This window comes from Thrips palmi, unplaced genomic scaffold (assembly GCF_012932325.1).
Source record: "Thrips palmi isolate BJ-2018 unplaced genomic scaffold, TpBJ-2018v1 HiC_scaffold_10, whole genome shotgun sequence".
NCBI classification, from domain to species: Eukaryota; Metazoa; Arthropoda; class Insecta; order Thysanoptera; family Thripidae; genus Thrips; species Thrips palmi.
Window position 1 is genome coordinate 5,802,590 of NW_023144621.1, and position 130,843 is coordinate 5,933,432.

The 130,843-nt window shown below is 57.7% G+C and overlaps 5 protein-coding genes and 2 non-coding genes across 8 annotated transcripts; 4 read left to right on the forward strand and 3 right to left on the reverse strand.

The window, feature by feature from the left end:
* Window positions 1–28,935: 28,935 nt before the first annotated feature.
* On the forward strand, window positions 28,936–33,307 carry LOC117648023 (centromere/kinetochore protein zw10 homolog). Its single transcript, XM_034390163.1, has 14 exons — window positions 28,936–29,068; window positions 29,635–29,836; window positions 29,987–30,189; window positions 30,279–30,464; window positions 30,546–30,722; window positions 30,799–31,041; window positions 31,131–31,344; window positions 31,448–31,596; window positions 31,689–31,840; window positions 31,986–32,173; window positions 32,255–32,464; window positions 32,537–32,674; window positions 32,762–32,895; window positions 32,993–33,307. Exons 2-14 carry the CDS (start codon window positions 29,767–29,769, stop codon window positions 33,206–33,208), a joined length of 2,280 nt encoding a protein of 759 aa, XP_034246054.1. The 5' UTR covers window positions 28,936–29,068; window positions 29,635–29,766; the 3' UTR covers window positions 33,209–33,307.
* On the reverse strand, window positions 33,141–34,052 carry LOC117648042 (BLOC-1-related complex subunit 7). Its single transcript, XM_034390202.1, has 3 exons — window positions 33,799–34,052; window positions 33,580–33,642; window positions 33,141–33,502 (listed from the first exon to the last, which is right to left on the reverse strand). Exons 1-3 carry the CDS (start codon window positions 33,934–33,936, stop codon window positions 33,386–33,388), a joined length of 318 nt encoding a protein of 105 aa, XP_034246093.1. The 5' UTR covers window positions 33,937–34,052; the 3' UTR covers window positions 33,141–33,385.
* A 215-nt stretch (window positions 34,053–34,267) lies between these two features.
* Window positions 34,268–36,972, reverse strand: LOC117653017 (malate dehydrogenase, cytoplasmic). Its single transcript, XM_034398357.1, has 7 exons — window positions 36,828–36,972; window positions 35,982–36,177; window positions 35,765–35,901; window positions 35,522–35,694; window positions 35,279–35,444; window positions 34,976–35,200; window positions 34,268–34,903 (listed from the first exon to the last, which is right to left on the reverse strand). The coding sequence occupies exons 1-7, from the start codon at window positions 36,828–36,830 to the stop codon at window positions 34,805–34,807; spliced, it is 999 nt and encodes a 332-aa protein (XP_034254248.1). The 5' UTR covers window positions 36,831–36,972; the 3' UTR covers window positions 34,268–34,804.
* Window positions 36,973–37,101: 129 nt separating this feature from the next.
* Window positions 37,102–39,333, forward strand: LOC117653003 (intraflagellar transport protein 52 homolog). 2 transcript variants are annotated; one of them, XM_034398336.1, is made up of 7 exons: window positions 37,102–37,410; window positions 37,506–37,851; window positions 37,940–38,114; window positions 38,194–38,339; window positions 38,415–38,578; window positions 38,656–38,901; window positions 38,970–39,257. In XM_034398336.1, the coding sequence occupies exons 2-7, from the start codon at window positions 37,518–37,520 to the stop codon at window positions 39,255–39,257; spliced, it is 1,353 nt and encodes a 450-aa protein (XP_034254227.1). In that variant the 5' UTR covers window positions 37,102–37,410; window positions 37,506–37,517. The 2 variants fall into 2 exon arrangements, with proteins under 2 accessions (XP_034254227.1, XP_034254234.1); XM_034398343.1 differs by lacking the exon at window positions 37,102–37,410 and having other exon boundaries at window positions 37,518–37,851; window positions 38,970–39,333.
* Window positions 39,334–41,436: 2,103 nt separating this feature from the next.
* On the reverse strand, window positions 41,437–119,117 carry LOC117654507 (putative uncharacterized protein DDB_G0271606). Its single transcript, XM_034401176.1, has 8 exons — window positions 118,924–119,117; window positions 105,764–106,068; window positions 46,614–46,774; window positions 46,208–46,583; window positions 45,691–46,134; window positions 45,273–45,547; window positions 45,146–45,230; window positions 41,437–43,334 (listed from the first exon to the last, which is right to left on the reverse strand). The coding sequence occupies exons 2-8, from the start codon at window positions 106,065–106,067 to the stop codon at window positions 42,640–42,642; spliced, it is 2,340 nt and encodes a 779-aa protein (XP_034257067.1). The 5' UTR covers window position 106,068; window positions 118,924–119,117; the 3' UTR covers window positions 41,437–42,639.
* Window positions 97,241–97,312, forward strand: Trnac-gca. Its single transcript has one exon. It is a non-coding gene; the product is annotated as a tRNA-Cys (tRNA).
* Trnac-gca lies at window positions 97,396–97,467 on the forward strand. Its single transcript has one exon. It is a non-coding gene; the product is annotated as a tRNA-Cys (tRNA).
* Window positions 119,118–130,843: the final 11,726 nt, after the last annotated feature.

Below are 130,843 nucleotides of genomic sequence, written 5' to 3' on the forward strand. Positions count from 1 at the left end.
GTCACGCCCATTCTGGTTTTTATTTTCATAAAGTGACGACAGATTTTTAACAGTGGCGGGGCAATCGTCGTTATCGACATCCGCCGCACACACGGGGCAGTCTTTTTATTTCAGGCGAGCTAAACGTGTCAAAATCAAAACGTCAATACTAACGTCGCCACGCACACCCAAACAAAAACAAAACAAAAAAAGGCTTAACAAAAAAATGCCAGTGGCGCCGCCGGCGCGGTGGGAATCGAACCCGGGACCATGGCTGCGGACGGCGCCCGGATTATAAACGGCAGCGTTATTGGATCGTGTGGCTAATTGTCGGGGCCGGCCAATGCGATTATATTTGGGGGAGGGGAGGGGAGGGGAATCGGGATGAGCGCGGGCAGCAGGAGGGGAGGGAGGGGGATGAGGTCGTCACCCAACGGGATCATCCGAATACGCTAATTGGCCAAGCCGTAGCGGGGCGGGGCGGGGCGGGGCGGTGCAGGCACATACAAAATTAGAGGTGTTTGTTGGCGGAGGGCTTCGACTCGGGGATCGTCTGCAATGAACCGCTGTGCATCTAGGGCCAGCCGGGCGTCGCGATCTCTCGATCTGGATCGAGATCCGGATAGAGGCGCGAATGAATGGCGCATCGTTACTCCGAGAGCAGAGGCACGGCATGCACAAAACGAACAGAGGAAAAAGAATATCCATTCGGTCAAAACCTATCCACCATTTTAAAAAAGCAACTGAAATTTCGAAGGGTTATTTCGAGGTGGTTTACATCGAGTCAAAGAGGGGAGTGCAACAAAAACAGAATAAAGGAGCAAAAATAGCGCCTTTTGCGGTTCCGCAGAAAGAGGGGCAACAACAATATTCCGCGCCCCCAGCCACCCCTCCCTCCCTCCTCTCTCTCTCTCTCTCTCTCTTGATCCAATTCCGTCGCACTTTGCCATTGAGGGCTGCGCGTAGAAAGAGAGAGAGGGATACCCCGGCGACCGCATGAATAGCGCGGCGGCGTGGAAGACCAGAAAGACGAACGGCGTCGCTCTGTCTCTCTCGCACTCGTGCGGCGGCCCAGGAGTGCGAGAGAGACAGAGCGACGCGAGCGCGCCCGAAGGCCGGCAGGTGGGCGATCCCGCTGTCACTGGACAAAGGGGATCCCGAGGGAGCGGTCGCCGCGGGTCATCATCCGTCACAGACACGTCCGAATTTCAATCCTCCAGGAGCCCTGAAGAAGAACGCGCACTGGAAATTCCAGGAGCGTCTCCATCGTGCAGGCCGGCTTACGTCACGGCGGAGTGCACCGTGACATATGGATTGCACGCCGGGATGACAGCCGGACAGACAGACGGACAGACAGACAGACGGTAAGACAGACAGACAGACGGACGGACAGATAGACACATGGACACGCGCGTGACGTAACAGATGGACGTGCGGCTAGCCCTGCCAGCGCCGCTAGCCCGGCTAGCCTGGTCAGAGACTGAGAGCATCGCTCGGTGCAGCGGGGCTAGCCAGGCAGCCAGCCTCTTACGCAAGGCGACCGCGTTACATATCGCGATGAAGGATGCGGCGTCCTGCAGGACTTCCCTGGAGCCCTTAGTGCCTTCGTCCTTCTCCAGGGCCCCATGACACGCGGCCTATGTCGCCGGCAGGCGTTCCTAGATCCGCTGCCGGCATCCAGGTCCTTAGCCAGGACTCCCTGCGGCTCCACGCGGCTTCCTCGTTCCCGTCCAGGCTTGCCTTTACGTACTTCCAGCGACAGCCCCTACAGTCCGCACAGTGGGCCAAAAGACCGATGGAGGCGGTCAAAATCCCGGACTCATTTTGAGCTCCAGAGTCGCTAAATGGGACTCGAACCGAAACGTGTGACCCCACCAGTGGATTTCTCTCCGAACGAGGAATCCAGGAATTCTACATTCCCTTCATTTCCTTTGAGTGAGGACCGCCTTTTAACAGGCGCCAGGGATTTGAAACGCAGCTGCTTTCTGCGTCAAACGTCGGCCGCGTGCAGTTAGCCGAAAAACAAAGGACAAAAGATAAACAGTCCGACGCGCGAATGAGAAGCCCTCTCCATCTCAATTAGACGCCCTCGAGGGCCTGCCGCCGTCGCCACCCTCAAAGCCCCAGGCAAGGTCTTCGCCGCCCCCCGCACAGTGGGCCAGAAGGCCGGTGGAGGCGGCCAAAATTCTAGACGCGTTTTGAGATCCAGAGTCGCTTAATGGGACTCGTACCGAACGTGTGACCCCACCAATGGATTGCTCTCCGAACGAGGAATCCATTGGTGGGGTCACACGTTCGGTTCGAGTCCTGTTGAGCGACTCTGGAGCTCAAAACGCGTCTAGAATTTTGGCCGCCTCCACCGGTCTTCTGGCCCACTGTGCCCCGGCAGGGCCCCAGGAAAAGGGAAGCGAGTTCTCAAGTTATGATTTCCTGGCAAAAAACGAGGCAAATACGAGAAAAAAGGAGTGAAATAAAAAACAACCGGAGAAGCTTCTCCGCTAGCGGCGGGGAAATGAAAAAAAATAAGACGGCAGAGTTCGGAAGTGAAAAGAGGCGAACCGAGTGATAAGCGAGGGGTTGAAAGGAACCGTCTGGAGGGGAGGGGGGAGGGCAGAGGTCAGCGAGCAGGCCTGAGGGGTGATTACAGAGCGGCGGACAAAGGAGATGAAACACTCCGGGCGAGGGACGAGGATGACAGAGAGCGAAAGACAGAGAAAAAGAGAGAAAAAAAGAAAGAAAAAAAAAACACACCTTGGGGGCAAGCGAAGGGACGAAAGAGCCGCGCACAAAGTTTGCCGGCGGAAATCTATAGGACTCCGATAAAACTGAAATAGAATTGAAGATGCATTGAAGACGCATCACTTCTTCCAGGCGTGCTAGGCCTTCCAGGAGCGCTGCTGGACTCCAGCGGGACTCCAGCGGGACTCGACCGGGACGAGGAGGATGGAAGGACGTTCCTCCGGGACGATGGATGAGGGAGATAGGCAGAGCAAGCGAGAGCGAGTCAAGCGACACCCCCACCCTCTGTAAATCACGGAGCAAGGGGCACAGTGGGCCAGAAGACCGGTGCATGCGGTCAAAATCCCGGACGCGTTTCGAGCTCCAGGACTCGAATCGAACGTGTGACCCGACCAATGGATTGCCCTCCAAACGAGAAATCCGTTGGCGGGGTCACACGTTTGGTTCGAATCCCAGTTAGGGACTCAGGAGCTCGAAATGCATCCGGGATTATGACCGCATACACTGGTCTTCCGGCCCACTGTGAGCCCTGGCACTCATCCTTCATTCGTCGGGTTGTCATGGCGACCGGGGGATATCGCCTGATTGGCCTCGTTCGGCCGGCCGAGACGTAAGACCTGCTGGACGACCGGGGAGGGGGGAATTAAAACGGGAGAAGCGACTTGGAGTCGGGTATTGGAGCGAAGGCCACGCGCCGCGCCACCGGAAGGAAGGACGCTGCCACGTAAGTACGCAACGCATCCAAGACGGGCAGCTGGACTTTCGGATGGAAGTCAACCCTTCCCAACACTGGAGCATCAATCTCCATTGGCGGGGTCATACGTTCGGTACGAGTCCCATTACCGACTCTGGAGATCAAAACCCGACCGGAATTTCGACCGCTTCCACTGGTCTTCTGGCCCACTGTGCACTGCCCTTGGCACTGCCGGCCAGCGGGGCGGCTATGGAGCCCCTGTGATGCCCGGGGTAGGCAGGCCCGGCGCACAGGGTGACTCGCGGGGTGGCCTACCCCGACCATCGCAGGGGCTCCGGCGGGGGGAGCGCCGGAACAAAAAATTTGAAAGACCCACACGCGAGAGCGTTTTACTGTCATTTTTTACCACAACTGCTCGCTCGCTAGCGTGATTCGCTCGCGCACTCCGCCTCTCTCTCTCTCTCTCTCTCTCTCTCTCTCACACACAGACACACACACACACACACACACACACACACACACACACACACACACACACACACCGACGAACAAAAAACAATCCGGCGGATCGGGTTTATCTATGCTGCAATAAGACTGCGAGAGCGGCTCTCGTTAAGCCGTTCTCGGCCACTTTCTTTCGAGTCGGCCAACTTGGCTCCGCGATCGTCTCTGTCTGTCTGTCCGTCTGAGTGTCGGTGCACGCTCGGGCGCTAAACGAGGGAGTTCCAAACGCGGCCGGCCGGCACACTTAGCGCCCCATGACGCGCACGTGAGCGGCGCCTCAGTCTGTCTGCCTGTCTGTCTCTCTCTCTCTCTCTGGCACATTTACCGGCCGCGGTCCGCCTGCCTGTCTGTCTGCCTGTCTGTGTGTCGGTCCAGAGTCATTTCGCATGCACCAGTCAGGCCGTTGCGGCCAGACAAGTTCATCAAGCAGACAGACAGTCAGACAGTCTAGTCAGCGGGGTTACAGGATCCGCCCGAACGAGCGCACTTTTTGGCCGCTCTTTGCATTGCTAAGCCTTTCCTCCAGAACCGCGGCGACCCGACGACACTTTTCCTTTCCTCGGCGACCCGGCCGCTGCAAAAAGGTGTCGGTGGGCAAACAGCGCACAGTGGGCCAGAGGACCGGTGGAGGCGGCAAAAACTCTAGACGCGTTTTGAGCTCCAGAGTCGCTAAATAGGACTCGAACCGACCGTGTGACCCCACCAACGGATTCCTCGTTCGGAGAGCCATCCATTGGTGGGGTCACACGTTCGGTTCGAGTCCTGTTTAGCAACTCTGGAGTCCAAAACGCGTCTAGAGTTTTGACCGCCTTTCTGGCCCACTGTTACCCCCCAGGGGGTGTTTTTCGCCGGCGGGGGAGAAAAGCTGCCGTATATTGCCTCCTAAAGCAGAGCGGGGCGGACAGGCCGCGCGATAAACCAGACAAGAACAGGGCGCCGCGACACGGCCTACGCCATGACGACGCAGCCCGCACCGCGTGTGTGGCACGCGGGGCAACCCCTTCGCCTCTCGGAGAGAGAGAGACAGACAGACGGACAGGCAGACAGGGGGGAGGGAGAGGGGGAGGGAGAGCTCGCGGGGGATCTCGATTTACATTCCATTACGACGCGGTGCTGCTCTCCTTTCGCGCACGGTTGGCTAGGTTAGGAGCAACAACAACAACAACAACAACAACAACAACAACAGCGACGACAACGGCGGCGGCTGCACATATCCGGGTCGGCGGTACACTGGTACACGCAGTAAGCCCCCTCCTTCCCACTCCACTGCACTCGACGGGCGGGAATCCGAGCAGCGGCCTGGTCGTGAGGCTCGCCCGCGGAAAAATCGGTCGGGGAAACGAAAACAGAAAACCGCGACCGATAAAGAAGAAAGAGCCGCGGGACGACGACAAGCAGCGGCGGAGAGAGAGGGAAAGAGAGAGACCCCACCCACCCACACATACACACACACACACACACACACGCGAGAGACAGCGCCGCGCCATCGCACCCAAACAATTCCCCAGCCCATAACTTATCAAAATTATCCAAAGTTCAGCGCACACCTCTGCTCCTTCACTCCTTCGCGCGCTCAGCACCCTGTCAATGCCTCGGCAGCATCCCCTCCCCCAAGGCCCCCATTCCGAGAGGGTCAGCCCGGCTGGCCAGCCGCCCCACACGTCCCCGTCGACCGCCATCCCCTCCACCCCGAAAACTCTCGCCGGCCCAGCGTCACTTTGCAGCATCCCTTGACCCCCTCCAATTCTGCCCGTCTCTCGCTCTCTCTCTCCCATCCCCTGGAAGCAGAGCGCGGGGCGACCTAGCGGCCCCTATCCAGTATCTCTCGATCGACGAGGGCTAACGAGTTCCATTTAGTCCAGAGCGGCACCCACCCGTGCCCCCGCCCCCCTCTCGCCAAAAAGGGGGTGCCCATCGAAGCAGCACTGGAAGAGGCGGGCGTGGCCGCGCACAGTGGGCCAGAAGACCGGTGGAGGCGGTCCAAATCCCGGACGTGTTTTGAGCTCCACGGTCGTTAAACAGGACGCAAACCGAACGTGTGACCCCACCAATGGATTCCTCGTTCAGAGAGCAATCCACTGGTGGGGTCACAAGGTCGGCTCGAGTCCTGTTTAGCGACTTTGGAGCACAAAACGCGTCAAGAATTTCGACCGCCTCCACCGGTCTTCTGGCCCACTGTGCCGCGGCGGCGTGGCGGCGAGTTACACAAATACCAGCCGCCCAGCCCAGGCAGGCGCCCTACACCCTAAAAGCCGGCGCCCCGGACGGAAGGCCGGCCCGGCGGAGTCACTGAGCCGTGGAGGGCAGGGCGAGGAGCAGGACGAGGTGCAGGCACGCGAAAAAGTCCTGCAAAGTCTGCGGCGCCGGTGCAGAGTCCCGGACTTTGACCTGAATCGCCAAGCCAAATCGTGGATACGCCCAGTGTAGGAGCAAAATTTGAAACGTCGCAAGAAAAAGTGTTTCCATCGCGCGAACGGCGAGCGATACGGGGATCGTGCAAATAATGAAAAGCGTCGGAAATGGAATTCCGGACCGAAGTTATTCGAAGCACGACACTGTGAGGCCACCGTTCAGGAGATGCACACCCAAAACCGAAACTTTTGCTCGTAAAGTCGAGAAGCATTCCTCGCATCCCCGCCACCCGGGCCAGGACGGCCAGGACGGCCTGGCCTCGGCCTGGCCGCCGCGATGACGCTTATGGTGGCGTTCATTACCGGGCCACCTGTCCGCCGGCAGCCTCGCTCTGTCTCTCTCCCACTCACGGGGCGGGCCGCCGGGCCGCGGGGGTGCGAGAGAGACAGAGACAGCGGGGTCGCTCTGCCGGCACGCGCGCGCACTCTGACCCGCGAGGACGCCAGGGCCCAGGGCTGGCCCAGGCCGGCCCGCCAGCCCAGCCTGCCACTGCCAGAGAAAGCGGATGCCGGACGATCCGTAATTGTAGTTCACGAAATCGCCATGAAATGAGGGAGGGCGAGAGAGGGTCACGGGTTCGAGTCCCGGCGCCAGAAATCCAGCCGCGGCTCGAAAATCGAAAATCAGAGATCGCGCGCCGGGACCGCCAATCACGACGCCGCTTTCGTCGCTCTGTCTCTCTCGCGCTCGGCGGGGCGTCGCGTGTGGGTGCGAGTGAGACTGAGAGCGACGCTGCTGGGCGGAATCAGTCGGCGTGGCTTGGCCAGGGCCGCTCTGGCCGAAGCAGTTTCCGACGCTCTGTCCACTAATTTCCGCCCCAAGACACCCTCCCCCTTCCCCCCTCCACGGCCAACTTCCAACTATGAGACGTGCCACAATGTGTGCGGCATGTGCCGTTTGCCAAAGGGACCCTGGAGGGGGAGGGGGCAGCAGGCCGGCCAAGGTATAAGACCGGGGGAAAGGGGGGGGGGGGGCGACTAGCCATCTATCATGGCAGCTGCACCCGCCCCCGCCCAGGCCCCAGCCTACCCCAGTCTGCGGACTAGACCCGCTGTTTTTGAAGCGAGCGGACCGCAGTCGGCCAGCCAGCCCTGCAGCCTGCTGCTGCTGACTGGAGCACTGGAACACTGGAACGCGCGCTCCAGCAGCAGACCGATTGCGAGAGTCGTCGCTCTGTCTCGCTCGCACTCGTGGGGGGTCCCGTGTGGGTGCGAGAGAGACGGAGCGAAGTCTGCAGCGAGTTGGCTGCGATGGCTGGCCATGGACGGCGCGCAGGGCGCGCTGGGCCCTGGACGGGAAAAGGCTGCCCGCTCGCCGAGTGCGGGGAGAGAGCAGCGCGGGGCGTAGCAGGGATAGGGGGTTGTAATCCGATCCAAACACGACGGCGCTCGCTCACTCACTCACACACACACATACACACAGGACAAACAGACTCACGCCGCAGTGCACTCACTCACAAGCACACAGCCACACACACACACACACACACACACACACACACACACTCACACGGCCACACACACACACACACACACACACACACACACAAAAACACACGCGTAAATAAATTTGGAAAAATTACATTCTTAACGCTAGGGGAGAGGACCGTCCGCAAAACCACGTGTACCACGGCGCGCATTTTAGAGGCCCCCTTCCTTTCCCACACCCCCCAGGCCAGACCAACCATACATTCTCATGCATTCAAGATGGGGTCGAGGCCAAACGTGTACCCCCCATGCCCTTAAAGTTGGAGTCGCATTTGTGAGTGTGTGTTGGTGTGTGTGTGTGTTGGTGTTTGTGTGTGTGTGTGTGTGTGTGTAAGTGTGAGTGTGCGGCGGAACACGGGTGCGCCATTGCGTGCGATCCATCGGCACGCCGCCGCCGTCCCCCTTCGTGTCTATCGGGGCCCTCCACCGCGCTCCGCCCCGCCCCGCCCCGCCCCGCCCCGCCCCGCGGCGCGAACGGGACCGCGTACACCTCGTCGTCACGGCGTCAGGGCCGGCGGTGGCGTGCGACACGGGGTACGGCACCTCGAAGAACGTGAGGGAATCGGCATCGGCACAGTGGGCTTGCCAGAAGACCGGTGGAGGCGGCCAAAATTCTAGACGCGTTTTGAGCTCCAGAGTCGCTCAACAGGACTCGAACCGAACGTGTGACCCCACCAATGGATTGCTCTCCGAACGAGGAATCCATTGGTGGGGCCACACGCTCGTTTCGAGGCCTGCTTAGCGACTCTGGAGCTCTGCACGCGTTTCGGCCTCCGCACCGGACACACGAGCCGCACAAGCGTACCAAATGCACTGCTTGGCCGCGGGGCGCGCCCCGCCGCTGCAGTTCATTCCGCGAGCCGCGAAGGCAGGAAAGCAGAGCACACGGCCGGCCGGCTGGCCGCGCACAGCGCACAGCAGCAGAGCAACGCGCCCCAAATACGGAAGCTGTAAACTAGCCGGCAAACGGAAATCACGGACGCGGCACGCGGCGGCACGCGGTGCTGGGCGAAGCGCGGCGCGAGCGCGGACGCGGCCAGCGAATCGGACGGACCGGCGGCCGCCACAACGCTCTGTCTCTCTCGCACCCACAGGGCGCGCCCCACGAGCGCGAGAGAGACAAAGCGATAGGACACGCGCCGCACGTCCGCGCTCCAGTGTGTAGTCCGCGGGCCTGCGCTGCGCGGCGCTGCGTCTCCCTCACGGTGCCGCGCGGGTGCGAGAGAGACGGCGCGTGCAGCGCGTGCCGTTACGCCCGGCTCGGCGGCTCGGCGCTCGGCCACGCCAATTAGTGACCCAGCCCGTCGCTCTGTCTCTCTCGCACTCGTGGGGCGCCCCGTAGAGGTGCGAGAGAGACAGAGCGACGAACACAACTCGCTCGGAATCAGTCAACAGCGAGCAGCCCGTTAGAGCGTTAGAGGGTTTAGTGACGGCCCCGCCGTCGTTCCCACGCACCCGCATCGACCCCGAGGGCGGGGGGCGTCACTAAACCATCACTAAAACTGCCGCACAAGTTCTCCGGCCTAGAGAATGTCGGGAGCCTTATCTTCAGGGGAGCCCTTAAGTTTGGCTGTGGGTTCGCGACCAGGCCACTTTTCGCCGCGATGGGTCGCTGGTCGGAGAGGACGAGAACCACTGAGGAAACAAAGCTCGCCAAATTTGGCTGCTCCCCGGCGAGGCTCAGAGACGAAACAGCACTTTAATTCAATCCCCCGTGCTTAACCCTTTATCTCGTTTTCGTTCCCAGTGCAGGGGCGGAGCCAGGGCGAGGGGCGCTATGAGGAGAGGAGGGGCCACGAGATTCCCAGATGGAAGCGGCGTGCCAGGCGAAAAAGAGTTGGCGAGCGGAGCAGGCCCCTCTGGAGGGGGAAGGGGACGCGAGAGGGATCGCATGGTGTCGCCACCACCCTCCCGCTGACACGGCGATGCCTCTCTCTCTCTCTCTCCCTCCCCAGGCAGGTCCACGCCCTTCTCGATTGTGCGTGCGATGCGCTGCGTCAGACGATGGGTATCACCGCCTCTACCTGCAGCAGCCAGCACCGCACTCACTCCTACGCACTGTACTGCCCTCCCCCCTCCCCCTCTCTGCTCCACATCACACGGAGGCCGCGGCAGCAGCGGCTATCGCCGACCGGTGCGCTCTGAGAAAAGGCGAAGCATTATGCTTGTTTGTTCGTTCTGACCATCGTTCGCGCTGCTTGCCGCGGCTCGCGGTTTTTACACCCCCGCGTCTCACTCTGCGTCTCTGGGTTTGAATCAGAGCGCCACGTACGTAAAGGCTGACTGCCGCGCATAAATGGGTAAAAATGAAAAAAAAAAATCCAGGAAAAAGCAGGAGGCTTGAGATAAAAAAAATAAAAAGGGTCAAACATATTTAAACTTAAAATTTTTAAAACAAAAAAAAACGAACGTTAATGAAAGCAGATGATACTCGTTTGGTTTTCTTCTGGGCTCATTAGTATGGGCTCATTCCAAAGATAGTTCTTAAAATCTCATTCAACGAACGAGGCCGAGCTGGCGCCGAAGCCGGCACGAGCTGAGCAGAGCCGAGGTCTGCCCGAGTCACCCACCCTTTGAGACGTCCGCGCAGGCTGCGCCTCACCGCCAGCCAGCCAGCCAGCCAGACACACCAGCCCGCCCCGGCGGCCAGCCCCTATTATATTGTTAGGATACGCGCTTGGTTTCTGGACTCGAGAGTAAAAGCACGCTGACACCTTCATGTGTACAGTATTTTTAAGTATGTTTCAAGTGTGGTGAAGGTATCATCTGCTAAAAACCGTATGCGGCAAATCAAAAACCGTATGAGACAGACCAAAAGCCGTATACGGCAAACAAAAAACCGTATGCGGCAAATCAAAAACCGTATGAGGCAGACCAAAAGCCGTATACGGCAAACAAAAAACCGTATGCGGCAAATCAAAAACCGTATGAGGCAGACCAAAAGCCGTATACGGCAAACAAAAAACCGTATGCGGCAAATCAAAAACCGTATGAGGCAGACCAAAAGCCGTATACGGCAAACAAAAAACCGTATGCGGCAAATCAAAAACCGTATGAGACAGACCAAAAGCCGTATACGGCAAACAAAAAACCGTATGCGGCAAATCAAAAACCGTATGAGGCAGACCAAAAGCCGTATACGGCAAACAAAAAACCGTATGCGGCAAATCAAAAACCGTATGAGGCAGACCAAAAGCCGTATACGCAAACAAAAAACCGTATGCGGGAAATCAAAAACCGTATGAGGCAGACCAAAAGCCGTATACGGCTAACAAAAAACCGTATGCGGCAAATCAAAAACCGTATGAGGCAGACCAAAAGCCGTATACGGCAAACAAAAAACCGTATGCGGCAAATCAAAAACCGTATGAGGCAGACCAAAAGCCGTATACGGCAAACAAAAAACCGTATGCGGCAAATCAAAAACCGTATGAGGCAGACCAAAAGCCGTATACGGCAAACAAAAAACCGTATGCGGCAAATCAAAAACCGTATGAGACAGACCAAAAGCCGTATACGGCAAACAAAAAACCGTATGCGGCAAATCAAAAACCGTATGAGGCAGACCAAAAGCCGTATACGGCAAACAAAAAACCGTATGCGGCAAATCAAAAACCGTATGAGGCAGACCAAAAGCCGTATACGCAAACAAAAAACCGTATGCGGGAAATCAAAAACCGTATGAGGCAGACCAAAAGCCGTATACGGCAAACAAAAAACCGTATGCGGCAAATCAAAAACCGTATGAGGCAGACCAAAAGCCGTATACGGCAAACAAAAAACCGTATGCGGCAAATCAAAAACCGTATGAGGCAGACCAAAAGCCGTATACGGCAAACAAAAACCGTATGCGGCAAATCAAAAACCGTATGAGGCAGACCAAAAGCCGTATACGGCAAACAAAAAACCGTATGCGGCAAATCAAAAACCGTATGAGGCAGACCAAAAGCCGTATACGGCAAACAAAAAATCTCATTCAACGAACGTTAATGAAAGCAGATGATACTCGTTTGGTTTTCTTCTGGGCTCATGGGCTCATTCCATAGATAGTTCTTAAAATCTCATTCAACGAACGAGGCCGAGCTGGCGTCGAAGCCGGCACGAGCTGAGCAGAGCCGAGGTCTGCCCGAGTCACCCACCCTTTGAGACGTGGCAGGCGGAGAGGGATTGTCAATGTTGCGCGCGGGCCGTCGCGCGCGAGGAGGGGGTAGGGGGTGCCATTGTCCGCGCAGGCTGCGCCTCACCGCCAGCCAGCCAGCCAGACACACCAGCCCGCCCCGGCGGCCAGCCCCGGCCAGCCCCTATTATATTGTTAGGATACGCGCTTGGTTTCTGGACTCGAGAGTAAAAGCACGCTGACACCTTCACAGTATTTTTAAGTATGTTTCAAGTGTGGTGAAGGTATCATCTGCTAAAAAAAATTGTAACAAACAAAGTTTTAAAAAAGGCTTTAAAAACAAAAATAAAAACTTTTCAAAAAAAAAAACTTTTTAAAATTGTTTTTGTGTGTTTTTATGGCTTCCGGGAAACGAAAACGGCAAGTTGCTCGGGGGCGTAGCGAGCGTGTCGGCCGGCCGGCTGCTGCAATAGGCAAAAGTCAGCAGGCACACTGCCAGGCACAGGCAAGGAAGGCAAAGCAGTGCCACTGCGAGTAAACAAAACAATGCCGCCCTGCCGTCTGATGAGGTTGTCCCGCGGACACAATGGCAATGGCGAGGCAGCGCGGCGACATCGTGGCGCAGCCCGGCAGGGCCAGGCGGGGCCGTGCAGCTCCGGGCCGACGTCGGCGCGGTCGGGGCGGCCACCACCACCGCCGCCACCCGCCACGCCCGTCCGGCCGAAGATGAGAGGAGACCGCACCGCACAGTGGGCCAGAAGACCGGGGGAGGCGGCCAAAACTCTAGACGCGTTTTGGACTCCAGAGTCGCCAAAACGGACTCGAATCAAACGTGTGATCCCACCAACGCATTCCTCGTTCGCAGACCAATCCATCGGTGGGGTCATGTTCGGTTCGAGTCCTATTTAGCGACTCTGCACTTCAAAACGCGTCCGGGGTTTTGGCCGCCTCCTCCGGTCCTCTGGCCCACTGTGCGCGGGACCGCCCGGACACGCCACGCCAATGCCGGCGGGCTGCTGCCGAGCAGCGCTCTGCCTGCCTCTCTCTGAAGCACGCCCCTGCCAGGCCCCTGCCAGGGCGCGAGAGAGACGGCGCAACCAAGTCAAGCCTGCGGCAGCTCCCGCTGCACACAATGGCCCTCGTCTCGGCGGCCAGTTTTGATACCGCCGGCCACTTTCGGCGAGCGCCGCGCCGCCGCGCCGCCCGGGGCACTTCCCTTTGCTTCCACTGCGGCGCTCGGCGGCGCTTCGGTCGGGCAGCCAAAGCCCCGGCGAGACGCGGCAAGCGGCGGACGGCCGAATTGGACCAGCAGGGGGACCAGCAGGGGGTCGGCAGCGAGGCTTCACTCCAACCGGCCAATCAGCGCCATTTCATAATTTCGGAAAAACTTTTCTGCTTGTTTTAATCCCCTTTTCCCCAGTTCTGGTGGTGGTAAAAGTGCAACGAGTTTATTGAAGCCAATATAACAAAACAGCATTTGAAAAAAAATATCATCAACGCATCAACAAAAGAAAAACAGCAAAATCATCTGCTAACAACAACGGCGGGGAATTTCTCATGGCGCCCGCCACGCCCTACATTACCGCTGCGTAACGCGAATACTGACGCAGGGGGATTATAAATGGCGTCGCATCTTGCTCCGAGTTAGCGTTAGGATATCTCGCGCGCCCCGCCCCGCCCCGCCCCGCCCAGTCCAGCCGTTGGCCGCGCTGTCCGCCACAAGAGCGATGGTGCAGTGAAAGCCACCTCCACTTCTTGTCCACCCCGCCCGGGGCCCGGGGCCGGCCGCGCGGAAACCGTGTCCGCATGCAAAGCCCGCAAAGCTACACGGGCGTCGCGAACTGGGCCGACAGCGACACGGCGGGCCCGAAGGCCGGCGGAGGCGGACAAAACTCCGGACGCGTTTTGAGCTCCAGAGTCGCTTACTGGGTCTCAAACCAAACCTATGACCCCACCAATGGATTGCTCTCCGAACGAGGAATCCATTGGTGGGGTCACACGTTCGGTTCGAGTCCTATTTAGCGACTCTGGAGCTCAAAACGCGTGTAGAATTTCGTCCTCCTCCACCGGTCTTCTGGCCCACTGTGCACCAGGACGCCACCAGGATCCCTCCCTCCAGGACGCCGCCAACAGGCCGCACGCCTTTTAGACGGTCCTCTTGGCCTTCGATCGGTTCCGCGGCGGTGCGCGACGGCGGCGCTGCTCCGCGCTGCTCGCCCGGTCCGCGAGTGGCCATCCTGACGCAACGCGTGCACTCGGCCGGAGCGCAGCGAGACATTCCGAGAGACGTTCTCGTCGCACTGTCTCTCTCGCGCCTGCATGGGATGCCTGCTGAGTGCGAGAGCGACGGAGCGACGAGCCCGACTCTCGGAACCAGTCTGCAGCAAGCAAGCCGGAACCTGACGCGCGGGGCGCGACGACGGCCCGGCGAATCGGAGCGAAAGATGGCCGAAACAACAAACTGACCGACTCACTTCGAATAATTTGTTGTTATTGGAACCCCCTGTGGGGCCCTCGAGGTCCGTTTGCGGCGTGCCCTTGGGTCCGCCCAGGTGCACAGACAGACCCGCGCCTCACCAGAACCATAAGTCAAGGTGACGGGCATAGGCGGACGGGGTGGGTCAGTTGGTTAGCAGGCCGGCTCCCGAAGTGTCATCGCCATCGCCACTCCCGCTGGCGTGGGTTCAACTCCCGACGCCGGCGCGGCGCACCGAGCCGCCGCTCACATCCGGCTGGCGTACGACTGCCACACTGCCACCGCAGGGTCCGGTTTCCGGCCGGGCTTCGCTATTATTCTCCCGGCACAATACACGCCGCCAAATGGAGGTGGATGTTTTACTAGTGGCGAGGCGGGGCCAGCCCGACCGGCTCGCTGTCGGCCAACGCTCCAAAACCGTCGTACGGAACGGCACACTCATTTCACTTATCAAAAATTATTACAATTTTCCTTTTTTCCCCCGCTGTTTAACTCATGAGTTTTGGTTATATTTTATTTTTCAGTGCTGACGCCGCGCCGCCGCGAAGGGTCTCACCCAGCACGCCGCGGGGCACTGGCCGCCCCGCTGGCTGCCGCTGGCTGCGCGTCGCGGAGGAAGACACCGCCTACTCCGTGGATGCCGTGGCGGCCGCGACCTTGGCCGTAGAGCCCTTCCCCCCCCCCCCCCCCCCCCCCCCTCATCGCGGCTCGGGATTTGGTGGCGTCGTTCTCGTAGAACAAGGAAAAGCACGACAGATCCGCCAGGCGGGCTGCCAGCATCGGCTGGGGCGAGGCGGCTCGGCCCGGCAACGCACGCACACAGCGCAGCATCCTTGCTTCGGATCCGACTGCGCGTTCTTCATCTGTTTGCAGCCGTCAGCAGCGCTCCAGTGAGAGTGTGTGTGAGTGTGTGTATGTGTGTGTTTTTCCCGGGGGCAGGCAGGAGAGCACAGTGGGCCAGAAGACCGGTGGAGGCGGCCAAAATTCTAGACGCGTTCTGAGCTCCAGAGTCGCTAAGAAGGACCCGAATCGAACGTGTGACCCCACCAATGGATTCCTCGTTCGGAGAGCAATCCATTGGTGGGGTCTCACGTTCGGTTCGAGTCCCATTAAGCGACACTGGAGCTCAAAACGCGTCTAGAATTTTGGCCGCCTTCACCGGTCTTCTGGCCCACTGTGGAGCGCAGAGACACAAAAGTGTGGGCCAGGAAGTAGTAGTGCGATGCCTCCGCGTCGTCTGGGCGCCCGCGTCGCTCGTCAGTCCGCCTGTTCGCCTGTGTGTCCGTCCGCCACTCCGCGTCTGTCTGCCTGTCTGTCTGTCTGCCTGCCTGTCTGTCCGCCTGTCTGTCTGTCTGTCTGCCTGTCTGTCCGCCTGTCTGTCTGTCTGTCTGTCTGTCTGTCTGTCTGCCTGTCTGTCCACCCCTCCAGGCACGTCTCCTGACGGCCCTGGCCCTCGGCCAGGCCAATAGCGTCCGATTATGCATCTGCCCCCCCCCCCCCAGCCACGGCCCTTCCTGCGATTCCTCCCCGCCAGCGCGTCACTTGGAATACCAAACCAGGATGCGCTATCGCAGCCACACTGATAAAAAAGGCACGAGTAACGTATTTACCAAACAGTTCATGATTCGAGAAGGGGAGCGGGCACTTCCTTTTTACCCGGCAAAAAAAAAAACTTTTGGGCGAGCAGTGTGTACTCTGCACTCTTACTCGACGGAGTATCTCTCGCCTGCACCTCGGTGCCCCGAGGGCCTAACTTACTGTAATAAGAGAGCGACGGCGGAGTGGAGGGAGGGGTGGGGGAGATAATAGAGGGTGGTCGTGGGGGGGGGGGGATGGTGTGAGGGGTGCTGGGCGGTCTCTCTCTCTCCCTAGCAGCACGGGTGTCCGAAGGACGGCAGTGGGACAAAGTACTTACGCCCGAGTGGCCGGGCCCGTGGGTCCTTTGGGCGCGAGCCAGCCAGAGGTAGCCAGCGAGGTAGCCTGGTAGCCAGCCGGCGGTAGGGGTAGCCAGGGGAAGCCAAACCCCAACAAGGCCTCACCTGCAACAGAGAGGGGGAAGACTGTTAGAACAAGAGAGCGCGTCGCAAAGCAAAGCACTTTCCCCCAAAAAGCGTGCTGGACATTTCTCCCGGTCCTCTGCTGCGGCTGCGCCACACGACAGGTGTTGTAGTGGAGGTGTGACTGCGGCGGCCCCGGCGCCGTGCTGTGCCATGCCGTGCCGAGCCACAGCCCCATTGGTCCAGCTGATGCAGCCACAACCTAATTAAAATCCAGCCAGCTGTGGTCCCTGCGCCACACCCTTCCCTTCCCCACTCCGCCACTCTGTACCGCCGGTGTCTCATGGGAAAGCCCGTACCATCAGGTCGCGGCAAAGTGGACTACACTGCCAACGGAAAAAACGACGACGACAACAACAACAAACCTGTCGCCGAATTACAAACTAGTAAAACTTCCGGTGCACACACACGACGACAAATGCCGGCTGCATTCCGCTGCACTTCACAGCGAAACTACTCGAATAAAACCCTGTTTGCCCAGACCGCCACACCGCAAACGCGACCGCAGGCGGACGGACAGACGGACAGACAGACAGAAAGGCAGACAGACAGACAGACAGACAGACAGACAGAACTGCAATGTGCATCGCAATGCGCAGCGCAATGAATGAGTGGCGAGTTATCGAGCCTTCCGGTCTGACCGAATCGATTGTCTGTCTCTCTCCAGCTTCCCGCCGGTCTGACCCAATCGATCGTCTGTCTCTCTCCAACTTCCCGCCAGACAGGCCGTCGTCGGCAGACCATTAGCAGGAAGCAGCAAAAGCCAACAGGCCAAACCGGAAAAAAACTACAAAAGTTATGAAAACTTTTTTTAATTGGAAATAAAATCGGCGCGAAGAGCCACCTCCCATTGGCGCCTCCCTCGTCCATTTTTTTCTCCCTTTCGGACGGTTCGCGCATAACTTAACGCCTTGAATGACGAAGGCGTTATACCGGTGTGCAATGCAGTCACCGAGGTGAAAGTTGTTTTTCTCGGCAGTGTAGGGCCAAGTAAGGGCAACGCGAGGCGAGGGCTGGGCCGGCGGCCGCTGGCGGGAGCTCTGGCGAGGGCTTGGGCCTGACCTACGACCCGCACAAAGACTCCAGCGCCCCGCTCCGGCCGCTCCGGCCAGATCGACTGGACTGGCTAGCCGGACTCCTGTGGGCAGGGCGCCTCGGCCACGCGCAGCCGTTAGAAAGCTAAATGCTCGCTGCTTTCGACACCTCGCGCTCACTGCCGAATATCGACGACTGAGACTGTGAGACTCGACTCCGTTAGAAAAAGACCCTGATTTTTCGCCTTTCTTTGAAGGTGCTGATTGCTACGGAGCAGCTAGTGGGCCAGAAGACCGGCGGAGGCGGTCAAAACTCTAGACGCGTTTTGAGCTCCAGAGTCGAACGTGTGACCTTACCAATGGATTCCTCGTTCGGAGAGCAATCCATTGGTGGGGTCACACGGTCAGTTCGAGTCCTTTCAAGCGACTCTGGAACTGAAAACGCTTCTAGAGTTTTGGCCGCCCCCACCGTGCCCCATTGTGCACCTCCGCGCGGCCTTCCAGCTCCAGTCCTTCTCCAGCACTGCACGTTGAGGCGTCCCTTCCAGCGGGAGATCCCACAGGAACCCCTTCTCCAGCTGGGACCTCCGGGAGCCTCGCGCGGGAAAAGCCTCGCCCACTCCGAGTGCGCCGCGTTCACCGAGGCTGCCGGGACTGCTTGTCCGGAACGCCGCCGAGCCGCTGGACTGGCCTGGTCAGTGTGTCCCGACGGCTCCAGGCAGACTCCAGGCAGACTCCAGGCAGACTCCAGGCAGACTCCAGGCAGACTCCAGCCGCCGGACAGCCGCACTTTCACTCTCGGATAGGTCGCCCTTCACTCGCACACCCCCGGGCCCCAGGGCCTCGGCCTTCAGGACGACGGCGAGGAGGACCGCGCGCCGTGCAGGGCGGCCGAGGGATAGGATGCAGATGCCGGGTCGCCGAAGCCTAAAGCAAGCCCGAAGGCCGAAACACGATGACTGCACAATTGTCTCGGTAAAGACCAACTTATGCGGTAAGATTGCCACCGAACCAAGGCGGGAAATCAATCACACTCCGTAGCGAGGTCGCACTAAAGCAGCGGTTCCCAACCTTGGGGTCGCGAAAAAAATTCGAGGGGTCGCGGCGAAGTGGCTGGGGTCGCCTGGGGTCGCGGTGGTTTCTCGGCTGGCCCACACGCCGAGCACAGGCGGTAACAACTTTGCGGCAATACTGCTCCCAAACTAAGGCAGATAATCGCACTCCGTAACAAAGGCATGCTAAAGGAAGGTCCAAGGACCAATTGCCCGTTGAGGGAGGACGAAATACCGCCTCGGATCAGACGCAGTGCACCCAAAAAAGGCGTTTCTTGAACCAAGATAATGTACTTGCCATAAGTGAATTTTCTTGACACATTCAAGAAAATTCACTTATGACAAGTGTATTTTCACTTATGACAAGTACAGTATCTTGGTTCAAGAAACGCCTTTTTTGGGTGTGGATGCTTAAAGTTGGCCCCGAAACACGATTTTTCAAAGACATTTGTGACCGTTTTGATCAACTTTGCGGCAATACTGCTCCCAAACTAAGGCAGATAATCGCACTCCGTAACAAAGACATGCAAAAGGAAGGGCCAAAGACTAATTGCCCGTTGAGGGAGGACGAAATACCACCTCGGATCAGACGCAGTGGATGCTTAAAGTCGGCCCAAAACACGATTGTTCACAGACATTTGTGACCGTTTTGATCAACTTTGAGACAATACTGCTCCCGAACTAAGGCAGATTATCGCACTTTGTATCAAAGGCATGCTAAAGGAGGGGTCGCGTGGGGTCGCGAAATTTTTCCTGGGGGTCGGGGAAATTTTTGGCTACAAATTTGGGGTCGCGAACCGAAAAAGGGTGGGAACCGCTGCACTAAAGGAAGGTACGCGTTACTGAACGGCCTACCTGACACTTGGCAGGCGCGCTGAGTAGGCAACGCGGTCCGCACGCGTGCGTTACGGGACGGCCTACCTGGCACTTGGCAGGCGCGCTGAGTAGGCAACGCGGTCCGCACGCGTGCGTTACGGGACGGCCTACCTGGCACTTGGCAGGCGCGCTGGGTAGGCAACCCGGTTGGCACGCGTGCGTTACGGGACGGCCCACGCTCCGCTCCGCAGGCGTTCCACAAAATCAACTGCAGGCGCTGTGCTGCGGATGGCAGCCTCAGACTGGCGACCAATACACTTGCAGTCACACAAACCCATTCAAGCAATCGCGCACACGCACACACACATCGCAATGCAAACAGCCAAGCGGAAAGACCAATACTGACGATCAGGCCATCAAAGGCAAACACTCGCTCGCAGGGTCTATCTCTGACGCACGCACGCGCGCTCACACACACACACACACACACACACACACACACAGAAACGAACGAGTCAAACCCGGTAAATAATAGAAATCGCAGTGGAAACAAGCAATCGTGTGTCGGATCAAAACTGCCAACATCCCCCCCCCCCGCAACCCACACTTCTGTTCGTGGTAACTTTTTTTGAAAGTGTGTGTTGTGTGTGTGTTTTGTTTTCGCGCCTCCGCTGGGAGTTGAACCCTCGACCCGACGGTCGCTGCCGGCATCTCTGCATGGCCGGACCAGAGCATAAAGGGAGAGAGAAAAGGGGGGGGGGGCAGCCCGGTCTCGCCGCGGCCGAAAGTATGCGCGACTGGGCGATCTACATCGCAAACGCTGGGGCGAACGGCCCACACGGCGGGCAAAACAGGTTCTCTCTCTCTCTCTCTCTCTCTCTCTCTCTCTCTCTCTCTCTCTCTCTCTCCCTCTTTCGGCCCGCAGCTGCCGTTGAACTTGACTCGCCCTGCTCCGCCTGCTCCGCCCCGACGACGTCAAGTCCAAGGAGTGCGCGGAGACCGAAGGAGAGGCCCCGCCACATGCCACTGGGTCATCCTTAATGAAGGGAGCGCCACATCACAGTGGCATGGCAATGGCGGCCCTGCTTCCCACGACCCGATAAACGGGCAGCAACGGCAGCAACAACGCCTAGAGAATGGAGGTCTTGATTAGGGGATCGGCCGGAAGCGCCAGACACCCTGCCCGTTCCTGTCTCTTCCCCTCCCACCACTCTCTCCTTCCCTCCCCTCTCTCTCTCTCTCTGCCCCCCCCCCCCTCGCCTCAATCCTCTGGCGATCCGCTCCCCAACCAGACACGCCTGATATACGCCAAGACACAAACAACAACAGTCTAATCCGTTAACCTTTTACAGCCTCACAACCGCTACCCCTTGATGCCGCAGCTCGCCCCCCCCCCCCGGCGCAAAAAAAAGGCGCCGTCCTTGTCGCACTCATTGCCAGGTGGAATATAGGGGTGGGTGTTCCCTTTTAGGCTCGACACAGTGATTTATTGCAGCCCGTGATACGTGGACCCCTTCCAACCCCTCCTCTCCCAACAAACCCACCCCCACCCCCACCCTCCCCCGGCGCGACGCGGGGGGACGCCGCCAAGAAGGATGTGCCTCATAACGGGCGCTACGTTTTTGGAAACTCAACAAGAGTCTCTCATCACCCAGGCCGCGTGCTGTGCTCCCCCACCCCCTCTTCTTTCTGCATGGTTGGGGTGGACAAACCCCAGCGACACAACACACGCGCCAGCCCTTCGCCGGGTGGGAGGGGGAGGCCAAATGGAGGAAGAACGATCTCGGGGCTCGTCAGTCGGACCCCCCACCCCAAATGAAGGGCGCGGCGTGCACTGTCCATTCGCAGCAGTTTGCTGTGTCTCACTGTTTCAAAATGATAATATTGTCCTTTTCGGCGTGCTGCCGGCCACAGCGACCGAGGAAATTAAGAGGTCTCCGCTTTCTGGTCGGAGTCTTCTGCGTTTCCTTGGCGACGCGCCGGCTGGACCTCACTCCGTCACCGTTCTGTCGGTCTGTCCGTCTGTCTGCCCGACTTTGTTACGCGTATGGGAACGGGCCGAGCTGGTAAACGGCTTGAATAATGGCAAGTTAGCCAGGCAGAGAGAAAGGGACGCCGAGGAGGGGCCGCGGTGGTTCCAGGCGGGAGTGCAGGGAGCGTCCGTGGTGGTGTTCCTAGTCCCAGCACGGTGGCTCCGGGCTGTCTCTAGACGGACACCTGGTGGTTCCAGACGTTGGGTCAACCCACAGCGCCGCCACCACTGCCTCCAAAATCACGAGGCCGCCCTGGAGGCCACTCACTGGACAGACTCCATGGTGGTGCCACGGCGTGGTGACTTAGCAGTGGCTCCCATGAGTCCCATGGTGGCGCTGGTGGCGCCGCGAGAGGCGGCCGCGCGTTGTCTTTCGCGCCTCCCATACTTTCATTCAAAACCTCGAAAGGCAGCCATCCGTGCCGCAAGTGGCCGAGAGCCTGCCTGCCTGCCTGCCTGCCTGGCTGCCTGCCTGCCTGCCTGCCTGCCTGCCTGGGAGCCGCCGCCGCCTCTGCACACCGGCACGGCCCGGCCAGCATGTGATTAACCTCCAGCAGCAACAGCCGCCATAAAAAAACAAGCAGCTGATTGTGAGAGCCGCATCGACTCGTGTAAAATTAATCGCAACGACTTTCATCGCGGCTCCCGTCGGCAGAGGCAATGCAAGTGACGAGGTGTTCGTCTGACCCAGGGCAACAGCCGTTTTTGCTGAATTTGGGCGGCCACTTTGTCCAATCTAGTTGCGGCCAACGGCGTCCCTCGACGCCCTAGTATTCTTAAGACCCTACTCTTTCATGCCCTGTTTCGGGAAAACGTTGACCACAACGATTTTGGGACCAAAGTTGGTCAAAAAGTGATCGAATCTCGGAAATTTGCTGATTTTGCTGACTTTGGGTGGCCACTGTGTCCAATCTAGTCACCGTAAAAGGCCTCCCTCGACGTCCTAGTATTCTTAAGACCCTACTCTTACATGCCCTGTGTCGGGAAGACGTTGACCACAACGATTTTGACTTTGACCGCAACGATTTCCGACCAAGTTGGTCAAAAAGTAGTCGAATCTAGGAAATTTGCTGATTTTGCGGACTTTGGGTGGCCACTGTGTCCAACCTAGTCGCCGTAAAAGGCCTCCCTCGACGTCCTAGAATTCTAAAGACCCTACTCTTTCATGCCCTGTATCGGGAAGACGTTGACCACAACGATTTTGGCTTTGACCGCAACGATTTTCCGACCAAGTTGGCCAAAAAGTGGTCGAATTTCGGAAATTTGCTGATTTTGCTGACTTTGGGCGGCCACTGTGTCCAATCTAGTTGCCGTAAAAGGCTTCCCTCGACGCCCTAGTATTCTTAAGACCCTACTCTTTCATGCCCTGTATCGGGAAGGCTACTGACCGCAAATAGTTTGGGAGCGGTAGCCTCACAAAGTTGGTCATGAAGGGTAAAAACATAATGATGATCGGGGGCCTTTTGCGGTCTTATCCGCTGGGGCCTTTTGGAGGCCAGTCCGAGCCTGGACTCGAACCGAACGTGTGACCCCGCCACTGGATTATTGCTCTCCGAACGAGGAAGCCATTGGTGGGGTCACACGTTCGGTTCGAGTCCCATTTCGCGACTCCGTAGCTCAAAACAATTGCAGAGTTTTGATCGCATCCACTGGCCTACTGTGCCACGGCCCCCCGTCACAAGCGCACAGTCACAAAGGCAGCACCGAGAAAAAAAAGCGTGCAAAAAAGGGAAAATTTTAAGAAAAGATAAATTTTTGACCTTTTTATTTTTTACACCAATTTTCATCTCACCGTCCCAAGGTGTGTATACACTTTAAAAACACCCCCCCCCCTCGGCCGGTTTCCAGTTCCGTCCTCTCTGTTTCCGGAAGAGCGGTGCGCCCTGCTCCATATACCTCGCTAGGCGTGGGCGGGGCGGGGCGGCGGGGCTCCGAAGCCTATAATTCGAGGCCAGGGCGCCACGCAGCGCCAGGCCAGCCAGGGCTCCGAGATGACGGGCTCATGGGGCTCATGGGGGCGCCACGGTCCGACGCCGCATGTCCCTCACCGCCTACGTGACGTGCATATAGCTGCACGACGACCACACACACACACACACACACACCACACACACACACACACACACACACACACACAGTGTGGACGCGCAGAGCCATTCAGAAACACCAGTCACGGTCGAATCCACTCGCCGGCCACATTCACTTCTTCAGAGCCTTTCTCTCAGAAAAATTTCAAAAGTAATCGCATTGCTTCTTAGCCCGTCCGCTGAGCCGTGTGTGCGCCAATGTGAGTGGTGTGTGTGTGTGTGTGGTGTGTGTGTGTGTGTGTGTGTGTGTGTGTGTGTAAGGATGTCTGTCTGTCTGCCTGTCTCTCGTCCGACTCGGAAAAGGCAGGCCGAGAGAGGGTGCGAGAGAGAGGGAAGGTTATCGACAAGCCACCGACAACGCCCGCCGGCATCGGAATTCGCGCACAGCAGTCTCATTGGGGGACGGCAACAACAACACGCGCGGCTCGGACGCCAACAACAACAACAACAGCGCCGTTTCGGTGGAGGGTCTGTTGGCGGCGGCCAGGGCGCCGGGGGCGGCGCCGGGACTGGGCGGCGTGGGTCCAGCACACTGGCATTGTAACGTCCACAACAAAGAGAAATTGTTTTACGCAACGCCACGGTGTGGCGTGGCGGGGCGTGGCGGGGCGTGGCGGGGCTGCGGTTAGCCCCGCGTACAGTGTATGTGCGGTGCGGACGCTGTGGTCCTGCAGCGTCCGGCCGGCCGTCCGGGACGCGCCGAGACGGTCCGGGACCCCCTTGCAGCACGACGAGACCCTCCTCGAGAGCGCACAGTGGACCTGACAACCGGTGGAGGCGGCCAAAATTTTAGAAGCTTCTTGAGCTGCAGAGTCACTAAATAGGACTCGAACAAAACGTGTGACCCTACCAATGGATTGCTCTCCGAACGAGGAATCCATTGGTGGGGTCACACGCTCGGTTCAAGTACCATTTAGAGACGCTGAGCTCAAAACACGTCCAGAGTTTTGACCACCTCCAGCGGTCTTCTAGCCCACTGTGCTATGGGACGCCCCACGAGTAAGGGAGAGAAGGGGGGTTGGCGAGCGGACCCCGCGGGGGTCAGCGCCCCCTCCAGCCCTCCAGCCCTCGGTGTAGCGGCCGACACGTCCTTTGCTTTAAAAGGGACGCCGCGCCCATTCCAGACAAAAGCAGCCATAATTCAAATTAATCCGGGCAATTCAAGGAATCACGGCGCGGGGCGGGGCGGGGCGGGGCGGGGCGGGGCGGGGCGGGGCGGGGGCGGGCGGGGCGGGGTGCGGCGGGGCGGCGAGACGCGACCAAGTAAGTTTGCCCCGCGGCGCGCTGCGCTCCGCGCTCGGCGGCGCCTCCCTCAGGGAGCTTACAGCCTCAGCGTCAGATTTATCGCTGGGGGGGCGCGGCCGCTCACGACAATTAACCGCACGAGACGGCGTAAATCTGCGGGCGCGGGTTCGACTACCCGCACCTGCGGATCCCAAATTCACTTTGTTTTTTTCCGACTTTTTGGCGGTGTTTTGCCCGCACTATCGCCGTTCCGGAATGCGGCCACTCCCGGCCCGGACTGCACGCCTCGCCCCCTCGCCCCGCCGCCCAGCGATCAATAGCGCGCCAGCCCTCGGCGTCTTGGGTTCAAATACCGGCACGGGATTAAATTTTTATGGCGCTGGTTTTGTTTTCCTGGGCGAAACAGGAGCCACTCTGCTGCACCACGGTCTGACACCCCCGCATCGGAGAGGGGAGGGGGTGGGGGTGCAATTGCACAATGATGAGATAGGCCTGCCAAAACGGCCTAATCCTCCCTCGCATTAATCACCAACTCTATCAAGGGCTCGTTATTAAATCGACGCAAGGCTGCTCGCCGTACAGTGTACACACACCAGGGGGCTTTGGTCACGGTTCTCTCAACCTCGCCATGGTGATCTCACAGCCAGATCGGCATTATGCCCCGACCCACAGTGCAGGCCTTTCACCACTAACACGGGTGCTAGAGTTGTCACCACTTCACCACACACCCTGATGTCACCACCGCGCCAAGGCACTGCTAACACTTCTCGAAGGCCAATAACAAAGCGACCCAAAAGCCGCATCGCGTGAGCAGCCCCCAAAGATACACGGCCAGGCGGGGCCATGGCCACCCTACAGTGCGCCCGCAAAGGCAAGATGAAACGATGAAAAAGTGAAAAAGGCCAGACGGACCTACACTCTAAGTGTCTCACAGTGAAAGTGAGTTTGGAGCAAGGGTTTAGGCACGGGGAAATTTCTCAACAGTCTATATCTTTTTTTGATTCGGTTTCCAAAGAAAATCCTTAGCAGGAAGAACAACTGCGCTTGTGCTATTTCCTTGGTCGAAAGACTCCGTGAGACATTTGGAGCGCGCCAGATGGATGGTCGAAACCGACCCGCGTCCGTCTGCGTCTGTCTGCCGGACGGCGCGTCCACGGATTTCACGTCGAATCGCACGGAATCGAATCCACTACCCGATTCCGGGCAGTGACGGGGGAAAACACGAAGAAGTAAAGAAAAAGGGAGAGGGAGAGAGAGAGAGTGCTGAACCAGGACCCGGGTTCTCATTCGGGCATGGGCAGCGTGAAGAATGCCATAAACAGAGGCTTGGAGGCTTGCTTGGAGGAGGCGGCGGGGCAGGGCAATACACTGCCAATACACTGGCAGTACCCTGCTTCACCTGAGAAGCTGCAGGGCCCGAAAAACCCTACCGGCTAGGCTATCTAACACACAAAAGAAATTTTTGAAAAAGAGTACAGTACTAAAGTTGCTTCACCAGCCTGAAGTCCTACAAGAGCCTTTCTCTAAAATTTAGAAGAAAAAAATGAACATAAGCGAAAAATTCGAGTGCATTGAACCCGAAACCCATTCCTCCCCAAATCAGCGCATTTTGGCACACGGCTACGGGGCTACGACAGCAAACAAGCCGCAGCAACACAACCACCTCGTTGTTGACGAGCTCTCTGCGGCGCCGAGGGGAAAAAAATGAAAAGAGCTGCCGAGGACGATCGCCGCGCGACGAGACGACATTCCTCTCTTTTTTCCAGAGCCTCTAAACGAATTAAGCCGCGCATTGCGGCTCCATTTGGAACGCCCAATGGGCTTAATACAGTTATGACACTTCGACCCGCCCGCTCCACTTAGCTGTCTGTCTGTCTGCCGTCGTGCTTACGGCACACCAATACCTTATTGTCACAGTGCGGGGCAGAGCTAATCGTTGTTACGCCGTTGACGCCTCCGGTTGTCTGTCTGTCTGCCCGTCTGTCTATCTGTCTGCCCGCCCAAACCTCGGCGGCCAATCAGCGCGCACGGTGGAGCAGAAGACAGCGGCACGACGCACGCGCGACACGCCACTACACTGCAGGACTCTACGCCCCTGACGGACTGGTGAGCTCGTCAGCGCGTCGCTGGAGGCTGGAGCGAGGCTAGAGCGAGGCTAGAGCGAGGCTGGAGCGAGGCTAGAGCGAGGCTAGAGCGAGGCTAGAGCGAGGCTAGAGCGAGGCTAGAGCGAGGCTAGAACGAGGCTAGGCTGGAGGCTAGACGGGCCAGAGGCGCCAGCCGAAGACACTTTGGAGTAAGTGCAGGGCGGATCGGCCGGGCAAGTGACAGAGACCCCCCCCCCTCCCCGCGTCGCTCCACTGGAGAGGAAAATGGAGAGTATGCGAGTAGAGGTTTGCGGAGGACTGGCAGACCTAACCACGCCGCAAACGCCCCGGCGCCGCCACCTGCTGCTAGAAAAAAATAGGGGGATAAAAAAAACGCGTCCGCGAAAAAAAAAATATAGAAAAGCATAGTCTGATATGAAAATAATGTGACGCGACGATCGGTGTGGGTGCTAAGATTGTTACAACGGAAGGATCGTAAGAGCGCGTCGTGCCGAAAGAGGGAGGTCAAGGGGGCAGCAGAGCAGGATACACGCGAAAAACGGCGCTGCGTGAGTCTATGCGTCTGTGTGAGTGCGCGCGTGCGTGTGTGCGCGAGCAAGGCCGCGGCGTGGGCCGCGGAGCGCCGCGCAGCCAGACAGTGTCAGACTGAATGACTGGATGACTCGCCGGAGCGCGGGACTGTCTGCACGGTGCGTGCCCCGCTCTGGCTCCGCTGCCCGCTCCGCGAAACTCCACGCCTCGGCGCCCACGCCGCGGTGTCATGTAACGAATGTAACACCGGGCTAATGGCGTGGGGACACTCACACGGACAGACGGACCGCTGCACTGCCAAGAAGAAAGTGTGTTCCGAAGCTCCATCGGGAGGCCTTTTTTTTGTACTGTCGGAAACTCATTCAAAAATGAATTAATGACTGACTGGCTGAATGACTGACTGCCTGACTTAATGAATGAATGAATGACTGACTGAATGACTGACTGGCTGAATGACTGACTGCCTGACTTAATGAATGAATGAATGACTGACTGGCTGGCGAATGACTGACTGAATGACTGACTGGCTGAATGACTGAACAGACAGACGGACACGCACTCCACCACACGACGGCCCCCGCCCCGCCGCCGATATAATCTTATCGCGGCCTTATCAATCACAGGGTCCTGGCGGCGCGAAGCGTTCGACGTTCCGCGGCGCCCGCAGTTTTTTATCATTTTTTTCGGCCCGCGTGCGGTAAAGGGGGCGGGCTGCAATATTGATCAGGTATCAGGTCCCCGTAATCGTCGCGCGGCAGCCAAAAAAATGGTTGTTGGCGTTACGAGTGTCGTTTAGGGGCTGCCAACTGCCGTGCTGTGCCTCCCCCCGCCCCCTATTCCTCCCACATGGGACTTTCGTTCACCGAAACGGCTTTGCCAGACTTTTGACAGATGCTATTAAAGAGGACAGGCGACACGTCTAAGAGTAACACTTTTCTGGGACAATGTTCTTTTTTACAGACAGTCCAAGTTCCTGTAACCCTTAAATTAAACTATTCCAACAGAGGTTGTTGAAACGGTTGAGACTTGAGTTCAATCGCACGGAGCCACAAATCGGTACCCGACGCAGAGGTTTTCCAGGCAGCACTTCATCATTCAAACAACAACACCGGGGGATTGGGGGGGGGGACACAGTTCAAACGAACTCGCGCTACAAACACTTGCAGTGACATGGCTCCCTGAATTAATCTTATCGCTGTTGAACGCCGTTCGAAGTGGCAAGGCCACGGTTACAGTGTGGTAAACCCACGACGCCTCAGGACGACGCAGGACGAGTGTAGGCGGGGCCAGGCGGGGCCAGGCGGGGCTGCCCAGGGTGCGACCAAAACACGATCAGCTGATCCGACACCTGGCCGCGGTGCGGGCCGCATCGGCCGACCGCGGGACGCCGCGGGGACGTGACAGTGCGGCAGACGGCGCAGCCGGGCCGCCAGCCCCCGGCGACGCGCGGAGCAGCCGCCCTTTGAACCGCGAGCCACAACAATCCGCTTGGAGGTTATGGCATCCCCTTCCCCGCGCCGCCGCTGGCCGCCGCCCCACGGCCCCACGCCCCCGCCAGCAGACGGCTCTCCGGCCAGTGAGCCACGGCCAGCCTCACCACGGACGCACAACCTCCGCGATGCGACGCGCGTCGACAGCGCACTCGCCCGAGAGCAGGCAGCACAAACAACAACCAACCTTCGTGAATTTTGACGTCTGCAGGTAGTAGAAAATGGCAAACATCCAGGCCATGCATCCGAGCAGCAGCAGTTTGACGTTCCTTCTCATTGTGACGGTGGTCTTGGTGCGGCTCTTGTTAAGCACACTCGTTCACCACTACACCGGAAACCGATGCACAACTCACTCGCGCGCGCTCGCGACGGCGGCACGGTTGGCGCGGAGCGCGACGGAGGCGCCCGGCTCTACAGCTCGACCCGCACTGAAGTCTGTCTCTGTCTCTGCAGTCGCGAGTTAGGCCCCAGACCACCCCAGACCCCCCGCGCGCCCCCGCCCGCGGGCGCAACTGCGGAACCGAGCTTCGGCCGTCGACCACCAGGGGGCGCTCCCACCGCCACCTTTCCAAAAGGCGGTGGTCGTTTGCAGGCTAGCCAACCACTCATAGTTTTTTCAAATTTAAAATGTCGCGTTTGAGATGGCTTCTATCGTGTTGACTCATGCATGAGATACATTTCTCCACTTTTAAACCTATCATTCAGAGCTTTTCCTCTTTGTTTCCTAGAAATGTTTCGCGAACACTGCATTAACCAGTAGGGTTTTTTTCTTTGCAGCGTTGCCGTACTGGTTGTTGCCACTGAAGCGCCACAAAACCGCCAGCCGGCCATCAAACCCAACTTTTCTCAAAACATTGTGAATTGTTTTAAGCACTTGACGACGTGCCAAACGAAATTAGTTTGTTCACCATGGCCGAACGCCTCGGTGAATCCAACGTGGGGAAGCCCTCATTTCTCGAGGCTGTCCTTTCCAACGCAGGTCAGCAGACGATTTTGACAAGTGGCTGTTTGTTTTTGTCTATCCCAACTGAGTCATATACACTGAATAGCTTCCATGTTTCTGTCACCCTTCAAAAACAGATTACTCGAGTGCTTAAGCATTTTTTTTATTTGTAAATTCTTTTGGCAGGCCAAGTTGAAATGAGTGACATCAAGGAACGGATCATGAATGTCACGCAGAATGTTTCCCAGCTGAAGCTGCGTGTCCACGATTACATGAAGAGCAAGTTCATTGACTTTGATCCACTCATGAAAAGGACTGTTGGCTTCCTTGATAATGCTGTCAGGACCTCAGACGAGATAAACACTCTGTTTAACCGCATCGAGTTCCAGGTGTGTTAAATTTGTACATTTGTATGATTTGTGTATTCCATTGGCTTTCTGCAATTCTTATCTCAATTTTAACGTACCTTATTTTACAGACTAAACATGATCTTGCTAATTCAACTGGTGAGCTAAGAAGTCTACATGACTCTCTCAAAGAAGCATCAGTTGTTCATGCTGTTACAACTGAACTTTTGCAGATGGAAAGTTTCATGAGAGGTGTAGAGGATGCTCGGAAAGAAAGGAAGTTTGTTGAGGCGGCTAAGTCTCTTCAATCATTGCGGGTATGGTACATGAGCAAAGTTCTCACTTTCAAACTTTTTTTTTTTGCAACTGCTGGCTTAATTTCATTAAAAATTTTTTAGGAATTATTGAAGGAGTCTTCCCAGGAAGTTCGCCTGCTTGATATTTACAAATCACTTCAAAGACGCTACCAATCCCTTCATTCAGAGTTTTACCGTGAACTGCTCAATAAACTGACTGTTTTCATATCATGGGAGAGCTCTGATGCTGCTAACAATGTAGTCAAGTCCATAATTAAGGTATGTAGAAGGCATTTTGGTTAACATAGTATAGTTTTATTTTTTGTGTGAAAAACTTTGGAATATTACCCTTTAGCTTGGATCTGATGATCAAGAAGAAAAGCAAGAAGTCTTGCAGGCCTTTCACCTTATGGAAGAGCTAGATCCATGGTTGAACAAGCTCCGGAAATTCTTGATGCGATCGGTCTTGATACCCCTCATACTTAATGAGGCTACAGTGAACATTCACAGTGGAAAAGCATACAGCAGTGTTCAGGTGGCAGTGAAGACATCGTCTCACAAGCCTCCTTATCTCTTGGTTTTGGATAATCTCACAAAGGTAAGCTTCATTTCCAGTCAAATGCAATATGTTCTATACTGGTTTGATTTCTATTGGTTCATGGCATCATTGTTCTAAACTTTTTTTAGTGCCTTAAGTTTCTTCATGAAAAATTGGACATGCAATTTGAGAATGGTGACTTCTTATTAGGATTACTGGGTTGTGGAATTTCAGCAGAGTTCACTGATAATCTCATTAAAAAATGCTTGAAGGAGACAGTACCCAGCACTCATGCTGAGCCGGTCAACTTGACCAGTATCCAAGACAGAGTTATTGCTTTCAACAAATTTTTGGTTGACATTGGTAACTATGGCTTTCATGGACTGCTATTCAATTTGTTGTTATTGTTTTATTGCATCTTAATTTTGCATGCACTTATCCCAAATTTGGCAATGACCTTTTACAGGATTTCTTTCTGAGAATGACTCCAGTATTGTAGAGTATGCCCACAATATTTATGCAGTTTCTGTTGAAAAAGCATTTGAAAATTACCTCAAAAAAGCGCGTGAAATCATGAAAAAAGATCTGCAAGACATGGTAGAAGTGGGTCCACAGGTATTGTAATTATAGGTCATTTTTCTCTTCCAGTTTGCCTCATTCATTTTGTTATAAATTAAATTATCATTTCATTTCTTATGAATTTTCAGACTCCTTTATTGTCCTTAAGTTCAACACTTGATAATTCAGAGACAGTAGTTGATCCCTCAGTGTTTATGCAAGAGTCATTTTCCAATATTGCCATCAAAGCAGAGTCGGATCTGAATTCCAATTTTTTCCAATTTCCTAAATGTTGTGTAAGGTAAGTGTTTTGTTGCTTTTCTTGAAAAAAAATTTCTGCTAGCAGAAACTATGCTTTACATATGTACTTCTTTTTCAGTAACATATTGTTTGTTATTGTTTCTTTGCTTTGTCTTGTGTCATTTTTTAAAATTCGTGTTTTACAGTAAATCAACCATAGAGATTCTGGATCTTGTTAGTACCATCCTAGAGGATTCAAAGAACACTGGAGATTCTAAAGAAAATGGTTTAGTTCAATATTTTATTAGTACAGCAAAAATTGTGTTCGAATTGTACATGGCTGTTGTTCCAACTTTCCATGAAAATCAACTGAGCCTTATTCCTCAGCAAGTTGGTAAGGCACTTTGGTTCATGGAAGACAAGATCGAATGCAAGATTAATCAGACTGTTTTTAATGAAACAAATTCTTTTACAGCTCTTTTTCATAATAACTGTATGTTCCTTGCCCACCGATTGAATGTTTTGGGCTTTGAAGTTGACTCATCGTTGCATACTAATTCCAATGCTGACGTCCGAGCAACATTTGTGGAATACGTGGTAGGCCTCAGACATCTAGGAACTGTCACTTTCTTAAAACATATGCGACAGCAAAGGAAACAAATGTTGGATCTTGTTAAGGAGTCTGGTAATTATTTCAGTTTGTCAAATGTAAAAGGGGTTAGTGGGTTGTCTTTTAACAAATCTTCTCTTCTTTCAGGCTTAGCAACATTAGGAGAGAACTCGGAACTCTCCTCTGACACAGAGAGAACTTTAGACCAGTGTTTAAAGCGGCTTGAGTTGCTACAAATAGTGTGGCAAACTGTATTACCTGGAGATGTTTACTCAAAATCCATTGGTGTGTTTGTTGTTGTAAAAGACTTTCCTTCTGAAGGGATTTCTTGTAACAAATGCTATAAGACTTTAATTTATTTTTTACTCTCAGGTGTATTGGCAAATACCTTTGTAGAGGAGCTCATTCTCCGAGTTGTAAGTGTGGAAGACATTCCTGCCAACACAGCAGTTCACCTGACTTCACTTTTCAAAAAAGTGTCAGACCGGATTCCAAAACTGTTTGAGGTATAAATATCACTTATACATTTGCCTTTATTTACTGCTTCCAAATTTCATACGATGACTGTCTAAAATATTGTTGTTGCTTTTTTTTTAAATTCAGAATGGCAGCAAGGTTGTTCTCTATGTGAAACAATGGCGTCAGTTCCAAGAACTTATCTCATTACTTAATGCCAGTTTGCGAGAGATTGAAGAGGGATGGGCTGATGGTAAAGGGCCCCTTGCCCACGAATTTTCAGTAGAACAAGTGAAGCAGTTGATTCGAGCTCTGTTCCAGAATACCTCGAGGCGTGCAGAGGTTCTCGCTAAGATTAAGTGAAGCCAATAGAAGTTATGTAAAACTTGCATTGTACAATCATTTCCAAATTGATTCTTTCATTATTTTTATCAGATTATTATTAAATATATTTTTAACCTAGTCTTTTGACATTGTTCACCTTAACAATCATCACACTCGCACAATTTTATGTATATTATCTTAATTATGATCAATTTGTCATCGTTGCATGGCTCGAACTTGTTCTTTAACTTCTTCTAACAACATCACATTTCGTTGAATCGACTCCTGCTGTTGGTTTAATTGGAGGTTAAGTTGCTGCAGCTTCTTCAAATTCTAAGGAACAGATATGACAACGTTTCTGTATGGAAACATAATAATTATAATAGTAAATGACAGGTACATTCACTCACTTCTTCTGTGTTGTCAATCGCATGTTCCTGAAGTGCCATGTTTTTCGCCGTGTGGAATAATGTCTGGAAAGCCGAACAGAATGTTGAAAAGCGCGATTGAGGAATAAATCCCTGATACACTATTTCATTACCGTCATAAGTCTAACAACAAACGATGGTTCTACTTGACAGCTTAACCTCACTCGCGCGAAGGACTCGTGACCAAAACTTCTTACTCACCTCACTAGATTTAGAGCCTCTATTTATTTGTCTGGCGACAGAGGCAATGTTATTCACATTTACTTGCACTCTATCGGCAAGTCGGAGCTTTGAATCGACAAATAAACTGCGTGCACTCGTACTTGAAGCAGACGCCATTGTTTACAAATATGCAGGATACCGGAAACGGGGGAAAACCACCACCCCTCTCTAAGAGCGCCTAGTTCAAACTCATCCAACCCTGTTCTTTACCTAAAGTGACAGGTACTGACTCCATTCACCACATGCCTCAAGCCCCTCGCACTCGTAGTCTCACGAACTTAATCCCCCTCTAAATAAGGTGGAGTGCAAGTCCCATATGGGTTCTGACCAAAAGTTCATTCATATTCAAGTTCACAGTACTACAGGTGAGGTGTGAAGTGGTATCAGGGTCATGACCACAAGGTCTTCCTCTGGCAATGCTGAAAGAAGGATAAATGAAGATAGAAGATGAACAGGGACCAGATATCTTTTATTACACAACATGTATTTAAATACATTAAAATTTTGAACTCTGAAATTATTGTTCTCACACATAAGGGGAGGCAAGGGTTGGAACTCTGCATGTACAGTTTGACATTCCTCCCTGCTAACATAAATCTAGGAAACAGAAACACCCACCCTCAACAGCAGAGATATAAGGGGCACCAGACACCATTAAACAGAATGCCTACAATATAATTACAAAAATAGATGCTTTAAAATGCCACAAAAACAAACAAAAATGCAAATAAAAAGTACGGTAAACTCAGGTAGCTAAAATGGAATGTAGTATTTTGCAGAATAAATGACTAGGTACAGATGTGGCAAGTCCTTCAACCTTCACACAAACATGACACTACAAACTATATGTACAAAAAAAAATTGAAGTAACATAAAAATATAAAAAGCAGGTGGTGATGTGTCCGAGTCCCCAACTGCTGTCGTAGAGGGCAATTTGTTGGATGGGGCCCTACAGCTTGCTGCGGTCAGTTGGGGTTGCTACAAGTCAATCTTGGCACACGGCAAGAGCTTCCGCACGCTCTTCAAGCAGCTCCTTTCCGGTCAGGTCCATTTTGCTACGCGCAAAGTCGTCAATGGGCAGGCCCTGAAATTCAAGATGCGAATAAGAGAAATACCACATCGGCAAAATTGACAACACAAACTTGACAACACAAACCTGCACAATGGTCCACTTCTTGTCCTTAATGGTTACAGGGAAGGAGTAGACAACATCAGCAGGCACTCCATAAGAGCCGTCTGAGACAACACCCATGGACACCCATTCACCAGGGGCAGTTCCCTGCCAGATGCTCTTCATGTGATCGCCAGCAGCCTTGGCGGCAGACATGGCGGAGGACATCTTGCGGGCAGCAATCACTGCAGCACCCCTGGTTTGGATCGTCTAAAATTGGAAGCCTACAATTAATGTCTGTTGGATATTTGCAAAATTGCTGTAATGGCACAGCAATGGGCTACTTACAGAAACGAACTCTCCCTTAAGGTAAGCCTCATCAGCAACAGCCTCATAGGCATTCTTGGAGGCGCCACCCTTGGTGACGGTGGCGTGCTTCACATCAGGGTACTGAGTGGAGGAGTGGTTACCCCAAATGATGACATTCTTGACATCAGCAACGTTGACACCAAGCCTAAGAAATTTAAGAAGTTTAAGAATCAGGATCAGGTATCAGCCTAATGCTAAAATGAAGACTGAATAGATTCATACCTGGCAGCAATGTTGGCCTGAGCACGGTTCTGGTCCAATCGGGTCATGGCCGTGAAGTTTTCACGGGGAATGGAAGGAGCATAACGGGAGCATACTAATGCGTTGGTGTTGGCTGGGTTTCCAACCACAAGAACCTTGACAGTTTTCTTGGCATGCTGGTCCAGAGCTTGACCCTAAATATAAAAAATATATTTAACAAAGTTCATATTTAAGAAGAACAAATGAATAAGCAGAGATACCCACCTGAACCTTGAAGATGGTGACATTGGCAGAGAGCAGGTCCTTGCGCTCCATGCCCTGCTTCCTGGGCATAGCGCCAACCAGGAAGGCAGCCTCCACATCCTTGAAAGCCACGGCAGGGTCAGCAGTGGGAACAACACCTGAACCAAACAAACAATTCAATTCTGTGGCCCCACACCTCACAGCTGCAGACAATTCTTCAACTGTCATTGGGTGTTACCATGGATGAGGGGCAGAGCGCAGTCTGCCAGTTCCATGACAACTCCCTCAAGGACGCCCATCATGGGGGGAATATCCAACAGGTGGAGGATGACGGGCTGGCTTGGGCCGAAGACATCACCCTTAGCAATCTGGTACAGCAGGGAGTAGGCAATCTGGCCAGCCGCTCCAGTAATAACAACCCTGATTGGTTGAGCCTGCAACAGCCAAGACAAGAATGTTAGGACATAAAGAGGCCAGCTTATCTTCAGCTGTTTGTTGTCCAGTATGACACTAGATAAGCAGATAAAACTGACAGGTCTTTGGGCTGATAAGCCTCTAACATACTGCTCATTCAATGTGCTTGGGGACAGGAAGGGAATAAACCCAGAGTACCAAACGGCCAACCACGAAAATGAAAATAAAAATAAGAGTAACTTTAAGTTACAATTACAAGAGGACAAGCGCGGAACGAGAGGAAAATGCACCGTCAGTGAGTGAGGCGGGTGCCGGTTCCAACTGACAGCCATTTCGGGGAAATCGAGTTAACCCTTCCTTCGGGGAGGGCGTTGCGCTGCGCAGACGAGTGACATGCGCTACCACGAGGTTGGACGAAGAGTTGCACGTCGCAGAGTTTCCACAAACCCTAGAAGCATTCGCATGGCGGCGACAAGGGCAAGGTCGCTGTGTCGGAGTCCACAACCAAACTTGAGTCGACCTTTCGGAAGTCCAAGGTCACACCACAAATACTACTTCCTATCGGTAGTTGCGGGCGGCGAGCAACAACGACACGACACCATCGAGTGTCTAACTGATGACCGATGGAAGCTAGAGTCGGACAGCGTCCTCTGCCGTTGCAAGGACTCACCATGTTTCCTTGGGAGTTGATGGAAGAATGTGCCGCGGCAAGCTGGAGTGGAGAACTGAGAATGAGTGCCAGTCAGCCGGACGGATCTTCCACCTTCTTCGTGTCGCTCTTCTGCTAGGCGAAAGTGGCAGCCGTACCAACCACCTGAATAAATTTCAAAGCGCCATTTCGAAAATCTTTGCGTGACCTACGGAAGAATTCGTTTAGTTTCCTTCGTAAAACAACATTCATTTGTACTTTTCGAATGTTAGTTTTGAAGAAACCTCGCGAGAACAATGTCAGAAGCTACTGGGACATTTCGTTTTAGACCGTTGGTAGATGTGAATACGCCTTCTGGAACTTCATGGTTCGTTTCCTCCGTGTTTGCAACATGGCGGGCGCATACCAAACAAATAAATAAACAGACAAGACAGATCTGTCCTGGAAGAGGTCCTCCTTTTGACATTGTTTCTAGTTTTACTTAGAGTGAGTTCGAACAACTTATTTGAAATATGTCAAAGTGACCTCAGTTATCTGCTGACCAGCGACTGCTATGTTTTTCTCGAATCTAACAGAAATTCCATTGTTTTCCTCTGAATGACAGGTATGTCTATCTTATCATGTAAAACTTCAGTCATGTTTGTTCCTTGTGTGTTTGTGATGTGTTCCAGAACTCATGAATTCTATTTTATTTTCCAGTCACAGTTCACCATGAAGGACAGAAGTGATACTATAATTTTTAATATAAGTAAAAATGAACAATTTCGCCTGGATGATACCTACAAAACACTCCACCGAAAACTTAAGGGAAGTTGGCGTGTTGTTGTGAACAAGGATGACATAAATCTTGAAGCGATCACTGGCGCTAGCCTCTTTGTCCTTCCCGGGCCCCGCCAGAAGTTTACTGAGGCAGAAGTAGACACTCTAAAAAAATATTTAGAATCTGGGGGTAGCATATTAGTTTTGCTAGGTGAGGGAGGTGAAAAGTCATTCAATACCAATATTAATTTTATGTTAGAGGAATTTGGCATCATGGTTAATAGTGGTAAGTGTAAGAAGCTATTGGATTGCATTTTTTAAATCATGTAATACCCTTCTCTTAATATGATATTGTTTTCCCTACATTTCTATAGACTGCGTAGTTCGCACTCATTACTACAAATATTTTCATCCAAAAGAGTGTCTGGTATCAGGTGGAGTGCTAAACAGAGGTGTCACTGAGGCAGCAACTCGTATTGGATCTGCTGGGTCAACTGGGCCCTCAGTAAATGGCTACTCTAGGTCAACCAATGGAACCAACCACCAGTCGTAAGTTCTATTATTCCAGTTTTGTATAATGTAAAACAACAGTCTTTTGTTAATTTTATGAATGTCTCCCTGATTACAGAAATCTGAAATTTGTTTATCCATTTGGAGCAACTTTGAGTGTTGCCAAGCCAGCAGTCGCTGTTCTTTCTACGGGGACTGTTGCCTTCCCTCTCAATAGACCTGTTTGCGCTTTCTATTCCCATCAGCCAGCTGGGGGCTCCTCACGTATGCTGTGTTTCTCTCTTGGATGTTGGATCCTTTGATTTCATGTTTTTTTAAATCTTGCTCACCTCTCCACAGGCTCCACTGAGAGAAGCGGGAGATTGGTGGTCCTGGGTTCTGGTCACTTCTTTGCGGATCCATATTTGGAAAAAGAAGACAATGATAGGCTACGTGATGCAATATTTCGCTATTTAACAACCGATCAAGTTCAGTTGAATGCAGTAGATGCTGAAGATCCTGAGGTAACTATTGTTTTGCTCATTGTTTATTGTGTTTCAGCATTTTTATTCTTGGTTGCTGACAATGGAATTGTGTGCAGATTGCTGACTACACGCCTGTACCTGATATAAGTTACTTAGCTGACCGGCCCCGACTTTGTCTTCAAGAGAGTGCCGTTGACATTCCTCTGGACTACACTTCACTGATAGACACTCGGCTATTTTCTCTCCATACTGGAGTAGTGGCCGATGCAGTCCGGGCCTACGAAACTCTTGGAGTAAAGCATGAGCCACTAAGGCTGATAACTCCCCAGTTTGAAACACCCTTGCCTCCCTTGCAAGCTGCTGTAAGTTATATCAATTGAGTCTCATTTATTGCATGTATCTGCATTTTACTTAATAAGAATTTCTGCAGGTGTTTCCACCATCTTTTCGAGAGCTGCCACCACCTCCTTTGGAGTTGTTTGACCTAGAAGAGGCTTTCAGTTCTGATAGATCCCGTCTCGCTCAAGTTACCAACAAGTGTGTGGTCCCTGGAGGGGCAGAAGATATAGCAGATTTAGAGTATTTTGTTCGTGAATGTGGGCGCATTCTAGGGGTTTCTGGAAATGAAAATGAGAGTGCCCATTCTATTTTACATAGTGTTGCTCTGACTATAGCTGATTTTAAAAAGAGTGGGCAGATTTTAAGAGAGGGTACTTAGTCTAAGTTTACCTTTTTAGAGGGTTTCACTCAATTGAATCCAGCACTATCTTTTGAAATAAATTGTATTTTTCACATCTGCATTCCGTGTGGCAGGGGTCTCATTTTACAGGAATATTTCCAACCTGACAGCCCTGATAAGCATAATTCTATTTTATATTCGATGTTCTAGTCACCTCCAAAGTGAACAATGCTGCATTTACAGTTCAACTGTTCTATGTATTTTGTGTCATCTCGTTTCGTGCAATAAAAGTGTAGTCACCAACCAATTGTTGTCAATCACTCCGATGGCCAAATTGCCTGACGGCTGGGCGTCGCCGTGGAGTCACGCAACGCGCCTTGGCGGCGTGCCTGTTGGGCTGCCTACCCTTCGGGCGCTAGGGTCTGGCTGGGCCCCGGGCCAGGGCGCACAGTGGGCCAAAAGGCCGGTGGAGGCAGCCAAAATTCTTGACGCGTTTTGAGTTCCAGAGTCCCTAAACAGGACTCGAACCGAACGTGTGACCCCACCAATGGATTTCTCGTTCGGAGAGCAATCCATTGGTGGGGCTACATGTTCGGTTCTAGTTCCGTTTAGTGACTCTGGAGCTCAAAACGCGTCTAGAGCTTTGGCCGCCTCCACCGACCTGGCCCACTGTGGGGCGGCCAGGGCCATGCATGCCCTCGTGGGAAGGGGCGGGGCGGGCCGTTGTGCTGCGAACATGGCAGGCACGGCGCGTGGAACGAGTGAGTGCGTGTATGACTATATTGCTCGCCTCGACGATGGCGACTCGGCGCCGCGCGGCCACCTGGACCGCCAGCACACTGCAAGCCCCCCGTGGAGCGGCAGGGGATCCCCACACATGTCCGGGACCACCGGCCGGCTCGTTCCGAACAGCGTGCTCCGTCTCTTTCGCACCCTTACGGCGCGCCCCACGAGTGCGAGAGAGATGGAGCCCCCGGCTGGGCCCAGCGGGGCGCGGGCACACGCGCGACGACGGGGCCGACAGGGCGGTGGCTGTCGGTTGCAAATACTTTACGAAGTCAGCTTGCCGCTTTGATACCGAACACCGAACAGTGCTTTCGTCGCTCCGTCTCTCTCGCACCCGGCGGCAAGGCCCGGGACACTGCGGGGCACTCGGTGTTGCCTACCTTCCAGGCGGCCTGCGCGCTCCGTGCCGACTCGACGCCGACTCCACGGCCGGCACTAGACCGCGTTAGAAATTACCACACTGGCAATTACTGGCGCATTTATGGCGAAGGCCGCGGTGCGTTTCCAGCCCGCTACGTGCGTCCCGCGGGGGCGGCCCACGGCGCGGCACGACGCGGCACGGCGCGGCGGGGGTAGCGGCGCCGAGTGGGAGTGGGACGGCACTATGTCACCGCGTGACGTGGACGCCGCCGTGGACGTCGCCGTGGACGCGCCGCGGCGTTGGGCAACTTCCTCGGTTCAGCGGATCACATCGCCCCGCCCCGCCCCGCCCCGCGAGCACGAGCTACCGGAGTGACGCCCCGCGCGCTGCACCGTGTCGCCGAGCCGCCGTCAAGCAGCGGTAATGACGGTGTGGGAGGACGCCGCGTCACTACCCCACGGCGCGCAGTGGGCCAGAAGACCGGTGGAGGCGATCAAAATCCCGGACGCGTTTTGGGCTCCAGAGTCGCTCAATGGGACTCGAACCGCGCGTGTGACCCCACCAATGGATTGCTCTCCGAACGATGAATCGATTGATGGGATCACACGTTCGATTCGAGTCGTTTAGCGAGTCGGGAGCTCGAAACGCGTCTAGAGTTTTGGCCGCTGGCGCCGGCCTTCCGGCCCACTGTGCAGCGCCGCGCCACGCCCGGTTCAAACACCACGTGATCGAGTGCTTGATTAAGGTCACTGGCCAGCCGCCTCTGTCTCTGCCGCACTCCTGGGGCGCTCCGTAGGGGTGCGAGAGAGACAGCGACGGGCCACGCTTGCCAATGCTCACGCCGTGTCCGTTGCACTTTACTGTTTCATTACTGGCAGACGCTGCTCTCCCTCCGCGGAGGTGTCGGTCGTGGTGCAATCCGCTGAGCCGCATTGCCGCAGAGGACACTGCATTGCGTAGTAGTGGTCATAAGCGGAGTGCAGGACTCTGCTGAAAAGTTTTTGCTGTGGTGTTGGTTTCAGCGAAAGCGCGGGAAGCGGGAGGTTGGAAACCGAGTGAGAAGGCGGTACGTCTCTTATGCTCTCTTCCTTTATTTAGATTGTCTAACCGGCAGGGACAACTGCAGGCGTAGTAAGTTATTGTAACATATCAAACACAAATATACAAAAGACATATACAATTGTGCTGCAGTACGGCCATAAGAACAATAACATTTGTAGCATAAGAAAAATATACATTTTTGTAATATCAATAAAAACCGGTATTGTGCTGGTCTGGTGCGACTTTCAACGCGTGGTATATACTAAACTCATTTATATATCTATGTCCAATCATAAAATATATGTACATTGGTTTTAGAATTTCAACATATTTTAAATATAAACTCTGGGGAAATATTTAAATTACTTTTTCAACGCAATTTACAACAACAGTAAAGAATTCCTAACAAAATATACAACATTTGATTAACACTTTTTCATCCTGTGGCTTGGAATAAAAAATTTGGTACACCGCGAAGCACGGGGGTCAATTTATTTACAATAAAACGTTGGGTGTCTTTTATGTACACGGGCATGGAAAAAAAAACATTGGGTTGAGTATGGAAGACATCAGGGTCAATACTTGATCATTATCACTTGGACATTTATCCTTCAAAATGTTCGAAAACAAATCACACACATGATCACAATTGCCAAAACGCGGTCAAAACCTCACATTCCCAACAGGACGTTTCGGTTTGTTTCGTAGCATTTTTTAATTCTTTTCTTTTTTTTTACATTGAGCAGTCCAGCACCTGGAACCAGGCGACTAGTGTGAGGCGATCGGACCCCCAGAGTCTCAGCAGAGAACAGAAAATCAGTCTTCGGTATGGGAAAGATGATAGGGAGGGCTCCCGGACTCGCGTAGCCTCGCGTAGCCGCAGAAGCCAATGAGGCCTGCCAACGCATTTGACAACTCGATACCTCGAGTCGATCTCGACTCGATAGCTCGAAGCCGAGTCTGGGGGCCGCGACACTGTCGGTCGCCCGAAAACAGCAAACACTCCCCCGCGCTGCCAAAGTGAAAAAAATCATCGGGGGGCAATATCACAATTATGTACACTGGGAGAGGCGGCAGCGCGGCGGGAGCGTTTTCAACAAATAAATATCGCAGTACAAGAGGTTTTTAAATAAAAGCACGTAAGTTACGACGAACGAGAAAAGAAGAGTAACAACAAATAATTATGATAATCGTCTTAACAATGTACAAGAGATCACTTTGGGGCGCGCTGCATCAGCTGCTGTAGCACGTCTTCCGGACGTCCGCCAGGATGACGCTGAACTCCTCGTCGGCCTTCTGGGCCTGCAGTGGCGCCTGCGTGGTGCCCTGCAGCGCCTGCTCGTACAGCGCGGGGCAGTGCTGCTGCTGCTGCTGCTGTTGTTGTTGCTGCTGTTGCTGCTGCTGCTGCTGCTGCTGTTGTTGCTGCTGCTGTTGCTGCTGCTGTTGTTGTTGCTGCTGCTGCTGCATCTCGTAGTGGTTGTGGTGCAGGGGCGGCCCGCCGGGCTCCGCCTTGATGTAGACGCCGTAGCTCTCGGTGTGCGTCATGAGCATGTGCTGCTGCTGCTGCAGGTGGTGCTGGTAGTAGAGGTGCTGCTGCTGGTCGAGCTGGGAGTTGTGGTGGTGGTAGTTGTGGTTCGAGTCCATGGGCGGCAGTGGCTGGTGGTGGTGCTGCTGGTTGTGCTGCTGTGCGGAATACTTGAGGTACTTCTCGAAGTCCGAGTCTGTCACTTCGCCGTCGTGCTGCTGGTTCGTCGGCGTCTGCTGGGCCGGCTGCTGCGGCGTCGACTGTTGTTGCTGGCCGGACTGTTGTTGTTGCTGCTGCTGCTGCTGCTGCTGCTGCTGCTGGGCGTCCTCCTCCATGGCCGCGTCATGGTTGAAGGCGTGCTGCTGCTGACTGTACCGCGGCGAGCCGTGCACCATCACGTTGCCTGCAACACAAGGGCGCGCGTTAAAGACGGCCGTTTTTGGCGGCGACTGTCCGTCACAGGTCCGGCCAGCCTGACGGACTCGGGACGGACTCGGGACGGACTCGGACTCGGGACCGGGACGGGGCGTGCTGCCGCCGGCAAGTGCCTTATGGCCTTCTTATCTCGATCGGGATGCATGTATGTTCAGGCTGCACAAGCCGCACAAGCCGCGCGAGCGAGGACGAGTCCTGAGACAGGAAAGCGCCAGCGGAGCAGGAAAAAAAAGAGTTTGCAATTCCCCCACCGGGTCTCGAACCCGAAACGGTTTCGGAAACTCGGAGCTTGCACCGGTCTGAGCGCGGCCAGGGCGGCCAGAGCACGCCGACCTGCCGCGCGGCCAGTACACCACTATCTTGTCCAGCCATCGCACCGATAGGTCCCGGTCACGATTTCTTTATTACGGAACCACTAGAAATTCATTTTTATTTATCGTTCCCCTCCTTTTATATTTATTCATTCGGATGCATTTTCCGATCGGTGGCGCCTCGGGTATCTGGTGACCGCATCATTACGAGCGGAGGGACTGGACCGAGTCATCGAACAGCCGGCGAACGAGTGCGCCACATCTCTCGAGTCATTTTTTTTCTTTTTTGCAGTCGATTTCCGAACTTCGCGGCTTTGCGCGGCGACAGGGGAAAGTCACGTTATAAATGTGATTCGAAGGGATTGCTTTTCGCTTTGGACTTTACCCAAAGCGTTGAATGAAAGAATTTACAAGGAAGGACTTAAGGAAATTGAAAACTGGCATTAACGCTCCCCCAAAAGTGCGATTTTTTTCCTTTTTATTGAGAACCAAGCGAGTTTGTAGGTTTTGGCCGTGCGGCCGTGCGGGGGCGGGCCGGGGCGGGAGCTGCACAGCGCGCCCGCTGGACATGTTCCAGTCATCCCGAGCCCCCCCGTGGCCACGGGGCTCGCTCCAGCGCGGCTCCAGCGCGGCCCCAGCGCGGCCCCAGCCCAGCCCGGTCCAGCGGGACCAGAGGTGATCCTGCCAGATTTGAGAATGAGATTCACTGGAAATGATGAGGCGTGAACCCCGACGGGGCTCACTAGGGGATCGACCGAAGGCACACTGCCAGAAAAAAAGGGCGAGAGAAAGGGAAACAAAAAGAAATGCGGCCTTAATTTGGAGTCGTGCCGCGCGGTGCCGCGGTGCAGCGCGGAACGCGTGGGCCGGCCGCCATTTTCGGGGCAGTTTGGCTCGGCCTCGGTAAAGCAGCGCGGCAAAAACGAGCGCACCGCGTCTCGGGAAATGGGGAAATCCGGAAATCTTTGGCAGTGTACCGCCGAGAGAAGACGTGAGCTGAGACGAGCAAAGCCCGTCCGATCCGTCCGACTTCTTCCGATCGCTCACGAAGTGTTCATGAAAACCAACAGCCGGCGGCGCTCCGCCACCCCGCCCCGCCCCGCCCCGCCCCGCCCCGCCCCGCCCCGCCCCGGACCGTGAAACTCCACGGAACGGACGCGGATTAGGAAGGTGCTACCTGCTGCCTGATTCCGACCCGTTTCCGTCGCTCCGTCTCTCTTCCCCTCAAAGAGCGTCCCGCGTAAGTGCGAGAGAGACAGACACTCACGGTCGGCAGGCCGGCCCGGCAGTTCATCGCCAAAAATTGACCCAGAGACGCTGGGCGCGCCGGGCGCCACGGTCACCGACGTCGGAGCCCCTGCGAACTCCAGGGTAGGCCAGCCCGCCGAACGGCGAGGCGTTGCGGGTGTGCCTACCCGGAGGTTCACAGGGGCTCCAGCGGCAGGGACTTTGCAGTGTAGCTACTCACCAGGGTAGTCCTGCGAGGCGGGCGATGAACACGCGTAGCTGCCGGTGGCGGCGGCGGGCGACGCGCTGCCGTAGGACGCCGTGGGCGCGGCCGGCGAGGGCGCCCCGTACGGCGCAGCGGCGGGGGCCGCGGGGGAGGAGGCACCGTAGGGCACGCTGCCGGCGGCGGGCGAGGGCGCCCCGTACGCCACGGTCTGCGCCACGGTCTGCGCCACGCCCGGCGACGCCGCCCCGTACGACACCGTCTGGGTGACGCCCGGTGACGCGGCGCTGTAGGACACCGTGTTGGAGGCCACCGACGTCGTCGTGAACCTCGAGTAGTGCAGCGACTGCTGGTCCTGCGACGACGCCACCGGCGGGTAGAAGGTCCCCGTTACCAAGCCCGAGTGTTCGTACGTGGTTCCTGCAGCAGGACGGACTCGGTCTTAGAATTAACAATTGAAACAGAAACAGGGATTATAGCGGCGGTGAAGGTCGGTAAGCGGAGTGAAAAATATAATAGATGTGACATTAGCCAAGAAGCTGGTATTTGAACCCCGGGCCTACCTAATAATCTTTGGTTAGTGCACATCATCATCATGCCGTTGGAGACACCCATGGCGGCGATGGCGGACTGATGCTGCTGAAACAGGGCTCCTGCTTCATGTTGTTGTTGCTGTTGTTGCTGCTGCTGTTGTTGTTGCTGCTGCTGTTGTTGCTGCTGCTGCTGCTGCTGTTGCTGCTGCTGCTGGTAGGACATGGAGTACTGCCGGAAGATGGCGGCCGCCGATCCGGGCGGCGTCCGATAGGGAGGCGCGGGGCAGCTGTTCCTGCCCGGCGTCGTGGATTCCGAGTCCTTGGCCTTGGGGTTGGCGCCGTTGCTGAACTGGAAGTTGTCCTTGTCCTGGTCCATGGGCGACATCTCTGGCGTGGGCAGCGCGGACGCCGTCACGTCCTCCACGCCGGTCTTGGAGGCGCCGGCGCCCCCTGCCTCCGACGAGGACCCACCGCCTGCATCAAGCGTCAAAAATGTAAACAAGACCGGAGGCTACTTTTTAACGAAAAGTTTGGCGGTTGAACCTACCTTGTGACTGAGCGGCCTGCGCCTGCTGCGCTTGGTGGGCCTGCTGTTGTTGTTGCTGCTGCTGTTGCTGCTGCTGTTGTTGTTGCTGCTGGTGGTGCTGCGCGGCGGGCGAGGACGGGTGGTTGTCGGGGAGCACCCTGTTCATGGCCATCCGCAGCGAGTCGGGCTCGGGGCTGCCCGTGGGCGAGGCCTCGGGGGTGTGCATGAGCGGCGTGTACAGCGACCCCTTGCCGTAGCCGTGGCTGTGGCCGTGGCTGTGGCCGTGGTAGGGCGACAGGCTGCTGGGCGACACGTGAGACACGTGGTACGCGGCGTACTGCTGCTGGAAGTTCTTGAGCGGCGTGGAGGCGGAGGGCGGCGTGCGCCGGTTGGCGGGGGTGGCGGCGGGGGCGGGCGGCGAGGCGGCGCCGTGCGGCGGCGACGGCCCCCCGGTGCGCTTGGCGTGCTTGCGCCGCCGCGGCCGGTACTTGTAGTTGGGGTACTCCTGCATGTGGATGACCCGCAGTCGCTCGGCCTCCTCCACGAACGGCCGGCGGTCCTGCGGCGTCAGGCTGCGCCACTTCTTGCCTGCAAACAACAAGGAAAATACCAATCAGGAATCAATTAGCAATCAAAAAACGCAATCTTGAAAAAAAAAAGTGATGAAAACACATGGATCATCTTCAAAATCGTGGTCTCAAAATTCAAACTGAAGTTGAACAAAAATTAGAGACAAATAACTGCGACTCTACGAACACCTTTTTTCTTCCAACTTGTCGGTTGGCCGCTCCTCTCGCAGCCCTCTACGAGTCAATCAAGCCAGTCTTTCAATCGCTCATCGCCGCAGCGGTAAAACTAATTAATCACCAGTGCTTTTATTACCCGCATTTACCCGACCTTCCTCGCCCCCCTCTTCTCGCCCTCCGCGTCGCCTCCAGCCTCCTCCCAAGGCCACCCCCCCCCTTTTCCCCCGCACTCTCACTCAAATATCGGAAGGATTAAAATTAATTTCGCTGCACTGATTGTTGTCCGTTTTGAACTTCGAAGTGAATCCGTTCATCCGCTTGGTACGGAAGGAAGAGGACAGAGAAGGCTGCTGTCTTTCTCATTAACAGCGGCTTTATCTTTCTAGTGTCCGCGTCGAGTGCGACACACACACACACACACACAAGAGCGCGCGACCGAGCTTCTGTGTCGGTGACATCACGGGCACTACTTCCTATGCGACATCCTCCGTGACGTCCGCGGCCCTGAAGGCGTCGGTGGCGGAGGAGGAGGCCGATGGAGGCGGGCACCGCACGGGCACCGCACGGGCACCGCACGGTGGGCAGAGAGCAGAGATGGGGAGGCGCAGATAAATAAATCGACAACTTGCACTCTCTTCGAAAACAATTAGAGAGGCGAGCGGCTGGACACGTTCATAGTGGCGAGGCCCTCGCCCACGCACGCCGCGCCGAAAGTGGGTCAAAGTCTCCCGCGTGCGAGTGAGACAAGGCGTGCCTCGCAAATACCGCGACGGTTGCTGAATATTTAATTAGTAGATTAGTAGGGCAACGCTTCAAAACAACAATATTTCCCATCTCTCTCTCTCTCTCTCTCTCTCTCTCTCTCTCTCTCTCTCTCTCTCTCTCTCTCTCTCTCTCTCTCTCTGCGGCCTTGACTCTGGCACCCTGCTGTTGGTCACCGGCTGGAAAATCGATAATGACAACGGCAAAGGTCAGATCGAAGCTCGTTGAGCTGATTTAAATATAAACGCCGCGAAATCGGGCATGCGTCGTTTTCTCGTTTAGTATCGTCACAAACGGGGCAGCACGACGAGGCAAACGAAAGCAAACGTTCTGTAGGGTGTTCTAGATTCACCCTGTTTCATTTCTTGAGCCATGTTCGAAGCAAGAAATTAAGAGCACAAAAAGACTAACCTAAATGAGAAAAAAAAAATTGAAATAAAAAGAGATTAAAAAATCTAGAACACCATTTTTATGCCTAAAGCCCCGGTCGGTACTCGAACCCACGTCCAACACGACGCTGGCACTCCGCTAAGCCGCAGTGAACGTATTGCGACAACCACCACAGTGTCCTGGCCTGTCCCGGCTTTGCATATCTTGCGTGACGACGCCGCATCCCCTGCAGACCGAGAGTCGTTTTCGTCGCTCTGTCTCTCTCGCACCTGTGACCACGCTACATGAGCAGGAGAGAGACAGAGCGAGCTAAACGACTCTCAGTCCGCCGTGCGCTCTGTGCAATGCTGTGCATCCGTTATGGGAGCGAACATGCTTGCCGATGTGTTTACCTGTTTACAAGCGCGAGACCGGCTCACACCTAGCGCCCCTCGCCTGTCTGTCTGCCTGTCTGTCTGTCCGCCTGCCGTCGTGGAAGAGAGACCCGCACTGCTTGAGTGCCCGCGGTGTTGCCTACGCTGGAGTTCGCAGGCGTTTCCGCACCCTCGAGCTCCCATCTCCAAACTTCGTTTCCTAAAAATTGTCTTTCCCCACTGAAGGCGAAAAAGTGGCGCTCTGGACTTCTCTCACACCGTCACGAAGCCACAACGCTTTCGTTGTCATTGATAATCGACGCCATCATCATTGAAACGATCGGGTTGCCTTCGGGGCCTTCGGTGTTCCCTCGGGGGCCGTTCGCTGAGTCCTGGTGCACTAGCACTGCTGCCCTCGGGGACGCTGGGCCGCCGGGCCGCCAGTCCCCAGACAGCCGTCAGTCAATGGGGCGTCTGCCGTGAGACAGCACACTGAGAGTCGTTCTCGTCGCGCTGTCTCTCTCGCACCTGTTACGGGACGCCCCATGTGTGCGAGAGAGACAGCGCGAATCAGTCTGCAGGCCGCCGTGGCGTGCCATGGCATGGAGGGTCGGCGTCATCGTACTCCCTGGGCGGGGCCGCCGCCGCCGCTGGGGGGCGCACAGTGGGTCAGAGGGCCGGTGGCAGGCGGCCAAAACTCTAGACGCGTTTTGAGCTGCAGAGTCGCTAAATGGGACTCGAACCGAACGTGTGACCCCACCAATGGATTGCTCTCCGAACGAGGAATCTATTGGTGGGGTCACACGTTCGGTTCGAGTCCTGTTTAGCGACTCTGGAGCTCTAAACGCGTCTAGAGTTTTGGCCGCCTCCACCGGCCTTCTGGCCCACTCTGGGGCCCGCCCCGCCCGGTCTGCATCTGTCCCAAACCGGCGCGGTGTACGGTGTACCTACATCTCAAGCCCAGGTCGCCCCTCGTATTTCATACTCTCGACCACGGGGAGGGCTGGCGACATGCGCCTAACTCACTCTCACCGCCACACACACGCAGAGTCTCTCTTTTCTCTCTCTCTCTCTCTCTCTCTCTCTCTCTCTCTCTCTCTCTCTCTCTCTCTGTCTAACACACGCGTACGCACGTATAATGCATCCAGCGGAGGGATCCTGAGTCAGCCAAAGCACCCACACGTTTGTGACAGCTCTGTGCGCTGGTCGCGTGCGTGCACGTTCACGTGTGTGTGCGTGTGTGCGTGCGTTATGATGCTCCGTTACGTCTCTCGCGATCCGTCACCCGGTCGCCCACTACGAGGGACGCACAGGCTGTGTTTATGCCGCTTGAGGCGGGGAAAAAGAGGGGGGGGGGAGCTCGGGTCACCTGGCCGGGCAAAGCGACGACGGGGGCGACGGACTGCCTCGCGCGCTGTCCTGCTGTCCGTCATCTCCAGACTAATAGCCCACGAAAAGCAAGAGCGGGCCTCATCCCCCCGCCCCCTCTCTCTCATCTCACTCGACGGGCGCGAGCCGCGTTGATGTCTGTCACACTCACTGCATTATGAACCGTGGCGTCTGTAGACTACGCCCGGCCCAAAAACTAATTTAAAAAAATATTGGCTGAAAATCGAGTGGCAAAAAAACGAGCGAAAGATGGGCAAAGCAAGCAGTGGCGTCGTGATGTGAGGCCACGCCGCCGTGCGGCAGTAATGAGACTTGCACAACGATCGACCGCTATCGGCCGCCAATCTGTGAGTGTGTGTGTGAGTGTGTGTGTCTGTTTCTGTGTGTGTGTGTGCATGCATTCCTAGTCGATGATCAACCTGGTCGCCGATTCAAAGCGCGCCGCCCGCCGCGTCACACTGGGGCACACTCACACACTCTCGGGCTGTGAGTACACGGACGCACAGTGGGCCAGAAGACCAGTGTGAAGGCGGCTGAAACTCCAACCTCGTTTAGAGCTCCAGAGTCGCTAAACAGGACTCGAATACCCAGCGTGTCACCCCAGCTGGATCCCTCATTCGGAGAGCAATCCATTGGTGGGGTCCGGTGGGGTCACACGTTCGGTTCGAGTCCCATTTAGCGACTCTGAAACGCAAAGCGCGTCCGAAATTTTGGCCGCCTCCACTGGTCTTCTGGCCCACTGTGCGGACGCGCCGTTTGCTGAGCCACTGGACTAACAGTGACGTACCACCCAAAACCTTTAATTTCATTTGAAAAAAAAAATCAATGTTCAACGAAAATTTCTCTGGTGCAAGGTTTTGATCGTCTGTCACCGGGGTCGGGACGCGACGCCTCAACGCCCGCGGCCACGAGGACGGACCCACACGGTTGATCCCGGTTATGATGGACCGATCGTCCGACGAAGATCCCCGCGGATAAGCCGGACGGGTATTCGCGTCACGACTCTCGATCGCGGACCCGACGTGTGGCGGTGCACTGCCAACCCGCCTCAAAACTCGAGACTCCGCGATGTCTGGATCCGCGGCACTGTCGTCGTCATGACAACCGCGCGACCAGGACCGCGCCGACGGCCGGATACGCCCTTCTAGAGCGACCCGCGGCCGAGATGCTGCCGTGTGCCAGTTCGGCAGCCGCGACCCCCCCCCCCCCCTCCCACGAGGCCCCCACGGGGTATTGTTCTCAGACCACGCCACGCCGCATCATGAAAGAGGAGTTGCTGGTGCCCATTCATGTTCCAAAGGCATCGTGGCTCAGTGCCCCAGTCATGGGCAAGGTGTCTCCGCTCCCGTTTAAACAGGCGCCACTCACACACTCACACAGACGGACAGACAGACAGACAGGCGTTCACACACACACACACGAAGTTGTCACAGCCACCGTATCAGCACTATCAACTTTGGTGTCACCCCGCGTTAAAGTCTCCCGCGGGACGGACTTCATTCAGTGTGTGTGTGTCTGGGAGTGTTTGTGTGTGTGCGGTTGCGCGTGTGTGGCAGGCAGCACACCGATCAGTACCTCATTATGCAAATGAGGCCTGAAATATTAGGACGAAAAGTGGTCGGAAAACGCAGCGGTACGGCACGCCGTGCCGGGACGTGCCCGCCCGTGGGCGGCCGGCGGCGGATATGGGAAGAGACGTGGACAAGTATTTTTATTTTTTCTTCTTTAAAAGCGGGGAGGGGCAAATAATTGTCATGCATAAAATGCGCGGTACAGCGAGCAATTATTTTGACGAGTAGCACACCGAGGCTGGTTCCGTTCCGACGACGGGGGCTGCAGTAAAATTGCGATTGGCGCGTGCGATCGTGCCATGAGCTCCGGATCAAACTCCCTATAATCTGTCTGAAAATACAATTTGAATGAAAACGTAAAAGTTTTGCTGTTTAACTCATCAGGTTTACAAGGTGATGCGCGTCAAGCCGATGGCAGCGACAGTTCCTTGACGGTTTGCAGTGAACGGCCACATTTTTGCCTTGTCGTGTTGCCGTGCCGTGCCATGCCATGCCGTGCCGTGCTGACCGGTGACTAGGTCGTAAACAGGCCTATGACACTTCCCATTTGCGCCAGGCCTCCTCCTCCGCTGACTTTTCCACTCTCTTCCCATCCTCCCTCCACTATGCCATCCAGGCAAAATGCAGCGAGATTGCTTGGGTTTGCCTTTCTTGTTCCGCTTTGTTGTTTTGCTGCCACACTGTAAGACCTAAAGCGTGCTTAGTGCGCTCTGCCCAGAAGATCGGTGGAGGCAGCCAAAATCCCGGACGCGTTTTGAGCTCCAGAGTCGTTAAATGGGACGCGAAACAAACGTGTGACCGCACCAATGGATTGCTCTTCGAACGAGGAATCGATTGATAGGGTCACACGTTCGGTTCGAGTCCTGTTTAGCGACTAGCTCAAAACGCTTCTAGAGTTTTGACCGCCGAACCCCCGAACGCAAAAACAAAAATGTGCGTGACTGCGCTCGCACCGACACTGCTCCACCGCGCCCGGACTAGATCCTTCCCCTGATTTGTGGTGACACTGCCGGACCCACCTAACTGCACCGGACTAACGCGGCCCAGCCGACTTAGCCAAAGTCCTGCCGGGAACGAAGCGGGGATCGGGATTTCCATATTTAAATAGGGGCGTGGCGGCGAGGCCCGGCGCGGGACACTTTAAGGGCGGAGAAAAAGAGGTGACAGGGGGCACTTTGGGGAGACACACACACCAACACACACACGGCAAGGGTGAGAGATTTACTGAAGTGGCCATGTCACGCGCTGGGTCACGATTTCATGCGGTGTTGCCGGAAATTTAGGAACCACACACACATACACACACGCCGAGTGGGTTTCCGGGCTGAATCAAAGGGCCTGATGAAGTGATTTACAGTTGGCCCCAAGTGTAACGCTCCACCGGACACCGGGGGCGGCCTTAAGTTATGTAAATGACACCCCTCTGGGAGAGGCCCGCCGCATCACACAGGGTGTGAAAAACGGTGAAAAAGAGACAGAAAACACGAAAAAAAACTGGTGGGCGGTCGGTGTTTGAACCCCGGACTGTCACGGCGCTCGGATCGTTTCCGCACTCCTAATGGGGTGCAGGATGTGGCGCGGCCACGAAGGCGAAAGCGAACTCAGAGGTGGGAAACAATCGGACGTCAGGACGACACTGGAAGTGTCACTGGAGCAGTGCCATGCCACTGGAAGACCAGGCGAGCTGGGCGCTCCTTGTTGTCACCCTCTCGCACTCACGGTGGGCTGGAGGCGGCCAATCCCGGACGCGTTTCGAGCTCCAGAGTCGCTAAATGGGACTCGAACCGAACGTGTGACCCTACCAATGGATTGCTCGCCGAGCGAGGAATCCATTGGTGCGGGGTCACACGTGCGGTTCGACTCCTGTTTAGCGACTCTGGAGCTCAAAACGCGTCCAGAGTTTTGGCCGCCTCTACCGGTCCTCTGGCCCACTGTGCGCTCGCAGAATGAATGAAGAGCGAGAAAGCAGCCTGCGCGTGGCGGCGGCGCGGCGGCGGCGCGAGAGCGAGCGAGACGGACTGCGAGATGAGTCATCCGGTGCAGCCTGGCAGCGCCTGGCAGCATCCCGCCCTGGTTGTTATGCAACGCGCGAAGCGACGGACAAACGAGGAGCAGTGACACAGCAATGACACTGACGGCCGTCGCTCCGCCACGCCCCGCCACGCTCCGCCTCTCTCGCACGCCGCGTCGTCGGGTGCGTGCTGGTGCGTGCGAGAGAGACGGAGACGGGATAGAGGCGCGTCCCACTCACGGCCGTGTACCTCGTCACAATGATTGGACGGCCACGGCGGCGGCGCGGCGGTCGGATCGCGGCCGGCGATACGACGACGCTGTTGCACAGTAAAACGGTCCGTAACTCAAAATCGGCGCGAGTTACAGAGTCAAAGCATATGAGAAAAAAGGTTTCAAATTTCATTTCGGTTCGTTTTTGTCCCAGGCGTGGGTCACGTAACTCAAGCCGTTTGCGAGATAGGCGTGGCTTCGTACGCGCGTGCGTGGCGGTGGCCTCGGCGCGGCGTAGCGCAGCGAGTCAGCTGGAGCCATTTGAACTTGGCGCGGGAGGGACAGCCAGGCAGGCAGCCAGGCAGGCAGGCAGCCGGCCCACACTAATGACTCGCCGTGACCTGACCCACAGGCGTACCAACAACTGTTGTTGCGACAGTCGCGGGCGTGGCGCGGCGCGTCCGCGAGGCGTCGCCAGGCGGCCGGCCATCACTGGCGATCCGCAATTGAAAGCGAACTAACGCGTCGCCACGTCACTGCTAATGGCTGTGGCACCGCGCCTCGTTTGGAGGGGCGCTACACAGTGGGCCAGAAGACCGGCGGAGGCGGCCGAAACTCTAGACGCGTTATGAGCTCCAGAGTCGCTAGACAGAACGCGAACCGAACGTGTGACCCCACCAATGGATTCCTCGCTCGGAGAGCAATCCATTGGTGGGGTCATACGTTCGGTTCGAGTCCTGTTTAGCGACTCTGGAGCTCAAAACGCGTCCGGGGTTTTGACCGCCTCCAGCGGCGTCCTGGCCCACTGTGCGCTGGCGCTGGACGCGCTGGACTCGTTTGAGACGCGGCCAAGTGTGCCTGGACGACGCGGACGACGCGAACGTGCCACGACGCCGGGATGACACGATGACACACTGCAGGCTGACCGATTCGCCGCTCCGTCTCTCTCGCTCCGCCGCGGGAGGCCCCGAGAGTGCGAGAGAGACAGCGCGACGCTGCTTGGAATGAGCAGCCTGCCGGCCGGACTTGGCGAGTGCGTTGCAGTTTTGTAACAAGTTGCGATAATTATTGTTTCTGCTGCCCACTCCACTGCAGACTTGCCGGCTCCGAGGATGAAATAGTGGCTGTCCACGCGGGGCGGCGCGCGGCCCTGGGGGTCGTTTGATCCCACGACACTGCCCGACGTACGCAGCGAGCGCAGCGAGGCGGGGGAGGCTGGGCGGATGAGCAAACTAGCGGAGTTGCAAAAGGGAAAGGAGGGGAGAGGATGCCGCTCTTGTCTCTCTCGCACCCGTCTGGAGAGCCCCATGAGTGCGACAGAGGCAGCAGCGACCGAGCGCACCGACGGCACCACCCCGCTGCGACCGTAAAGTGACGGCCCGTCATCGATGTTACGCAGCGGCCAGTGGGACGCGCGCCAGGGTCGCGGGTTCGACGCCCGCCAGCGCCACTTCACTTCGCGCTTTTTACTGGTTCTTCATTTCACATTGTTTGCCCCTTGGATTGGACATGTTTTACATGAACCAATGAGGTGCAAGAACGTCTAGGACAGATGCCCTTCCGCCGCCTTCCTCTCTCTCTGGCCGCCGCGACGGCCTTTTCGGAAACCGTGGCTCGCGCCGAGGCCGCCACCGTCAGCGAGACGCGGCCGGTGTCCGGTGGCGCCCTCCACGCCCGTCTAGGCCTCTGTCGCCACGCGTCGGACGCGGCGCCGCGGAGGACGCCGCGCAGTGGCTTGACAAGCTGATGACTGCAGCGCGGGGGACGGACGCACAGTGGGCCAGAAGACCGGGTGGAGGCGGCCAAAACTATAGACGCATTTTGAGCTCCAGAGTCGCTAAACAGGACTCGAACCGAACGTGTGGCCCCGCCAATGGATTGCTCTCCGATCGAGCAATCCATTGGTGAGGTCACACGTTCGGTTCGAGTCCCATTTAGTGACTTTAGAGCTCGAAACGCGTCCGGGATTTTGAGCGCCTCCACCGGTCCTCCAGCCCACTGTGGGACGCCAGGCAGGCAGCCAGAATCTCTGAATACAAGCAGGCCTAGTTCGCGTCCACGAAATAAACAAAGCCGCGAAACCGGGCGCGGCGCCGCGTCGCCGCCATGCCAGTGGCATACCATTACCGGAATCGCAGATCATCTGGACGATGCGGCCATCGCGTTCGCCCGGCCCAGCCCGCCCAGCCGCACGTGCGGCGCGCCGACTCATTCCCAGAGTCGCTGCGCTAGCTCTGTCTCTCTCGCACGCGCGGGGCGTCCCGTGTAGGTGCGAGAGAGACGGACTGTCGGAATCGGCCGGCGCACGTGCCGGACTTTCACTCCGTGCCACACGCGTAGCGTGGTGAGCGGCCGAAGGGGTGGCTGCCGGGAGGGGGGGGGGACGGAGTGTCGCGTTTGTATGCATCCGCGAGACCCCGCGCCGCACTTAGGCCCCTCCGTGCCGACTTGGAACACGGCTCCGTCTCTCTCGCACCCCCGCGGGACGCCCCATGAGTGCGAGAGAGACGGAGCGGCCCGCGGTCGGCGGGTTTATGTCTTCTTGCGGTGGCGTACCGATCGGAGGGGAGGGGGGCACCTGCGGCTCCACGTTCCTCGGCGGGCCGCTCCCATGCACACTGCACACATGCACTCATGCACTTTGAACACACACCGCGGCGGGGTGGGGTTCTGGCAAGGAGGGGGCGGAGGTGTGGTCGGCGCAGGGGTTTCTGTTCCGACTGGAAAACGCCTACACACACACACACACACACACACACACACACACACACACACACACACACACACACACACAACCACCGACGGAGCGTGCGCGGAAAAAATAGATTCTGCTTGCACAATCTGGTGGCTCGCGCCGTGCTCGCTCGCGCCTCGCTGAGACGACGGAAATTGTCGATTTGCAGCGAATCGGAGACGCGCCGCGCGCCTGCGGACTGCTTCCGAACAGTCGCTCCCTGTCTCTGTCGCACTCGCGGCGCGGCCCGCAGAGGTGCGAGAGAGACAGAGCGAGGGCCGGCCCGGCCGGCGGGGCGCTAGTGCCGCCTGTGAGAACGCTGACGCCGCTCCAGGCCGCGACCGGTATCCGCGCTTCCGAGTATGCTGCCCGGGCAGCGCCGCTTCCTACAGCCGCCCTTTCGGCCCACAGTGGGCCAGAAGACCGGCGCAGGCGGCCAAAATCCCGGACGCGTTTGAGCTCCAGAGTCGCTAAATGGGACTCGAACCGAACGTGTGACCCCACCAATGGATTGCTCTCCGAACGAGGTTTCCATTGATGGGGTCACAAATTCAGTTAGCGATTCTGGAGCTCAAAACGCGTCTAGAGTTTTGGCCGCCTCAACCGGTCTCCTGGCCCACTTTGCGCAGGTTTGTTTTGCAGTGCACCAAAATCCACCCGCGGCTGTCTAGCGCCCCTACAAGGCCCCGGGCCGCAGCGCGACGCCACGGCGACGCCACGGCGACGCCACGGCGACGCCTTTGATGACCAGCCCCGTGATCGATCATCGATGATTAATCTAGTGTGGGCGGGGCGTGACGCGAGTGTCGCGCACTTAAGGGAAGGCACGCGGGGGCACTGCAAAAAAATAGAGTTCGAAAAATTTTCACGAACAGCCTGCGCGGTAGGCAGCCAGACGGCATGCGTGTCGCCGGGTTGCCTGCCTCGCAGGCGCTCCGTGCAGCAAGGCACGCACAGTGGGCCAGAAGGACAGTGGAGGCGGCCAAACCTCTGGACGCGTTTTGAGCTCCAGAGTCGCTAATTACGACTCGAACCGAACGTGTGACCTCACTTATGGATTCCTCGTTCGGAGAGCAGTCCATTGGTGGGGTCCTCTGGCCCACCGTGGCTTGCCAGCGGCCGGCCGACCGCCAAAAACGACAACAAAAGCAAGGGAAGCGGGAGACTCTCTTTTCGGCAGAGTGATGGGGTGACGTGCCGCCGCCGCGGGACGCGCGCAGGATTCCTCCTCCGTTTCCAAAAATCATGACCAGCTGTCGCACGTGATCGCATCTGTATTCGGAACGCCCCGCTCGGGTGCCCCCGCCGACCCCCGCCCCGCCCCGCCTCGCCCACCCATCAGCAGGCGCTCACCGGCCCTCACAGAGACGTACGCCGCGAGCTACCGTTTCCGGCCATGGGCCTTCCGGGCACGAGTCCCAAGACCAGTCCCCGTAGGACGTTCCACAGGGCTGGCCCCTAAGGAGGCCCTTCGAGGCTGTCCCTGGAGGGGTCACTGAAGGGTGTTTCTCAAGGGTGTTGCTTAAGGGTGTTCCTGAAGGGTGTTCCTGAAGGGTGTTCTTGAAGGGTGTTCCTGAAGGGTGTTCCTGATGGGTGTTCCTGAAGAGTGTTCCTGAAGAGTACCGAGTCCGTGCACGGCCGCGGGGGCGCTGCTAGTAGGTGCTACTGCGGAGTGCTGCTACGTTCCTCGAGTATGTTTTCTGTGAGATATCATTATATTTCCTTATGGATGGACGGCGGGTACCTTTTTTGCCTCCGAATCACTGCTACCCCCCTCCCTCTCGTCGCGTCCTCCTCCTCAACTTTCTGGTCGGGCTCCGTCTTTTGCCATGAATGCGTTTTTCAAGACGAGGAAACGATGGAAAGTCCGCGGCCTCAAAAGCAGCCCAGCTGCACTCCCAAAAATCATGAGTATGAAAAAATGTTTCAAAGGGGCTTTTCCACTGTTTGTTTTCGTATGCCTTAAACAGGCTTAATCTCAGAAATACCGCAGGTAGCCGTTCCGTGAATATTTCCATTTTTTTTTTCACTCGCGTCAAAGGCAGTTGGTGCTATTTTTTGGTAGTGCCGCGGCGCACAGTCGGCAGCCCCGGCCGGCGCTTGCGCCGCGCTTGCCGGTTTGGAGCTTGATAAGGGCGAGACGCGAGAAGAGGAAGAAGAATAAAAAGAATAAAAAATGGGAGGAATCATTTCGGTAGTGCTGCTGCGTCTGCCCGCCCCCCTCCTTGACCGCTACCGGTCTCGCACGTGCATCAGTCTGGCCCTGCGCCGGTACACTGACAAAAACAGTCTCTCTTTTTATTTTCCGCGTTAAAAACACAAATATTTTCACAGCTTTTTCGCAGTGAGATCTTTTTTTGCTCCGGAAAGCACGACCAAAACTGTGTACGGAAATTGGAGGTGTGCTCTGGCCGGCTTGGTGCACTTGAAATGCCCTTCGATTAATTAAGCCGTGTCAGTCTGATCCCGGCCAGCCGCCCCCAGGGGGGCTGACAGTCCGCAGCGGAGATTAATGAAAATTCTAATTGGTAGAGTGTGAAAGTTCGCGCCTTGTAAAAAAAAGACGGCTTTATGTGGTACAGCTGTGTTGGCCCACTGTCGGAGGATTTCGATTGGAACGGAGTCGGCTACCATCCTCGCCGTGGTGCCGCCTCTCTGATCCGGAATCACAGAACTCTGATCCTGTCTCTCAGATCCCGGCTCTTTAACATTGTCTCTCTAGTTCTGTATCTCTAATCTTGACATGCCTGTTCAATTCTGTCCCCCTTTGATTTGCTCATAAAGGGAAAAAATTGTGAAAGCATTGGGACGTGTGCTCTCCGAACTTGCTAGCTTATCTCGCCTCCGCAGGGAAGACTCTATTAAAAGGCCTTAAAGTCTTCAAAGCCACGTGACAGGCGCAGTCCTTAAAATAAAAGTCAGACCTCATTCGCGTGTCCTACACTGCCACGCCGGCCGCAAGCTGGCGGAACATACCTGGAACAAAACAAACAGAAGTCGAAATTAGAAAAACATGGACTTGGAGGTGAGGGAAAAAACAAGGACTTTGGCGCGGCAGACAGTTTGGAGCGTTGTCGCGAGTTCGTCCTTTGCCCCTGCCAGCGTGTCCCAGCGGGCCTCCGTCTCTCTCGCACCCCTGCGGCCAACGGGACGCGCGGCGAGTGCGAGAGAGACGGCGCGAGCGCACCGCACGGCACGGCACCGCCTGATGGCTAGGTGTCGCGGCCATCATTTATCACGGGAACTTATTAGACAGCCCCGGCAGATTGACGGGCGACCCTTCGGACGGACGGACAGACGGACAGGCAGACAGACAGACAGGCAGGCAGGCAGGCAGGCAGGCAGGCAGGCAGGCAGGCAGGCAGGGTAGCGCGGTGAGACGAGCCCAAGGTGTGTGGGATCCGGACTGATATTTTAATCCAGGATGACGTCGGCAAAGTCAAGGTCAAAGTCAACCATGTTCGGGGAGTTTCAAATTTTCTCCCGTTCTACAGTGCACTCTCCGCGAGGGGCGGGCAGACGGCCAACAGTGCGGCAGGCCTGGCAACCTCGCGCGCAGTCCAGCAGTCCGTTAGGTTCCCACAGTCGGCCATAACCTGCGCGAACACCTCCAGCAGAGTCGCGTTCTCGTCGCTCCGTCTCTCTCGCGCCTACACGGCACGCACCGTGAGTGCGAGAGAGACAGAGTGTGTCTGCAGCGTGCCGCAGCACCGCGCACAGTGGGCCAGAAGACCGGTGCAGGCGGACAAAACTCTAGACGCGTTTTGAGCTCCTGAGTCGCTAAATGGGACTCGAGCCGATCGTGTGACCCCCACCAATGGATTGCTCTCCGAGCGAGGAATCCATTGGTGGGGCCACACGTTCGGTTCGAGGCCTGTTTAGCGACTCTGGTGCTCAAAACGCGTCGAGAGTTTTGTCCGCCTCCACCGGTCTTCTGGCCCACTGTGCCGCGGCAACGAGGACCGCGTCACGCTGACCTGTAGTCCGCCGCCGAACAGCGCTCTCTCCGTCTCCGTCGCACTCGTGGGGCGCGCCGCAGCGCCGTAGCGGTGCGAGAGAGACGGAGCGACGAAAAGCGGCGTTTCGCGCCAGACGGGCTGCGTAATAAACTCGACAAGTGAAAATCGGCGTAACACAGCCTGGCATTGCCTGCCTGGCATGCTGACCAGCGTCACGGATCCTTGTGACGAGCCGTGTGACAGGGTGTGACGACCGGCGCGGCCTCCACTCACACTTTGTGACGTCGTCGGACGGACGGACAGACAGACAGGCACAGGCGACACCGTCGGATGATCAGGGCATATAGCACCACCGACCACAAGGCCCGCAGCTCTCGCAGAACATTCTTCGGTCTGCGAAAGTATGCCTAGCAGTGCGCACTCCAACCGCACAATAATTTAAGTTTCTCGAAACCCAGTCGGAGAGTTTCGAATCGAGTGTGTCTATGTGAAAAATCATCGAGCCCAAGGATTCGAACCCGGGACAACTGCAAAATCCGGTGTCGTTGTGCGGTCGGCCACGCACAATGGGCCAGAAGACCGGAGGAGGCGGCCAAAATCCTAGACTCGTTTGAGCTTCAGAGTCGATAAATTGGACTCGAACCGAACGTGTGACCCCACCAATAGATTCCTCGTTCGAAGAGCAATCCATTGGTGGGGTCACACGTGTGGTTCAAGTTCCATTTAGCGACTCTGAAGCTCAAAACGCGTCTAGAGTTTTGGCCGCCTCCACCGGTCTTCCGGCCCACTGTGCTCTATTTCCTTCTCCGTCCAACACCCTTCCTGCACGCTTCCTGCCGGCCGCTAGACAAGGACAAACCGTGTCGCCCGCCGGCCGGCCCGGACGCCACCCCTGGCCGCCGGCAGCCAGCCAGCCAGCCACGCAGCCAGCCAGCATTCCCAATCGTAAAATTTATGATCCTCTTGCGTCGTAACCTTCCAGTAATAACACCTGTAACAACGATAACTGGACGAAAAAGAAGGCGAAAAAATTGCGGGTGTGTGCGCTTGTTTTTTTATTGTTTGCAGAGTACCGCGCGGCCCGTGAGTCTGCTACGTCTCGGCTAGCGCTGCCGACGCCCTGCAGCAGGGCATCGGGCACCCTGGCCAGCGACGCGGGTTCGAATCCCCTCCAGTTCCTATTTTTCGACACTTCAGTTCCACCCATACGCTCAGACGAGAGTCCTGCACAGCCACCCCGACCGCCGAAGACCCGCCCTCTCTCAGTATTCGCAGTAAGCCGCTCTCGGCAGCACTATTCGCAGACAGTGTTGCATCCCTGTGCGTCGTCTGCGGCGGGGCGTGGCGGGGCGTGGCGGGGCGTGGTGGGGCGTGGTGGGGCGTGGCGGGCGGCCGGTTTAAAGTGCTGGTTGTTGCCGGTCTGAGAACGCCCCAAGGCAGTGCTAGCTACCTCCGCGGCTCAAGGCTCCACCCGGGCCGCCCGTCCAAGTCCACGGCCTGTCGCTCTGTCTCTCTCGCACCCCTACGGAGCGCCCGTGCGTGCGAGAGAGACAGAGCGAAGCGGCTTGTCGCCGCAATCCGATAGGACACTTCACACGCGCGGCCCTTACGAGAGCAGCCAATCCACGTAGACTTTCCCGGAGTTTCCGGGAAAACGGTCTAGTTGGCCGAAGTCCGGTCCGCGCCCGTAAAACCCTGCACCCTAAACACTTGACTTGCGTATGTCGTAATTACCGAACACTAAAGCGAGAGGCAGGCTGAAGCTGTGCAGCAGATGCACTCCTCCCGGCGCCCTCGCTCTGTCTCTCTCGCACCCGTGGGGCGTCCCGCAGGTGCGAGAGAGACGGAGTGCTGGAGCTGCCGGCCAGTGTGGGCAGCAGACAATGTCGGCTCATGTATATTCCCTAGACTGCAGCGCTCCTGCCCCCTCTCCCTCCCCTCTCTCTCTCTAATAGCGACCTTCCTGCCTTTATGCCCGGGTAATGAGCGATTGCTTTTAAAGGTTGACATTTCGAACGGGCGATGCTGCGCGCGCCTCGACGCTCCGTCTCTCTCGCACTCATGGGGCCGTCCACGGAGGCGCGAGAGAGACAGAGCGTTGCAACGGCGGGCCCTGCAGGCGAGAGGAGTCCCTGCGGCCCGCCGCCTTCGCGAGGGGCAAATCCCCCTTCTGTCCATCTCTCTCTTGCCAAAGTTCAGCCAGACCGGATGTGAGGAGCCCTGTCACTTATGGAAACAGAAAACAACTTGATCCCAATTAATTTGAAAGTCGTTGCCAGCATCTAAACAAAAAACCTAAAACACACGTGACATTGCACGTAAAACAAATTTGGGACTGCACAATATTTTTTGAAATTCATGCTAGAAAGAAGTCGTGGTTACAGAAACAAAAAAAAAATAAACGGGACGGGCCAAAAATAATTCTTTTGAATAATTCGCGACTTGTCTTTGGGCGAAAGTGAGTCCGACGGATAGCCACCCCCACCCGCGGTGTACCCGCTGCCTTGCCAATATTTTATTTCCCCTTCCGTTTTTTGCTCCGTGTTCTTGTTCCGGCCGGCCAGTCCGGCTGGTACACTCATTGCATTTCATTATTGCATTGCTCCGCCGCGACGCGTGCGCCGCCACTGCTGTCCTTGGCGTTATTTCGTCACCACGCTGCGGCGCTATAAACCGCTACAACAACAACAACATCAGCAACAACAGCAGCAGCAGCAACAACAACAGCAGCGACACGGCGGGCGTACGCGAACGCACGCGAGATGCTGTGGGGGCGACACATAAGTCACGACATTTGCCCCCGCTTACAGTGCTCACAGATTCGCTAGCAGTGGTGCTCCCAGCTTCGCTTACAGTGCTCAAGCCTTGCTTTGAGCTCTCCCGTCTCCCAAGCGTTGCCATGGCGATGAGTACCGAAACGTCGGCCGGTGGGGTCACTAACTGAAGGTCGATTAATTTTCAGTGAAGTGGCCTTACCATTCGCAGATGAGTTAGCCGGCTCTCTATCCGTTTCCAGAAGTACGCTGGTCTCTTTTCACAGTTTGAAAGACTGCCACTGGCCTTCAGGCTGTGCCCGATTTGAGCTCACCGGAAAACAATTTGTAAACTGTTTTTGAAAGGCCTCTTGATCAAGTCGGGCTGCACAGTGAAAATCTGAGTCGCCACTTGATGACAATTTCAAGGCCAATTTTCCTGACAACAATGTCATCGAAACAATTGACGACAGTGTTGTCACTGTCACACCCATGCAATAAGTATAGGAGCTTTAATGAAAATGCCATCAATTTGTGACGAGATTGTCATCATTTGAAAGTGATGAAAATATCATCCACGTTTTTGTCATAAAGTGACGACAAATTTTCACAGTGTGGCGTGCTTCTCTTTTACGACGGTCAGCACACTAGGAAGTGCACGGGTGTGCGTGCGGTGGCCAATGGGAGGGTGGCCATGCCCTTGTCGCGACGCAGGGCGGCGCAGGGCGACGCAGAGCAACGGGACTTGTTACTACTTCATTCATTCTTCAATCGCGAGCCATTGACATTTTTTTGCATCCCAGCACGGAAGACTGCTGCCGCCTGTAGCCTTCAGCTAAGCCTCAACAGGGGCTAATCTTTATGGCAGTACTCTGCAAAAGGTGGGGCCAAAGAATTCAGGCAAAGGCAAGCTAGAGGAAGAATTCTTCCGTGTAGGGGCAGTAGCTGCAGAGTCGCGAAATTGGACTAGATTCTAACGTGTGACCCCACCAATAGATTGCTCTCCGAACGACGAATCCATTGGTGGGTCACACGTTCGGTTCGAGTCCCAATTAGCGACTCTGGAGCTCAAAACGCGTCTAGAGTTTTGGCCGCTCCACCGGTGTACGGGCCCACTGTGCGGAGGTACGCGGCGATACTCGGTGGTGCGCTCCCCGGGCGTGATGAACACCAATCGGGGCTGACGGCGTCCTGACGGCGGGCTGACGGCGTCACGGTGCCCTTGCTGACGAGGCGGCCGCGGTGAGGAGGTCTCGCCAAGACCGACGCAACTCTCGGCGCCGCGGCGGCAGATGCGTGGCTAAGTCCGGCGGAGCGGAGCGAGGTTCGGCCGGAACGCGCCAAAAGCGTGCGCGCGCACTGTCTGCCTGCCTGCCTGTCTGCCTGCCTGCCTGCCTGCCTGCCTGCCTGCCTGCCTGCCTGTCTGCCTGCCTGCCTGCCTGCCTGCCTGCCTGCCTGCCTGCCTGTCTGCCTGCCTGCCTGCCTGCCTGCCCGCCTGCCTGCCTGCCTGCCTGTCGGCGCGCGCCGAGGAACAGAAGAAATCCTCGTGGAACGGCGCCGCGGCCGAAATCGAGGGGGTTATTTCGTTACAGTGACTGCCGGTCATCGCCTCGCCTGCCGGCCGGCCCGGCGGAGCGCGGAGCGTGATGAGGAAGAGGGCCTCCTTGATGAGGCGTGAAGACATCGCCTGTCGAGCCAATCAGCGCTCAATTACCGCCGTTCTGCCACACTCCATTTAAATAAAAAACGCCCCCGCGCTCTAGCGCGACCAAAAATCTAAAAACAAACAGCAATCGTCGTTCGAAATGTATTTAGAAAAACAAACCGACAAGTTTCTGGCAGTGTGGGAGTGAGGCCATTGCCGTCGTTAATCGACCGCCTCCCTCTTCCGCCGCGGATTGAGTGATTAAGATCACCCGCTGCCTTTTTTTTCGCTCTGATTTACCTTCTTTTTTTAGGAGGCTCTCGGGGCGCCTGGCGCAGACGGCTCCCACCCACAACCCTTCCCCGTTCAACCACGACAGCAGCGCCCTTGCGCCATGGAGGGAAGGACGAACGGTGGCAAACAGAGCGAACCTTGAAGTAAACGTCACAGTGACCAAAACCCGATATTTTGACAGAAACTCAGAAATCCATGCTGACGGCCCACACTCGGTAAAAATGCAGAGAGAGAGAGAGAGAGAGAGAGAGAGAGAGAGAGAGAGAGAGAGAGAGAGAGAGAGAGAGAGAGAGAGAGAGAGAGAGAACGAAACTGCGGATAGCGTGGCCAGCAAGGCCGGCGGGCGCGGCAGGGTGCTGGTGGCTGCAGGTTGCCTGCTCGGCTGCTCCCGTTCCCACACCGCCCCCCTCCCCCTCTGTCTCTCTCCTCCTGGACAGGACGAGGAGCAGAAGAGAGGGCAGAGATATGAGAGATTGATACGTACAGCAAGGAGAGGAGAAATTCATTCATTCATTCATTCATGCATTCATTCATTCATTCATTCATTCATTCATTCATTCATTCATTCATTCATTCATTCATTCATTCATTCATTCATTCATTCATTCATTCATTCATTCATTCCGGCGACGACTCTGACCCCGGCCTCTACTGCTCCCACCCCCGCACGGCCGCCCCACCTCTCGACCCACCCCTAACTGGACCCACCCCCCGCCACCCCTTGGCGCCGCCCCCGGCTCAACCAATGGCGGAGCCCAGCCGGCCTTCCCGCGCTCCCATTGGCTGATGGCCCGGCGCCGGAAGCGCCATTAGGTGGAAATCCGCGCAGCGGGACTGTCTGGCTCGACTGGCAGCGCCAAACTTCGTCTCGCATCGAAACGTCATGGCTACCTACTTGTCTCGGAATTTTTAAATCGTAGAAAATAATCGAAAAATTTGGAAAAATGGAAAAAAAATGAAATTGAAGTAGAATTGCATCGCAGAGTTCTAAAATTTAAACGAAATCGTTGTAAAATTTGTAAAATAAAATTGACCTGACGGGGAATTTAAAAAAAAAAAAAAAAAAAGTCGGAATGTCGGAGGATTTGAAAAATGAAGGCGGATCGCTCCGTTTTTACCTTTTTCCTGCGCGGCGCTGCGGGTTCCGCTGCTCCGTACTTTATGAAGCTCTGGCCGGCGCCACCGCCCTTCGCCGCCCCGCCGCCCGCCCCGCCCCGCCCCGCCCCCCCCCGCCCGCCCCGCCCCGCCCCCCCCCGCCCCACCCGTTACCGCTGGGAATTAGAACTCTCCTCGCGAACAATGGCTGCACTGCCACTGCCGCTGGCCGCACCGTCGGCACCGTCGGCACGCAGATTAAGGGGAGGGAGGAGGCAGCGGCGTAGTCAGCACGTGGCTGCACCGCCACTGGACGCGTAGCGCAATGGTTACAGTGCTTGCTGACGGAGTCAGAGGTTGCAGGTTCAACACCACATCAAGCACTGGACATATCCTTCATTCGCAGAAAATTTAAAAAAAGTCAAAATAGAAACAAAATTACTTTTTTTGCTGAGTACTTTCTTTTTATAATGTCGTTTTCCCGGCAACGGGGAAGATGATGACGCCCCGTCAATTTGGGGACGCGAAAGTCGGGCCAATGTGCCCCTACACCGTTACACCACTAGCCTGGACGGGCATAAGCTGCGCTTGGGAACGTTGCATATTCATTCAGAGAGCAACGAGAAGGCAAACGCTGGCAAGGAAAGGGTCAGCCAGACACACACACACACGCGCGCACACACACACACGCACACTGACTCACAGACACACGCACGCACACACACACATAGACACAGACACAACCACACACACGGACAAACATACACACACGCAGGCGATCCGCGAACCCGCCCTCGCGGCTTCATAAATAAACATATCGACCGATATACGACGGTGACGGTTCACAAAGTCCTCCGCAGTCCCTCATCATCTCGTTGTCCGTCTCTGTCTGACTGCCCCGGCCTGTCCCCGGGGACTGTCCGGACTCGGTCTTGAGCTTGACATTCGCCTCTAGCGGTGACCCCCACGGGGCGCCGCACGGCGGCCGCGTGCGAGGCAACGCGGCAACCCTTCGAGCTCTCGAACGCAGCGCCACTGCCACCGCGTGCGGCAGCAGGCCTTATCGATTCCGTTTCGATTAGTATTGTTTTCAATCATCGACTCGATCAGCCGTAAAGCGCGAGCTGTAAAATGCGCGCAGCCGTGGCCTTCCAGCCGCCCCCTCCTTCTCTCTCTCTCTCTCTCTCTCTCTCTCTCTCTCTCTCTCTCTCTGGCTCGCGAGTCACATTTGTCCCGGGCTTAGAGTGTGTGTACTTGCCGCTCGCTGCAAGGCCTGCAAGGTCCCCCGAGGTTCCTCAAGTCCGTGCCGGACTCAGCAGGACCCCAGGAAGACATTCAACATGTGCTGTCTTAGAGTTAGGCCCCTCATTCAGGGCGACACACCGCGGTCCGGCTCGGCTCGGCTCGGCTCGGCTCGGCTCCAGACTGAAATATTTTGACAGATGTAGCCAGTGCTTTATGGGGCTTATCATCAGGCCGCGCGGGCCGGCCAACCAGAGAGTAAGAGGGAGGGAGGGAGAGAGAGAGGGGAGAGAGAGAGAGAGAGAGAGGAGAGAGAGAGAGAGAGAGAGAGAGGGGGGGGGGGGAGGGGTAGCGCGGCACGCGCGGGGTGGCTTCAGCTACGCTGCAGCCCCGCCATTAGCGCAAGCACCTCCCCAGACTTAAGTCTGGAGATTTTGCTTAAGATTAAACGAAACTGTTTAGATTTTTTTTAGTTACGTCACTTTGGTGCTGACGGCTTGGAATTACAAAAATGATGCTCTAAGAGAATCCTGGAATTGGCTTTCCAGTCTCATTCTCCCTCCCCCCTCTTCCCGCCACCTGTTGAGTGTTGACACGGCAGCCGAGCGACTCAGAAGAGCGGTCTGTCTCTCTCGCACCGCCATGGAGGGCCCCACGAGTGCGACGGAGACAGAGCGACGGGCAGGCCGCTCCATTCACCCTCACGGGCGGTCACCGCGTCGCCCCGCCGCCCCGGCCGTCGGCTCCCTTTCAAAACGGGCTTGTAAGGGAATTTAGTGGGAGGCAGTATATATTATGACACGCGGCACCGGCCGGCACCGGCCGCGGCACCGACCCGTCCTGTCCCCGCGGCGGGCTGCCTGCGAACACTGCTCGCGCCGTCTCTCTCGCGCTCGCGGCGCGCCCCCCGAAGGTGCGAGAGAGTGACGGAGGAGAGAGACAACCGGCGCGACGACGGCGCGACCGACCGGGGACCTCGCCGAGGACCGAGGCGGGACCCTGCCCCGCAGTATTTCTTCGCCTTGATTATTGATTCAGTGATTCGATCCAAGTGATTTTGATTACGTATGAATAAATTCGATTCCCTGGCGGCGGCGCACGCGCTGTTGTTGTTGTTGATTGTCACTCCGGTACTCGGTACCGAGCCGCGGCCTGTCGAGAGGAACCATCATTCACAGTGCAGGGCCGCGGAGATCGCCCAGCCAGTCGTGCCGAAGAAAGCGCGCCAAAAACGGCCTCATTTGAATTTTGGAGTCCACCGCCCGCAGCGCGCCCACCGTTAAAAAATCCAGTAAAATCGACTCGAACGTACTCACTTTCTTCAGCTACGTGCGCTCAAAACGTTTTGAAAAAAAAAAATGAAATTTTCTTTACAATCCTTAAACTAGTATTTCAAGATTTTTTTTAGAATGAAAAGAAAATTAACCGATAATATAACTCAATTCAACTTAACTATTTACTTTTTTCGACAGTGTACCGCTTAGCCCAGATTCTATACCTGCACCTGTAGGCCGTAGTCCACGCCACCCGGAGTCCGGCAGGGAGTCCAGCTCCTGCCCGGAGTCCCGGAGTCTCGGAGTCTCGGAGTGTGTCTCCCCGGGGCAGTCCGCCGCAGAGGCAGGGCGCCAGGGCTCCGTTAGGCTTTGTCCGAGGCAGGCACCCCGTTCCCAGGCACGCCACGGCACGCCACGGCACGGCACGGCACCGCTCGCTACTCCAGAATCACTCCCCGCCACGCCACCGCCCGCCAGCAAAAGTGTTGGCTGCTGGGGTCAGGGCCGCCAAGGGGTGGGAGGAAGCGGGGGGGGGGGGGGGGGGTTGAGATCGGGGTGGGAAGACGAGGGTCGGGTCTCGGGATCGGGGTGGTATGGCGGTTTAGGTCGGGGATATGGGACGGGTCGGACAGTGGGCCAGAAGACCGGTGGAAGCGCCCAAAACTCTAGACGCGTTTTGAGCTCCAGAGTCCCAACTCGAACCGAACGTGTGACCCCACCAATGCATTGCTCTCCGAACGAGGAATCGATTGGTGGGGTGACACGTTCGGTTTGAGTCCCATTTAGCGACTCTGGAGGTCAAAACGCGTCTAGGGTTTTGGCCGCCTCCACCGGTCTTCTGGCCCACCGTGGGGCGGTGCGGGCCGGCTAAACCGACAGCGCGGCGTGGCAGCGCGCCAAGGGGGGGAATTGGTTGTCACGAGAAAAGAAAAAACTCGGATTATTGGCAATCGGATAGCTTTGCGCCGCGTGCCTCCCGCTGGCGTCGTTCGTCGTCGGCGACGTGACGTATACCGCCCGTCCGCGGCGAGGACCGCATCGTCGTTGTCGGAAACATCCTGGCCAAGGTCGCGGGGCGCTTTGAGAAATTCGCGAGGCGCGCGTCGTGCGCGGCTTTGACAGTGACGGGGAGCTTGGCGTCCACGGGGCCGTGACTTTGAACCCTCCCGCCAAAGAAACCTCCGAAAAAGAAGTTCGATCGGTCGATTACGAAACTCGATTGCGCGCGTTGACGAACGTGTCTGGGAGTCTCGGAGCACGGCCTTGCCCTTCTGGACGAGAAGGCGTGCACGTCACCCCGGCCTAAAAACGCACCAAAACCTTTTTTGTGGTGTAGCATTCTGGCACACTTTGATTCCATATCGCGCTGCAGAGGCAGGCGGTGCACCCGGAGCCCGCCGGAGCCCGGTCACTGGGCTCTGTATGTATATGGCGCTTGCGGTGCGAACACAACACATTCTTATTTGAGAGCGGCGGTGGCCTAATTAGCAAGCACAACAATGGAAGAAGTCAAGGACGCTGGCCGCCCGCCCCGCCCCCCCGGCCTCGCCCCCCCCCCTTTTCCACGCCACGCCCCGCCACGCCCTCCACGCACTTGCACTGCTTAGCGCGGTAACGAGGACTCGTGATGAGCTCGATCCAGATCCAACCCCATCCCACGACACGGACAGACAGACGGGCAGAGGGACAGACAACATGGCCAGGATAGACCACGCTGCACAGTGGGCCAGAAGGCGGCCACAACTCGTTTTGAGCCCCAGAGTCGCTAAACAGTACTCAAACCGAACGTGTGACCCCACCAATGGATTCCTCGTTCGGAAAGCAATGCATTGGTGGGGTCACACGTCCGGTTCGAGTCCCATTTAGCGACGCTGGAGCTCAAAACGCGTTTAGAGTTTTGGCCACCTCCACCGGTCTTCTGGCAAGTCCACTGTGCGCTGCCGCCAATGGCGCTGAAAGCAGAGAGAGAAGTGACGGTGAATAGCTGCCGCCGCCACCACCGTCGCCCTCCTCCAGAAGGCCGCCGCCGGCCGCCGCCTTGCTGAGGGCCTACAGTGGGCTTGTCAGTGGCTGTCGGCCTGTCGGCCCTTTCGGCCGCCCGGTTCGTCTCGCTGCTAATGCTCGAGCGTTCCGGTCCGGGCCGCGCCTTGGTGGGGCCCTGGCTGCGCCTTGGCTGCGCCTTCCACGACGCCGACTCGTGCCAGCAGACCGACTGTCTCTCTCGCACTCACGGCGCGGCCGCGCGGCCCGTGCAGGTGCGAGAGAGAGAGAGAGAGAGAGAGACGGCGCGGCAGGCGTCGCCCCGCGGTTTGAATAAGCGCGCGCGCCTCCCCGGGCCTGGCGGGGAAAATTAATCTGTCACCAGGACAGCCAACACGACGGAACACAAACACGGCAGCCGGGCCTCGGAAGTTGCGTCGTTTCTTTTTCGGCTGCGTCGCCTAAACGGCGCCTACTACACTAGTAGACGGATTCTTACCGAAATTCGATGTCGGTCGTTTCCCCCTCCAGCGTGCCCAGCAGGCCCGTTCCGCCGTTTTTCCAAGACGCTGGAAAACCGCGCAAAACGATGCGATCGCGTTTTTGTTGTTGTTGTTGTTGTTGTTGTTGTTGTTGTTGCCGTTTCGCTGGAAAATGAGCGCGCGGCCTACCTGTGCGTGGAAGGGCGGCGCGTCGCTTCGCCCCGCTTCGGACTGGCGAGGCTGGGCGAGGCTGGGCGAGGCGAGGCGAGCACTTGGCTACTTCGTTAGGGCGGCCGAGACAAGCGCCGCGTTTTACTGGGTGTTTCTCTGAAGCGCGGCGCGAGGCGGCGGGGCACTGGAAGGGGAGCGAGCGGGGGAGGGGGAGGGAGGGAGAGGGAGGTGGCGTGCCCCAACGCGGGGCCGCCGCGGCGGCACGGCACCTGACAGCAGGCGGCTCGCGAGCTGCCGCCGGCAGACTCGTCGCTCCGTCTCTCTCGCACCATTGCGGGGCGTGCCGTGGGTGCGAGAGAGACGGAGCGACGAAGGCGAGGCTGGAGGCCCCGCGGCGCTACGCGGCGCCTGCGGACCGACTCCGAGAGCCGTCGCCCCGTCTCTCTCGCCCCGAGGGGGGACTGCCCGTGAGTGCGAGGGAGGCAGCGACGAAGGCGACTCTCGGAATCTGCTGCCGGGCGGGCAGTCCGGGCAGCTCGCCGCGGTGAAGCGGGCGAAGCGGGCGAAGCGGGCCCCGCAGTGGAGGGGGCAGAGGTTCCCACGCCGCGCCATTGTCCCAGCCGGGGAAAGGGGCAGCGCGGGCAGCGCCCAGACCGCTTTCGTCGCCCCGTCTCTCTCGCACCCCTGCGGCGCGCCCCGTGGGTGCGAGAGAGTCAGCGCGCCTGATATTTCAGAATCAGTCCTCCGGGGCAGGGCGGCAGGGCAGCGAGAGGAGAGAAGAAAATAGCGAAATGGAGAAGAGGAGCCCCAGCGGCAGAGCGGCAACGGGGATGGATGCTCGGAATGACGGAAAACCTCTTTCGCTGATTACTAATTACTGCTACCATCGCCCCTGGGGGACCGTTCCCCCCCCCCCCTCTCCCCGTGGCGTCCCCAAGCCACGTCCGCCCCCGCGGACTGTCCCCGAGGCCCCCCGCGGAGGACTACGGAGCGCAACGCAGCGTGGCGGGGCGGCCGGGGCCGCGCCCTCGAGCCGACCTCTGCACTCACACACACGCACGCACACACACACACACACACACACACACACGACGCGCGCTGCATTTACGTCGCCCAGCTTGACGTGGCAGCATCGAATCTGCATTTTCAACCGCCGCCGCCGTGCAAGATACCACCTACCGCCCCGTCGCGCTAAATGGAGCACCCTGCGAGAAAAAGTGTCTTATGTGTGTGTGAGACAGTGTAGTACGTGTCTGTGTGTGTGTGTCCTGAGTTTGTGTGAGAGGGAAAGGCGTCCTTGCGGCCGGCTGTATGTAGTGACACTCGAAATATTTAAATCGAAGCCGTAATGTGCGGTGGGGCCATCAGTTGTAATTAAAAGTCACTGTCAACCGTGTCCGGTGGAGGAGGGGGGAGAGGGGGAAAGGAAAGGAGGGGAAAGGGGGGGGGGAGGGCATCGAAGCCACGTGGGCTCACGTGTGCATTACCATTTCAAATCCCCGCCCTCTCCCTTTCCCGGCGACCGACCCTTTTGCAGGCCCTGCACTGCGAGCCAGCCCTGCAGGCCCTGCAGGCCCTGCAACTGGACTTGCCACCGGTGAGGCACAACTCGCATCGGACAAATAGATGCGACCACCGCGATAGCCACCGCCGCTGTCCTATGCGTCGTTGGGAAGGCCGTCCTGGGCCTAGAAAGTGCGCCCGCCGTCCGACGAGGCGGCCAACACTCTAGACGCGTTTTGAGCTCCAGAGTCGCGAAACAGGACTCGAACCGAACGAACGTGTGACCCCACCAATGGATTCCTCGTTCGGAGAGCAATCCACTGGTGGGGTCGCACGTTCGGTTCGAGTCCCATTTAGCGACTCTGGAGCACAAAACGCGTCCCGGATTTTGACCGCCTCTGCCGGTCTTCTGGCCCACTGTGCGGGCCTACCGACGAACAGACGGACAGACAGACAGTCAGACAAACGAGGGAGGGACAGGCGGACGCCTAGCGGAGCGTCAATTACTGAGGATGCCCCCGACACACGCGCAGGCCGTCGCACTGGCCGTGCTGCAGACTCTGTCTCCGTCTCCCTCGCACTCACGGGGCTTCTCGCATGGGTGCGAGAGAGGCAGAGCGACGAGAACGACTCTCGGAATGAGTCTACTGGCCGCGCAGGGCTACACGTTCCCACGTTAGCGGCTACAGGCTGCAGCGGGTGCTAGGACTGGAGTGGACTGGAGTGGACTGGAGTTTCCGGACAGGAAGGAGGAAGAAGAGGACGAAAGACGGGGAGAAAGAGGGAGACGAAGAAGACATTGGCGAAGCTGAATGTTGCTTGAGGCACTTCCGGTGTGCCTCCCCCTCGCGATGACCTGCACTGCGGCATATGAGACCAGTCCAGAAACAGGTGCTTCGCGCTTCAGGGGAGAGGGGGAACCCAATGCCACCTGTTGGTCAGTCGCCTCCCCCATTTCGAACCCAGGATGAGACCGCACTGCATCGGGGCGAAGGTGACTCACCCCAGGGCGTGACAGGTGCGCCAAAAACAACAACAACAACAACAACAACAACAACAACAACAAGAAGAAGAAACGTAAGTGGGCCTATCGAGCCCGGATTGGGGCACACTGCTCATGACAAGGCTCATGACATGCTCCATATCATTCTCGGCGCGACAGAGCGACGCAACTCGCCTTCTGGTGTAGCGTCGGAGCGCCACTTGACGGCTTGTCCGGCCGGACTTCTCCGCACAGTGGGCTAGAAGACCGGTGGAGGCGGTCAGAATTCTAAACGCATTTTGAGCTCCAGAGTCGCTAAAAGGGACTCGGACCGAACGTGTGACCCCACCAATGGCTTGCTCTCCGAACGAGGAATCCATTGGTGGGGTCGACGTTCGGTTCGAGTTCCAATTAGCGACTCTCGAGCTCAAAACGCGTCTAAAGTTTTGGCCGCCTCCACCGGTCATCTGGCCCACTGTGCGGCCTGCGCGAAATGGGTAGACGCCGTTCCGGTCCGCGGGCACAGCGGGCACAGCGGGTACAGCTTGTGGGCAGGCCGGCCGGCCGGGCCGGGGCTGTGAACCCGGCTGACCCTCGCGTGGACGCCGCGACGCCGGACACGAAGTAGTGGCACCCGGAGGCGGACCCAGCTCGAACAAGGATGACAACTCTTGCGGTCGATTGCTGTCCAGCGGAGATTGCTGCTGTCCCGCTACACAGTGGGCCAGAAGACTGGTGGAGACGGCCCAAACTCTGGACGCGTTTTGAGCTCCAGCGTCGCTGAATGGGACTCGAACCGAACGTAAGGCCCCACGAATGGATTGCTCGTTCGGAGAGCAATCCATTGGTGGGGTCACACGTTCGGTTCGAGTTCCGTTTAGCGACGCTGGAGCTCAAAACGCGTCCAGGATTTTGACCACGTGGCAGTTGGGGGCGGCCGCCGCCTGCGGGGTAGGCCACGCGCCACATGCCTGTGCGACGGGGTGGCCTACCCGCAAGTTGACAGGCGCTCCACCCGAAAACGGAGCGTTCCACCATTCCGACGATGTGACGCTCCGCCTTGTGCTTCGATTTGGGCTTTCGCGGGCTTTCGACGCGGACGGCGCTCGATGCCGCCACTGGATCGAGGCGCTCGCCTCACTGCCATTGACCCGGCACAGTAACAATGAACCTGTGAGAACCGAAACTAGGAAGAGGGTCGCGTGGTCGCTGGCACGCTGTGGCGCGCTGTGGACGGCCGGCTGGCGGGGGGGGGGCCGCGCCGCGCCACGCCCCCGCAGCGCCTCCAGTTACCAGGTACCCGCTTCGAGTAGCAAGGCCCGAGTACGCCCGTACCGCCGGACAATCCAGCACAAGTACACTCTCCGCCAAGAGTGCCGTCCTCGGGCAGACCGACAGGGCTCACAGTGGGCCAGAAGACCGGCGGAGGCGGCCCAAACTCTAGAGGCGTTTTTGAGCTCCAGAGTCGCTAAACAGGACTCGAACCGAACGTGTGACCCCACCAATGGATTGCACTCCGAACGAGGAATCCATCGGTGGGGTCACACGTTAGGTTCGAGTCCTGTTTAGCGACTCTGCCAAGACGGCACTCTTTCTAGTGTACACTCCGCGCGCAGAGCAAGCTGTACAGTCCCAGCCAGCCTTCGCGGAGCGGCGTAGCGCGTTCCAGCATTCCGCGAACTTCCTGCCGAGAACTGTTTGTGAAAGCGGACTCACTCGGATTTGGGCGAAACGCGGAACGAGCGAGAACCGGGGCCGGGTTAATTGTTAATTGCAACCCGAAATCTTCACACGCTGATGAGGCCGAGGCAAGTGTGAGGAGGCGAGGCTGTGCTGTCACGTCGTTGTAGCCGCGCGGTTAACGGTATGGGTTCTACAAGTCGACGTCGCAGGTTCGAATCCCCGCAGACCACCGCTTTTTTGCCATCGTATACGTGAGCGATTCAGCAAGGCACAGGCCGGCCCGCATCGGAGCGACGGACCACGGGCCTCCATTCACCGACACCACACAATATAATAAAGACCTAAACACTTTCACTATCAAGGTGTCGTATCCTCGTCCCATTGTTGTGGCCCCGGCCGCCCGGTCCGGGCCGGCCCGGCCAGACCCAGCCCCAGCCCCAGCCGGGCCCCGCAAGGGCCCCGCAGCGCGCCACGCGCTCCGAAGACCCTGCAGACCCTGCCGGCGTCGGTGGCGGCACGCGGCACGGCGGTACCGTTCAGGATGGTTCAGGACCGCGCCGACAGGTCGGCAGCAACAGGCAGAGTGGGCGGGCGGTGGGGGTGGCCGACGGGGGCCGACAGTGGCCGGCCGACTCCCCACCCCTCCGAGCAAGGCAGCGCAAGGCAGCGCAGGGCTCCGGCCGGTTTTTACTCGCAATTAAAACCCTATCTTACGATGCTCGCGCGCTCGCGGCCACCGCACAGTGGGCCAGAAGACCGGTGGGGGCGGTCAAAACTCCAGACGCGTTTGGAGCTCCAGAATCGCTGAACAGGAACTCGAATCTAACGTGTGAGCCCACCAATGGATTGCTCTCCGAACTAGGAATCCATTGGTGGGGTCACACGTTCAGTTCGAGTCCCATTTAGCGACTCTGGAGCTCAAAACGCGTCCGGGATTTCGACCGCCTCCACCGGTCTTCTGGCGCCCACTGTGCGTCCCGTCGGCGCACAACTGGCGCGCTTTCCATCGGCCACCGCCAAGGATTAATCCACCAGTCAGATTTTCAAGCTCATTAATACGGCGGACTCACGTCACACCACACACACACACACACACACACTGGCTGCGACTCGTTTTGTGGGGCTTTGAAGACGGATCGTGGCCGACAGTGCGCGGTCGGTGGCAGAGGGACTGACTCCGAGGCGTATCGCTCGGTCTCTCTCGCACTCGCGGGGCGTGCCGCAGGGGCGCGAGGGAGAGAGAGAGCGACGCCGGGCGGTGTCATCTGTTTGCCGCGAGGTCCGCGTCCAAGTAACCAACCCCCCTTTGGCCACAGCGGCCGTTTAACGGGTCTGGGCGGCCAGCCCTCGGGGCAGCCTTACGCAGCGCCCCGCGAGTGCGACAGAGACGGAGCGACTCTTCTGAATCGCTCGGCAGAGACAAACGTGGCGACGCCTTCGGACACGGTGCAGTCATGGTGGTTAGCGCGCGACAGTCAGCTGTTTGGGGAGATTGGCGGAGTCGCTCCGTCTCTCTCGCACCCCCTGCGGCCCGCGGGGCAAGAGGCGGGGCGCCCCGCGAGTGCGAGAGAGACGGAGCGACGGTGCCGGTAGTGAGGATGAGAATGTGGGTTAGATTAGCCCTGGCATATGGGTGGCGCTGGCGGCGAGACGTTGCGCTGTTGTTTGGATGCACTGGCTACACTGCAAAAACTCGTACCAGTTTGCGATTCCTTTAAGTTTACTTTGCAATCGAAGACCTGCCTTTAACTCGGTCGCCGGTACAGCAAAAGTTGCCCTGCCACGTGTGGCAAACGTGACCCTAAGACTTGAAAGAATTCTGAAAATTAGGGGTTTTTTTTTTTGGACAGTGTGTCGGCGCTCGCAACAAAATGTATCGAAGCGGGTGTCCGTTGGCGTGTCACATGCGTCAGCACGTGTCCGCGGCCGCCAAGTACTCAGTCACTTTTGGGGGAAGACGAATGCGAGGGGGAAACCCGCGGAACGGGCGGCGGCGCCACCCCGCCCCACCCCGCCCCACCCCGCCCCACCCCGCCCCACCCCGCCCCACCCCGCCCCGCGCCGCCGCGCCCCGCGCGCTGACAGGCAAACGGACATGCAAACAAGGTGTAAGTAGTGGACGGTGCGGGTTAAACTGCCATCGCTTGGGCCCCAAATAAACAGCCCATTGCAACAGTGGTTTTTTAGGGCCAATTTTTTTTTTTCGGATAATCTACCACAATGACGCTTTTGCGGTCGATCACATTAACTCTTTAACAAATAAAAACAATCAAATTTTCTAAAAAAAATTGCATATTTTTTAGTTTTGTTGCTGCAAGAGTGAAAAAGTAAACATTCCCCGGCACGAAAAGCGCGTCGATTTTTTTGTTTGCTGCGTTTTGAAATGTGCGATACCTCGGCTGCCCGAGGCAGGCCTGCGGCAGCGTGCCTCGCAGCAGGTTCACTGTAATGAAGAGCGTGTGCAATATAAATAAGCAGGCCGCTTGATTAAGTGTGAGACTTTTCTTGTGGGAACCCGTTGCGCCTTCTCTCCCCGCCTCCCCCGCCTCTCTCTCCCCCCCGCACAGATTCGCCGTTTCTCGCAGCTAGAAACGCGTTCTGTGCCGCTATGCGCGCCGTCTGCAGCGGCCAGCGCGCCCAGCGCGCCCAGCAGACGAGCAGGAACTTGATTAAGTCCGTCGTGCGTTTTTCGGATGATGAGATTCCGCGCCCGAGTTTCGCCCGACCGACCGAGGCGGTGATGGAAATGGGTCGCGGGCGCACAGTGGGCCAGAAGACCGGCGCAGGCGGCCGAACCTCTAGACGCGTTTCGAGCTCCAGAGTCGCTAAATGGGACTAGAACCGAACAAGTGACCCCACCGATGGATTGCTCTCAGAACGAGGAATCCATTGGTAGGGTCACACGTTCGGTTCGAGTCCTGTTTAGCGACTCTGGGCAGCTCAAAACGTGTCTATCTATGAGTTTCGGCCGTCTCCCACCGGTCTTCTGGCCCACTGTAGGTCGGTGGTTCGACTCCCGCCGCCACCCAGCCTTTTGTTTGCCGTTGTTGTTGTTGTTGTTGTTGTTTTCGACTGCCTGCTGCACGCACGCCGATGCCTTGCTGCTGCTGGGCAAGGAACGTCCTTTAGGAGACTGCTAGCGATTTTTATCAGCCAGGCGACGCTACACTATGGCACGCACGCACACACGCACGCACACTCACACATGCGCGCACACTCACACTCACACTCACACTCACACACACACACACACACACACTCTGCGTGCTTATGCCCTGATGCTAGAGTGAAGACGCCTTCCCACCTGACAGTTTAACAAGGAACAAGGAGAAGGAGGGGAGGGGAGGGGAGGGGAGGCAGCGTAAAGACCCGACTGATGTTGCTTGGACGGTTCAACGCTCTAGTTCCTGCCGAGGAAATTCTTCCCTTTTCGTTGCCGCGTGTCCTCCGGACTCTTTTAGTCTTTCTCGTCCACCCGTTTTGTCAAAAGATGACAAAACAACATTGAAAAAAACAAACGAAAAATAAATTATTATGGCAGTGTAGATGATTGAAGTCCAGCCGGCTGCCTGCGGGATTACGTTGAATTCACTGGATCATGCTATTTGATTGATTTCCACGGGGCGGGAAGTGGCGGCGCGTTGCTGAGGCGGGGCGGGGCGGGGCGGGGCGGGGGGGCGGGGCGGGGCGGGGCGGGGCGCGCTATCAGTCGATTTGGACGCCCCGCTGTCACGCCGACGGCTCAGCACTGCAACACTGTGACATCACGGCCGTGACGTCACCCCGCGAGGGCGTGGTCGCACTCTTATCAGGTGGACTGATAGCCAACGAGTTGGTGTCGAAAATAATCGGCTAGGAATAACAGACGAGATATCGCGGACTAGAGATTAATTCCGAGAGGGTCTCTCTCGCACACATGGGGGCCGCCCGCCGCCCCGAGAGAGACAGAGCGACGACTCCCGGAATCAGCCGCTGCTGTATCCATGGGCTGATTTGCAAGCGCAAAGTGCTTTCGGGTGCATCGCCGGGCGAACGGACAGGCAGGCAGACGGACAGACGGACAGGCAGACAGACAGACAGACAGACAAAGTGATGAGGCAGGACATCCAGGCTGGGTGTGTTGGGTGTGTCCCCATGGCAGTCACTCTGTTGGAGCGGAACGCTTTGGACCACGGCCCTCGGGTCGGCACGGCTCGGCTCGGCTCGGCTCGGCTCGGCTTGGCCGGCGTCGGCCGTGGCTCAGGCTCGCTCGGCTCGGCTCGGCTCGGCGCGGCTCGGCTCGACTCGGCCTCGGCTCGGCTCGGCTCGGCCACGACTTTGACAACGCCCATTGGCCGGCGTGCCTGGCCAGCAGCATGGGCAGCAGTAGACACTTCAAACACGTTTACAGAATAACACGATCACTTCCCGCATTAATGACGTCAAAATCAAAACTGCCAAGAACCGAACGTGTGACCCCACAAATGGATTGCTCTCCGAACGAGGAATCCATTGTTGGGGTCACAGTTCGGTCCGAGTAACATTTAGCGACTCTGGAGCTAAAAACGCGTCTACAGTTTTGGCCGCCTCCACCGGCCTTCTGGCCCACTGTGCGACGCGGCTCTGGGACGCATCGAGCGATCGAGGAGCACTGAGCGCTGCTCAGACGTGCATCAAGGGACTGTTTACATGCATTGCACAAGCCAGGCTCCACCTTCCAATGCATCCAACACCGAAGCGTGCATCGCAGCGGCTCCAGCCAGTGGCGCAGCGCATCACGTCGTCGCTCTGTCTCTCTCGCTCGCCCCTCGAGGGGACGGCGCATGAGTGCGAGCGAGACAGGCTGCCAGCGTTCGCGGCATGCAAATGAGGGCGAGCGCTGCCAGGGCCGCGTTGATTCGCCGTTTCGATCCTCCAATCATCGGCTCGGCCGGCACGTGCTCCATCTCTCTCGCACTCGCAGTGAGGCGGCAGCCCCACCCAGCCAGGGGCCAGCCAGGGGCGGGGCGAGAAACTGACGCTCCAGTATGGAAAGTCTGGGACAAGTCTGAGTCCGGCGCAGTCTGGCGACCCCGGCGCACAGTGGGCCAGAAGACCGGCAGAGGCGGTCAAAATCCCGGACGCGTTTAAGTTCAAGAGTCGCTAAATGGGCCTCAATCCGAACGTGTGACCCCACCAATGGATTCCCCGTTCGGAGAGCGGTCACACGTTCGATTTGAGTCCCTTTTGGCGACTCTGGAGCTCAAAATGCGTCAGGGACTTTGATCGCCTCCACCGGTCTTCTGGCCCACTGTGGTCCGCGCGGGCCGCGAGCCTGCCGCACGAGCGGAGAGGCATTCAGTTTGCATGCGACTGCACTGCAACGGGCAGCCTTGCCTGCCGACCGGCCTTGCTGCAGCCTGCACTACCGCAGCGCTGATGCACAATCTTCGGAAAGGCGACCGAAATAGAGCGGGGGCCTCGTGAAGAAGGCCCGCCAGCCCAATTAGCAGAGAGAGACACACAGACAGACGGACGGACGGACAGACAGACAGATAGACAGGCAGAGACAGACAGACGGACCGGCAGACAGCCAGGCAGGCAGGCAAGGTCCATGTCGAAAATGACGGCAAAGCACCGGTCGCCCTGCCGGAATCACACACACAGTTACACACACGGCCACACGCACGCAGACACAGACAAAGAGACAGACTCACAGACACACACACACGCACACACGTGACCCCATGCCGCGCCCTGCCACGCCCCGCGGAGTCGGCCCTTGTATTTCTAGCGACCGTTATTTATGGGGTGCATCCCTCTCTTCCCCCTCCCCCCTCCCCTCCGAGAGGCCCTTGGATTTTGTCACCTTTCGTGCTCGCCGTTGTGAGTCTCTTCGGTCCGAGCCGACGGCGACCTTGCCCGGCCGGCAGACTGATTCCGGGCGAATGCTTTGTGTCTCTCTCACACCCACGTTGGCACCCCTTCAGTGCGAGCGAGCGAAAGACCCAGGCCCCTTCGTAGGAACTTAAAGGGCCTCGTCGCAATCAAGTCAGCCTCGTAGAAGGTCCTTTCTGTCCCCGGGGGCGGCGCCTCGGTCCCTTCATCCTCGTCGTCGTCCTCGTCGTCGTCCTCGTCGTCGTCCTCGTCGTCGTCCTCGTCGTCGTCCTCGTCCCGCGCCACCTGATGACCGTGCTATTCTTGGCCCGGGCCAGCAGACAGCGTGTCTACGCGTCTCGCGGATCGAGTCACTGAGCAGCATTTATTGCTCACTGCCATTATTTTTGGCTGCTTTTTTTCTGCGGAGGGGAGCACTTTTTCTAGGAGTATGCATGCCACGCTACCACCACTACCAATGCCACCGCCACCACACAGAGAGGGCCAGAAGACCGGTGGATGCGGCCTAAACTAAAGACGCGTTTTGAGCTCCAGATGCTCTAAGGGAGACTCGAACCGAGCTCGTGACCCCACCAACGGATTGCTCTTCGAACGAGGAATCCATTGGTGGGGTCACACGTTTGGTTCGAGTCCCATTTAGCGACTCTGGAGCTCAAAACGCGTCTAGAGTTTTGGCCGCCTCCACCGGTCTTCTGGCAAGTCCACTGCGCACCCCGACCTCACACGGTCACCTCACACGGCCGGACAAACGCACCGCCCGCCAGCAGGCCGAACATCGTCGCTCTGTCTCCCTCGCACCCTGCGGGCCGGCCGACGAGTGCGAGAGAGACGGCACGCGGCCCCGCGGCGCGGTGGCGGTCATCATGTCCCGGACGCACGTGAGCCGATCGGGCGGCCCGAGGGCGGCCTCGGCCTCGGCCGCTTCCTGTCGGCCAGTCCCAATCACACCCCGTGGCCGAGGTCGAGTCGGAGACCGTGTGGCCCTCGGTGTGGCCGCGAGGGTGGTGATCATGGACCTCACACTGGCTGTGCAGGCTGGCTGCAGGCTGGCTGGCTGCGCGCTGGCTGCCCCCACCCCGCCGCGTCGCCGCCCGCACAAGTCGCGGCGGCACATACCTCACACCGACGCACTACCACAGGCACACACGGCACTCACGTACACGGCACACACGTGGATCGCGCCGCGCGGCGCCGCGCCCACAAACAAACGCTTTTCAGAGAAAAGGTGGAAACGCTCGCCCAATCAACGTTTTTCAAACCATTTTCTGAGCCGAAATTTTTCGCGAACTGGTGGGGTGGCGATGGAATCGCTTCGGGAACGCAAAACAGGAAATCGGCGCGTTGCTTTGGCAGGGTAATGCGTCGGAATGAAACTCGACTCGTGCGTGCATGACGCGGGAATGGTAATGGCCGAGTGTTTGATTTCCCGCGACGGGGTGACGCACGGAGCCGAGGCCGCCGCCGAGGCGCGGAGCGGGCCTTGGTGACCACCGCGGAGGAGGTCGCACAGTGCGGGAGGCGATCTCAAGTCTAGACGCGTTTTGAGCTCCAGAGTCGCTAAGCAAGACTCGAACCAAACTTGTGACCCCACCGAATGGATTCCTCGTTTGGTATAGAGCAATCTATTGGTGGGTCACACGTTCGGTTCGAGTCCCATTTAGCGACTCTGGAGCTCAAACCGCGTCCGGGATTTCGATCGCCCACTGCGCGACGCGGCCGCCGAGGCCGCGACGTCCCCGTCATTGGGACAAACCCTCTGATTCCTTCGGGCCGCCATTATCGGACCGCTTCGCTCCTCAAGGCGCGGCCGGGCGCGCCAACGGCACGCGACACCGTAATTTTGACCCCCTCCCTTTCCCTCCCCCTCCCCTCCCCTCCCCTCCTACGGCTCCCGAGGGGTCCACCGCGACGTCTCCACACGCCGCCTCGATTGCCAGCCGATTATGTGAGAAAGTCAGCCACCCAGCGGCACGAGTCGCAAGGACAAGCCGGGTGGCTGGAAAAATGAAGAAGAAGAAGAAAAGGAAGAAGAAGAGGCAACAACAACCAGAGTAGGAACTCTTTAAAGAAAGCAGCCATTTGCGCGAAAAGAAATGATCGAGAACGCCTGCGGAGGGCGGGGTAGGCAACCCGCAGTGCGCCGCGGTGGCCTACCTGCGCGGCGATTGGCTGGGTGACTCGGTGACTCACCGGACGGGACAAACGTGACAGGACAAGGGAGCACCTCATAGCGCACCGAGACGCGCACCGGAGCGGTCGGCGCGCGCCACAAGGTACACACCAGGCCGCTCCGGAGGGGGCGGGGCGGGGCGGGGCGGGGCGGGGCGGGCCGAGCAGGCAGCACGCCGCGCAGGCAGGGCAGGCAGCAGGCAGGACAAGCGGCGCTACACGGACTAATTAACATTAACTTGTCGACTCAGTCAAAACAAGGCAAGCTCATTTGTCCGCGGACCGCACGGCCGGCGCGGCCCCGCCCCAGCGTCCCGAGCCCGGAGCCGCTGGAGCCCCCCGGGGGGGCGGGGCGGGTGGGTGGCGGCAACATTCAGTTAGACGGCCCGGCCAGACCGCGCGCGGCGGAAAAAAAAAACGGAGTCACTCGCGGGGACTCGAACACGCGACCCGCGGTCAGGAAACCGACGTCGTTAACCGCGCGGCTACGACAGCGAGAGCCTTCCCGCCGGAGGTAATTGATCCAAATCATCTCGCTGTGGTCCTGGGCGTCGCCGAGCGCCTCGGTTCTGCCTCGTGTCACAGGAGCTGTACCGTCCATGCGTGGCGCCCCGCCGCCCCGGCGCGCAGCCGGCCGGCCAGACGAGGCTGGCAGCCCGCGGGGATGACTAATGCCGCGCATGCCGACCTGTCCGCTGCTGCCAACTGAGTGTGCAAAGTGGCAGAGCGGTCCACGCGGTCCCCGCCGCCCCGCCGCGCCCCGCCGCGACGCGTAGTCTACTTTGCACTGCATTTGTTGCGCTGATGAGTCTGGGGCCCGACTCGCAAACTTCGCGCTTCGCACGCAGCCGCCGCACTGCGATACATACCGCTTGCAACCGAAACGAAAATCAGCGCAGGCCGTGTCATTTGTAAGAAGAAGGGCAACGTATGCGCCTGCGTCTGTGTCTCTCCGTCCGTCCGTCTGTCTCTCCGTCTGTCTGTCTGTCTGTCTGTCTGTCTGTCTGTCTGTCTGTCTGTCTGTCTGTCTGTCTGTCTGTCTGTCTGTCTGTCTGTCTGTCAGTCTGTCGGTGCGGCGGGGTGGCGCTGGCGCACGCGCCGCGAAGAGGGCCGCACCGGATCAACGCGATCAGGCCCGTCCTGGATGAGACAGCGGACACCACGGGACGGTCCCGGACCGTCCCGGACACACGTACGCACCGCCCCGCCCCGCCGAGCGCACCTCGCCGTAAACATGCCAGGCCGAACACCCTAATTATATTTTATTATGTATAATCTTTTGGGGCGGCCGGCGCGGCTCGGCGCGGCACGGCGCGGCTTCGGCTCGCGCGGGCTGTCGTGTGTCACCGAGCCATCATTTCCCCGTCATTGCCGTCTCCCCGGCATAATTTCAGAGAGCGGTCTGTCACGTAAAACGCGCGGCGAAATAATGACGGAAGAAAAAGATTCAACTCGCGCGCCGCTGCCGGGAATCGAAGCCCGGCTATTCGATGCGTGTCAAACCGGGATCCGAAGATGATTTTCAGGTTCAGGTCTCGAGAACATTGCGGAAAGAAGAAAGAAGAAAAATGAAACTTGCCCTTGTCGGGAATCGAACCGCGGTGATTTGAGGTGCTTATAAGATTTCGACCAACGTAGCTTGGCTCACATCAGCAAATAGCAGAAAAACAACTCAAAATTCACAAAAAAAACTTGCGCCGCTGGCGGGAGTTGAACCCCGACTCCCGCAGCGTATCAAAAAGGGATGCGTCAAGTGAATCCAGCTCGGTGTGGACACCACGTGACCAAGTGGCGACACTGACGGCGAGCCTTAAGGACACGTTACTGCCTGCTTTACGCCTCGGTCACCAGTTAAGCGCGTCGCGTTAAGGATCTCGAGGGGCTCAGGCAGCTTTTGTCGCTCCGTCTCTCTCCCACTCACGGGGCGGTCCGTAAGGGTGCGAGAGAGACGGAGCGACTGCAGGGCGAGGCGGCACTGCGGCGCCCGCCGAAAACTTGCACAACGTCTGCGGTCGCAGTGACTCGCCTCGCCACCGCACATTTTAGCAGGTGTTGCATCGGCGGCGCTAAATCTGCAGTGGCGGTAGTCCGCCGGCCACACTAGTAAATCCACGTCAAAAATAAGACCTCCCGAAAGCACGCGTTGCTTGTGCCGGCTATCGCGCGCTACTGTGAGGAGCGGCGGAAAAAAAGGTGAATCCAGAACCGGAAAAAAAAGAAAACATGCGTTTTGATAGCGTAAAGCGTAATGGGTGAAGGTTTGGCCCTGGCCTGCGGCAGTACTCTGCAAAATATGACGTCATTTGGCATGAAAAATGTACGGAAAATGGACTAGGGAAGCGTGGACCTTCAGTACTAGTTGTCTGAAGTCCCAACGATGACCGCATGTAACGTGGCACAAAACGTGGAGCAGGCAGCAATAGATCCACGTAAAAAATTGACGTTCTGTATATTCTTTCTGTCCTTGTCTTTCTCCCAGTGTACCCAACTGCTCCCTGGGGCCAGGCAGCTCCCCGCCAGCGCGGCCAGCGCGGCCAGCGCCCGGAGCGGCGGCTGCTTACCTGCAACACACAGATGGACCAAACATTAGGTTGACATATCGGAGGAATAGCCATTCACATGATGGACGGTCCGGGGCGGGCCGGGTGCAGGACGGGGCGGCACAGGGACCACTCCCGAACCTGATCAAGATGGAGGCAATATGCCCCCCGACAAAACAAAAGCAGTGAGGAACGGAGGAAACGGATGTCGTTTTTATATTCCCCTCCGTGTCCTGGACGCGGTCCTGGACGCCGTCCTCGACGCCCTCGTCGTCATCCTGCCTTCAATCGCCTTCGCGCCGCCACGCACGCGCTGCCCCACGCCGGCACGCCCAGCACGGCGATGGACACAATAATCAAACTGCCTTAAAAGCTCTCCGTGTCGCGCACGCGCTCCGTCCTGTCTGTCTGTCTGTCTGTCTGTCTGTCTGTCTGTCTGTCTGTCTGTCTGTCTGTCTGTCTGTCTGTCTGTCTGTCTGTCTGTCTGAATGTGTGTCTGTGCACATCTATAAGTCCCGATGTGACAAAATCTGTTTGGTACGTTCGGTACAATTTTTTGTCGGCCTCTTGAAATAATATTTTTGTGTCGTTGCTTGTGGACGGGCAGCCCTATAGTGAAAACGTTGGGCAGGAATGTTCGCGGGCAAGGACCCGGTGTGACTCTAGTTGCCCCGCGCGTTTTCCGGAGAGACAGACGGACGGACGGACGGACAGACAGAGGAGTAAGGTGGACCGGTCCGAGGGCTGGCGGGCTGGCCAGGGAGATGAGCCCTGGTGATACTGCGGGTCCGACTGTCCGAGTCCGGAGCCGACAAAGAGCGCGCCGCCGTGGCCGACCGGCAGGCCGACAGGCAGGCCCGTTCGGAACAGCGCTCTGTCTCTCTCGCACTAGCGGGGCGGCCCGTGGGGGCGCGAGAGAGACAGAGCGACGCCGTCCGGAAGCACCCCGCCGACCGTTCGCCCAATGGCGGCACGGTGCATCACGGACTGGGGCACTACCGCCACCAAATCGCTGCCCGATAAGTGTCTGTGAAACGTTCCGCGCGTTTTCGGCCAAAAACAAAACGAAAATGCGACGCTGTGGGTGACTTGGACGCACTGCGGCGATAAGCGTGTATATCGACAGACTGGACTTTCGTTGACGCCCCCCTCCCCCCTCCTCCGTCTCCACCTCCAGGCACTTTGCCGATAAGCCACACCAAGTCAGCCCACCTGCTGTACCGCGCAGCAGCCATCTACACGTGTATGTGTGCGCGCTTGTGTGTGTCTGTGTGTGTGTGCACGCGTTTACATGCGTAAGACCACGTCAGGTGTCAGCAGCGAGATCAGGTCCAGGGCGTATTATTTATCTTCACTAAAGTCTGTTTCAGACCGTCGTCGTCGTCCACCGCGGTACTGCCACGCACACACACTCACACGCACGCAGACAGACAGACAGACAGACACACACACACACACACACACACACACACACACACACACAATTATTCTCAAACCCGCTGAGTTCTGAAAAGTAATGAAATGGCGGTCAAACCACCAACGGAGCAGCGTGTCGCTGCGGTGGCGCTGGCGTTTGTGCGCGGAGAATAGAATGACACAGATTTTTCGAGCGTTGTGAAACGAAACGGCGCGGCGCCGCAGCACGCGGCGCGCGAAAAAGGCGCCGTGGCCGAGGCTGGCCGAGGCTGGCCGCCGCACTACAAGCCCCTTTCGCGTATCGATACCTTCAATTTGCGATAGGCCTGCCATTAAGCGCGACGGCGACGACGCGGCGTGGCGTGGCGTGGCGTGGCGTGGCGTGGCGCGGCGTGGCGCGGCGCAGCAGGGGCGCGACAGCTGTAGTAGCAGCGGGCCCGGCAAATACACTCGAAAGAAACCAACACGGGCCGAGCGGGGCCGAGCGGGCCGAGCACGCACGGGGTCACTTTATCGTACATGGCCGAAAATGCAGTTAGGGGCCGGGCCGGCAACGCAGGCGACGCAGGCGGCGTGGTCCCGGACGGTAGTGCGGTCGGGACGCTCTGCCGGCTGGCCCTGCCTCTGTCGCACTCCTGGAGCGTTCCGCATGGGTGCGAGAGGCAGACTGTGTGTGTCGCGGGGCGAGCTGGCGGCGGCGTAGACACCGCAAAAAAATTGGCTTGCGAAATTTCGAAACAATAATTAAACATTGTAGCAGCATGTGGCCATCTTGACGCCTGCGAGGGACGAGGTAGGCCGGCCCGCAACACTCGCCTGTGTTGCAGGTCGGCCTATCCCACAGTCCGCAGGCGCTCGTGCACAGGAACTCGCACTTTGCAAAGATGTGCGGATACTGAGCAACTTCACAGGGCCTCACTCCTCTCGATTTGTCTGGCAATGTGAGCAGTACGTCAGCTGATCCCCATTTTACCTGCCGGTAAATCTTCAACGTGTATTTTTTTTCCAACCCATCCCTTTACACTTGAGGGACGCAAAGATGCAAGGAAAATCTTTTGCGCATATGGAGCTTTCTTTTGGCAGCGCGAGAGTGCGATGCACACTCACACACATTTACACACACACACACACACACGCACACCACAGAGTAGGGGCGCAGCACACACACAGACATGGAGGAATTCCCGCAGCTGCCGCCCCGGCTGCAGGTCGATTCCGAACCAACTCCGTCGCTCTGTCTCCCTCGCGCCCCTTGGGCACCCTGCGAGTGCGAGAGAGACAGACGCCTGGGACGCTGCGGGCTGCAGGTCTGCGCCGCCGAAACGACGCGTATAATATTGTCCTAATGGCGTGTGACGAGGGCTGGCCGTCATAACCGGCCGGGCCGAACCGAACCACGCGGCAGCCCCGCGAAAGACGAGACACTTATTCATATCCACATCCACCGGGGCCTTTGCGGTGGCAGACAGCGCGTGTCACGGAGTCACGGCCCGGCGCACGCAACGCACGCGACGCGCGCGACGCCCGTCTCTCTCGCACTCGCGGGGCGGGCCCGGCGTGCCGAAGGGGTGCGAGAGAGACAGAGCGGCCAGACCTCCAGACCACCGCCGCGAAGCACCCGGCCCGCAATGTGTCTGTAAGTTGGATTTCAATTGCGAGATGAACGGATGCCTGTCTGTCTGCAAGTGCGATAGAAGAATAAGTAAAGGAGAGGACCCGAGAGAGGACAGGAATGAAAACTATTTTTCGTTTCAAAACGCCTCCGTTACTTCCAAGCCGCGCCGGTCCCTGTACCGCACCGCCACACTGGCAGGCCACCTCTTGCGTGTGTATGTCTTCGTCTGTGTGTGTGTGTGTGTGTGTGTGTGTGTTGCGCGCCCGTCTCGTGTGTGTGTATGTGTGTGCTGCGGCGTCGGCCGGCGCGTGAGAGTAGGTGCATGTAAGTACCTGAGCACCCGGCAGGTACCAGGCGTGGTGCGCGCCGTGAGGCGTGGGGGAGGGGAGGGGGAGGGGAGGGGGAGGGGCGGTGTGAGGGGAGGGGGGGGGGGCGAAGCAGGACGGTAGCAGACGGAGCAGGCACCGCGCCAGGACCCCGACATGGCACCTTCGCACTTTGCTACTCCGTCGGTGTTCGACTGATCCCGATCGTCGCAGCAGACTGATTCCGAGAGTCGTTTCCGTCGCTCTGTCTCTCTCGCCCTCATGAGGCTCTCTCTAAGGGTGCGAGAGAGACAGAGCGACAGAGCGGTCCACTCTGAATCGCCCGACACGGCGGTCCGTCGGAGGCTGCGACGGCCAGTCCCTGGCCTCTCATTCAGCAGCACACTGCCGAACCGGACACTACACTGCCAAGTGGGAGTTCTTTAAAGTTTGGAAAAAGCGCACTGTTTGTCGGAGGGTAGCCGCCGCGCCTCGCCGCGCCGGGCGTACTCCAAGCGGCGTCGTGACCCAGGCAGCGCCCAGGCAGCGCCCTCAGCCCTGGCCGGCTTGCAGTGTGCCTGCGGTGTGCCTGCGGTGTGCGGCCTCGCAGAATGCAGTGGTGTTATTCCTTATTTGCAGTGCCGCTGCCAATAGTCGCATTCTGCGGGCGAATAAGGATGGCCGCTATTCGCAGGACGAGCGAGCGGGACGACCCCCCGCGCGCGTGAAGCGGTCCGTCGCTCTGTCTCTCTCGCACTCTCACGCGCCGTCCGCGTGCGAGAGAGACAGGGCGAGCACCTTGGCAGAGGGTCAAGGAAGGTTTGCGGGACTCGTATAGAAGAGGATTTCGGCGCGTTAGCGGCGCTAGCGTACGTCGCCGGCGGGGTCACTCGGCCGCCGCCAGGGCCATCCCTCATCGTTTTAGAGCCCTCCGCCCCACCCCGCCCCGCCCCGCCCCGCCCCGCCCCGCCCTGGCCGTGTCACCACACATTTACACCGCACTCCCTCATCCCGATGTTCGTTAAGAGTCACTGCGTTTTGACTCGCGGCAACATAAACACGTTGCGCACGTCGACGTTAATCGTGAATGATTTTGTCACCTGCACCGCCGGGGCGACGCGGCGTGGGCCGAGCGGGCTGGGGAAAAAGACACCGCCGGGTGGGGGAGTCGAACCCGGGCCGCGCTCCCATTAAATTTCACTGGTTGTCTCGGAAGTCCGCCGTTAACCAAATATATTATTATGCACTTGGCTCGGGCTGGCTGCAACCTTGATGCGCTGCCGCCGGTGTACAGTCACAGGGTGTTGTGCAAAAGCGGCAAGGACAACAACAACAGCAAGAGCGGCAGAAACAACAACAACAACTACTTTGCGGCGCGCCGCGCTCCAGTTGATGGAAAGCGCAATGGAAAAGGGAACCTGTGAAACGAACGCGATTCTCGGAATCGAAACAATTAGATGGAAGAGCAACTTGCGTCCAGTCGGCGGCACTCCGGTGGCACTCCGCACTGCCGAGCCGAGCCGAGCCGAGCCGCGCCGTGCCAGGCCGTGCCGAGCCGAGCCAATCGGGGCGCGCCTATAGTGAGTTAGTTGCACGCTGGAGGCGCTGGAGGCGGTGCTGGAAGGGGGAGGAGGAGGCCCAAGGCCCTGGAATCGTCGCCAAGGCCGTGGGGGGAGATTTTGCAGATCTTTTGCGGAAAGCGCTGAAGAGGGTTGCGATTTTCCAGCTTGATTGCGTGAAGTACTTTTCCGCTGGTTGCAGTTTAAGCGATCCTGCGATAAAAATGGCAACCTCTATTTTGTCCGGCAATTTTTTCCAGTGTGGAGGATGAGCGCGGAGGGAAGCCCCGGGGAAGACTTTTCTGGTCGGTATGGATGTGCCGGATAGGAGATCTGGATCTGGATAACCTGCTGCACGTTGGCGGAGGCCGCGGCGGCGGTGTCCCTGAGGCTGGAGCCGCCTGGAGCCCCGGGCAGGCCCTGGAGAAGGCGGTGCAGAGAAGAAAGTCCGACTGCTGCGAAAGAAGCAGTCTGCCTGTCACTAGCAGTGTGGCGGTCATTCCGAAAACGCTGCGTCCGCGAGTCGGAAACAGCATCAGGGAGGACAATGAGCGGCGAATCGCAACGCGCTGCTGCTTGACGGGTGAGGCGGGCGGGGCGGGGGCGGGGCGGGGCGGGGCGGGGGCACAGCGCGTTGATTGGAGGCGGCATAACGCCTGCAGTGGCAGTGCCCAGGGCCAGGCAGTGCTAAGGCAGTGCGACGCCCAGACTCGTCCTCGTGCTTCCATTTACCGCGCTCGTGATTCCCGCCGCCGCTTTCATCGGGACCCGTGGCGTAGCGGTCAGCGAATCCGTCTTGAAGCCCAGAGATCCAGGGTTCGATACCCTTCGGTCCCTCTCTTTTTAGCCGTGCCTTGGCGGAGCGGGGCGGGGCGTGGCGAGCGGCTTGCCCTACAAGCCCGGAGGTAGCCGAAGGTACCCGAAGCACCCCGAGTACCTGTTGTCTCGCCTCTCGGCCAGGTAACTTATCTGGTAGAGAGCCAGCTGCATGTCTCCGGGGGCTGCGTGCGGGTCGTCGAGAGACGACGCGGACGCGCCATCGGTAGCGGCACGCGGTAGCGCGGCAGCCAAATCGCCGGCTGCCTGCCAGCCCGTCTGTCCGGGCTGGGCTGCCAGCCCTGCCAGCCCTGCCAGCCCCGCCAGCCCCGCCAGCACCGGAAGTGTCACAACCAGGTCCAGCGTCGCGTTGAATGGCCGCGGGAAATCGGTCTGAGGGACACTCACTCGGCGGCTTGCTCGGCGGGGTCGCGGGTCGCGCCGCGTGCTGTACCGGGCAGAGGAGTCCTCGGCCGCCAGCCCTGCCAGCCCCGCCGGCCGCCAGCCCGCCAGCCCCGTCTGGGCGGCTGTAATGACAGTAATCCCCGAGTACAGCCCGGCTGTAGCGCGCGGCCAGCGGGGCGGGGCCACGGCTTGGGCCACGGCTTGGCCGGCGCGGGGTCGGCCGCTCCAGGAATGTCTCCAGACGCCGTTGGAGTCACTGCAGTCACTGGAGTCACTGAGTCACTGGAGTCACTAGAGTCACTGAGTCACTGAGTCACTGGAGTCACTAGAGTCACTGAGTCACTGGAGTCACTGGAGTCACTGGATACACTGGAGACACTGGAGACACTGGAGTCAATGGAGTCAATGGAGTCACACCAGTGTCACACCAGCGCATATTTTACATTGATTTTAAATAGCTTGTTATTTTTATTTAACAATTTTCAATTTTTTTTGCAACGGATGGTTGGCAAGAGAAACGGCGGATATTCACCGGGGCGTCCAAACTGTTTCAAACAGGGTGTGGCTTGGACGCGTGAAGCTCGGTGCATCAGCCATTGTGTGTGTGTGTGTGTGTGTGTGTGTGTGTGTGTGTGTGTGTGTGTGTGTGTGTCCGTCCGTCCGATCCATTTCCAAACTCTGTTTCTGTTATCCGCCCATGTCAAATTACCCATGTTGCGTTCCGTGTGTGTGTGTGTGTGTGTGTGTGTGTGTGTGTGTGTGCGTGCGCGCGCGCGCGTGTGTCCCAGTGATTGGCATCATGGTGAGCCCGACGTCCTCGCCCTGCCCAACTGTTGCGGGTCACAGTACCCTGGTAGAACTTGGATGTGGTTGGAGATCGGATTTCACATCCAAGTCGGTCCATTTTCTTCCAGACATCCAAATTCATCCATTTCCCCTCCTACCCTGACATCCAGTCACATCCATACTCGTCCATACATCTCCCTGACTCCGGGCGACTCCACTCCGTCCAACGACATTCGGGCGGGGTGTCAAGGAAAGAAGGAGCCATGGAGGGAAGGGGGTTAGGCGAAGGAATGCCGGTGATGAGTGGTGTCTTGGTGGAGGTGTGGGTGAGGGGCAGGATGTAAAAGGGTTTAAAGGTGCTTGGGAATCCCCGGGAAATGGTTTTTTGGAAATAAGGGGGTTTTGGTGGGGCCCGGGGGTGCGGGTGTGAAGGGAGAGGAGGTTGGGAAAGGAGGGGGAGGGGGGGTGTTTTTTGGAAGTAAACCCGGAGTCGGGTGAGGGGGCAGGGGGGTGAGGAGGGGATGGTGCGGGGGTTTTTGGGTAAGGATGTCTAGAGTGGATCAGGGGGATAAAACGGATACGGGAGGGTTACTAAAATTATGGGTACTGAATGGAGTCTGGGCTGTCAGGGAACGGTTGGATAATGGAGCCCTTTGGAGCCTGGAGTCTGGAGTTGGATTTTTAAAGGGGGGCACACCAGGGATTCAAAATAAAATTGGTATGTATTTATTAACATTATTCCTGGACGTCAAGAAACGAATCCAAGTCGCCTTTAAAAAGGGGTTTCAAACGGGGTTTTTGGACCTGCCCCGGTTTTAATTTGTGGTGTTTGTTTTTGGGGTTGGGTGGGTGGGTGGGGTTCCGCCCCCGTTCCGCCCTTTTCCAAAACCTCGACCCGGGAAAACCCATGTTGCCTGTGGGGTGGTTGTTTTTTTTTGGGTTTCCGTGCCCCCCTTTCCCGTAGGCCTTCAGTATCCCGAGGCCGCCCATTTCCCGGGTAAATGCACAGTTTCTCCTCCTCGAAACTTTTTTTCCGGTTTAATTTGCGGTTTCCCCAAATCCTTCCCCTCCTAGGGGGCCCCAAGACCCCGGGGGTTTGTTGGGGCCTCGGGAACCGGCGACAGGTTTGAGCTTTCCACGTTGCAGTGGCGAAGCTGAAATCGGTCCATTCCCGCGGCACGCCGTCGACGGCGGCATCCACTGGGCCTTATCAATAATTCATACCGCCCGGCGTTTTGAGTTTTCGAGCGTGATGACGATGATCGGCCCGCCTTCCGAACGCTCCGGAGCTTTCGGGTCGACTTCGGCGACATGGCGGGCACGGCGGAGACGAGACGGGACACTTGGGGGGCGCACGGGCGGCGTGGCGGCGTGGATGTGGGCGAGCGGCGAGAGCGGCGAGAGCGCCACGCCCTACCCCTTCCCTTCCCCTTCCCTTCCCCTTCCCTTCCCCTTCCCTTCCCCGCGACGCATCCAAATGACTGCCCGGAAGTCGAGGGCACCGTTCCAGGAAAGGGACTCTACCCATCGCTAGGCTTGAAAAATCCAGAGCCCTCAAAAAGAAAAAGTTAAAAAAATTGATGGCGCCGGCGGTACTTGAACCCGGACCCGCCGCATACCTGTTGATTTGGCAAGCACCCCGCGTGGCGCGACCGGGCGGCCCCGTGCCGTCCCTCACAACGGAGGCATTTCCCCAAAGTTTCTGGACGGGCGCCAGTGTGTGCGCGTGGTGGCTCCAACCTTTGTACTCCGACACTGCCAAGAGAACAGCAGCGCGCCAAAAACTCTGATTCATAATCGCGCGCCAAAACCGAGAAGAGGACGACGCCTAGCTGGTGATACGCGTTGCAACGAGGCGCTCTGCACGGGGATTATTCGCTGGCTGAGTCACCGCCCAGACACACAGACAGACAGACAGACAGACAGACAGACAGACAGACAGACAGACAGACAGACAGACAGACAGACAGACAGACAGACAGACAGACAGACAGACAGACAGACAGACAGGCAGACAGACACAACAGTTAGAGCAATTATCAGTATCTCGCTAGGAAGTAATCAATTATTTTTGTTGTAATCGGGGAGCACTTATTTTGGGAACCGATTTGCCAGCCTTTTGCGTTGCACGTGGTTTTGAATAAACCGGCCAAAAGAATCGAGCGGTGTTTCAAAATTTTTCTTTCGTTTTGCGGCCGTGGACTGCGGTTGTACTGTCGTAACCCCAACGGCTCCGCGGCCGACTTGAGCGGATTTCTTTTTTCTGGTTCGGCTCTGGGCGGGGCGGCGGCTGCAGACTCATTCCGACCAGAGTCGCTCCGTCTCTCTCGCACCGCCACGGGACCCCCAATGAGTGCGAGAGGGACGGAGCGATACCACCGTTTCGGGAGCAGCCCGCTGCTGGGACACGAGGGGACAACGCCTTGTCTATAAGTCAGCGGCGTGCTCAGGGAAGGTGTAGTCAGAGAGAGAGAGAGAGAGAGAGAGAGAGAGAGAGAGAGAAGAGAGAGAGAGAGAGAGAGAGAGAGAGAGACGCGTGCTGTCATAACACATTCTTCACACGGATCGTCCGTACGCGCAGGCGACGCAGGGCAGGGCGGGCAGGGCCAACCCGAAAAGGCGCCAGGCGGCCAGCCAAGCCGCCAGCCTCGCCCCACCCACGACCGAATCCAAAGCGACACTTGACAAGGCGATGTGTCCCAACGATAGTAATCTGCAGGGCGAACGCTGTCATTCCCTCAATTTCCCGTTGGATTTCCCTTTGGTCAGGTACATTTTTTAAAATTTCCACGCCTTCCGATGTAGTGTTTTTAAATTTCCACTTCAAAAAGGGCGACGGAAAGGATGAGTATTCGAACCCTGGATCTTTGCGTTCTGCGCTGCGCACTGCAAGATGACCCCCGCGACCGGGGCGAGCCAGTCGGGGCATGTCCGGTGATGCGTCTGTCGATTCGAGCCGGCCTTCAGAGGTTTCGATCCACGCCCAGCGCTGTCACGTACGTCACTACACTGTACCCCGCCGGGTATCTGTTTCCGACGATGCGACGCTACACTGTGACTGTCAGTGCCGCGACACAGTGCCACGACACTGTTGCAGTGGTCAGACAGCGAGACGCATCGAGGCCGTCGACGCGATCCATTACTCCCGGGGCACAGTGGGCCAGAAGACCGGTGGAGGCGGCCAAACCTCTAGACGCGTTTTGAGCTCCAGAGTCGCTAAATGGGACTCGAACCGAACGTGTGACCCCACCAATGGATTGCTCTCCGAACGAGGATTCCATTGGTGGGGTCACACTTTCGGTTCGAGTCCCACTTAGCGACTCTGGAGCTCAAAACGCGTCCAGAGCATTGGCCGCCTCCACCGGTCCTCTGGCCCACTGTGTGGGGCTAATACGGGGATGAAGTGGGTTTCGCGTGTAATGAACGATATTTCTGTTCACCCCCTCCCCTCCCCCATCGGTCATTCATATTGTGGGTTTCACTTGCGATTTCGGCGCCGCGGCACACATTATCGTGTTTCTCTGTCTGTCAGCGAGGCGTTGTTGGCCTCAAGCCGCGCCGCGCTGTCTCTCTCGCACCCGCTCGCACCCCCTGCGTACCGGACGGGCGGCCCGCGAGTGCGAGAGAGACGGAGCGGGCCGCCGCGGCGCGTCGCGGTGCCAGCGGGTCCATTACCGGCCGGGCGGTCCACGCCCGCGCCCACACTGCGGGGTCAGCCGCGAGGACAACGCCGAGCATTTTGAACGGAAAATAAAGGAGTACGCGAAAAAATAGACTCCACTCAAAGGTCAATCAAACAGGAGAAAGCGAAAAAAAATTTAAGGATTATTTTAAATTTAATTTTGAAAGAAAACCGACAAAACCGATGTACTTCTGGTTGGTTTCTTTTAGTTAGGACCTGTAAATAGGAGCAAAAGCTCACAAAATCGTAAAATCAAAGATAAGTAGAAATGCGAATCTTTTTTTGTGACAAGCGGCGTGGCGACTTGTCACGATCTGGCACGCGTCACGTCGGAGCAGTACCGTGACGTGACGGCTGACTGCGGAGTGGGGCGGCTGGACTCGCTGCGATTGGCTGAGAGGCGTGGCGGGGCGTGGCGGGGCGTGGCGGGGCGTGGCGGGGCGGGGTGGGGTCAGCATCCCAGCGCTGCAACAGGTGCCGCGGTAGCGTGAGGCCCCCTAGCTGGCGCCGGCCTACGGACAGGCAGTGCGGAGCGGTGTGGCGTGGCGGGGCGAGGCGGGGAGCTGACGCGAACAACATTCAGCAGCGTCAGCTCCGCGCGGTGGGCAGTACACAAGCGCGACAAGGGCCCTCGCGCAGTACGAATACGGGTACGGGTCGCCGCCAGCGTTATCGGGGATATAGCTCAGTGGTAGAGCATTCGACTGCAGATCGAGAGGTCCCCGGTTCAAACCCGGGTGTCCCCTTCTTTTTCACTAAGTGGTCTCTTTTCCCTAATGGTAACCTCTGCGCGCCTACAAATGCTGCATTGAACTGGGGTGCTTCATCGGGGGATATAGCTCAGTGGTAGAGCATTCGACTGCAGATCGAGAGGTCCCCGGTTCAAACCCGGGTGTCCCCTTCGTTTTTTTATTTTCTGTATGCCCGGGGCCCCCTCCACTGGGCACAGGCCAGGCGACCCGGAGGCTTGCCGGCTTAGCCAGCGGCTTTACCCTTTTTGCTCTCATTGTAATAAAATGATATTCACCAATCAGAACGCCGCGTGGCAAGGCGAGGCTCGCGCCATGGAGCCCCGCGCGGAGCAGCGCGCAGCGCCCATTTCCATTTCAAAGAAGCGGCCGAATAATCCCATCCACACTCCGGGAGGGAGGGGAGCAGGGAGAGGAAGAGGGAGGATGACAGTAAACGGGGCAGAGAGAGAGAGAGAGAGAGAGAGAGAGAGAGAGAGAGAGAGAGAGAGAGAGAGAGAGAGAGAGAGAGAGAGAGAGAGTTGGAGGGTGAACACTGTTTGGGGACGGCACGAGTGAAGCGGGAAGTGGCCGCATCCCGGAGGCCGGCGCGGCCGGAGCCCCTGACGGCGGCGGGGTGGGCCGCCCCGCGGCACAGCGGTGTCGCGCGGCGCACGCGTTGCCTACCTCCCAGGCGTTTTGAGCTCCAGAGTCGCTAAACGGGACTCGAACCGAGCGTGTGGCCCCACCAATGGATTCCTCGCTCGGAGAGCAAACCCTTTGGTGGGGTCACACGTTCGGTTCGAGTCCCATTTAGCGACTCTGGAGCTCAAAACGCGTCAAGAGTATTGACCGCCTCCACCGGTCTACTCTGGCCCACTGTGCGGAACGCGACGGAACGCAGGCAGCCAGATGCAAATTCAGCAGCAAAAAAACGAACCGCCGGCGCGGTGTTTCACTGTTTTACCCCCGGCGGGCTGTCCGGCAGGGCTCGGCCAGGGCGGACGCTCGGCGCATATAATATGGTACGAATGGTAGGCACCCGGTACGCAGTGCACACCACGGCGCGGCACGGCGCGGCACGGCGCGGCACGGCGCGGCATATCCCGGAGGATGGCTGGGTCGGGATGGCGCGTAGCGAGCGTCGCGCGGCCGGGATGCTTTGTGCTGTCAGTGGGCTGCCGGGCTGCCCCTGGCTGTCGCCGGCACTGCTAAAAACGGCAGCGGGGGGATAAATAAATTAGCCACGCATTAAATTGTTGTTTGCAGTGTACACACGGCCGCGACGACGGCGGTCAGAAGCGCCACGAAGATCAATGCGGACACATGCACGCACACATACACACACGGGGATGCATACGCGCGCGCACTCGCACACACCACACACAACACGCACGCACACAGTGACAACTACCTTAAATTGTCGCCACGTCTATGTACCTCCCTCACTATAAATCGAGACGCTGCGCAAAAAAAAAATAGTTGGAAAACACACGTGGAATTTTTCCGTTCCGCATGTGGCGCTTATAGGGGACAATGTTCGGAGAGTGTCCTCCTGATGCCCTCTTTGCTGAATTGGGCGGACGGGGCGGACAGTGGGGAGGGCCGGAGGGACGCCCATGTAGTGGCAAAACCTAAGTCCTCGGTATAGGGCCGGCCGGACGTGTACAGCTGGCCGCTTGATTTATTTGCAGGGCTCGGTTTCTGCGAATTGTGAGCAGAGGCAAAGGACTAAAGGACTGAGTCGCCAGCAGTTCTCACCGGCCGAGCTGGGCCGTGGCAGGGCTCTCTTGAGGAGGCCCTGGAGAGGCATGGAGGGGCGCTCCACCGCGAGGACTCTCCACGAGGACACTGGAGAGGCGAGAGTGTGAGAGAGAGAGAGAGAGAGAGAGAGAGAGAGAGAGAGAGAGAGAGAGAGAGAGAGAGAGAGAGAGAGAGAGAGGCCACTGCAGACTATTGGAGAGGACCAGGAGCAGCCATTGGAAGGGTGTTAGGCTGATAGAAGAGGCTTACACGCATTCACCAATTCATGAAACCGTGATAAACTGGAGAGTCTGGTTCGATTCCACACCCCAGCAAGCCTTGCCCTGTCTCCCTCACACACACATGCGCACTCACACTCACACGCATTCACGCGCTCGGCACTCACACACACGCGCGGAGTCGAGTTTTGACGATCGAGATGGATTGAATCAGTGGGGGGTCCGGGCTGGGACCTGGCCGTGGAGGGGTGGGGCGGGGCGGGGCGGGGCGGGGCGGCGGCAGTAGCGCAGGTGGGGGCAGACTGACATCCGTTTTTGTCGTCAATGACTGACGACTGACAGAGACGACTCACCGGTACAAATAACGACGATCCCTGTCACCTCCCCCTCCCCTTTCCCCGTCCCATGCGTCGAGGTCCTCATATTTCCCCATGACTGCCCAGCAGTAACAACAACAGCTTCATCTGGAACTGGAAGCAACGCCGTCAGCGTTTTAAACTTTCGCACAACTCCCTTATTGCACTTTTCTTGTTTTTTTTCTCCCCGCTTTGAAACGTCACCGCGTTACCTCATCTTCACGATAAAACCCAATATTATAATTCTTGTTTGAAAGTTTTTGGCTGCCGCAAGGGGTTTAAAATCAAAAACAACTGAAGAGCTCTTGAATTCCCTGAAGGCGTTGTCGTTGGGTTCCGAGGCGCATCGCGTTCCCGATTCCGCCTTTCCGTGAACCTCGATAGAAAGCATCACTGTCGAAAATTTCCTCCGGACTCGAGAAAGGGCACTGGAACGAGTGCGCGCTCGCAGAGAGAGAGAGAGAGAGAGAGAGAGAGAGAGAGAGAGAGAGAGAGAGAGAGAGAGAGAGAGAGAGAGAGAGAGAGGGGAGGGAGGGGGAGGGGGCTGCCGGCGTCCCCAGGGGCCTATCTGTCCAGATATCTGCTGCGATTGCGAGGCGTCCCCAGAAGCGAGGCGCCGGGGCCGCGGGGGCCGCGGGGGCCGCGGGGGCCGCGGTGGGGCCTGCAGGGCCTGCAGGGCCTTAGGGCCGCGTCGCGTCTCGTCGCAGCCACGGCCACGGCACCGGGAAGGCCTCGGCGACAGCCGGCGGGCTGCGTCCGGACAGCGCGGCCGTCGCCCCGTCTCTCTCACTCGCACTCAGGGGGCGTGCCCAAGGCGTGCCGCACCGTGGCGCACGGGTGCGAGAGAGACAGATGCCCGTTCGGCATCAGCCCACTGCATGTGGGAAAGGGCTCCGGTGGACCGGGCCGGGCCGCGAACGGCGACCAGGCTGGACAGACACCCCAAAAACAACAACAAAAACAAAAACACGGTTTTTGAAGGTTTTCCTTGCACGTAGAACTTGTGCTTCGCAATACGTTCTCCAGGAGTCGACCGCTAAAATTTCAAATAGCAGGAAAAGTGGAGGCTTGTGCACAGCATGCTGGGCTTGGGAGTTGTTCCGGTAACAGACTCATCCATGGCGTGGGGATAGTGGTCTCAGCTGGTGGGGCGGGGCGGGGCGCCTTTGGGGCACGGGACGCAGTGCATCGGCATTGTCTCGAGCCAGACCGCCGCGCCGCGCCCCGCCGCGCCCCGCCGCCCCGCGCCCCGAACCGTCCACCAGGTCTAGGTCTAGGATACAATGGTGTTAGGTAATGTTTGCCTTTCCTACACAATGCTGCTGCCGTTTTGCGTGTCGGCAACTGGAGTAAAACGTAACTTGTCATAACTCTTTTCGAAGATGGGTGGTGCAGTAGTACGTGGCCAGCAAAAAGAAAAATACAACGTGAATTTCAGCATTTTTGATAGAATCCCTCAAAAGAGCAGCGAAAGGGCAACAAAAAAAATAATGAAAAGTGTTGTGCGAGGTGGACACACGCACACACACGCACACATGTAAACAGTCGAAACAAAAGTCCCTCCTAGTGGTTGTTGTTGTTTCTTTGTTGCTCGCAGTCGCCGTCAAGTCGCATTGGTGAATCCGCGCCTGAGCCCCGCCCGCCCCGCCCCGCCCCGCCACCGCACGCCCGAGATTCGATGCATATTTTCCAGGTACGCAGAGGGAAAGAGAGAGAGAAAGAGAGAGATAATGACGACAGTTTGGTATGCAAAGCCAGCCCCCCCCCCTCTCTCTCTCTCTTTTCCCCCTCCGCAGAGTCGATGCAGTGTCGGTCCCCCCGACCTTGGACTGCATCCGAGAACTGCCAAACTCAATTTATTACACCTTGCATCTTTCGGTCACAAGTCAGGAGGGAAGGCAATGCGAGAGAGGAAAGGGGGGGGGGGGGCGCCACCGCTCCTTCCTATCGAAAACGTAAACGAACTGTCAATGCATGTGCCCGACGAGGCTCCAGGCTCCAGACTGCTCCCAGCTCCAAGCCCCAGGCTCCAGGGCGCACCGTCCAGCTTGTCCGAGGCGCGAATCCCGGAGAGGCGACATGCACGGCAGCCGGAGCCACGGGCAGGCCGTCGGGGGCGTGCGAGAGAGACGGAGCGACGCAGGCGCCGTTCAGAATCGGCCACCGACCCGACACTTGGCAAAAAGAGGACCGCCGTGTCTCCGTACTTAGTCTTGCCATTCCCAAGACATAGAGAGCCAGACGGACGGACGGAAAGCAGACAGACAGGCGGACGGACAGGCAGACAGACACAGACAGAAGGACAGGCAGGTCCAGCAGCATCCTGAAGAGCGCCTCTGCAACATAATTACCAGCTCCCTTCATACATTACAGGCGAGGGCTGCAACAGCAGCCACCCCCTCCCCTACCCCTCCACCGATTTCCCCCCTCCGCCGGTCCACCCTCACACTCTAAATCTCCCCCCTCCATCCCCCTCTCCTTCCACACCCGAGTCCACCTAATAACATAGCTTTACTTTTATAGGCGAAAAATTGCACCTCAACCTCAACATAGTTTCAGAGTTATACATTTTTTACGACATGCCCCCCTCCCCTCCTGCAGCCTCCGACTCCCTGATCTTGGCCGTAAGCGGTACTTGCTGTCTTTCTTTTTATCTCGGAAACTTTGAGCGTGATTTACCCGGGGTGTTCTATGCGTGCACGAGGGGCCCACGTTCAAATCCCAGATAAAAATCAAGTTTTTCTTTCTTTTTTTTGTAGTCGTGCGTGTTTGTGGCTTTCTTCGAGGCGACGGGGCGCGGCCTCGCGGTCCGCGCCACGGTCCGCGCGGCGGCAGCGGCGGCAGCGGCACTAAACGTCAGCGGGTGACGTGTTTAGAGGATCGTTACACGTCGCACCAAATTACGGATCAAGTGGCCAATTTTTGTGGGGCGAATATTTTTATTATTTTGACCAATGCCCGCCGTGCGCGGATGCCGGCCGACGCTTGCTCTGGAAGTTGGCGTTATGTGCTCCTGGAACGGTGTCTGCAGAGAGAGGGAGAGAGAGAGAGAGAGAGAGAGAGAGAGAGAGAGAGAGAGAGAGGCGCGCGCACACAAACACAGACACACACACACACACTCGCACACACGACATGATTGGCAGGCGCTCCTCCGCTATCCAAATCAGAGGCCGGCCAACACAATATCCACCATAAAACCCTGGCCAGGCGTGCGGGCCGCTCTCCTAGCCAACGGCGCGGCGGCGCGGCGGCGCGGCTCCCTGTGGCTGGAGGCACAAACACGCGGCAACACGCACGCGCGGCCTAACCGCCGGCTACCGGCGGCCCCGCCGCGGCCCCGTGCCGGCGCCAGCGCGTTCGAACACGTACACTGTCGGAGAGACGCCGGCGAGACGCCGCCACCGTGGTGGCGGAACGGAACGCGCGGGACGCGACTCAGCAGGAGCGGAGCCAGCGAGGGAAGTCCACCTTGAAGGCAGGCAAACAGTGGCACTGGGCCCCTGTGGGTGGGCAACTTTTGACACACCCACACACACACTGAACCCGTCCCTGGATCCGCCCCCTGAGACTTGGGTGTTTTCGCAAGCCGTCTGCGACCACAACTGCCTGTTTTTGCTTATCGCGGGAAGCCAGATAGCAACACAGTTTTTGGCCGCTTCCCAAAACAATACATTTTTAAAGACTCTCTCGCGCTTTCTCGGGCTCACTGCGAAAAAGTCGACTGAATTTCAGAAGGGTTTCAGTTATGTCGACTGTAAGCTGAATGGGCCTTGGTCGGTTTAACATCACTAGGAATGTCAACTGAATTTGAGTCGATTCCATTGTAACTTTTTCCGCAGTGCACCTGGTTTCTAAAATGATGCGCATGATGGACAGGAAGCCAAAATGGTGGAGTACGCGGCCCTTTCGGCCCCGTCTCACCTACAGTGTACACACCAGTGGCTACCGGGGGGACGGGGGGGGGGGGGGGTATTGGCCGAGCAATGCGCCGGCCGCGCCGGGCAGCGCCGCACCGCGCCTGTAGAGTGTAGAGGAAAATTGTCCTCATTTATTCCCTATCGTTGGCTCCGATGCGCCGCGTGTATACCTACACTGCGCACAGTGGGCCAGGAGACCGGTGGAGGCGGCCAAAACTCTAGACGCGTTTTGAGCTCCAGAGTCAATAAACAGGACTCGAACCGAACGTGTGACCCCCGCCAATGGATTCCTCGCTCGAAGAGCAATCCATCGGTGGGGTCACACGTTCGGTTCGCGTCCCATTTAGTGCCCTGGCGATAGGCCGCCAGGCGGTTGCCTACCCGGCCCGGCGGACTGGGGCGAGGCAGACTTTGGCCCGCGCTCTGCAGACTGCTTCCGCAACGGAGTCGCTCCGTCTCTGTCGCCCCCACGGGGCGGGCCGCGGGCGTGCGAGAGAGACGGAGCGACGGCTGTTGGCTCGGCAGGTGGCGGTCTACATGTGGTGGCCCCGCGACCTCCGCGGTGGCAAGGCGGTGAGGCGGCAAGGCGATATCGGCTACCTGGGCTTTGTTAGTACATTATACATGCGCTGCCTGCCGGCCCCCGAGACCCACAAGACCCGCGAGACCGCCACCAACCGCCACCGGGGCCGTCCCGGAACCGCGTGACGTGGCGGCGTGCTGCGTTCGGCCGCCCGATGCAAACAGTTCAACAAAAAATATAATTTAAAAATATAATTCAAATGATTATGAAACTTTTTTGTTGTAAGTTAGATCGGATTTTGCGTAGCTTAGATTCACAGCAACGTGCAGTTGAAACGGAAAGTCGAGATGGGGTCTGAACGTCGAAGCTTCCAACGCGTTGGATAACAAAATCATGCAAAAATTGAAACGAACCCTTTTTCCCCATCTCCATTGCCTTCCTTTTTCCGTAGGACAGCCGGCGTAAAATGCAAGTGTAGGCTGCGCTACGCTACACTAGGAGGCCCGTGCGTGCCGACGCGCCGCGGCGGGGACCGTGCCTTGCAACAGAGCCCCGGGGCCCGGCCGGCCCGGCCGAGCCGCATGCGTCTCATGTTTTTATTTGCTCGATGCGCTCCGAGTGGTTTATTCGAAGGGTTTCGCAGGGCGTTATTTTACGGCAAAAGGGAGTGACTGAGTGCCTGGAAACGATTCGTGGAGACCTCCTCCCCGACGTCCCCCTCCCCCCCTCCCCCTCCACCGCCGCCCACTCCCAGCAACGTCCAGCAGAGGGCGAATTTTCACACTCCGCCAGCACTCCGCGCTCCGTCACCGTCCGTCCATCCGTGTCGCGCACACTGTGACTCGGCTTCGTTCACGCCCAAGTTACTAGCATTGCTGTTGTTGTTTTCTTGGCGGTGCACCACTTTGAACAACAACAACAGGCGCAGCGTGCAACATAACCAAAAAGCAGTGGTTACGAGGCGCAATTACCCAAGAGAAATGGCCGCCTCGCCTCCTGCTTTTATTTTTCCAATTCCCGTCAAGAAATATTGGTTTTTGATAAAGGCTGTGCAGTTTGTTGCAGTTTGGTAAGGCTTGTCGTGAGACGTAACGGTCCGCCGGCGCGTTGCACTTTTTATTTTATTTTTGATTTTAGTTTTATTATTTTTCAGGCCGGGCGGTTGGGCGCAATTTGAGGGATTTCGCAAGCGGACCGACCAACCCGTTGTTGCAGTTGGCGCCACTGGAACGACGTGTGCGATGCGCCGCTCCTTTCGACGGCCTGTAGAATTATCGTAAAAATGCCGTTGGAGTGTGTGGCCAGCCTGATTCCGAGAGCCGCACAGGTGCGAGAGAGACAGCAAGGGCTGCAGCGGGGCGCAGGGCGGCCACACAGTGCACAGTGCCCATGGGCCAGAAGACCGGCGCAAGCGGCTGAAACTCCGAACGCGTTTTGAGCTCCAGAGTCGCTAAGCACTGCTTAGTAAGCAGGACTCGAACCGAACGTGTGACCCCACCAATGGATTCCTCGTTCTGAGAGCAATCCATTGGTGGAGCCACACGCTCGGTTCGAGTCCCATTTGGCCGCCAGGCCGGTGGTCCCGAAGTGCCCCGAAGTGCGTCATGCTGGCCCCGGCGGCCCTCCCGGCCCTTGCCCCCGCCCGCATTAGCATGGCGCGGTCAGGCCTCGGGCCAGGCCGTCGGACTCACCTAGCATCTTGCTGAGGTCGGCGTTGTGCAGGTCGGGGTTCTCGTCGGCCAGCTTCTTCCGCTCCACCTTGGCCCACACCATGAAGGCGTTCATGGGCCTCCGGATGCGCTGCTCCTTGAGGGTCTTGTTGGAGAGCTGCGCGTGCGGCGGCAGCTGCGGCATCACTTGCGGGTGGTACATCCAGTGCAGGTCGGAGCCCGGCATCAGCTGCGGCGCCATGCCCAGGTCGCCGTCGAGGGGCGAGTCCATGGCGCCGTAGCCGCCGAGCGAGCCGGCCAGCGCGCCGCCCATGTCGTCCATCATCCTGAAACACACAGGGCGCCGTCAGCGACATGGAGGACCACGTGGAGGTTGCTACCCATTTTCATCACAGGTGCATTACCGAACGTGTGACCCCACCGAGGGATTGCTCTCCGAACGAGGAATCCATTGGTGGGGTCTCACGTTCGGTTCGAGTCCGGAGAATTTTGGCCACCTCCAACGGTCTTTTGGCCCACTGTCTAAGGTGAACGCCCTTGTGGGTGACCGAGCAGGCCGAGGCGGCCGTCTTGCAGTTCGGCATTGCGAAGGCCAAGCGGTGGCGCCTTCCTTAAAGGGACGCCCAAATCACCACCGTCTGGTGCATCGCCGTCCCCCCCCCCCCTCCTCCCCGGCGGCGCGGAATGCCTCGGTAAACGCATGGCCTTTGCCCCTGGTGCACTGCCAGTGCACTGCCAGCGTTGGAGTCTCGCCTAGACTCTCGTCTAGCCGAGCCGGCCGGCGGCGCGTTCGGAAACGGTGCCCCGAAACCACCACCGGGACATCACTATAAAACAATCTCGAAACGATCTTGGAAAGGCGCGGAAAACGGCGCGTTTGAAATTCGCGCCACTCGGCACGCGGCGCGGCCGGCGCGGCGGGGCGGCCCGGCGAGAGGCTAGCCGGCCTATGTCGGCATGTCGCTGTAAATTTGAGGCGAGTATTTACGATCGGACGGCGCGGCGGCCGGGCAGAGTGAGTGAGTGAGCGCGTGAGTGAGCGAGTGCGAGTACGTCGGGTACCTCCCATCCGCTGGCAGGCTAGGAAGGGCGCGCGGAGGGCTATGTTCCGAGCGGCGGGCCGCCCCGCCCCGCCCCGCCCCGCCCCGCCTCCACGCCGACACAGGTTTGCAACATTCTGCAGAGCAAAGTAGTAGTTTGGCACCCCCGGCGCGGTGCGCGCGGTGCCGCTCCATTCCCGACGCGTCTGCGGCGTCATCGCAGAGAGGAACGAGAAGAAGGCGAAGAAGACCGCCTCGGAAGAAGATTCGCCTTTCGCTGTCGACAGCGTGGCGGGAAAATAAAAACCAAACGCCTCTCTCCTAAAATATTTTCAGGTTAAATCCACTAAAATTTGGTTGTGCCATGCCATTTCGGACTAAAATTTAATCAGGAAAACTGAAATCAGTGGGTAGACTTGGGCCCATATTTTGGAGAAGCTGACATCCTTTTTGAAATATTTTGTAGACCAGTAATTTTTGGTTATGTCTGCGGTGGCCCAGGTGGCCGCTGCAGTGGCAGCGATCTGTATTGGCACAAAGAAGCGAGGCCCAACGCGAATGCGCGTAACTGAGGCCTTCGGAAACGGCCCTAACTGGCCGGCCGGTCGCCTGATAGCGGCTGCAGGTGAACAACCCGATATCGGCAGCGAGGCTATCCTTGCCGGCCGAAGCTCGCCGAAGCTTCGAAGGTCGCGGTGTGCACCGAGCTTGCATTCTCATTGGCTCAACGTACACTGTTTGTGTCCCCCTCCCACTCCCTCCGCGGCCCTCTGCCTTTCTCTCTCGCACGCCTCGTTCGATGACGCCACCTCAATGAGCGCTATCGCGGCCCAAAATATGACCACATGTGACCGCACTGTTTTGTCAGTCACTGCGCCGTCCGTGGCGCGGTGGACCAGACGACGGGCGGACACAAAGACAGACAGACAGACGGACACACCCTGGCAGTGTGTGCAGCAGGTGACATTTGGAAACGGTGCGTTCGATTTCAATTGCCTTGGCTTCCCGGTCGCTTCCCGGCGGGCCCCGCCCATGCGAGAGAGAGAGAGAGGAGAGAGAGAGAGAGAGAGAGAGAGAGAGGGAGAGAGAGAGAGAGGAGAGGAGAGAGAGAGAGAGGAGAGAGAGAGAGAGAGAGAGAGAGAGAGAGAGAGGAGGAGAGAGAGAGAGAGAGAGAGACGTAGAGGAGAAGAGGGAGAAACATAGAAAGGCAGCAGCGTGTGAGAGCCAGTGGTGACCGATAGCGCGATAAGACTGTACTGACCCAGGCAGTGTGTCAGTAAACAGAATCATAATATTGGCAAGTCACAAATGCGAGAGCCAAACTCTCTCATCACTGACACACCCCTCCGCTAAGACTGGCAGTAAGTAGAACATCCCGTCAACAACAACAACTATAAACACCTACAGCAGCAACAACAACAGCAACAGCTTCAGCAGCGTCGCTGACACTGACGTCCCACGTCTGGCGTTGTTCCACTGGACGCTCACGGTAATAGCGACCCCGCGACCCCCGTCCCTGTCTCTGCCTCTCCCCCCCCTCCCCCCTCTCTCCCTTTTGCTGCCCTCAGAGAGAAAACATTCAAATAGAACTGGTGCACCTGATTACATGGCCTCCTCCTCTAGGTGCCTCTCCACTGTATCGCAGCCGAGTCATGCGCTGACCGAGCGTAATAACAATTCGGATTTCCCGGAAAATGCCAGCGGGAAGAAAAACAACTACAGCTGTCAGCGGCGAAGGAAAATGTAAAGGGATGACCATCAAACAGAGAGATGAAAATAATTTCCTGACATGGTTCCACGCCCTGCAAAATACAGTTACATCCGACTTAATCAGTCGATCAGTTAAAGTTTTTCGGCTGAACCCTAGCGAAGAGTTTATTGAAGTTGCAGTCGCTCCAGAGTCACTAAATGGGACTCGAACCGAATGTGTGACGCCACCAATGGAATCCTCGTTCGGAGAGCATTGCATTGGCGGGGTCACACGTTCGGTTCGAGTCCCATTTAGCGACTCTAGAGCTGAAAACGCGTGTAGAGTTTTGGCCGCCTCCACCGACTTTCTGGCAGATCCACTGTGGGGCCCTCCTGGATACAGAAGAAGACACGCGAGCCGCACGCGGGGTGAAGCAAGACACTGTTTTTGAACCAGTCTCGGCGAAATGCCGCGGGTTGTTGCAAAACATGTCCACGTTGGCGCTTATCTGCGTGCTTCGGGCTTTTTGTCAACATGTGCCGCGGTTTTTGAAGGGAAGGCGAGGCTGCCGTCTCACGGCCTGTTGAGTCCGGAGCGGTGCGTGCCACGGAAGGGGACCTTGCTCAGCCTAACTACTCCACTCTCGTTATATCCTAGGGAAGGACTCGAATCTAACTTGGAAGGGTACCGGTGGATTGCTCGTTCGGTGGGCAATCCATTGGTGGGTCACACGTTCGATTCGAGTCATATTTCAGGAAACGGCGCAGTTGAAAACGTGCGTGAGGTCCAGCAGTTGACGTCACGCGCAAGAGCAGACACTGCCCGTCAGACTGCGCGGCGTTGCGCATCAGCCGCTGCACTGCGAGACCAGCCAAGGCCCTGCCTGGAGGACTGGGGCCTTACCTGGGGGATCGACGGTCCTTTGGAGGGGCCTTGGAGACACCATCCAGATAATTCTACTATCGCGGGGCCGGGCCGCGCTGGGCCGCGCTGGGCCGCGCTGGGCCAAGCCTCAAGGCGGCAACACGAGGCAGCCGTGCCAAAACACGAGACACATCAATTATGCCGATTAGATAACGAGGACCCCCTGACACGCTGTTGTTGAAGAGAGAAAGGAACAGGGACCAGGTTCGACACCCCGCCAGGGGTCAACTCGTCTAGACGAACCGGGACGACAGTGTCACCAGGTTTGGGAAACTTTTGTCTTCACGCTCTCGTCCAGCTGATAATGTTCTCATCGTTTTGCTGAATTGGGCCTGTGGCCCAATCTCACACATGTCAGGCAGACGAAAAAACTGGAGAGGGAGATTTGACTCGATTCTTCTTCAATCGCTTATCTCTTCCCCGGACGAGGAAAAACAAAAGTGTCATAATTTTTTGCAGCTACGTATTTATTTTTTCACGCAGACGGGTGGCAACCCACACACTCCGTGCGACACTTTTTGGACTTTCCCTCGGCGGCTCCAGCGGAGAAAGCACGCGCGCGTGGCGTGACGTGACGTCACGTGACACTCACGTGACGCGTCCGTGACATCAGAATCTCGGAATAAACCGTCGTTAAACGCGACGACGATAAAACGCGTGAAAAAGGCGCGCGGAAATGAAGGAAGGCGCAGCGGCTTTTAGCGTTCCAATCCAATTTCCGTGCAGTCGCGCAAATCGCAAATCCGACCGCTCTGACCGCGAGGCATTTTTCGCGCCGCTTTACGGACAGGCGCCGCGGCGCCGCGGCGGGCCGCTTCCGGGGTGCGTCGCGCTGTCTCTGTCGCGCTCGCGGCCCGGCCCGTCGGCGTGCGAGGGAGAAGGGCGGCGCTCCGCGGACGACGCGGCGGCGGCGCGTGGCTGCTGGCGCTGCTGGCCGCGGCTCTGGCGGGGTTTGGCGGCCGGCCAGCCCCCCTCCCCCTCAGTGCCCGCGATTTATGCGGCTCATTTACCTGCATCTAAAGGGAGCTGTCGCGTCTCTTTTTCATGCTTCAGGAGATGCGTGAACATCCAAGTGAGCAGTCGGCTACAGGTGTGGGGAGGGCCGAGGGCACGCCACTGCAAGCAGACGGTCGCCACGCCAGTGTGCCCGCCCGGCCCGCGGACTGCTACTTTTATTTTGGTCAGATTGCTGGCGATTTATGTCCCGGCCGCCTAGACGACCCTCGGCACGACCACTGCGCTGTCTTAGGCCAGATCCCCCCAGTAATGCCTTTGAACATGATGTTGATTTGGATTTATGGGACTTCCCTGCCGAGGGGGTGGGGGCAGCTGTCACCCCTCCCCCTTGCTACCCTTCTACCTTTCTCCGAGCCCCCCCCCCCTTCTGGCCCGCCGGTTGGCGGGGGGTGGCGGGGGCGGCGACGAAATGCAGACAGTAAATGATCTTGGCAGCTTCTATTACGAAGCTTGGTGGTCGGCCGCGCGCGGCTCGGCTCGGCTCGGCACGGCCAGTTGCATCTCCGTCTAAATGAGCTTGCTCGCGGAAGGCAGTTTACAAATGCGCGGCGACGACGGTCTAGACCACTTTTCCGCCAGCACTACCACCACCACTCCCAAATCCCACCCGCTGATTGTCACATTTCTCATTTTGTCTTGATTTTTTTTTTTTGCCCGAGTGCTCTGATGTTTGCACCTTGCAGCGATACGTGCGCTGTCTGTCTGTCTGTCTGTCACGTGCGCAAATTCCTAAAGTCGGTCACTGGTTCATTTGGTTTGCCGCGCAAGGACAGTGGGGCAGGACCGAGTATCGGTCACACCTTCGGCTTAGCTAATCTTATCAAGGACACACACCCTGCTAAGTAGCACGCGATAGCTTCGCCATAAAACAACAACAACAAAAGAATGGAAGCCGCGTGAAGAAAGGAAGTAAGAAAGGTCAGTTGGGATTCGAATTTGCGCAAGTCCCGTGATTGAGTATTCAAGGTCAGTAAGTTTCTTGATTGACCTGACAGACAGACAGTCACAGAACAAGACACACAGGCTGTCGGACAGGCGTGATACAGTGCAACCGAAACAAACACTGCAGGAAAGATGGAGCAGAATTAGAGAAACGAACGCCGCGATGTCTGGGCAGGTGCTGGCCCGCCGAGGCCGGCCGAGGCTGGCCGAGGCTGGCGTGCCCGCGCCCTGCACTTGTTGTGGCAGGCTGTGTGATAAATGCAGGCGGCTTAACGTGCACCCTGTACTAATTGGGCAGTTGGTGCCGTCCCTCAAGACCGTCGCCGACACGTGGCTGGCCGGCTAGCTGGACACAAAACGGATTTTTATGTTTTTTTGTTTTTTCTGTTTTTCCTTCTTATGAAATTGGGAAACAATTTTTTCCCATATGAATTGTCTTGAAAAATTTAGTCCAGAGAAATCTGATTTTTGTTTTGTGTTCTTCCTTTATCTTTTTTTTCTTTAGCTTTTTTAAAAAGCAATTTCTATTATTTTCATTCCATATTTTTTCTGTCCCTTCCTCCCCGGTGGAATCGAAAACTCTCGGTGCAGTGGACGCGGCTCGTGACGTGCTGGGCGCGTGGCGCGGCGTGCCGCCTAGCAGTGTGCCGGCTCGTCGTCCCGAACGCCCCGGAGCGCCAATTTGTGCTCCAAATTAGAATATTGCCGCGTAATTAGTGATTGCGCGTTACTGCTTACAGTGCAGTGCTTACGGCTAACGACTGTCCCCGGCATTACGGCTAACAGTGTGGGTGCGCTTCATGAAGTGAACGGTACTTTGCCGGGCAGAAACTAAATTGAGATGAGCGAGCCGGCCACGCGGGGGCGGGTTCGAACCCCGGCGGCGGCGGCCCGATTTCCCCGCCTCTCGTTTAGTAACTGGGTGGCCGTTTTGTGTAGTAAGTTCGTTGCGTGGCGAGAGAGTTTGAAAAGCCCGCGTCAAGGACTCCGGTGCGTGCTTCGATGCGTTTTCGCGGTGCTTGGGTTGGCAGTGGCTCGACGGTCCGCGGCTGGGCGGCGCTACAGTGTGATTTCCAGTGCTTTGCAGTGCTTGGCGGCTTTGGGTGCAACGGCCCGCCTGGGAAACTGTAACGTGTCCCAACGCGGCGCTGCCCCGCCCCGCCCCGCCCCCCCCCCCGCCCCGCCCCGCCCCGCCCCGCCCCGCCCCGCCCCGCCCGCTCCAGCGGCAGGCCGGCAGGCCAAGAAGGCCGCAAGTCCCGCGGCGCCGCCCCGCGCTACGCGGATGTCTGTGGGAAAGCAGGGCCACAGCCTAGACAGCGTTTATAACTGCGCCTGCGTGAGTGCGCGTGTGTGTGTGAGTGTGTGTGTCTGTGTGAGTGAGTGGCACCTAGCGCATGCGCAAAGAAAAAATAAAAACATCAGCAGCAACCGGTACTCGAACCCGGGAACGCTGCCGCCGCCGACGCACTCGACACGATAGCATTCCAACGCTCGAGGCGGCCGAAGAAGTGACAAGTCGCGGACACTGTGCGTTTTGTTGGCGTCGCTTTGCGGTCGACGGGGTCGCGGGTTCGACTCCCCGTAAAGTTGAAGCGGCGTCTGACGGACGATGGCCGGCTGGCCGCGCGGCCCGCCGCGGTGGCCGCGGTCTCGGGAGGGAGAAGGGGCAGGGACAAGGGGGCAGGGACAAGGGGGCAGGGAGAAGGGGGCAGGGACAAGGGGGCAGGGACAAGGGGGCAGGGAGAAGGGGGCAGGGAGAAGGGGGCAGGGACAAGGGGGCAAAGGGAGAAGGGGCAAAGGGAGAAACGAATGGCAGGAGAAGGGCGCAGGGAGAAGGGGGCAGGGACGAAGGGGCAGGAAGGGGCAGGGAGAAGGGGCAGGGAGAAGGGGGCAGGGAGAACGGGGCAGGGACAAGGGGGCAGGGACAAGGGGGCAGCCGTGAACAAGCAATCACCTCATCACCCCCCAATCACCTACCCCGGGATTGAACCGCCACAGGCTCACTAAAAACAAACTACAAAAAAATAAACAAAAACGTATAATTTTGACGAAATTTGAAGTGACTGCCAGTTTCTTGCGCCAGACGAAGAAGTCAGTCTGCTCGCCGAGTCAACCTTGACTTAATTTTGCCGAGCGGAATGGAAGGTAAATGTTCGCGCGCCGCGCCGATGAGAACCGAGTCCGATGCAGGTTGAAGAACCCCGGGCAAGGATATTGTGTGTGTGTGTGTGTGCATGCATGTGTGTGTGTGCCTGTGTGTGCTGTGTGTGTGTGTGTGTGCGTGTCTGTGTGATGCAAGGCAGTGGGGGTGTAGGAGCAGTCTACGGGACTGTACGCACGGCGCGCATGGCCACACACACACACACACGCACACCGACTCGGTGCTTGCTTCATGACCAGCTAGGCCTTGAGAGCGTCACCGAGGGCGGTAAGCACAAGGCAACACGGCTGCGTCGGCGTCACAGCGTCACTGCGTCCGCGCGGCGCGCTGCACGCCGCTATGCAGGACGCTATGCAGGACGCTATGCAGGCCGCTGCGGGATCCACAGGTGCTCTGCCGCCTTCGCTGCATAAGGGAGGATAGGGCCACCGAGAAGCTGGCCTAGAAGCTGGCGCACTCCGTCTGTCTCTGTCTCTCTCCCTCTCTCTCTGTCTCTGTCTGTCTCTGTCTGTCTCTCTCTCTCTCACTCTCTCCCTCGCAGACCCACCGCGGGCGAAGAGAGAGACAGAGCGGCACTGTTCGGAATCGGTCTGCTGCGTCGCACCCATTTCGACGGTTTGCCTATTTTTGCGCCCCACCACCTCCTCGAGGCGACATTCTATCAGCGTGTCTTCCTCCGAGTCTTCACACACTCTTTCTCTCTCTCTCACACACAGACACTCACAGGTGCACACTTTGTCTGCTTCTTCATTTTCCGCTGTGAACGCAATTTGCTATGCCTGCTCGCTCTGCTGTCGTCGCGTCCACTCTCTGTCCCAAGTGACTCGGGCACAGTGGGCCAGAGGACCGGTGGAGGCGGCCAAAACTCTAGACGCGTTTCGAGCTCCAGAGGCCCTAAATGGGCCTCGAACTGAGCGTGTGACCCCGCCACCCTCCTCGTTCGGAGAGGAATCCATTGTTGGGGTCACACGTTGGTTCGAGTCCCATCTAGCGACTCCAGAGCTCAAAACGTGTCTGGAGTTTTGGCCGCCTCCCGGTCTTCTGGCCCACTGTGAGAGGCGCCTTGCTGGCCGATGCGTCCGATGCATCGAGGGGGGCCGGTGTCGGGTTGCACCCCGACAGCGTGGCACGTGCCGCTGCGTGCCGCAGCGTGCCGCCGCCCCCGTTTCGCGGACACTGCAAGGCTGAGCTGGCCGCCACCGCCTTCCAGGAACGCTGCACGACGCACTGGGCCGGAAGCCTGCCAGGCTAGGCGCCGCCACAGAGATAGACGAATAGATCGCCAAGATAGGCCTGCAGAAGGTGGAGTCGCGTCTGGTGTCATTCCGGGCACGCTGCACTCTGATTCCGAGAGTCGGTTTTCGTGGCTCTGTCTCCCTCGCACCTACACGGAACGCCCCAGAGCGGCGAAAACGACTCTCGGAATCAGTCTACTGAGTGGCAGTTGAGTGGAGTGTTGTCCTAGTTGGTTGCCTCGTTACTTGGACCGCGCAAACTGGGATTCCTAGTCAAAGACACTGCACCGTGTCATTTGCAGACGAACGATTGCAGTCATTGTCCAGCGACTGCACTGTACAAGTACCAAACACGCACTCTCTCTCTCTCTCTCTCTCACACACACACACACACACAACGGCCGTAAAAATGGAAAGCGATTTGAAATTCGGCTGCCAGTGTAGGGGCTTCGGGGAACTGGGCGGCTCCCGTTCGTCACGCCGAGTCGAAGGCTGGACTAGGCCGGCTCCTGGAAGGAACGGCGCTATCGCCTGCCGCGCAATCAGGGCTTCAAGTATGTAGAGCAACGCCAGATCCGCACAAAATGAAAAAAAAATCATCAAAAAAAAAACACTTAGGAAAAACTGAAAATATCTATATATGGTGCAATGAATTTTCATGATAAGTTACAAAGTCAACTGCACTGATAAAATACGATGGAAAATATTCTCTATAAGAATTGTAGAGCTTATGCGCGTAGAACACAAAAGAAGAAAAGCACACAGCCAAAACGATTTCCCCCACCTTTTTTTGCGCAGCCAACTACCACCCAACTCCATGGTGAAACTATTCCAAGCTAAATGAGCCGGACTGATGGGCGGGCAAGCGGGCGGGCCACCTCTCTCTATTTCTGAGCTCGCCGTGCCGCCTCCCTCGCACTCACTCCCCGGCCGGGGTCACACCGTGCCGGCACCGTGCCGCCGCCGACACACATCTCCATGCCCAATGTACCTCATTCCCTCTATCACCGACCGCTATCTCCCGCTCCTGTGATGAGCTCCCCCCCCCCTTTCCCCCTCCCCTCCTCCCCCGAGACGGCGGGTGGTGACGCACCGTCAGTCAGCTGAAGCTATAGATGGCTTTGAGGTGCAGCTGCAGGTGGGCCAGCAGAGTCGTCCTCGTCGCTCTGTCTCTCTCGCACTCACGGGGCGGCCCGTACTGGTGCGAGAGAGACAGAGCGACGAGAACGCACGGAAGCTTCAGCGGGGCGCAGACCAGTGAGCTGAGCGCCCATATCCGCTTTTGCCTGGTTTTCGGAGACGGGTCCGCCTCTCTCGTTCGCAAATCGGACAGACAGACAGACAGACAGACAGACAGACAGACAGACAGACAGACAGACAGACAGACAGACAGATAGACAGACCGACAGACATGCAGACAGGGAGTCACACCAACAGACAGACGGACGGACATACAGGCTGGCGGCCGGGCAGATAGACCCTCGTGTTTGTTTCCGAATCCGCGTCCATAATGATGGTGTTAGTTGGCACGAGTTGGCGCCCCTCCCCTAACCTTCACCCTGCCTGCCTGCCTGCCTGCCGCGCCGGCCGGCCTCGCCGTGTTCCCACATTAAGAGCACCCTTATTGATTGGCGGACGCTCCCCGGCGGAATTCTCATTTCTTACGATTTACCGACACAATTATTTCTGCAGTTTGTTATTCGGCCGCGCCGCGCGTCGTCTGGCCGTCGTCCCGGGCCCGCGGGTTCGAATCCCGGCGGCCGCGCGATACTTTTCACTTTCTTTTCGCGTGGCGTCGTCGTCGCCGGCAGGGAAAAGTGAGTTCTTCTCTTGAAGCAGATGGTCCTGGAGGCGAGGCGGGCGAGCCTGAGGCAGCCCGGGGTAACGCTCTGTGACGGCGCAAGCGTGTGTGACACGGCCGTCACGGCCGTCACGGCCGCGTCGCGAGCATCGCCTGTCACGCACCGTCCAGGTCGCCTACACTGAGATGGAAAGTGGAGGCGGCAGGGTCTTTTTTCGTCTGCTTTTTTTTTTTGCTGGGTCGGCCCGGCGGCGTAATAGACCTTAGGAAGGCATTACTGCTTTCCCGTGTACTTTTATTTTTTCTTTTTCGCCGCGGCAGATTCAAATGCGAAACGCCCAGTCTTCGTCCGGCCCCTGCGGCCTCCGCGCCGCCCTTCCGAACGTCACACCAAAGAGTAAAGCAAGGCGGTGACACATATTTCGAAATCCGCGACTGGCCGGCGGGCGGGGCGGCGGGGCGGCGGGCACCCCGACGGGGCATTCGTCGGGCCACGCCGCTCCTCTCGTCTGGCTGACCCGAAATTAAAATACCTTCTCACGACCCGCCGGCCCGACGAACGCCCCACTTCAAACACGGCCTTCGTTTTTCCGTTTGCCATTTCCGAAATGTATCGGGCACCGCCTTATGGTGTGTGCCGTCCGTCCCGCCGCCGTGTCCACAGCCTTGTTTGGCCGGCAAACAAGGCACAGTGGGCCAAAGACCGGGGGCGGCGGCCAAAACTCTAGTCGCGTTTTGAGCTCCAGAAGTCGCTCTATGGGACTCGAACCGAATGTGTGACCCCACCAACGGGTAGCTTTCCGAACGAGGAATCCATTGGTGGGGTCACACGTTCGGTTCGAGTTCCATTTAGCGACTCTGGAGCTTAGAACGCGTCTAAAGTTTTGGCCGCCACCACCGGTCTTCTGGCCCACTGTGAAGCGGGCTGGCCAAGGAAGGACCCGGAAGGCGGTGGGGGCGACTAGCGCGCCCTCTAGCGGTCATGTAGTCGAAGCGGGCAACGAGTTTGGGCGCGAAATTTGGGTCGCAGTCGCGCTCTGATTGGCCACTTCAGTGAGCCGCGGCCGAGTGGTTGACACACCCACCGCCGTGCCGCCTGGCGGTGCGCTTGATAACAACACCTCAAACACTCAACACACGCCGAAAAAAAGTTTGAAATTTGGAACGAAACGGGCGTTGATTTTCCAGCGTGCCCGTCATCGATGAGACTCCGTCGCTTCACGGAGCTTCTCTCCAGTCGAAGAGCCCCTGCCGCTGGAATGCCTCCGAGGCTCGCCGTGGCTTGCCGTGGCCCGCCGTGGCCCGCCACGCTCTGCATTCGAGACAGTCCGGCCGCTCGGCAAAATATTCCGAGCACAGCCGCCCCCCCGACACCGACATTTTTATTTCATTCTCGGCCCGGATTCTTGGCTTTTCTCTTTTTCGGTTTTCACGAAATGAGAGAAGGGGGAGAAAAATAATGGAAAACGTCGGGGCGGGCGATGCGTTGAATATTTGTGTGCGTATTCGCTCGCTACCGAATCCGGCCGCTCGGCGGCAAAAACAAGTCCTGACGACGATCGACAGAGGTCACGTCTGCCGTCTGAGGAATCGCTCTGACTCTCTCGCGCCCCTTCGGAACGGCCCAGGAGTGCGACAAGGACAGAGCGAATCGGAATCGCGCTGCTACACTGGCATTACACGTTGTCTCGCAGTTAGCGCCGAACTTGACTCGACTTGACCGCGGGGGCGCCTGTAATTGCCAACGGGTTCCGCCCACCCACTCCTACATGAACACCGTGTCCGTGGCCCGCCCCGCCCCGCCTGCCCCGCCCCGCCCTGCCCCGCCCCGCCCCGCCCCGCCACCATGTCCGAACCGCCGTTTCCGCGCGGCCGGCAACGCCCCGGCACCCCCAAAGGCCGTGACCGCCTCAGCCTCGACGGCGTGCCCCTCGTGGCGGACACCGCGGCGTCGACGCGGGGGACACCGGGCCACTCAGTGGGCCAGAAGGCTGGCGCAGGCGGCCAAAACTCTAGGCGCATTTTGATCACTAAATGGCACTCGAACAGAACGTGTGACCCCACCAATGGATTCGTCGTCCGGAGAGCAATCCATTGGTGGGGTCACACGCTCGGTTCGAGTCTCATTTAGTGATTCTGGAGCTCAAAACGCGTCTAGAGTTTAGGCCGCCTCCACCGGTCTTCTGTCCCACTGTGCGGCGCGTGGAGGGCCACCCCTTCGGCAACTCCCTGCCTCAACCTCGTGCCGAGTCCACTGCGGCCAGAGCGAGCACGCCGTGGAGGTCCATGATGAGCCGTCCTGTCTGGACGGCCAGGCACTCCACGGCGTGCGCTGGCTGGCGCTGGTGCTAGCTGGCGGCAGCTCACTTACGTGTACGAGGAGTAGGGCAGCGTGTCCAGGTGGTGCTGGCCACCCTGGTGGTGGCCCTGGTGGCCCTGGTGGCCGTGGTGGTGGTAGGACGGTGCTTCGAGCCCCTGGGGCCCCTGCGCCCCGTGGGGGGCCGTGCCGGTGAAGCCCGCCTCCGGGAAGCCGGCGGCGTCGAGCACGCCGGGGTTGGAGGTCGGGCCGGGGGCGGCGGGGGCGGTGGGGCCGGCGACGGCCAGGGTGCGGTCCTGGTCCCTCTCCAGGGTGAACACACGGCGTCGGCGGTGCCTGCTCGCCTGCTCCTCACGAGCTACTCCACGGTATCCATGTTGTGGCTGGCGAGCACTTCACACACACACACACTCACACACAAACACACTGCACTAGTCGCGGGCGAGCGCGCGGGCGCTGCGCGGAGCGCTGTCCTGGCCTGGCTGGAGCGCGGGGCGTCCGGTCGTGTCCGCGCGCGCTACGATCTCACGCCGTACTGAGCGCGACGGCGCGGCGCGGCGCGGGGCGGCGAGGTGTCGGGGAAGGGGGCGTTATCCCCCCACTGGGCGCCGCGCCGCGGCCCCCACCGCGGCCCCCACCGCGGCCCCCACCGCGGCCCCCACCAGGGCCCCCGCCGGGCTCCCCCATTGGCTGCGCGTGCTAACCGGGACCCGCCGGGGCCCCCGCGGCCCCACCAATGGCTCCGCGGCGCAAGCGGGGCTCCGGGCGGGGTCCGGGGGCCTCCCACCGCACCACGCGCCCGCCGCGCCCGCCGCGGAGCAGACACCCACACGCGGCCGCGTCACGCCGGGACCACCGGCACACGCGCACGCCGGCCCACAGTCTCACGCCCATGGACGACACTTTAGGGCGACGGACAGGCACGCAGGCAGACAGACAGGCAGACAGACTGACAGACCGACAGACAGTGCACTCGATTACTGAGGTGGTCCGTAACCAGGGAAAGTAGTCGCAGAAATCCCACGATGCGTCTCGGCCATGAAGGGTTTGCTCGCCTCCCGGTTCCGTTCCTTGAGGTAGGCAAACCTTTCTACACCGAAGGCTGGTGTGCGGTTGGAGTTATCGTTGAAAGTGAGGATGCTGCAAAGCGGTTGACTCTAGGCTTTGCAAAATTCCGTCTCTTTCTGATGCACGCTTTTGGCCTACCCTCCAGGCGTCAATGTCTCTCGCACTGGAGCGGCTGGACAAGCCCTGCGTTCAGGTCCCACCGGGCTCGCGAGGAAGATGTTGTGAGGTCGCGCGATCAAGAAGCACAACTGCAGTGCTCTGCGCAACAAGGTCCCATCGCGCTATGACTAATGTCAACTAAGCTGAGCCTTGGGCGAGCATGTCATGGTGATTAAGCCTCGAGTGCAGTGTCCCAGTACACACAGCCGCTGAGTTTAGGGCGGGACGGCGGCGGCCCACACCGAGTCCACCCACCTCACACGACGAAGTACACAGTCGGCGCGGTCTAACTTCGGACCGTGGCGTCCGTCGGGGCGGGGCTGGGTGGGGCTGGGCGGGGCTCAGCTTGTCGCGGACGAGCCATTGCAGAGATAATTGGGTTACGTCCCGGCCAGCCACCCTACAGTGCGGCCGTCGCCGTGGGAACCGGCCGAGGGGCACTGCACTGGAAGGTGTGTCAAGGTACGCTCCGAAACTTGGCCCCAAAATCTAAGACTTCGACGAAGTCAGGAAAACTTTCAACTTCAAAATTAGCTACAGAATTATAAAAATTAATTTTAATTGATGAAGGTAGCGTGAGGACGGAACAACAGTCAATCTTCTCATGGTAGTTAGAAATGCTCAAACTCTTAAAAATTGTGAAACCTTTAAGACTCTTTTCCTTGTAAAATCTAAGACATGGAAGCTAAAATCAATCTTCCAAAGAAAAAATAAATATCGAAAACCGTTTCTTTTCTCATGGTGGCTCCAGAAATGGACACTGATCGTCCGTCGTCCCTCCCGATGAAAGCGCTTCCGAATTGCAACTCAGCGTCTTTGCGACTTGGCGTCGCAGTGGACTGATTCCGAGAGTCGCTTTTGTCGTTCTGTCTCTCTCTCACTCCTGGGGCGTCCCGGACAGGTGCGAGAGAGACAGAGTCTACAAAATCACGGACTCATCGGAACGGACGCGGCGCGTGCCGGCCGGGGGCAGCGCGGCAGCGCGGTGTGGCCGCGGCGCGCCGCGACGCCCCGTCAGCCCGGCGACGGCTCGTGACGACTCGTGACGACGCGTAACGACGCGTGACGCGGCGTCGTGACGGCGCCGTGACGCCGCTTGTGACAGCGCTGTGACAAGGGGCCGCACGGCGTCGCACGACGCGCGGCGCCCCTTGTTGGTGAATCGGAACACGCGCTGCGGCCACCGTTTAACACTCGCAAAAGGAAATAATTATTAAAAATAATGAAATTTTAAAACAAAGTTATCTTTTTCCTTTAAAAAAAATTAAAAAGAAAGCGAATTTTAAAATTATTTTCCGTTTTTTTTCCAGTGTCGATGGCGCCGTCGGATGCGCGAGATTTTTTAGTGAGGGGAAACGCTTCTTCCTCTGCCTGCTGTGGAAGGTGCGGCATTTATGGGCGCGTGTAAGTATAGCGGTTATGTGCATTCGAGTGTGTCGGAGGGAAAGCCCCGCACAGTGGCAACACACGACTCTGGATCATACTTACATGGACCGCCTCACCCACACACACTCATTCACACACACACACACACACACACACACGTGTGCGTTTTGGTGAATTGCGATGTTTGTATTGCAGGTCGAGCCCGCGCGGTGGCGATTTCGATCACGACACACCATACTTCGCTCCACTTCCTACCAATGGCAGGCGCCCCCCCACACTCTGACTGACGCTGCAGGGCGTCACTAGGGGGCGTCGCGGGCGTCGCGCTTGGCCGGGCCCAGGACTTACTTCTTGACTTGTGGAGTCCTTCGTAAGTACGTCTGGAAGCGTCCGCACCACTGCCCCCCCCCCTCTCACTCCCCTCGCGGCGTGCGTTGACCCCAATCCATGCGGTTAGTTACGAGGGAAAAAAAAAGATTCAGAACTCGAACCCATGCATTCCAGCATTGTGAATTTCCCGCGAAAATTATGACTTGTCTGTGATTACCAAACGGCGAGAGATGCAGTACAAGCGTAGTGCACTTATCGGTTTGGTTTCGAAATGAGATGCCCGACGCTTCTTCCTTCACACTTGTTACCGTAACGTGTTCCGTTTGCGAGACACGCCGCCGGTTCGTTACCGCTGCATCCTGCCTGGGTCCTCTGGATCCAGGGTCCTGGGTCCTGGGTCCAGGTCCTGAGTCCTGGGCGTGGCGCCGGCCAACCCCCGCGGGCCAGCACCGCTAGCGCCACAGCGGCGCCTTTTCGAAACACAGGCCTTGGGCAACCTCCAACCTCTCCCCAGCCAATTGGGGGGCTGCTCCCTTTGTCTGATAACGCTGAGGCAACACCCGCAGATAAGGACCTCGACGTCCTGCCGGTCCTGCCGTCGCACTCTGTCTCTCTCGCACCCCTGCGGAGCGCCCCGCGAGAGCGAGAGTGACAGAGCGATGACACGAGGGGTCCTGCCGACAAAAAGCTACAAAGGGGCCCGGCCCAATTGCTGAAACGTTTTCGGCCATTTTCAGCAAGTGGGATCCAGAGAGGAACTCGGGACTTCCCTTGCGCGTCGCACAGAGGGCCAGAAGATCGGAGCCGGCGGCTAAAACTGTGGACGCGTTTCGAACTCCAGAGTCGCTAGGCAGGGAACCGAGCGTGTGGCCCCACCAATGCATTCCTCGATCGGAGAGCAATCCATTGGTAGGGTTACACGTTCGGTTCGAATCCCATTTAGCGGCTCTGGAGCTCAAAACTCGTCCGAGATTTCGACCGCCTCCACCGATCTTCTGGCCCACTGTGCGGCGCCTTCTCGTCATGTGTTGCAGGCCGTTCCAGGCTGTTCCAGGCCGATGGCGTGTGTTTCCTGCCTGGACTTCACTTCCGCTTTGACCGTTCCTCGCTCCTCCGTTCGGCCCTCGACCTCCCTCGGCGGCGTGCTGCCCCGGGCTGCCCCGGGCTGCCCTGCCTCTGGCGCCTCGCCTCGCCGCGCTCTCTCTCTCCCTCTCGCTCGCACTCATGGGGCGCCCCGTGCGGGCGCGAGAGAGACAGAGCGACCTCCTGCTCGGAATCAGACTGCTGCAGTCCCTTCATGCGAGAGGTCTCCGCTTCGCGCCGCTCCGGTTGCTGCAACCCCCTCCCCCTCTCCCTCGCCCTCTCCCTCCCCCTCCGCATCCTCCGGCAGTCATTGGAACGTCTACCGCACGGCGCTGCAATCTGGAGTGATCCGTGTGTACCCTGCTGGAAAGGTCGTCCTGGAATAGGGTTGCCGTGTCCTGGAATAGGGTTGCCGTCGTCCGGGAATAGGGTCGCCATCGTCCTGGAATAGGGTTGCCGTCGTCCTGCAATACAGTAGCCCTTGTCCTGGAAATTGGTCGCTGCTGTTGCTAGGAGACGGCTGGTACAAGGGAAGTCCCAGAGGTCGGTCCATACAGTTCACCTGCCAACTCGCAAAGTTTTCCCGCTGCGCTGATTTTTCCAATTCACGCAGGCAGCTTCTACGAGCACTGGCGCGTGCCGCCACAGACATACAGACAGACGGACAGACAGACAGACGGACAGACAGACAGACAGACGGGCGGAGACGGTCAGGCAGACAGGAGGAGAGGTCGTTTGTAGGACACTGCCCCTTGCTGCTGTCAGGTCCTACTAGAGCGTAAATGACTTCCCATTCAAGAGGCAACATCAGAATGAACATCGCCTCGCGTTCGGCAATGACTGGTCGAAGCCACCTCGCCGGAAAGAGTCACTCATCTCTCTCACTCTGCAGGGCTCTGGCGGGGCACTGGCGAGGCACTGCAGGGCTGCGTGCGCTAGTTACGAGTGTGTTGTGCGCACGCGTCCACCCCGCTTCCTCGTCGGAGGCAACGGCTGCACTGCAAAAACAATCAACAACAAAAATACTACAACCAGAGGACCAACCGCGTTTTGGTGGCATCCTCGCAAGAAAGAGGCAAAATAAAAAGTGAAAATATAGAGATATCGTAATTATGTTTTTGGTTTGAGTTGGTATTCAACGAGACAGAAAATATGAGTTACCAGAAGCGGAGCTAATTATTTAATTAATCGGCACCTTATCATCGCACCGTTATCCCCACATGTTCACACACTCACACACACATACACACACACACACACACGCGCGCGCGCGCGCCATGGTAGACTGCGGTAGGCGCACGCAGCGTGACGCGGTAGGCGTTTTCAGAGCACGTGTTATATGGACATCACGCGCGTGTCCGTCGCGGCCCCTATCCCCCCCCACTTCTTTTCGCGTGCGCACCGCGTCAGGCCGTGAAATGCGCCTTTAAAATACAACAAATATGATGAGTGGCGTGTGCGTTACCTGCTATTACATGGAGGGCCGGCCCCGCCGACCGCAACACACACATCACATCACACACACACACACTCATGCATGCATGCACACATATATATATATACACACACACAATTGGAAACGTTTTTAAACTGTCTTTTTGCCGCAGTTTTCTTGTACTTGCTAAATTGGTAGCATATTGGGTTTAAGCGACTTTAAGCATGAAAAAGTTGCAATACATGCTATAAACAATTCAAAAGCGCACAGTTTCAACAATTTGAGTGTTTTGTTTTTGCTCGCTTTAGTGACCTCGCCGTTGTGGTGCACCGTGTGCTTTTGCCACTCTCGGCCGCGTGACGCGCAGCCACACCCTCCGTCCCTCTCTCTCGCACCCTTACGACGGGACGCCCCGTGAGTGCGACGGAGACGGAGCGACACACCGTTCGCCGGTCATTCCCCGATTGCACTTTTCCCGCCTTTTTCGCCGGTCGCGGAACAAATTGCAGTCGCTGCACTGCTAATTTTCCGAGCCGGCCACACCGCCCCCATATCGCACGCCACTAATAAACGCGCGAACATAATGAAGCAATTACCCCGCATGCATCTGATAACGGCGCCGCTCGGGTGATAACACTTTTGACTAACACGTAGCGAAGCTGGCCAAGCTGGGCAAAGCTTGGCGAAGCTCACGGAAGACCGCGGACGGCGGAAAATTGTTTGTAGTGCCGAGATGGGTATCGGGATGATGTGTAGTGTGGTAGACTGTTATGGGGTGCGTCGGTGCAGCGCCGCATCTGGATGTGTGTATGTGCGTGCACGTGTGTGTGTGTGTGTGTGAGAGAGAGAGAGAGAGAGAGTTTTTTAGTTTTTACAAGTATTTATTGGGGGGATTTAATTTACAATTAGGGCCAGGAATGAGTTAAATTTTTTGTCAACAAATTGTGCATGCGGTGTTCATGTTATTTTTTATATCAGATGTTTGTGGTGCGGTTTGTACAATTTTGTGATATTTTTTTTTAAATTTAAGTTACATATCTAGATGAAAATATGAAAATATAAAGAGAGAGAGAGAGAGAGAGAGAGAGAGAGAGAGAGTGAGTGTGTTTAGGGTGTGATTCAGAATTTTGTGTGTGCGTAAGGCACTGACTGCATTCGAGGTTTGCAGTCAATGTCGTACGCTTGTCGCAAACGCTCGAACGCACTAAAGGTCTTCAGTGGCCTAAAAAGCGCCGATGATGGTGTGGGTACAGGTGAGAACAGTGCGAAAGATTTAAAAAAAGAAAAGAGAGCTTAGAAAATCCGCTTGAAACGCCTATAGTTTGGGTTAGGTGTTGTTTTTGCGTTGTCGTCAGAGCGCCCGGAGGGTAGGCAACACGGGCACACGCCTGTCCACCGAGGCACTGGTTGCCTACCTGCCAGGCTGTTTTCCTCTATACTTTTCCTTCTCTCTCTCTCTCTCTCTCTCTCTCCTCTCTCTCTCTCTCTCTCTCTCTCTCTCTCTCTCTCTCGAGATCGCGGTGCTCGGCTCGCGGTGCTACTCGGTGAACGTGACAACTTGGGACAGTATCGGCTGCGGAGCGGCGAAGCGGCGACCCAAAAGGTCCTCCCTGACGAGCAACCCGTATCGCACCGCCAGCCGCGCTCTCCCCGGCCTGCAGCAGCCTACAGAGGCTGTCTCTCTCGCACACCCAGAGCGGCCCGCGAGTGCGAGAGAGACGGAGCGACTGCTTGAAAGCAGCCTGCCGCGGCGGCAGCGCCACGGCAGCAGCGAGCCAGAAATATTCTGTCCAGCACAAATATGCAGCCAGGCTGAAAATTATTCCGTAGCGGTGCGTTCTCTCGTTCTGCCGTCTCCCCTCCACTCCCCCTCCCCCTCCCCCTGGCGGGGCTGGCGGCGTCTCTCTCTGGGCCGGCGTCGTCGCGGCCGTCGCGGCCTCGGGGCGCCCCAACCTGTACACTCTGCGAAAACGGTCCTCGCAGTTACTCCTAGTATTTGTTGTTGTTGTTGTTGTTGTTGTTGTTGTTGTTGTTGTTGTTGTTGACGATGCTTGCTTTGCGAGGGGCACGATTAGCACCGTGCGCGCGTTGAAGTCGCCGACGAGAACTTTGGAGACTTCAACGCGCGACAGGTCAAGAGCATATCGTCATCCCCTTCGGGACAGCCTTTAGTTGTTGTTGTTCGTTGCTTTTTAGTTGATTCTGTTTTCTGAGAGAGAAGAGAACACTCGTTAAGTTTTCCAAATTTAAATTTTTTATTTCATTTTTCAAAAAAAAAGACACATAACGTGTTAGGTATGGTTTCATGGTGTGTGTAATGAAAAGAAAAACAGCACTGCCATCGGGTTGCACTCCAGCCGCCCGCCAGAACAGCGAGGGCCTAGGGTCGGCCGCCGCGCACGGTCGGGTAGGGACGGCGCCCGGACGGTGCCCGGACGGTGCCCCGGCTCCCCCAAGCAGAACGCCCGGAACACCAATCTGAGAGATTTGTTAACTTCCACCACCACTTGGTCCGAGCGCCACACCACGCCGGCCACGCCGGCCACGCCACCGTAGGCACTGGGGCATGCTGGGTAGGGTCCAAGACGTCCAAGATTTAACACGGCGATGCATCAGCGAGTGCCTTGCGGACCTCCGCCTTGCGCTGCGCAAGTTGCTTGTGCAGCCTGCCAAAACACTGCACAAGGTGGGTGCTTGAACCAGGGACCTGCACCTCGAGCGGCCAGCACGCCACCGACTGCGCCACGAGAGCAGGCTGTCTAGTTTGCACTTGCGGCGGTCCTGGCCAAATCGGGAGAAAGTCTGGCGGCTGGCGGCGGCGCCTCGCGGGGTCAGGCACGGGCAGCGGAGCACGGATGCTGGGGCACGCCGGGGGCAGGAGGAGATTCGCCTTTTTGGGCACGCCCCGCCCCGCCCCGCCCCGCCACGCCCCGCCACGCCACCGTGGACACATTCAGAGCGAGGCAAGCCCCACCGCGGCGCCTAAACGGAGTGCGTTAAGCAGGGACCACCACACAGTGGGCCAGAAGACCGGTGGAGGCCGTCAATATCCCGGACGCGCTGAGCTCCAGAGTGGCTGAATGGGACTCGAACTGATCGTGTGACCCCACCGATGGATTGCTCTCCGAACGAGGAATCCGTTGGTGGGGTCACCGCTCGGTTCGAGTCCTGTTTAGCGACTCGCTGGAGCTCTAAACACTTCTAGAATTTTGGCGCCCCCACCGGTCTTCTGGCCCTGTGCACCACACTGCCGAACCTCGTCAAACACGACGTGTGTAACTAACCCCAAAAACGACAACAAGAAAACAACAACAGCAAGGAGACGAGCGGAAGAGAAAGAGGAAGGCGTTGGCGAGGCGAGGGAGGAGGGAGAGAGAGGGAGAGAGAGGAAGAGAGCTAATTGCGCTGATTAGAATCAGTACGGCCGGTCAGGTCCCAGCGCTGCGTTCGGGAGCACGGGGCAGTCGAGTGATTTTCTGCTCCTGTCTCTCTCGCTCCGGCCGGGCAGCCGTCGGTCTGTCTCTGTCCGTCTCTCTCGGCCGGCGGCGCGGCGGCGCGGCGGACGTCGTTTTCGGGCGCGGCAACAACTTGCCGGCGTCCGGTGCGGCGCGGCGCAGCGCGGCGCAGCAGCGTGGAGGGCTAGCAGAAGATAGCGCGCCGGCGCAGCGCCAGCGCCACTCGGCACGCCGACGACGTCCCTCCGTCTCTGTCGCACTCGCGGTGCGTTCTGCGGTTCCGTGAGCGCGCGAGAGAGACAGAGGGATGGAACTGTGCCGCAATTCCGATGCAATGCGGGATTACTCCGAATTAAGTCGCTGGGAATGTGTCTTGAAGTTCCTTTTTTTGACAGCTGTGTCGTTGTTTCTGCGTTTTCGTCTCTTCTGTCTCTCTCGCACTCGCGCGGCGTGCTGTGGGGGTGCGAGTGAGACAGAGCGACGATGCACCGGTCGGAATCATGAGTCTGCCGGGCCCGCGCGCCGGCGGCCACCTGCCGAAGACGAGCATCATCGGTCGCTGCTTTTTAATATTCTGGCGACACGGCGGGGCGGGGCGGGGCGGGGCGGCGGGGCCTCCCTTGGGGCGGCCGCGGTGCGTGACGCACCCGGCAGTGACCTCGCGCGAGGCTAGGCCCCGGGCCACGGGCCCCAGGCCCCCCGGCCCGGGACGCCGCCGACGAAAACGTCCCCGTTCCGTTTCGAGGAGAGAGTCGCAATCGTTGTTGCGCGGAGGGCGGGAAACGCAGCGAGTCCTCCAAGGAGAGGCGTTTGGCCCGCGCCACTGTTAGCAGAGCGCGCTCACACTCAACTCAGGCAGTAAGAGCGTTTCGTTTGAGTTAAGCGGGAATAATTTGCTGGGAGTCGGATTTGGCGGGAAAATTTAGGCGGGAAAATTTGGTTAACGGGAACTTTGGCGTTTGCGCTGTTTTGACGTTGGCAGGGTTGCGCGCGCGTTTCTCACGGCCAAGTGCGATACAGCATCGGGGAATGAATGGAGCCATGAATGGGGGAACTAGTTTTGTGTATCACGTATCAGGGAGCGGAGGCGGCGCGGGCGGGGTGCAATATCGGAGGGGAGGGAGGCGAGGGGAGGGGGAGGGCGCACACTCACGACCGGCACCGCACGCCGCGGCCCGCCCCGCCCCGCCCCGCCCCGCCCCGCCCCGCCCCGCCCCGCCCCGCCCCGCCCCGCCCCGCCCCGCCCCGCCCTGCCCGCTCACTGCCCCGAGGGCCTTTAGGGGCTCCGCCAGGCTCTGCGGAGGGCCATCGGCCGGCCGTGGACACGGTACACTGTGAAAAAAGGCGACGTGAGAGACTTTTAGTTTGTCGTGGCGACTGTTGGTTGGGGGAGCGAGAGGAAACGTAAGAGTGGAAGCACTTCAAAACAGCTGTCTCACAAAATTTGCTCTTCTGCACTCAGCTTGGTTGTCAACTTTTTAAAGATCGACCATGCCATAGTGCAGCGGTTCCCAACCTTGGGGTCGCGACCCCAAAGGGGGTCGCGAAAAAATTTCGAGGGGTCGCGGCGAGGTGGTTGGGGTCGCCTGGGGTCGCGGCTGTTTCCCGGCTGGCAGAATTGTTCAAAACGGTCGAAAATGCCTTTGAAAACTCGTGTTTTAGGCCGACTTTAAGCAGCAACTGCGTCTGATCCGAGGCGGTATGTCGTCCTCCCTCAGCGGGCATTTGGTCTTTGGACCTTCCTTTAGAATGCCTTTGTTACGGAGCGCGATTATCGGCCTTAGTTTGGGAGCAGTATTGTCTCAAAGTGGATCAAAATGGCATTCAAAGGCATTTTTTTACTGTTTTCATCAACTTTGAGACAATACTGCTCCCAAACTAAGGCCGATAATCGCGCTCCGTAACAAAGGCATGTTAAAGGAAGGTCCAAAGACCAAATGCCCGTTGAGGGAGGACGACATACCGCCTCGGATCAGACGCAGTTGCTGCTTAAAGTCGGCCCAAAACACGATTTTTCAAAGACATTTGTGACCGTTTTGATCAACTTTGTGGCAATACTGCTCCCAAACTAAGTCAGATAATCTCACTCCGTAACAAAGGCATGCTAAAGGAAGGTCCAAAGACCAAATGACCGTTGAGGGAGGACGAAATACCGCCTCAGATCAAACGCAGTGGCTGCTTAAAGTCGGCCCAAAACACGATTTTTAGAAGACATTTGTGGCCGTTTTGATCAACTTTGCGGCAATACTGCTCCCAAACTAAGGTGGATTATCGCACTTTGTATCAAAGGCATGCTAAAGGAGGGGTCGCGTGGAGTCGCGAAATTTTTCCTGGGGGTCGCAGAAATTTTTTGTTACAAATTTGGGGTCGCGAACCGAAAAAGGTTGGGAACCGCTGCCATAGTGTGCACCTCCAAAGGCACTTGGCATTTTCCCCAACAGTGGGGAGGCTTTGCTGCGGTTTGGCCTGGTTGTACCCAGTGTGAGCACGGGCTTCAATAATAATTCCAACCCGTAATGGTCACGAAGAGGCAGAGTCGCCGACAACTCGGATAACGTGCAATTGATTCCCGTTTAAGCCTTTAATCACCACTCATTATTTCGCCTTCATTTTTCATGAGTGTCTTGATTAATAGCTTTATTTGGAGCTGCTCTTCTCTTCCCCGGACGTTCGGCTCGGCTGGATCTCCCGATCGGAATCGACTGGCGTCAGAGACACTCCTTCCCGAGCCGAGCCGAGCCGAGCCGAGGCCAGCCCAGTCGGGCTTCGGCGCGCAGCTTGCCCCCGGCCCCGTGATGTATGGGTATCGATATGGGAGTCGATATCAGAGCGTTCAAGTGCTGGGAGACGTCAAATTAATATTGACGTATCGACACGCGCGGGAGGCGAACCCAGAGCCGAGCGGCCGAGGCGCACGGCGTGCAGCGTTTTCATGAATGGGGTCTGGGGACTGAGGTCGGCGGTTCGCGCACTGCAGTGCCATGCACAGTGGGCCAGAAGGCCAGTGGGGGCGGCAAAAATTCTTGACTTTTTTTCAGCTCCAGGGTTGCTTAATGGG

Excerpts from the sequence above, each read along its gene's own strand:
- LOC117648042 (XM_034390202.1), bottom strand. The coding sequence starts at position 33,936 with ATGGCGTCTGCTTCAAGTACGAGTGCACGCAGTTTATTTGTCGATTCA. Across the intron at positions 33,643-33,798 it reads GAGGCTCTAAATCTAGTGAG|ACATTATTCCACACGGCGAA; the intron begins GTGAGTAAGAAG and ends TCGGCTTTCCAG. Across the intron at positions 33,503-33,579 it reads CGATTGACAACACAGAAGAA|AATTTGAAGAAGCTGCAGCA; the intron begins GTGAGTGAATGT and ends TCTGTTCCTTAG.
- LOC117653003 (XM_034398336.1), top strand. The coding sequence starts at position 37,518 with ATGAAGGACAGAAGTGATACTATAATTTTTAATATAAGTAAAAATGAA. Across the intron at positions 37,852-37,939 it reads TGGCATCATGGTTAATAGTG|ACTGCGTAGTTCGCACTCAT; the intron begins GTAAGTGTAAGA and ends ACATTTCTATAG. Across the intron at positions 38,579-38,655 it reads TAGATGCTGAAGATCCTGAG|ATTGCTGACTACACGCCTGT; the intron begins GTAACTATTGTT and ends AATTGTGTGCAG.
- LOC117654507 (XM_034401176.1), bottom strand. The coding sequence starts at position 106,067 with ATGATGGACGACATGGGCGGCGCGCTGGCCGGCTCGCTCGGCGGCTAC. Across the intron at positions 46,584-46,613 it reads GGCCGTCGCCGCCGCACGGC|CCCGCCAACCGGCGCACGCC; the intron begins GCCGCCTCGCCG and ends CCCGCCGCCACC. Across the intron at positions 43,335-45,145 it reads CGCCTCGCAGGACTACCCTG|GCAACGTGATGGTGCACGGC; the intron begins GTGAGTAGCTAC and ends CTTGTGTTGCAG.
- LOC117653017 (XM_034398357.1), bottom strand. Across the intron at positions 35,445-35,521 it reads CAGGCCAACATTGCTGCCAG|GCTTGGTGTCAACGTTGCTG; the intron begins GTATGAATCTAT and ends TAAATTTCTTAG. Across the intron at positions 35,201-35,278 it reads TTAAGGGAGAGTTCGTTTCT|ACGATCCAAACCAGGGGTGC; the intron begins GTAAGTAGCCCA and ends TTCCAATTTTAG.
- LOC117648023 (XM_034390163.1), top strand. The coding sequence starts at position 29,767 with ATGGCCGAACGCCTCGGTGAATCCAACGTGGGGAAGCCCTCATTTCTC. Across the intron at positions 30,723-30,798 it reads TAGTCAAGTCCATAATTAAG|CTTGGATCTGATGATCAAGA; the intron begins GTATGTAGAAGG and ends ATTACCCTTTAG. Across the intron at positions 32,465-32,536 it reads GGATCTTGTTAAGGAGTCTG|GCTTAGCAACATTAGGAGAG; the intron begins GTAATTATTTCA and ends CTCTTCTTTCAG.